Raw genomic sequence first — 144,179 nt, 5'->3', positions numbered from 1 at the left:
TGGATGGATGAAGGGTTCCGGAGGTGCTGTTGGATGGGAAGGGACAGGAGTGCCGGGGGTGGGGTAGGGGACCGCAGGCACCATGGGTAGGGTAGGGGCAGGTACGGGTGTTGCGGCGGATGGGAAAGGAGGTCCGGAGGTGCTGCAGGTGGTGGAGGGGCAGGTGCGGGGGTGCCATTGGTGGGGGAGGGGTGGGTGAGAGGGGGACCGCTGATGGAGGAGGGTGTCTGCAGATGCTGCGGGTGGAGGGGGGCAGGTGTGGTGGGAGACATATAAGGGGGATGAATGGTGGAAGGGGCCTGGAGGTGCTGTGGGTGGTGAAGGGGTGGAGGAGTGGGAGCCACGGGTGGTGTAGGGGGTCTGGAGGCACAGCATGTGGGGGAGGGGTGGAGTGCCGCATGTGGTGGAGGGGAAGGTGCGGAGGTGTGGTGCATTGGGGAGAGGTCTGGAGGCGCTGCGGGTACTGTACATGCCATAAAAGGTAGTTGGAGGGTATGCAGTAACAGAGCCAGGACAGGGGTGACAGGGTCAGTACAGGGTTGACGGGGCCAGGACAGGGGTGACAGGGTCAGAACAGGGGTGACGGTGCCAGGACAGGGGTGACGGGGCCAGGACAGGGGTGACGGGGCAAGGACAGGGGTGACGGGGCCAGGACAGAAATGATAGGGACAGGATAAGGGTGGCAGGGCCAGGATAAGGGTGAAAGGGCCAGGATAAGGGTGGCAGGGCAAGGCCAGGGGTGACAGGGACATGACAGAACACAGGGCACGGGAGAGATTGGTATTAGGGACAAAACAGTGGTGACAGACAGATGTGTCTTACCGGAGTCACTGCTGCTGGCTGCTGCTGTTCCACTCCAACCTGTTGGGATCTGCTGCTGCTGGAGACTTGGCATGGCTGACTCTCTCAGGCTGGAGTCCTGCTTCCTCTGCCCGTCCGCATCCCTCCCCCCCTCCTCAGTCACACACCGCAGACCTCGCGCAGCTGCCGGGCACTGTGGTAAGGTGAGACTGGAAATGACTGGTTAGCCCCCAGGAGATGCTGCGGCTGGAGGGAGGAGGGGGTCATAGCATGCACGTGGCGCGGACCTCACGGCTTCCGGGCACTGTGGTAAGGGGAGACTGGGAGTGACTGGTTAGCTCCCAGGAGACGCTGCGGCTGGAGGGAGGAGTGGGTCAGAGCCTGCAAGCAGCTCGGATTTCTGCAGCGCTACCCGCCAGCTAAAGTGTGTGAATGAGCTGGGTGCACCTCACTGCGGGCGGCAGCACTGCAGGTAGCGGTGGGGTTGCCGGGGCTGGAGATAACAGAGGCAGTATGGAACCTGCACAGCGGCAGGTGCCTCACTAAACTGCAGCTAAGAAGCGTGGAGTGTGCCAGAAAGTGACGCTCCTCCGCATCAGAGAGACCCTGCTGAGTATGCCGATGTGGGGGGTCAAGCACACAGTGAGCCGGTGCCCGTCTGTCTGTATGACATACCCCTCACACACCCCCATACCTCCCAAATGTCCCGATTTTCGCGGGACAGTCCCATTTGTTGGGGTCTGTCCCGCTGTCCCACCCGCGGGTCGCAGTGTCCGGCGGTGGGGGGGGGGGGGCAGTTGGAAAGCTCCTGTACTCGCTGTTCTGCTTAGCAGAGCAGCGGTGAATAGTGGAGACAGAGGGAGAGGGGGCATCAGGGGGTACGGATTAATGGGGGGATTCCAGCAGCAGAGCCGGATTAAGGTGGGGGGGGGGGGGCAGGGGATACGTACCGTTGGCCCCACAGTTTTAGGGGACCCCCCGGCTGGAGTAGCTCTGTCCCAGCTCAGAAGCTCCCCCCCCCCCCCCGTCCTGCCAGTAACAGCGGCAGCATTGTGCTACAGTCAGCGCACGCTGCTACGTGTAGGCAGGTCTGTGGTGTTGCAGGGAGGCAGCAGTCTCCCTGCTTTCTTCTGCCTGTGCGGGTGTGTAGGGGGGAGCGACCACCTCCTCTGGATTTAGCCCTAGCTGAGGGGCCAAAATTCCATTAAAAAAATAAAAATAAAAATCGAAATTTGCATAAGGGGGCGTGGCCGCGCGGGGCGCGATTAGGCCACGCCCCCAACCCACAGCAGGCACAGCAGTGAGATAGGGCTCCCCTGTCACAAGTGCCCTGGGCCCCCCGGACTCATAATCAGCCCCTGGGGGCATGCCAGCAGCTCACAGAGCGCTGGGCATGCTCCCTCACTGACGAAAACGGGGGCCCTCCCGTGAAGCCACGCCCCCTTTTCGCCGAGTGTGTGTGTGTGTGTGTGTCCCTCCTTCTGCCTGGATAAAGCTCCTGCAGAAAGCTGGGAGGTCTGCACCCCTGCCTGTGCCATGCCCATACTATCTGTTTCTGCTCCTAGTCTCCTGTAGATTTGGCCAGATCTCTGTGACTCATTTGACTAACTCCGCCCAGTGTTGTGACTCCGCCCAGCGTTAGCAAATGAATCACAAGGTCACAGAATAGGGCTATTATATAGGAGATTATACTGGAGGTATCACTATATATTTCTATTATACTGGAGGCATTACTATATATTTCTATTATACTGGAGGTATCACTATATATTTCTATTATACTGGAGGTATCACTATATATTTCTATTATACTGGAGGTATCACTATATATTTCTATTATACTGGAGGCATTACTATATATTTCTATTATACTGGAGGTATCACTATATATTTCTATTATACTGGAGGTATCACTATATATTTCTATTATACTGGAGGTATCACTATATATTTTCTATTATACTGGAGGTATCACTATATATTTCTATTATACTGGAGGTATCACTATATATTTTCTATTATACTGGAGGTATCACTATATATTTCTATTATACTGGAGGTATCACTATATATTGTTATTATACTGGAGGTATCACTATATATTTCTATTATACTGGAGGTATCACTATATATTTTCTATTATACTGGAGGTATCACTATATATTTCTATTATACTGGAGGTATCACTATATATTTCTATTATACTAGAGGTATCACTATATATTTCTATTATACTGGAGGTGTCACTATATATTTTCTATTATACTGGAGGTATCACTATATATTTCTATTATACTGGAGGTATCACTATATATTTCTATTATACTGGAGATATCACTATATATTTTCTATTATACTGGAGGTATCACTATATATTTCTATTATACTGGAGGTATCACTATATATTTCTATTATACTGGAGGTATCACTATATATTTCTATTATACTGGAGGTGTCACTATATATTTTCTATTATACTGGAGGTATCACTATATATTTCTATTATACTGGAGGTATCACTATATATTTCTATTATACTGGAGGTATCACTATATATTTTCTATTATACTGGAGGTATCACTGTATATTTCTATTATACTGGAGGTATCACTATATATTTCTATTATACTGGAGGTATCACTATATATTTCTAACTGGAGGTATATTTTCTATTATACTGGAGGTATCACTGTATATTTCTATTATACTGGAGGTATCACTATATATTTCTATTATACTGGAGGTATCACTGTATATTTCTATTATACTGGAGGTATCACTATATATTTCTATTATACTGGAGGTATCACTATATATTTCTATTATACTGGAGGTATCACTATATATTTCTATTATACTGGAGGTATCACTATATATTTCTATTATACTGGAGGTATATTTTCTATTATACTGGAGGTATCACTGTATATTTCTATTATACTGGAGGTATCACTATATATTTCTATTATACTGGAGGTATCACTGTATATTTCTATTATACTGGAGGTATCACTATATATTTCTATTATACTGGAGGTATCACTATATATTTCTATTATACTGGAGGTATCACTATATATTTCTATTATACTGGAGGTATCACTATATATTTCTATTATACTGGAGGTATCACTATATATTTCTATTATACTGGAGGTATCACTGTATATTTCTATTATACTGGAGGTATCACTATATATTTCTATTATACTGGAGGTATCACTATATATTTCTATTATACTGGAGGTATCACTATATATTTCTATTATACTGGAGGTATCACTATATATTTCTATTATACTGGAGGTATCACTATATATTTTCTATTATACTGGAGGTATCACTATATATTTCTATTATACTGGAGGTATCACTGTATATTTCTATTATACTGGAGGTATCACTATATATTTCTATTATACTGGAGGTATCACTATATATTTCTATTATACTGGAGGTATCACTATATATTTTCTATTATACTGGAGGTATCACTATATATTTCTATTATACTGGAGGTATCACTATATATTTTCTATTATACTGGAGGTATCACTATATATTTCTATTATACTGGAGGTATCACTATATATTTCTATTATACTGGAGGTATCACTATATATTTTCTATTATACTGGAGGTATCACTATGTATTTCTATTATACTGGAGGTATCACTGTATATTTCTATTATACTGGAGGTATCACTATATATTTCTATTATACTGGAGGTATCACTATATATTTCTATTATACTGGAGGTATCACTATATATTTTCTATTATACTGGAGGTATCACTATGTATTTCTATTATACTGGAGGTATCACTGTATATTTCTATTATACTGGAGGTATCACTATATATTTCTATTATACTGGAGGTATCACTATATATTTCTATTATACTGGAGGTATCACTATATATTTTCTATTATACTGGAGGTATCACTATATATTTCTATTATACTGGAGGTATCACTATATATTTCTATTATACTGGAGGTATCACTATAGATTTCTATTATACTGGAGGCAGGGGCGGATCCAGAAGAAAATGAAAGGGGGGGCACCGTGATAGGGGAACGGTAATAGTTATATTTACATGCACCTAAGGCACGCGTGCTCCCAGATAAGGGGTGTGGTATCACAGAGGGTGTGGCCTCACAGAATACGCCATCAGGTAATGATTGGCTGTAGGAGCGCATCCTGGTTTATTGCCAATGTTTCACCCTGATGAAAAGGCTGATTGGGCCTTGAAATGTTGGTCACCTGTTCCATTAGTTATGGGAGCCTGGAAGGCACCCCAGCACAATATAATTATTATAGTTTTTAGTTGGTGGTGGCAGGTGCAGCATACCTTGTTTTGGGCACTGCACTGAGACTCAGACTGCAGGACATGAACTGCCCATCTTTGATCAGTAGAAGCAGCCAGCTGGATCTCCAACAAGCAGCATAAGACATCTGCAGGACAGCCCTGTCACAGTCACACGGGCCGCCTTCTTAAAGCTGAGGCCGAGTTTGACTGCATCTAGCATGGTGGTAAAGGAAGGAGGAAGCGCTGGGAAACTGTGCGGTGCAGTGAGGGCTAATGAAGCCTTCTGCGCCGTCATAAGTAACAGTCTTACTCGATGCTGGCATTTGAACCCCGCGCCTGGGCTGGACTCTGGCCGGCTGGCAGTGGGGGAGGTAGGTTGCGGTGAGCAGGGGGAGGCTGGAGCTGCAGCTCCAGCCTCCCCATTGGTTACCACACAGACTTGCTGTTAGAGCCGCGGCGGGTCCTAGTGCCTGCCGGCTCTTTTATCAAATCTGACTGATGGAAATAGCAGTAGTGCTGCTGCTGTTCTCCTTTTTAAAAAAAAGAAGTCAGAAACGACAAGGGGGGAGGGGGGGGGTGGGGCACGGGCCCGAGTGCCCCCCCCCCCGTCCCCTGGATCCGCCTATGACTGAAGGTATTATTATATATTTTTAGTCTTGCCTCCAGTTTCCCACCAAAAAGGGCTGTGTCATGTGGCCACGCCGCTAGTGTCATGTAGCTACTCCCATTAGCAGCATGTGACCACGCCCCCTCACAACACATGACCACACCCATTTTTCGGCACTCAGTACCACTAAGAAAATATTTCTACTTGCACCACTGCTACTCCCACGCGCGTGTGTGGCCAGAGATTGAGGGAGAGATGTATCAAGTCTTTGAAGAGAGATAAAGGGCAAGATGTATTATAGTGGCACAGATCGTGCTGCCTGCTATAGCACTTCCTGTTTCGCCTCATTACCAATGAGGCGAAGCAGGAAGCTACACCGGCAAGATGTATTAACATCTTGTCCAGCAGCGGCTCCTACCTTGTTGGAGGAGGAGCGCTGCCGCTGGCAATGCTGCCGGTCCTTGCCTCCTTGACCCCGCTGCCACCTGGGTCCCTGCGTCTGTGCTATGTGCAGTTCACAGACGCTGGCACCCAACGCATGTTCAGTAGCGGTGTCGGTACTGCGCATGCGCAAAACCACGGCTTCTATGGACTGCATCGGCTGCAGCCCATAGAAGCCGGCTGGGGTTGACGAGGCAGGGAGCTAGCTTCTTGCTCTCTGCCTATTGCAGCCCGGTCTGGCAGTCCCGGAGGGAGGATACACCTCCCAGTAGGACTGACTGTAGTGTTTGTGACTCGCAAGTAGGACTTCCAGTAGGAAGTCACTGACAGTCACAGTGAAGCCAGTGCAGTCTCACAGACTGCATCTGACTTCACTGACAGTGAGCTGAGTGGCGGATCATACCAGGGGGGGGCTGCAGTCCTGCAGCCCATAGGTAAAAACCGCCACTGAATTCTTGTCTGACAGAGCGGGTGAGGAGCGTGTGCTGGTCTGAAAGGAAAAGTTGCAGCTGCTGCTGCCAGGTAAGGAGGGGGGGACCTGGGCCCCCTCTATGCCACTCCATCAATTCTGGGCACGGGTAATTGAAGTGACGAATCTCTGCATTTTTCCCATCTAGGGGCAGGGTCTAATGGCGGGAGAGCCTGGCCCTGCCCCCTGAAGCATCTTGGATGGGAGAGGTCGGATAACACCTGTGCTTTTACCTTAGGACAGATAGGAGACACTGAGGACACGCTACTACAGGTTGAGTATCCCTTACCCAAAACGCTTGGGACCAGAAGTATTTTGGATATCGGATTTTTCCGTATTTTGGAATAATTGCATACCATAATGAGATATCATGGTGATGGGACCCAAGTCTAAGCACAGAATGCATTTATGTTACATATACACCTTATACACACAGCTTGAAGGTAAGTTTAGCCAATATTTTTAATAACTTTGTGCACTAAAAAAAGTGTGTGTACATTCACACAATTCATTTATGTTTCATATACACCTTATATACACAGCCTGAAGGTTATTTAATACAATATTTTTAATAACTTTGTGTATTAAACAAAGTTTGAGTACATTGAGCCACAGAAAACAAAGATTTCACTATCTCACTCTCACTCAAAAAAGTCCGTATTTCGGAATATTCCGTATTTCGGAATATTTGGATATGGGATACTCAACCTGTATCACACTCCCAGATGGGCTACACTTATTTTATCTCCAGCTTTGATGAATTCCTATAATACTGGCATATATATGCTATGAATGTAGCAATGAGGCCCATGCAAATGAGTTAACCCTGGTTCTGAGCCACTCCCCCCCCCCCCCTCATGCACCATGCATGTTTAGTCATTAAAAGCAATGACTTCTGACCCAGTGAGGCTAATTTATGTGGAAATAAAACCGTGAGAGGCCTCTTCCTTTTGCAACAGCTGGCTCCCGGCCCGGGTTTTTCTTAAGTTGACCCAGCAGAACATAAAACAGCAGAGTTATCCCGTCTTACGCAATGCAGCCTGATCATCGCGTGTGACACAGCAATTAAGGACAAGGGAAAGTCCCTCCGTTAATTAATCTTATATTTCAGATTATTACATCACACGATAAGGAAGAGGCAGTGCCACATAGGATGTACAGTAAGGGAATGAAAAATAATGTTTTGGCTCTATTAACTCGCATTTTTCCCCCCAAATAACTTGACTCATTAAGCTGGGCCTAGTGACCTCCCCTGTCACACAATGGCCTAGTGACCTCCCCTGTCACACAATGACCCTAGTGACCTCCCTGTCACACAATGGTCCTAGTGACCTCCCTGTCACACAATGGTCCTAGTGACCTCCCTGTCACACAATGGCCCTAGTGACCTCCCCATCACACAATGGCCTAGTGACCTCCCCTGTCACACAATGGCCTAGTGACCTCCCCTGTCACACAATGGCCTAGTGACCTCCCCATCACACAATGGCCCTAGTGACCTCCCCATCACACAATGGCCTAGTGACCTCCCCTGTCACACAATGGCCTAGTGACCTCCCCTGTCACACAATGGCCTAGTGACCTCCCCATCACACAATGGCCCTAGTGACCTCCATGTCACACAGTGCAGCAGCTGTATGAGGCCAGGGTGAGGACACCGCCAACTACAGCCGGCAACGTGCTTCTCCGCCGATCTGCAACATGGACAAGAAAAGCACTAAAAACATAGAATGAGACCCCAGGACCTCATCTTCGTGCTGCTGCTTTTGCACGACATGTTTTCTTGATTTGGCAGCCGCTGTGTTTGCAGTACTGCTTCACGAACAAGTAGTTGTTATGTCATACCTCCCAACTGTCCCAATTTTTGCGGAACAGTCCCATTTTTTCAGCTCTGTCCTGCGGTCCCGCCCGCGGGCCGTAGTGTCCCACGGTGGGGGGGGGGGGGAATTGTGAGACACCTGTCACTCACTGCACAGTGGTGAATAGACGATGTGCACATATACACTGCATCTATTCACTGGAGACAGAGGGACTAGGCGCAGAGCCTTTTGGGGCACGTAAGGAAACAGAAAAAAACACAATAACACAAATAAATGAAAGCATAAATCATTAACACATCAAAAATGAAATCAGGGTCCTCAATCCTCACTGTGTGTACAATTAAGCGCATGACATCTGTCTCACATTAACGTAACAGCCAGATGAGTGTTAAATCTGTAGTGAGACAAATGTGAATACATATCAACCGGTATTGCAGACACCACGACTACTAGAACAGAGATGTGCCGTTCGGTTCTCCAAAATTTTGGGATTTGGATTGCAAAAATTACATGGTTTTGGTTGTTTTCATCGATTCTTAATAATGATTTTATTTTTTTAAACCGAACCCACTACAACTCTCTGTTTTCTGCAACCAACATCTTATTCATTCAACCACCTTACTATCCAATCCCAAGCTTTTGCGTTTATATCAGTCTGCGATGAGGGACAGTGTTGAAAGCTGTACTAAAGTCTAGATAAGCTATATCTATGGTCCCCCCTTTATTACTTTAGTAACTCAGTCAAAAAAGCCAATAACGTGTTTGATATGATCTCCCCCCAAGTAAATACATGCAATTGGGATCCTGTAAATTGCTGCATTTGAGATAATCTGCAACTTTTTTTTTTTTACAGTGTTTCCATCAATTTTACTACTACTGATGTAAGTCTGACTGGTCGGTAGTTGCTTGTCTCTTACTTGTTTCCACTTTTGTGCAGTGGGGCTACATTCACTCTTTTCCAGTCCTCTGGAATTACTCCTGTAGCTAGTGACTGGTTGAATAATTCTGTTAACGGAACTACCAGCATGCCTTTAAGCTCTTTTAGTATGCTTGGATGTATCCCACCTAGCTCCATTGATTTATCTTCGGTCAGTTTTGAGACCTTCTCCTCTGTAAAAGTACTTGTTTCAACCTCATTTTTCTGACTATGCCTACAACTTAAATGTGGCCCCTTCCCCTCTCTTTCAGTAGTGAATACTGAGCAAATATATTTATTAAGCTGATCTGCTATTACATTGTCTCCCTAAACAAGACTCCCAGTCTCTGTCTTTAGTCTTCTTATTATTATTATATTTGTTTTCCGCGTTTTGCTTATATACCTAAAAAAAAGTTTTGCCCCCTTTACCCACTGACTGGGCCATTTTCTCCTCAGCTTGTGCCTTTGCACATCTGATTACCTTCTTAGTCTCCTTCTGTCTAACAAGATACACCTCTTTGTCTTCATTGCAAACATTGTAAAATTTGCTTGAATAAGATCGCAAAGGACAGCTCTCAAATAAGATTTGTCCTTTGCGATGATAGGACATCCGGGTTTGTGACTTGGAAGTCCTATCTGCGCGTGCGTTCGCTGACGCACATGCTGAAGGGGACACTGGGAGTGATCCTATTAGATTCCTCTCAGTGAACTTACAATAAGAAGCCGTAGGCTTCTATTAGGCAACACCATCTACAGATGGCGTTTGCTACTGGGCCCAAATTCTGGAATGTATCAAATTCGGGAGCTTGGTGCATATGAGAAATGAGACCAAACCTCCACAAACTGCATTTTTTCAAAGGTTTGACCATATTTTTCGTTTTGAGGCATCCCGCCCCATATCTATAGAAACTTATATCCCCTTAGATAGACGAAAGGGAGGATTTTTTCGTCAGGAAAGATTGCAGACAAGATGTAGCTAGGGGTGTGGTATGGAAGGTAGATAGTAAGTAGGTCGACTGTCTAGGTCGACCACTATTGGTCGACAGTAACTAGATCGACAGGGTCGCTAGGTCGACATAGTGTAGGTCGACAGGTCAAAAGGTCGACATGAGTTTTTTATTTTTTTTGGGTGTTGATTTCTTTGTAGAGTGACCGGGAACCCCAATTAGTGCACCCTGTCCCCTCGCATGGCTCGCCATGCTTCGGTCAAGGTTACCGTTCCAATCGTAGTCCACGTGGACCGTTAAGTATGAAAAGGTTCAAAAACAGAAAAAAAATCGTGAAAAATTCATGTCAACTTTTTGACCTGTCGACATAGAGACCCTGTCGACCTAGTTACTGTCGACCAATAGTGGTCGACCTAGATAGTGTCAACCTAGTTTCTGTCGACCTAGAGACCGGATCCCGTAGCTAGGTGGGGGATTACAGTAATGGCAATCCCACTCTAGCTATCAATGTCCTTTGCTTTATGTGGCAATGCCTGCTGACGTTCTCATTGGTTTCCACATCTGTGTACAAGAAGGGTTAAATAGTAACTGTATATAACTGTATCTCTAGGAAGATCACAAAGGAAATAAATGATGGCTCTTAGTCAGTGTACAACACTGGGGTCTGGTATCCAGGCACATCAATACACACGCAAGGCTCAGGCTAAACAAGACAAGACTTGGCTGTACTGAATGTACAGATGAAGCTATCTCCTCAGAGCATCTTACCAGGGAAACACTCTCTTCCTTATATAGGCCACTACGTCTTCTGCGAGTGTGGAATAGCTGCTTCTAGAAGCAGTATGACTGAGCGGATGGCAGGTCTGTCATCCGCAACCACCATGCCCTGCGGATCTGGCCAGTCTTCACTCACATCTACTGCCAGTGAAGGCTAAAGGCCAGTTGACCACAGTGGTAAATCCGTTGCCTTCTGATTTGATTCAGATGTTCTGGGACGGTGATAGAAAGCAGCAGAGCTGTAACTAGACTGTTTGGTGTCCTGTACCAGTGGAGAATTGGCGACACCCCCCCCCCCCCCCCCATTTTTCCAATAGGGACATAAGGCGCATGCCTTGTGGGCAAGGGGCATGACAAAATTGATCCCAGGGAAAGTCCATGCTATGATACCTCTTCCCACATTTATATATGTGCACCGCTTGCAGATGGTACAACACGCATCTGCCAGGCTGTTACCCAACCAGCCCTGTTCCAGCCACATAACACCCATTCTCTACTCCCTCCACTGGCAACCTGTAACATGGCAAATTGTTTTCAAAATTGGCTTACTGACTTTCAAAGCCCTACATGACCAGGGCCTCATGTACCTGACGCCAGTCAGAGATCACCGGGAAGATGGCGCTGCCAGTGCCGGCAACATTACAAGTATACTGGGGGAAAGGGATCGGACCTGGGCCCCTCCAGCAGCCTGGGCCTGGGTAATTTGTACCCGCTCCTCTCGGCGCCACTGGACGGAAGGGGAGATAGAGGCAGTCAGGAGTTGCTGGGCTTCAAAAAGTGGGGAAACTGCATGTGAAAGTAATTAAAACATTAACAAGTGCTGCCAACAGCACCTGCCACCCTGCAGCGCTATGTGCGGTGCACACTCCGCACACACCTAGCTACTGCCTTGGATAGCAGGTACAGTCAGAGGCGGATCTAGAACTCATGGATCCCTAAGCAAGATATGGATTTGGGGCCCCCCTTCCTCAAACAATCTTCAGTGTGAACAGAGTGCAGAGAGAGTTATATTTGGGTGGGTTATATTGTTTCTGTGCAGAGTAAATGCTGGCTGCTTTTTAATTTTACACTGCCATTTAGATTTCAGTTTGAACACACCCCACCCAAATATAACTCTCTCTGCACATGTTATATCTGCCCCACCTGCAATGCACATGGTTTTGCCCATTAGAGAACAATTTTGCTGCTGTGATTAGGTCTGAATTAGGCCCATTGATATATCACCAGTCAGTGTGTGCCTCCTCCCCAGCCATGATTGTAGCAGGCAGATGTTAGACACTGTACTTAACACTGTCCCATCTTCCCCATCCCCCACTCCTGTCTGATTGGAATTTATAGTAGGTGGATGTTATATAATATTTAAAAAAAAAATACTATGATAAAGTACACTGGAAGACCTCATGTTTTTTTCTGTGCACATCCTGGCTCCTCCCTTTAAGCATCTGAAGTCATACATACATGTGTCATGACTGGTCACACGCACAGTACTTGCAGGACTAGAGACACAGGCATGTGCTGGAGCCGACACCCAACAGCTGTCTAATCACTGGGAGTAATCAGTCAGCCCAGCTCTCGGCCAATTTTGGTGAAGCTCGTGGTCTGTCAGAAATGCCCTTTATACAGCCATGTTGATGGACCCCTGGGACCAGCAGGGCCCTCTGGGACCAACAGGGCCCTAAGCAGCTGCTTTGGTTGCCTTCTGTTAAATCCTCCTCTGGGTACAGTCGTACTCACTGTTGCACACTGGTTCTTATGGAGTAAGTCTCTCTGGAGTTAAGTGGAAGACATGTATCTTCGACTGTGATGCTCTAAGCCAGTAAAACACAAGATGGCCCCTGCACATGTTCAGTAGAGTTCTCGGTGGCCATCTTGAGATTGGGCATGAAGTCTCCCTGGAGAACAGTAAGACTGGGGTCTGCGCAGTAGCGTACTCCTCTTTCAACCATTTTTAATAGTTGTAAAATGGATAAAATGAATTAGCCTGTTGTACTGATTTAGATCAGGACATCTTAGAAGCATTTCTGAAGGATGCTTCTGTGTTCCAGATTTGGGCTGTTTGACCATGTCACTTTCCAACCCACACTAGGCACAGTAACGGGGACTGTGGTTGCACATGTGCATTACTAGATGGGCCCGGATGTTCCAATCTCCCACCGGACCATCTGCCAGTTGTACCAGGGACCTGTGGATCTGACCATCCTGATGCAGATGGGAGACTGCAGGTAGCTGGGACAATCAGCTGAGAGCGGCTGATATCACTCTGGAGATAAAGTTGCAGGATGTACAGTAGCAGGTGCTGCCATCAAAGCACCTAAGTCAGGCTGACGGCCAGATCTCCACCCCAGACTTTCCTCAGGGCAGACAACAGCTGCCGTTCTCATGTGGGTGTAGAAACCAGGATGTGAGAGACTATCGGAAATGCAGGCAATAAGGCGCCCATAACTTTATTGTGATTACATAAACCTTTCTTAAGCTAGCTTATCACTAAAATAAAACGACACACACACTGGAATAAAGACACGGACACGGTAGCTGGAGTTAAAGGTCAGACGATATTTATTGATCGCTGACCACTCTTTAAACTATAATTGTAATTGAATTGGAATTAATTTTAGATTGCAAAGTTAAATTTAGATTGGAGGATGGCAAAGGAAAAGTCGCTACCAGACACCAGCTCCAGTCACTTGGATGAAATCCACCAACCAAGGAGGGGAGTACCCAAACCCCGCCTCCTTCCTGCATAACCCGCATTGTGCTGGCCTCACCACTCTTTTCTCTGGTAAACGGTCGGTTCCCGCAGGGGAACGTCTAAATGTCCAACCGCAAGAGAAGGACACACCTGCCGTCCTTCTAAAGAGGGTGCCCCACAATGACCACTTATGCCCGTTTGACCGCTGGTTGGTAGCGACTTCCCGCCAATCTGGCTGTCAATAGCCAACTGAAGAGAACAAACAAATCAAATTTAATCAGGGAGGGCGGGAGGGCATACAATAAATGGCAAGAGGAAGTCTGAGGCACATGACCCTGCCCTATATACTATCCTGAGACCAACCCCTTAAAGCTTGACGGACAACCCTCTGATCCTATAGGAAAAAAAACACCGGAAACATGATCTGCCTAGCAACTGCTTAGTCATAAACAACCAATCACCAAAAGTTGGGCTCTTATATGGCCTCAGGCTTATGCAGCCTTCAGCTAATCTAAGGTAACAATAGGACGCAATGCTGGGAAATCTTGGAACGCGGCCTTGAAGTGTGCAGGAATCCTCTTTTCCTGTAACTAGGAAATTACATATTACATCAATTAAACGTTCATTTATTCATATAGCTTTGTGTACTCATTGCACCTTTTATAGTGCAATTTTATTCATCTGTATATCCAACTTTGGACAATTCCCTCTTCTTCTGATCAGCGACGATGATAAATATCCCTGAAAAAACCGAAAAAGAAAACTCACTGCGATACACAGCAATAAGGAATATTGGAGGTTAATCCGAGTTGATCATTCGCAGCCGTTTTTCGCAGCGCAGCGATCAGGTCACTACTGAGCATGTGTATGCACCGCAATGCACAAGCGCGTCGTACGGGTACAAAGCGTATCGTTGCTGAGCGATGGATTTAACGAAGAATCTATTCACACGGGCGTTCGCAAGGAGATTGACAAAAAGAGGGCATTTATGGGTGTCAACTGACCGTTTGGAAAAACGCAGGCGTGTCCAGGCGTTTGCAGGGCGGGTGTCTGAAGTCAATTTCGGGACCAAAAAGACTGAAGTGATTGCAAGGGCTAACTCCAGAGCTACTCAGAAACTGCAAAAAACTTTTTCGTCCTGCACGCCTGCACACGCGTTCGCACACTCCCCTATGGGTGGTGACTATGTGTTTGCACGGCTGCCAAAAGTAGCTAGTGAGCGATCAACTCGGAATGACCCTCATTACTTTATGGGAACCATACTGTTACCCATGATAAATAGGCCCTGTTGGAGAGAAATGTGAGGACTGAGAGCAGTGTATTGGGAAGCCCAAATTCGGGCTGCAGTTAAATTGATTTTTTTATTTTTTTATTTTTTTTATTTTTTATATTTTTAACAGTTGTTCAATTTATAAAAAAGTTGCTTACTCTCAGAAGAGGTATTCCAGGGGTACTGCTACAATACTTAAATAGGCTTCTAATCTTAGCGTTAGGGTAACTTGCAATGCTGTCGCAGGCGCTAGCCCTTCTCATCAACTTTTAAATAAAAATAAACAAAAAAAAGGAAAAAAATAAAATAATATTTAAAAAATAAAATAATAATACAATAAAAAATAATATAAAATAAATTATAAATAAATAAAAGAATTACTATTAAAATAATTAAATTGAAATAATATAATAAAATCATTTAAAAATATTTTTTACCTTTTCCTTCCAATTAACTCTTTCAGTCACACTTATTTAGAGTTGAACGCAGCTGCTGCGTTCGCACGCACATCAGCGTGCCGGGGCGCCTGCGCAAGTACATTGACAACAGTGCACGACCCTTCACTATGCCATCACATCCCAACTGACAGGCCATGGGCATCCAGGGGCGGCGATGCGGCATTTAGGGGGAGGGGACCAGGAAACGCAGAGATGTCATGGGCGTTTTCATGGCAACCCAATGACATTGCCTGCATTTTCTGCGATAAGCAGGGGTCAACCTCTATTTGAGGGTTTTGCGATCGCATCGTGGGGTGGCACCACACATGCTGGGCGTCCTTGATTTTAGTGGTCGCAGATTTTGCAAAGATTGCAAAATCTGTGACCAACTCTGAATAACCGCCCTTACTTAGCTACTAGGTAACTGGAGAATGGCAGGTCTTAATAAAGGTTGAATTTCAAATGCATTGTTTTCTTTATTAAGAACGGTGGGTTTGTCTTCAGTGCTTAGGGCGTGAAATTGACACCCCACTGTAGGTTATGAGTAACGTCACCGGAGAGCTAGTGTTTCAGGGGGTCATTCCGAGTTGATCGCTAGCTGAAAATGTTCGCTGCGCAGCGATGATGCAAAAAAAGGCACTTCTGCGCATGCGTATGCGGCGCAATGAGCACGCGCAACGTACTTTCACAACGGCCGATGTAGTTTCACACAGGGTCTAGCGAAGCTTTTCAGTCGCACTGCTGGCCGCAGAGTGATTGACAGGAAGTAGACGTTTCTGAGTATCAACTGACCGTTTTCAGGGAGTGTTTGGAAAAATGCAGGCGTGCCAGGAAAAACGCAGGCGTGGCTGGGCGAACGCAGGGCGTGTTCATGACATCAAAACAGGAACTGAGCAGTCTGAAGTGATCGCAAGCTAGGAGTAGGTCTGAAGCTACTCTGAAACTGCACAAAATTACTTTGTAGCAGATCTGCGATCCTTTCGTTCGCACTTCTGCTAAGCTAAAATACACTCCCAGAGGGCGGCGGCATAGCGTTTACACGGCTGCTAAAAACTGCTAGCGAGCGATCAACTCGGAATGACCCCCTCAGCCTCTACTCCTTACGCAGTAGCTCTTACAGTACATTGTCATGGTACACTATATGAAGCGCTAACTACAATTTTTCCTTACAATTCTGCACAGTGTCGTGTAAACATGGTAACCACAGTCACATGACATATGACACAATGAGCACTGAAGCTTTGGAATGCCCCTCTGAGCTTACCTGCTCTGAGTTTCTGTACAAATTCTGCCCCCCCCCCCCCCCCGCCTTATCCCCCCTCTGCCATCACATAACATGGGGAGTGTGTGTATGACACATTATTGTCTCCAGAGAGATTTTGGAAAGGAGACAATGGCTTGTATCTGGACAGCAAAGAAGAAATAATTGCAGATGATTTCTTAAAAAGATACCTAATTTTCCATTTAAAGAAAACAAAAGGTCTTCCATCAGGTACAGTAGAGCATGGTGTACCTGATGGTAGGGGTTATTTTGGAAAAATCTGCTATTTTTCTACAGAAAACCAGAACATATGCATAATACTCTTTGCAAGCGATGCAAGTAGATTTGTATGATATCTCAGTCTGAGTGATATTAATAGCTTCCTCGCCCGCACGGCAGAGAGCTGACCATGAAAGACCGCGCCGCTCTTACTGCATAGCACAAATACACTCATTGTGATGACGGGCGACATTTACACCTTTACAAAGGGCAACAATTCCAAGCATTCAGATCTGTTAAAATCAGCGCAGTTTCAGATACCTTTGTTTCAATACAACCTAAAGGAATGTGATATGACCGACGGCAATAAAGATTACTGACAGTTTGCGACTGTATTTCTGCGTACGCAGACGATGAGAGGCTTTATTGGCCGGGAGAAGGACGTATTACAGAAAATGAAGCCGTGTCTGTAAACTGAGATTTTACAGGTGTTTTTCAGCAACTTGGTTGAAATAATCAGTTTTGCAGAAATAAAATGCCTAAAATTCTACAGGTGTGGATCGTTGCGTCGATAGAAACTAGGTCGACAGTCATTAGGTCGACCACTATTGATCGACAGTGGAAATAGGTCAACACTGTCATTAGGTCGACGTGGAAAAGATCGACATAGGAAAAGGTCGACAGTATTTTTTTTTTTTTTTATGTGTCGCTTTCTTCGTAAAGTGACCGGGAACCTTAGTGCACCGTGGCCCCTCGCATGGCTCGCTTTGGTCACCAAGCTTCGGGCAAGGGGCCTCACTCTGCTACCGCTGTGCTTGGCAAAGGTCACTATTCCCAATCGTAGTCCACGTGGATCGTAAAGTATGAAAAAGTTCAAAAAATATTCCAGGCAGTAATCTTCTTGGTGCTGGAGGTCCCGCCCCTTCTGTGTGGCGCCACAAGTTTTTGGGAGCGGAACGGAAAAATCGCCCTGTTACAGCGTATGAGAAGCCTCAATTTCTACGAGTGTGGTCTCTCATTTGTCCCATTTACCCTGATCTGGCACTTCATCCAAAACTTCCTCTAACCTAGCTAAGCTCAGGCCATGCGCCGACCAGCCTCAAAAAGGGAGGGCTACTTGAGTGCCTACAAAGCAAAGTAGATGGGGGGAGACGCTCCATGGTGGGGCCAGCCATGGTGACCTTATATCTGAGAACTGATCGCCATTGTTTTCTATAGTGCTTGGACTATCTTTCATTTGATACATGTGCCATATTGATTCTTTACACGATGACATGGATGGTGGGTTAATATCTTTCCAGTGCCAAGATAACCGACATTTACTGGTAGGAGGTCCCGGGAGGAGAGACTACTGCAAGGGGTCCAGGAGCCGGACACCAGTAATCTGGTTTTATTTTAGGACAGGGCCAGAGAACATGGGACACTATGTGAGGACGCTCAGGTACAAGGCATCAATGCTGAAGCAAGTAGGCGAAACGCAGCAGTTGAGGTTGCGAGATGCCACAGTGCGTGTCCAAGCAGCCAGGTCAAGGGTCTCTCACACATCGTACATACATATATTTTGTGCTTAGAGGATGACCTATTTGTGTCTGATTAACGTACCTGGATTCAGAGCTGTTATTATTAGCAAAAAACATGACATTAACTTGCAGCTAAAATTGGCGAAAGCATTTCTTCTGCAGGTACATAATCATGACACTGCAGTTCAGGAGGAAGCCCAGGTCTTGACAAAGCAGGATATTAATGGAGTGGGTTCGAGGATGGTGTTTTGAGAGTCTACATTCCCTACCACATGCACAAACACATACAGTATATACACAATAGAGTTAGTCTTGTTGTGCCAGAATCCATACCTTCCAGTATGTATTTGAATTGTCTTAGTGGGAGTAGAACCCAAGACCTCAGTGCTGTGAGGCAGTAATGCTAGCCACATTGCCTACCAGTCTGCCCACAGAATGAATTAGGACATTAAGAAGGATGAATATTGTGTATGGTTACATAAACCATGGCTGAGTCCCAAGGTGCTTACTGTATACACTCTGGTGATCTCAGATCTTCTCCGTCCTTCGGCTTCCTGTGTGTGGTTAGATACAGCTCACAGCACTACAGAATGTGAACAGGACCCATCAATCTCTGCCTGGACCTGCTCCACTGGCTGCGGGCAAGAACCAAAACTGTTTACTCAACCTTTGATTACACTTCTAAATATCCTTAAGTGCCCACTCCATATAAGGCTAGCACACTGCGGGGGTTTTGTGTACCAGGATATTGGAATCATGATGTAAATACATTTATGCACAGGGAAGTGTGAACATTGAGCATTAGTCACAAGAAACAAAAAACAGGTATCCCTCAGCACACGGAATGACAGCAACAAGATTTGAAAACTACACGGTGGTAGATAATTCAGAGATCTCAGTTGCATATATTTGCAAAGATACGGTAAGCCTCCAGGCCAACGTCACGGCGTCTCTGAAACTGGAGGTCCCTAATACTAAATCTATGTCTGGGGTGCGGAGCCTCACAAGTCGGCGAAGGCCAGCCACCCCAAGGCAGAACACCAGTGAGCTGGGGGATACCTGTTTTTAATTTCTTGTGTAGAATAACCCCTCTCTTTCATATACCTGGATGATATTATTAATTAGATTGACCAGTTACCAAAATCAAGAAATAATTTTTATTGCTGTATTGCATATTGGCAATTAAAAAGCTCTGCACATTATACAGTGGTTACTAGAAGATAATGTGTATTGTATTTTGGTCACTGGAATGTTCGAAGTATGTGCAATATATCAGTCAATAGAATGCTCTGTGTATTTTATATAGGTAGAATGCTCTGTGTATTGTATATTGGTCACTAGACTGTTCTGTGTATTGTATATTGGGCACTAGAATGATCTGTGTATTTTTGTATTGGTCACTAGAATGCCCCGTGTATTGTATATTGGTAGAATGTTATGTGTATTGTATACTGGTCACTAGAATGCTCTGAGTATTATACAGTTATCACTAGAATACTCTGTGTATTGTATATTGGCCTCTAGAATGATCTATGTATTGCATATTGGCCACTAGAATGGTCTGTGTATTTTGTATTGGTCACTAGAATTAACTTGTTATTGTATATTGGTCACTACAATGCTTGGTGTATTATATAGTGATCATTAGAATGATATGTTTATTGTATATTGGGCACTAGAATTATCTGTGTATTTTATATTGGTCACTAGAATGTTCTACGTACTGTATATTGGTCACTAGAATGATCTGTGTATTGTAAATTGGTCACTAGAATGCTCTGTGTATTGTATATTGGTCACTAGAATGATCTTTGTATTGTATATTGGTCACTAGAATGATCTGGTATCCGGACTCCAGGTCGACAACAAAAAGGTTGACACACCTTAGGTCGACGCCAATTGGTCGACACACCTTAGGTCGACATGGACAAAAGGTCGACATGGACGAAAGGTCGACAGGAACAAGGTCGACGTGGAAAAAGGTCGACATGAGTTTTTCACAATTTTTTTCTTTTTTGGAACCTTTTCATACTTAACGATCCACGTGGACTACGATTGGAACGGTAATCTGTGCCGAGCGAAGCGGAGCGAAGGCACCATGCCCGAAGCATGGCGAGCGAAGCGAGCCATGCGAGGGGACGCGGTGCACTAATTGGGGTTCCCGGTCACTCTACGAAGAAAACGACACCAAAAAAACATAAAAAACTCATGTCGACCTTTTTCCATGTCGACCTTGTTCCCGTCGACCTTTTGTCCATGGCGACCTATTGTCCATGTCGACCTAATGTGTGTCGACCAATTGGCGTCGACCTAAGGTGTGTCGACCTTTTTGTTGTCGACCTGGAGTCTCAGACCCAATGATCTATGTATTGCATATTGGGCACTAGAATGGTCTGTGTATTTTGTATTGGTCCCTAGAATGTTCTGTGAATTGTATATTGGTCACTAGAATTAACTTGTTATTGTATATTGGTCACTACAATGCTTGGTGTATTATATAGTGATCATTAGAATGATATGTTTATTGTATATTGGGCACTAGAATTATCTGTGTATTTTATATTGGTCACTAGAATGTTCTATGTACTGTATATTGGTCACTAGAATGCTCTGTGTATTGTAAATTGGTCACTAGAATGCTCTGTGTATTGTATATTGGTCACTAGAATGCTCTGTGTATTGTATATTGGTCACTAGAATGATCTTTGTGTTGTATATTGGTCACTAGAATGATCTTTGTATTGTATATCGGTCACTAGAATGCTTTGTGTATTATACAGTGATCACTAGAATGTGCCGTGTATTGTATGTTGGTCACTAGAATTGGTTGGGTTTGGGTGACCGGTGTTTGGGATCCCGATGGTCACCATACCGATGACAGGAAGCCTGTGCTTTAGATTGCCAGTAGGGGGGCGAGCGCAACGAAGCCCCTTGCGGCTCGCCGTGGTCGCCACGCAGTGGGCTCGCTGCGCTCGCCACAGGTACTATTCCCACTTTATGGGTGTCGTGGACACCTACGAGTGGGAATAGCCCCTGTTAGTAGCCATGCCGACTGTCGGGCTGTGAATCAGCTGGGATCCCGGCGTCGGTATACTGACACATATGCTCCGTGTATTGCATATTGGTCACTAAAATGATCTTTGTATTGTATATCGGTCACTAGAATGCTTTGTGTATTATACAGTGATCACTAGAATGCTCTGTGTATTGTATGTTGGTCACAAGAATACTTTGTGTATTATATAGTAATCACTACAATGATCTGTGTATTGTATACTGGCCACTAGAACGTTCCACACATGTGCAGTAGATTGTTGAGCTAGGGTAAGAGGCGGGTGAGTTGCGGTGCCATTGCTGGCATTGACCAACACCCCGTTGGGGCAGGGGTCACAGGCGGTGATCACAGTGTTTGGATTTATCCCTTATTATAGGTTTCTGAGAAAATTCAGAGCTTTATATAGAAAGTTTCAGATTTGGACATTTCATTGGAGCCTTTTATGTGCGCGGCCACGAGGCAGCTCCGGGGCTCAGCATGTGTCTCAGAGGACGGTGAGCCGCACTTTGTATTATTACAGTGAACGGGTGACAAGCCACACCCCCTGGGTTCCCCTGGTGTGAAGAGAAGACTGCAGTGTATTCAGTACAAGGAGGAACAAAGAGCTGGTCTAGGCAATGACATGGACCGTTTCCGGGCATGAATGGCTTGTGCACTAAAGCCATACTTACCGACTCTTTGGCTGCTCTCTCCGGGAGAGAGCAGCCAGGTCGGATCAGCGGGGGGCGGGGAAGGGTAGTGACGAGCAGAGGGGGCGGAGCAGAGACGTGACAGGGGTGGGGCAGAGGTGGAAAGGGGGCGGTGGCGGATCGGGGGCGTGGCTGATATATGTGGCATTTAAGCCACGCCCCCACTGTATAATGCCGCCATTACTAGCATTATACTGCAGGGGGCGTGGCTATGACGACGCGATTCAACAAGAATCGCGTCATCGACTGCCTAGACCGCCCACTTTACTCACGGGCAGGGGTGAGCACAGAAATCGGGAGAATTGCCTGTTTTTTTGGAGGGGTCCAGGAGGGTCACCCGATTTTTGGGAGCCACCTGGCCATCCGGGAGAGTAGGCAAGTATGACGAAAGCGTTGCCGTCTCTTAATAAAACGTGGTGACATGCTATACTGAAGATGATTGTAGTGATGTTTTTGATGCTTTGATCAGCGGTTGTGGATGTGATGTTTTTTAAATTCATTGTTCAAAATCAAAACACCACATTTGATCTATATGTGATGCTTTAATAAAAAGTAAAAAACAAAACAAAAAAAAAAAACAATACGTTGTGTTGCTCTACCATCCCTGCTTATTCCCTCTGACTACATTAAGGGGGGTAATTCTGAGTTGATCGCAGCAGCAAGTTTGTTAGCAATTGGGCAAAACCATGTGCAGTGCAGGTGGGGCAGATGTAACATGTGCAGAGAGAGCTAGATTTGGGTGGGTTATATTGTTTCTGTGCAGGGTACTGGCACCCAAATCTAACTCTCTCTGCACATGTTACATCTGCCACACCTCCACTGCACATGGGGGGTAATTCCAAGTTGATCGCAGCAGGATTTTTGATAGCAATTGGGCAAAACCATGTGCACTGCAGGGGAGGCAGATATAACATGTGCAGAGAGAGTTAGATTTGGGTGTGGTGAGTTCAATCTGCAATCTAAATTGCAGTGTAAAAATAAAGCAGCCAGTATTTACCCTGCACAGAAACAATATAACCCACCCAAATCTAAATCTCTCTGCACATGTTATATCTGCCCCACCTGCAGTGCACATGGTTTTGCCCAACTGCTAAAAAAATTCCTGCTGCGATCAACTCAGAATTAGGCCCAAGGCCTTAATACACTGCTATACTGTATGGTGCTGATCTTGTTTTCAACCATTAATATTAAACAGTGTTTAATTGGCTTTTAGTATTAAATAACGGAATGCTCTCCATATCCCATTGGTCATTAGAATTAATGGCGCCACTGCAGCCCCCGCTTGTCATTCTCCACGTACATCATTGTCACCCGTGGGTCAGTCCATCTGGCTTTCTCTCCTTCCTCCTCTCTTTATGCTTTTCCACTTCACTTCTTTATGTTTTAGGTTACCATGGGCCTAATTCAGACCTGATGGCATCTGCGCGTTTTCGCACAGCAGCCGATCAGGTCTGAACTGCGCATTCGCCGGAACACGCATGCCAGACAGCCGACGGCCATCTCAGCCCTGCGATCCCCTCTGCCTGACTGACAGGCAGAGGCGGTCGCTGGCCGGGAGGAGGCGTCGTTGGCCCGCCGTTTTAGGTGCGTGGTCCGGGAAACGCAGGTGTGCCTGGATCGTGCGGGGGGGCGGGCCGCGGCGGCTGCTTGACTCTTAGGGTGCTACTCTTCAAGTACAAAAGCATCGCCCGCCACTGCGTGATGCTTTTGTACTAGTCGGGCCTGACATGTGGGGCGGACTAGCACAGTGCTGGGCGTCCCCCCTCATGTCTGTGTGACTGATCGTAGATGTGCTAAATTTCGCACATCTACGATCAGGTCTGAATTAGTGAGTTGATCGCTCGCTAGCAGTTTTTAGCAGCCGTGCAAATGCAATGCCGCCGCCCACTGGGAGTGTATTTTAGCTTAGCAGAAGTGCGAACAGTTGTATCGCAGAGCGTCTACAAACATTTTTTGTGCAGTTCTAGAGTAGCTCAAAACCTACTCAGCGCTTGCAATCACTTCAGACTATCCAGTTCCGGATTTGACATCACAAACACGCCCTGCGTTCGCCCAGCCACACATGCGTTTTTCCTGGCACGCCTGCATTTTTTCGCACACTCCCTGAATACGGTCAGTTGCCACCCAGAAACGTCCACTTCCTGTCAATCACTCTGCGGCCAGCAGTGCGACTGAAAAGCTTCGCTAGACCCTGTGCAAAACGACATCGTTCGTTGTGCTCGTACAACGCGCGTGCGCATTGCGCCGCATACGCATGAACAGAACAGCCATTTTTTAGCCTGATCGCTGCCCAGTGAACGAATGCAGCTAGCGATCAACTCGAAATGACCACCTAGGCCCCATGTCCCTTAGCTGTATTACGGACGTGTAATTGTTGCTGGGCTTCTTGCAGGCGTTTAGTGAAATTTCTGAGTCAGTGTTTTCATTGTTTTCAGCTATAAATGAAATAACATCTGTGAATAATAAACTGAATCTGTTTCTGAATCCAGGCAGCGAGCCAGTCTGATGCCCGTCATGTTTACAGATTCCTGGTGTCACACAAAGGTTTAATAATTACTGTAATACTAAAGCTAGCCCAGATGACGACAGCGTCCCATCACGAGGAATGCAGTCACAGACCGTCTTCTGTACTGTAATCACAGCGCGCCTTTCACATCCAAAGTTCTGACTATCATGGTCAAAGACTCTGCGGTCTATTCATGAAGCAGTGAAAAGGGTAGAGAAGTCAGCCCATGGCAACCAATCAGCTGCTCCGTACTATTGTAGAGTATGCAAATTATAAATGTAACTTCAATGCTGATTGGTTGCCATGGGCAACTTCTCCACTGGCTCACTTCTCCGCCCTTATCACTGCTTCATGAATAGACCCCATCTCTATATTCAAAGGAAGTGCCACAGAAGCCAGAGACCTTCAAATCTTATAGATAGTGATGAGCGGATTCGGTTTTACTCGGTTCTCAAAACGGCATCTTATTGGCTCACGGATGTCACGTGTTTTGGATAGCCAATAAGATGCCGTTTTGAGAACCGAGTAAAACCGAGTAAAACCGAATCCGCTCATCACTACTTACAGATATTTTAAAATAAATTTTAATTGAATAAAACACTCCCAAGCATCCTCTCTCTTTGTTCTTCATCTTAATCTGAAGGGAAGTTTTTCTATGTTTTTAAGCCAATGGTAGAAAAAAAACAATATAAAGCCTTCACAACTGCTTGCTACGTATGCCCAACGCTATATGACTGTGACCTGAAAGTACTGAGACTTCCTTTAGCTGCTAGCGATTCTCAAGTGGACAGAAAGCTCTTTCAGTTATCTTTTGGTCATTAGAATGCTCTCTGGTTTGTATATTGGTCACTAGAATGCTCTCTGTGTTGTGTAATAACCATTAGAATGTTCTCTGTTTGCATATCAGTCACTAGAATGGGCTCAGTAGGGTATACTAGTCACTAGAAACAGTCACTAGAATGGACTATGTATGGTATACCAGTCACCTGAATGGGCTCTGTATTGTATACCAGTCACCTGAATGGGCTATGTATGGTATACCAGTTACTAGAATGTGCTCTGTATTGTATACCATTTACTAGAATGTGCTCTGTATTGTATACCAGTCACTAGAATGGGTTCTGTATGGGATACCAGTCACTAGAACAGGCTCTGTATGGTATATCAGTCACTAGAATGGGCTCTGTATTGTATATCAGTCACTAGAATTGCCTCTGTATTGTATACCATTTACTAGAATGTGCTCTGTATTGTATACCAGTCACTAGAATGGGTTCTGTATGGGATACCAGTCACTAGAACAGGCTCTGTATGGTATATCAGTCACTAGAATGGGCTCTGTATTGTATATCAGTCACTAGAATTGCCTCTGTATTGTATACTAAGCACTAGAATGGGCTCTGTATGGGATACCAGTCACTAGAATGGGCTCTATATTGTATATCAGCCACTAGAATGGCCTCTGTATTGTATATTAGTCACTAGAATTGCCTCTGTATTATATACTAGTCACTAGAATGGGCTCTGTATTCCATACTATCACTAGCTTGTGCCCTGTACAGAATACAGGCCAGTTGGGGCTGCATTGTATTTTACATTTCTATCTTTGAAACACCAATTCTTTAAACATTTCATCGGCTGGCTAAACCCGTTTTCACACCCAAAAAACCACGCCCATTTTAACTTGCCCACATTCATCTCTGCACGTGTACCCCTACTTTTTGCCCAGGCACACTTATGCAATCCCAGCTTTGCATATACACACCTCCAGGTACAACAACTTTCTATAAAACTTGGCTTACTATACAAAGCTATAATTACCACGAGGCACGACAAAAACACGTTCTGTATATATTATATAAGTTTTGAGGGAAAGCAGACACTCCTGTTAAGTAAGCGATGGAGTTTCAAGCTTAGGCTTGTTCCAGTAGATATATTCTTGGAACCTGGAAAACATCCCATTAGTCATAATTGGGCACTGTATTATTCATGTTAATAGAAGTGGGGATAGAAGTCAATTAATAAGAGGGGAGGTAAAAAAAAAAAAAAAGCTCCAATATATTGGAAGAAGATTGTGGAACTAGACTGAGAAAATACTGAGATTTACCTGACTGACATTTTATGCACCCAACCTTCCTAATCCTTCCTGCAGGAGCCAGAAAAAGTCTAAGGGGCGATATTTATTAATTATCAGGCTTCAGACCCGATAATTAGGGGTACATTTACTAAAGCTTCTCAAAGTAAAAAGTGGTGATGTTGCCCCTAGCAACCAATTGGATTCTGTCTGTCATTTTCTAGGCTGCAATAGAGAAATTATAGAATCGGATTGGTTGCACTTGCTATAGGCAACATCACCTCTTTTCACTATTAGGGGTCTATTCATGAAGCAGTGAAAAGTGTGGAGAAGTGAGCCTGTGGAGAAGTCGCCCATGGCAACCAATCAGCATTGAAGAAATATTTATAATTTGCATACTATACAATTGTACGGAGCAGCTAATTGGTTGCCATGGGCAACTTCTCCACAGGCTCATTTCTCCACTCTTTTCACTGCTTCATGAATAGACCCCTGCTTAGAAGCTTAAGTAAATTCACCCCTCAGAACTTCTTTTCGCCAGTATTTGTGGCAATAAGAAATGAACTTGGTCCTCAAATGCTGTACTAAGGGGGACATTTACTAAGCAGTGATAAGAGCGGAGAAGTGCCCCATCAACCAATCAGCACTGAAGTAACATCTATAATTTGAATACTATAAAATGAAACAGAGCTGCTGATTGGTTGATGGGGCAACTTCTCCACTGGCTTACTTCTCCGCTCTTATCACTGCTTAGTAAATGTCCCCCTAAGTCTGTACTGTAGATTTACCTACTCATGTATTCATTTTCCAGGTCACCTGACAAGAAACCCCGCCCATAATTTCCAAGAAACTCAGTTCCAAGTAAAAGGTCCTTCTTCGGAAAATCTGGCGCAGACTTAATTTTTCAGGTCCTGGAGAACAAGTGCATGTCCCGAAGCTGATTACTTAACTTCCCCCAACATTGTTCTATTTCTGTTTTCCCCGGAACACAAATGTTTTGCAGAATAACTTATATTACAGTTGCAATGCGTAGAATTCTGCACAATAATACACTGGCGGTTCTGCAGAGGTCGGAAATTAGGAACAATTACTGAAACGAGGTCAGCCCTTCTCAGGTCATTAACCACAGATTGTATTGTACAAGTTGCATGTAACCTGTCTGGGAAGTTGTTTATTTTAACATTTAACATTAACGAGCTTCTAGAAGGTTGGTAGATATTGAGATGACCTTCTGTGAGGCTGATAAGCGTCCTTCAGAGCAATTGCTAACGTTTCCTCAATTCTGGCTCACGCGTTTCCAACAAATATTCACAATGCAAAGTATAATTCCACTGAAAACTAAACGTTCATAAGTAAGTCATAATCTGAATGTTTTTTGTTGGGGTCCAGTGTTAACGTGATCTGCCGGGTTCTCTGACGGTTTGTAGGCCCAGCGTCACCCATCCCTCTACTGATCTTTTCCTAAAAAATAACCCATAAAAAAACACCCTATAGAAAGCTCCACCAATCAAAATGTGCAAAGGTCAGCCATGAAATCCATACGTAGTAAATCTATATATGGGAAACTCTCAAAACAAAATCACGATAGATTCATTCCAAAGACTACTTAAGGTCAACAGGCTACCTGAACGAGAGAAGAGTGAGTTGCCAGGGTGAGGGGCTTGTGGTAGACATTGCAGGATCCTTGTTGCCGCAGCAGAGCTGACCTATTGTCAGACAGCCGCCATGTTGTCCTCCACCAACGCGCTAACTAGACATGCACATGGCTTCAGGTGACAGGAATGCCAGGCCCCATGTAAATAATATTTTAGGATTGGGAAATACATATGATATTCTACTCAAAGAGTCATTTTCAGTTTCTGGGTGTTTTTTGTTAAGTTTAATTGATGGGGGAAAAAAAGTATTTCTGCCCATATGCAGCATCATACGTATCTCAGAACGCATGTGCCTCTGCATCAACAGCGCCTGTCTAGTTTACATCAGCATTAGTGAGTACTCACGCCTGTCCGGTAGCAGGGGTAAAAGATACGCTTTCATACGGGTGAATGTGGGCATAACTGGTCTGCATGAGTTGCATTTACCCTTACTGACCTTTGCCTATGTGAGAATGCCCCTGTTCTACCTATTCGGGCGTAAACTTTGATGTGTGTGAAATGCGTTGGGTTCTGCATAGGTGAACGTTATGCTAAAGCCGCAGGAGGCGTCTTAAATAAAAAGTTCCCCAATGCCAGCTTATTTGCACTGCTGCTGCATCAGTGGACGCGTTTTTGGATCAACTGCATGAACATCGAACATCTGAGTAACTTTCAGTTTATTCAGGATGTCCGGTGTAATCACGCTGCCAGGGCGAGTCGAGCTGCATCAGACGACGCAGACACTGACTTCAGCATGGTCAGAAAACGGGGCAGACACACACATTTTCTGGAACACTTCCTGTCCCTGCCCCATTTGCGCCCCTGACCACCAGCAGCATAAGCAGCATGTCAATCTTGCTGCAGCGTTTAGGGCACACGTCAAGTGACATCGCAGCACCAGAACTGCGCATGCACAGATCCAAAAACATCGACCAACTGCGTATTAATCAAAATAGTGTCCACATCTGAATCAGCCACTGAAAGCAGCAAAGGGTGAGTAATTATAGGGAAGGGGCGTGGAACAATCAATTTTGGTTTTCCTGTAGAGGTCTTCTATAGTTGGCTGTCCGCAGCAATCTGCCACGCAGTGGCCACTTACACCTACCTTTTACCTACTTTTAACCAGATCCCTGCTACAGGCACAGAAACCTACGTAATCCATGGCTTGTTCCTTCAGAAGCCAATAAACTGGTATATCATGAATCAGATTGTGATCAGCCTTAGGTCGGAATAAAATCTTCTAACGCAGTGTTAATGCTAAACACTATTCCACCATGTAAAACACAAGTAACATTTAATTTGTCATGAACGAAGAACGTCATTGAAAAGTGATGTAGATCCCATTCCCCAGCATCGGCGCCACCTGTTAATGCGTATCACTCCTTGTAGCACACTTGACGAAGGCCACGATGACCTTGGGATTTGTTCTTACAGTTTGTCCTGATGCCGTGATGCAGAACAGGTTACGTTACAAAGCACCGGACGCAGGTTCAGTTTTGCCTACTGGCTGTCCGGGATTATAAATTATTACATCAGTCAACTGAAAGTTCCAAAGAGCCTCTGTGTCCTTTTCTTGGAATGACGTAAAGAGCTGGGACATAATATCAGTATAATTGGAGTTTATCCCATTTATAGTACTTTCTGGACACTTGCTAGAACAAAATAAAGGCCCTATGGTCCTCTTCTAAGTTGAACAAGACCCACTATATTCGTACTGGGCAAAGTAGATAGTGAGATCTGTGCAAATATCCAGCATGGAATATTGGGGGTCATTCCGAGTTGATCGTTCGCTAGCAACTTTTTGCAGTACTGTGATCAGATAGTCGCCGCCTATGGGGGAGTGTATTTTCGCTTTGCAAGTTTGCGAACGCTGTTGCAGCCGACGACACAAAAAGGTTTTTGCAGTTTCTGAGTAGCTGTGGACTTACTCAGCCGCTGCGATCACTTCAGACTTTTTGGTCCCGGAATTGACGTCAGACACCCGCCCTGCAAATGCTTGGACACGCCTGCGTTTTTCCAAACACTCCCATAAAACAGTCAGTTGACACCCATAACCGCCAATCTCCTTGTGATCGGCTGTGCGAATGGATTCTTCATTAAAATCCTCTTTGTACCCATATGACGCGCCTGCGCATTGCGGTGCATGCGCAATGCGCAGTTTTGGTGAGATTTAACCTGATCGCAGCGCTGCAAAAAGTTGCTAGCGAGCCATCAACTCGGAATGACCCCCATTGTTACAGCTTCCGAATAGGAGCAAATGCTTAGGCACCAATGAACCTGCACAAATACATTTCATTTTCAGCACTTACTATATACAGCAAAGGAAAAGGGGATTCCAGTTGCCTGGATACCAACTTCCTCTTGAACAGCGGCTCAAATTTTGACCGCAATAGCAATAGTATATAATACAATTACTAGAGCTGCTGAAACATGCGGTATAAGGGACAGAGCGGAGATGCTGCACAGGCCCAGTGGTAGCAGCAACTTCTACAAAATTTGCTGTGTGTGTGGATCGGAGTGCTCAGTCGGTGCATTGGCCCAAAGAGAAGCTATCAAGAAGAAGAGACAGACGCCTTACCATGAGGTGGGAGAATGTGCAGTTCTGTTTTCTACTGGTTCTATTATGTTTGTGTATTATTTTTTCATGTAATGTATTTTATGCCTAATTCAAGGTTGATTGCAAAAGCAACACTTTCCTCTAATGGGCAAAACCATGCGCACTGCAAGTGAGGCGGATGTAACATTTGCAGATAGAGTTAGATTTGGGTGGGTTATATTGTTTCTGTGCAGGGTAAATACTGGCTGCTTTATTTTTACACTGCAATTTAGATGTCAGTTTGATCATACCCCGCACAAATCTAACTCTCTCTGCACATATTACATCTGCCCTCCCCTGCAGTGCACATGGTTTTGCCCATTAGAGGAAAATTTTGTTTTGCAATCAACAATGAATTATGCCCGAAATACACTATCCAGTGTATAAAAAGACCAAGACTCCAGCACTTGTTCCAATGTTCTGCAGAGTGGCAGATTGTGGATTGCGTCTGGAAACCTGTATTTGCCCAGCAGCTCCATATTCCCCTTAACGAAGACTTTTGTACGCTAAATGTTTTTTTTAATTTGTTGCATTCGTGGGAGCCTTTGGGATCCTTCATGATTGCTGGTCTGGATGCAAACTCTATGGGGGATATTCAATTGTTTGAAAAGTCGGTTGGGTGTCTGTTTTTTCCTGTCTATTAGACAAGAAAAAAAACAGACACCCAACTGACTTTTTAAACAATTGAATACCCTCCTATGTCTGTGCATTTTACGATTGGGATCTTTGATTATAAAACAGTCCAAACAATGAAACAGTTTTTGTCTCTATTTGGAGAAACTTTGTGTAACTAATTGTTTTTATGCAACAATTGCTCCAGCGTTGTTTAATCTACATTCTAATACCGCCTTGTTCTCTGTGACTCAGAGCTTCGCCATGGTATAAATATCCCGGTTGGTATTTGTTCTCCTCTTTGTATTGTTTACTTTGTGTTTTTGCACTGTCAGACAGTTTAGGGTGTGTGTCTGTAGAACTACAGGTGCAATACTGTCCATTGTTCCCTAGGATCAGGTGGCCGCACGCTAAGATATCATTACACCAAAATCATTACCATTGTGTTTCTGAGATCTGATATGTACGCTATAAATTAAAGCGTATACACATCTATATATTCCCTACCACATGTACACGCACCCACATTCACGCTAGGGTTAATTTTGTTGGGAGCCAAATAACTTATCAGTATATTTTTGGATTGTGGGAGGAAACTGGAGTACCCAGAGGAAACCCACGCAAGTACGGGGAGAATATACAAACTCCACACAGTTAGGGCCATAGTGGGAATTGAACCCACGACCTCAGTGCTGTGAGGCAGTAATGGTAACCATTATACTGCCCTGATGTAGCCAGAACATTGTGCAGCAAATTGCAGCATTTTGCAGCAGGGGTGGGGACTGGCGTACCCTGTTGGGGGGCCGGGAGTGCCCCCTTAATCTCAGGCAAGTATGTTTTCTGCTGTTGTGTGTTTGTACGTAACTAGTTATTTCCTTTGAGACTTGAAGGATCTCCAGGCAAACCATAGATCAGTGGTCAGAAAACAGGGGTAAATTACCCCAAATGGGGTAAAAGTGAAATTCCTGGGGGTAATGGACGGTCACGCTGCCGAGACACAGCCCCGTCCAGCACCGGCCGGCTCACGATGTGACGTGCTGACGTCACACCACGCTCCCTCCTGTCAGCCCTACGTTGCGCTCCTGGCCGCCCTGTGCTGTGTTCCTGGCCGCGGTGTGGGTCAGCTGTGCTCCCTCATGCCCACCCGTCCTGCGCTGTCCTGTCCGCCCGCCCGCAGCCCGCCAACCCACACACAGAACTTGAAGTGTTCTCTGGCTGACCGCTGACGGAATTCCGCATGATCAGGCAGAGGTCCACATTACAGTGGGAAATTCCCACTGACATTACTGAGGTGAGGATGAGACCATCTGTCTCCTAAAAGTCGAGTGTGTGTGTCCCCCTTCCCCCCTCATCCATCTTTCTTACATTCATCCTGGTGCTTTGGGGAGAAAGTGTTAATTAACCCATTCATTGCCAAAAAATAATTGGCGAAAATATATTTAAAAAAATAATTTTATATATATATATATATATATATACAGTATCTCAGAAATGCCATAGAAACAGTAATAACCAGTATATATGCACAATGATATATGATTTCCTTCCAAATCAAGGGGGCAGCGTCGGCGTATGTAAATATATTTTGGGGTAAAAGGTAAAAAAGTTCCCTGACCCCTGATATAGATAGACATTACTAAGAGCTACAATCCTGAGACATAAGAGATGACTTTGGAGGAAGCTTGGCTCCACAGAGGAGATGAGGTCCATCCATAACTGTGACAAACCCAACCCTGGTATGTGCAGGTACCAGGGGCTATATAATTATAACACGTGGGAATGTGGGAAGGTATTTTTCCCGTTATTTCCTCACCCATAGAGACGGAAGGGGGCTGTTGCTGGGAGTGCAATTATACCTACGTGGACCCCATAGAAAAGCTTAGCAAGGGCTCCTATGTGCATGAAGCATTTCTCATTTCCTGTGGCTTGCTGAAGCTCCCTCAGATCTTACTGAGGTTTCTGTTAAGGGCCCCATACACTAGAACGATAATGCCCAATTTCATCCAATTTTGACCTTTCGGGACGATAAATCGGATGAAAAGTGGCAAATCGGATGTGTTTTACATCCGATCCGATACGATGCGCGTTCCCGTGAGCATCGGATCGGAGCCCCTAGGTCGTTAGTGCTGCACTCGTGATATGTCGGATCCCGCAGGCATGGCTGGGATCGCATACGATACATCGTATGCAAAAGGACCGCATACGATTTATCGTATGTGATCCTGCCGCCCGGGAAGCTGCCGCGCGGTTCAAGGGAAATCGCCTCTGACTTCAGCCTCAGACATATCGTTGTAGTTATGGAGCCCTTTACAGTCACCAGCGGGTAGCAGCCTATTGGTCGCCACTCACAGGCTTTCTAGAGCTTTCTATTATCCCTTTCACACCGCAAACCCAGGTAGAGCCCGGGTCACTGACCAGACGTGTCACAGCTGCCTGAACCCGTTCACACCTCAGGCTAGACCCAGGATATTGACAGGGCTTCTCCTCTGCCACCCGGCTTTCCATAGGGTTCAAACAGGGCCTGGGTCGGATGACCTGGGTTATCCGTTCACACTGTCCCGCTACCGGGATATGATTCCTGGGTCACTGGACCCTAGTTATTTTTCGATGACCCTTATACTGACCTGTGACCAGAGTTAACCTGGCAATAACCCAGGTTGAAGTGATGGTGTGAAGGGGGCACGGCTGCCCTCAGGGGGGAACTGCAGGGACTGGAGTCCCGAGCCCTTACAGAGAGGGGGGCCCACCCCTGGCTCCTCCTTTGCTTAGACACGACTGCTTTGGAGACAGGTCACCTCATATGCACAGAAAGATATTCTATAAAAGGGATCACACACTCGGCTGGTAAATCACCTGTGATTCCATTTGTACCTATAACTTAGGACAAATATTTCTACTTGCGCGACGTCATAAATTCCCATCCATCACCAAGGGAACAGATTTGGACCAGGCAAGGGGAATAAAGCCAGGGGGAGATTTATCAAAGCTTGGAGTGAAATAAAGTAGAGATAAAGTACCAGCCAATCAGCTCCTAGCTTCCATGTTAGGCTGTAAGAAAAATGACAGGAGCGGATTGGTCAGTACTTTACCTCTCTCCAGTTTATCTCTCACCAAGCTCTACTTCATCTCGCCCCAAGTGAGATGTGCAGCTGCATCGCCACGGCGTATGGCGGCACACCGCCAACAAATGAGGCCCTTCGTCTGTACATACTGTAACACTTCAATGGATCTTTGTACATGCATTTTTTAATACAAACGCCACTTCCACCTTCTGTTCTCCCATCTGATCATTTCCTAGCGCTGTAATGTGAAGAAGCCTTCCAACACCTGCACAAGGTACAGCTAAGGAATGCAGAAATCCCTGTCCGGGTTTCATATTACTCACCTTTGAACTATGGGTTTGTTTGATACAGAAGCACACAACACACCTAGTCACGTCACCTGGCAGTCTACCTACACCTACAGAATGCAGCCAAACCTACAGTACCCAAAGGGCGGGGTACCACCTAAACCCTTTCCTTTACCTCATCAGATGCCTTTTATTTTTGCCAATGAAAAACGGTTTATAGTTATGGTCAAATAAAGTATTATGAAGGTTATAATTGTTAAATATTTTATGAAAATTTAGGGTGTTTTTAAAAAAAAGAAAATGATTTAACTCTAAGCTCTGGAATCGGACGCTACACAATTTACGCCACTAGGGGGCGGAGTTGCATGGATGTCGGTTCTCTGGACGGATTTGCCAATCTTTAGCATTGCGCAAGTCCTTTACGCATTTCCAGGTGACTCAGAGTTCTGCGCATCTCAGACGTATTTCCACTTGCAGCTGAATGGGAAAAGGGGTGACGAGGGGTCCGCACGCGGGCTAAACTTAGTGAGGGTGCGTCATGTGCATGTAGTGGGAATCACAGGCTATGGAGAAGTGTGCGTCCGCAGAGACCTGCCGGTATAGGGCTGGTGGAAGTGCGCATTGATAATGATGGCGACTATTGGGACTTGCATCTGGATACGTGCGGGGCAGTTGCATAGACGCGTTCAACTTGACATACGCGCAAATATCTGCATTTAGTTACATCCCTCTTTATTATATGGGCGTATTTTAGAATTATTATAGTTTTAATACACGAGGGATCCTAAAGGGATTTTTATTCAAATCACACCTAACAGCAAACGCGTTTTTCCCTATCAAAATAAATATTCAATATGGCGTTTTCACAGGTTTTTTTTTTTTTTTTCGGTACTCCACCCCACCACAAACCTAGATCACAGAGGTATCCCATGAGTGTGAGGAATAGGTGTGTAGCTTCATTTGCACTGAGCGGACCATACAGACGCATTGCTGTAAAACCAACGCGTTTCGCACTGTGCATCCGTGTCACTATAACACGTGCATAAGCCTTTTTACTGCCTAAGACGTGATATAGGTTATCTCATCTGATTACAAGGTGACTAAGAAAATTACATTTTGCAAAAAGATCAAAGAGCCTATACTGTCCTTATTTGGTCTCAGAAGATTTTTCTAAACCGCCCAAAAAGTAGCACAAGTTTACATAATTGTATTTGAAGGAAGCAATGCCATTCTCCAGATATTTCTGTGCGTTGCTCATCTGTATGTCAGTGTATGTAACACTATTACCAGTGCATTCCATTCTGCGGAGCTACCACAGTAATACCACACTCAGCAACCAAAATGAACATTATAAGAGGTTATACTCAGCGCTGACACATTCTTACTTGACTGTCTGACTTTCGTTCATAACATGTCCTGGCAGCAAACGTTGAACACAATGATTTCCAATGTTCTTGTCGAAGTCGAAAATATTACACACACACACACACACACACACACACACACACACACACACACACACACACACACACACACCATGTGCAAACACCAGACAGAGTGGCCTCTGTGTGGGCGCGTTCTCACCGTGCGTACGCATACACGCACGCTACGTACTTTGGTTCACGAGCCTTGCGTATTGGCGCGTGGTATGAGTATATACGGTAGCATACGCATTCACACAGAGAAGCTACAAAGACATATTCAATACTCAATTCATATAGTGCACAATTTACACATTGGTGGTCATTCCGAGTTGTTCGCTCGCAAGCTGCTTTTAGCAGCTTTGCACACGCTAAGCTGCCGCCTACTGGGAGTGAATCTTAGCTTATCAAAATTGCGAACGAAAGATTAGCAAAATTGCGAAAAGACACTTCTTAGCAGTTTCTGAGTAGCTTCAAACTTACTCGGCATCTGCGATCAGTTCAGTGCTTGTCGTTCCTGGTTTGACGTCATAAACACACCCAGCGCTCGGCCAGACACTCCTCCGTTGCTCCAGCCACTCCCGCGTTTTTCCCAGAAACGGTAGCGTTTTTTCACACACTCCCAAAAAAACGGCCTGTTTCCGCCCAGAAACACCCACTTCCTGTCAATCACACTACGATCACCAGAACGAAGAAAAAACCTCGTAATGCCGTGAGTAAAATACCTAACTGCATAGCAAATTTACTTGGCGCAGTCGCAGTGCGAACATTGCGCATGCGCAGTTAGTGGAAAATCGCTGCGATGCGAAGAAAAATACCGAACAAACAACTCGGAATGACCCCCATAGTCTCCACACACATTGCAAGCAAGTTACATTTACTCAAAGGGCAGAACAATAGAGATATCCAGCTTTACAGGATGTGAGGGGACAGAACAAGGTTAGGACTTAATGTTTGGTATCCAGATGTGCAGTATTTTGTGATCTATGTTCCAGTTGTTATGTTCAGTTAATCGCATGTTTCTGCGCGTAGATATGCGCAGAATTGTAATATTCACTAATACTGTAACTACTGTACTCATGATATTCGGCGGGAACCCGGTGGTGGAGACCTGCAAGTACATCTGGACCAAGCATCGCCCACTCATTCAAACCAACCTATGACCCCTCATGTACTGGCCGGGCTCAGTCTATTCTCTGAAGGTCATCTTGCTAAGACTGACTGAGGACCGGATCCGGGAGGCGCAGGCGAACAAACGTATGTACTATTGGTTGTAGCTCTTTCTCTCTATTACTGTTGTGTCTTTACTTGATCACAACATAACATATAACTACTGGGGTCGCATTCCATTCTTGGTTGGGGATAAGGTGTATTCAGCCACACGTGTCGCTGCATTGTGCGCATAGCGTGTCGGCGTGTATACGCAACGTGCATACACATCGGAGAGGTTTATTGTTTACGTGTAACGGCCGCAGCGGCCCGAACCACAGTGTGTTTAGGTATTGCTATTTCCTTGAAAATTAATCGAACTTTACATTCTGCAACTGAATTAAGATCCAAAACATTAGTGTAATCATGTAGCTCTTAAATCTCAGAGGTAAGGGTCCGATTCAGAGGTGGCCCCCTCCAGTATCGGATTTGCTGATTTTGGCTCTGCTGTTCTATGGGTCTGCGGAAAAATTGTGCGGGTCCCCGGTACCGTAAGTGCGGCATACATTGCAGTTAATTGGATTCCCTCCATTGAATAAAATTTAGTGTCCCTTTAAAATAATAATTAAAAAATCCGCAATTGTAAACAGTACTACCACGAAAGCAGGCCAGTTATACAGCCGGTAGTCTGCCCATGGTACAGCCGGTAGCCTGCCCATTATACAGTCAACAGCGTGTTGTGACATATTCATCGGTTATGCAATATCAAATTAACTGGAATCAATCGCTTTGCTGGCTGAGATAACGAGCGCTTTGCCCCAACTTGTTCTTCCGTCTGTGCTCCAAAGGGCCAAAGAGAAAAAACGAATTTTTGCCAACGTTTTGCAGTCGTTCTGGATTTCTCTGCCATTTGCTGCTTATTGAATTTGGCAGTATACAGAAGTGGAAGGATCTTCAACTAGTGGAAGGAGCAGGGTCCCCCGGGCAGCACAGAGTATGTCAGCAGATGAGGGATTGATTAGGAGAGGACTGCATCTTGATTTGGAGATAGGAGACAAGTGGGAAACCCCAGACTGCGACTTGGAAGTAAGAGCAGGGCCCCCCAACAGCAAATTATGGTGCCAAATGCCTGTGAACGTTGCGGCACACGTGCATTGGACTGTTGGATTCTCATAAAGCTCTCCCTTCTGCTTTCAATAGAGGGGGCTTCTGGAGGCAGATGAAGCCTCAGAGGTGGAGGCCACCCATCTGATTCTCCCCCACTTTTAAACACCCCTCATTGTTACACCCCTGCAAGTTGCGGGAGACTCCCGATTTTTCAGGTAGTCTCCCGCACCCAGCTCTCCCGCATCCCACCCACTTACAGGATGAGGAGATAATGCCCTGTATTTGTGGCTCCGTATGGAGGTGGTAGATCTAATGACGCAGAAACGCATTATTATGTACTCCCCTTCGGACCCGCAAATTGCAGCATTTTGCCACAACGAGGGCAGAGCCTAGTAATGTGACAGCCTGTCCCCCCCCCCCCCAAAGTGGCTTCTCCCGGAAAGGAGACATCAAATCAACCTTTGTACTTTACATTTGTATCCGGTAAGTGGCTGGATATAGCACTTCGCGAATGTGATACTTAGTACATCCTGCCCTTTATTATCCATACTTGCCGACTTTTAGGCTGCTCTCTCCAGGAGAGAGCAGCCAGGTCGGCTCAGCAGGGGGGCAGGCAGAGTGACGTAACGGGGGGCAGGATGGGGCGTGGCGTAGGTGAGATGGGGGCGTGGCTGCAGGGATCGCGTCATGTAAGCCACGCCCCCGCTGTGTAATGCCTCTATTACCGGCATTATACAGCAGGGGGCGTGGCTATGATGACGCGATTCAACAAGAATCGCGTCATCGCCTGCCCGGACCGCCCACGTTACTCGCTAAGTGGGCAGCCGAGCAGAGGGGATACCCGGAAATCGGGAAACTTGCCTGCCCTTCCGGGGGGCCGGGAGGGTCACCCGATTTTCGGGAGCCTCCCGACCATTCCGGGAGAGTAGGCAAGTATGCCTTAATCTCCGCCCACTTTATCTCTCTCCAAGGCTTAGTACATAGGGGGTCATTCTGAGTTGATCGTAGCTGTGCTAAATTTAGTATAGCCATGATCTTCTTCCCTGACATGCGGGTGGACGCCCAGCACTGGGCTAGCCCGCCCCACATGTCAATCCCCCCCCCCCCCCGCGCAGAAGTGCAAAGGCATCGCACAGCGGTGATGCCTTTGCACTTCAAGAGTAGCTCCCGGCCAGCGCAGCTTTAGCGTGTGCATGTGACGTCACGCAGCCGCTGCGGTCCGCCCCCCGTTCAGTCCGGACACGCCTGCGTTGGCCGGACCAAACCCACGAAAGGGCAGCCAAAACGCATCCGTTCTGCCCCCTCCCGCCAAGCGATCGCCTCTACCTGTCAATCAAGCAGAGCCGATCGCATCCCTGCTACGGCCTTCGGCCGTCTGGCTTGCGCCGGCGCACTACGGCGCCGGCGCAACAGGGACCCGTTCTCTCTTCTGCGTTAAAACGCAGCGAGCTATCGGGTCAGAATGACCCCCACAGACCCCTAAGTCTACAGCAGGCCCTATATAACCTCTTGGGCACATCCAGTGCGAGTACATTGTAAAAATGGAAAGTTAGACAAAAACAGGAAACCGGACTGTTTACCGTGGTCTGGAAAGAATTTTCGGCTTTGTAAGTAAGCGTTTGTATCCTGTCAGGGAGGCGTGTGTGTAAATAACGAGTATAGCTCCGGGATACACATATTATACAATCGGGGCAGCTCTGGCCAGCGTGGGACAGGATATTTATTTGGAATATATTTCCATTAATTCAGCTTCACAGTGACTTTGCAGTTTGCACTATTAACAAATAATACATCTGCACAGTAAGGCAATATGGGAAACTAAATGTAATTCTGCAGCAAGTGTCAACGCAAGAATACCCTCTCACTTAAGGCCTAATTCACGATGGCAAAATAACATTTTCCTCTAATGGGCAAAACCATGTGCACTGCAGGTGTGGCAGAAGTAACATGTGCAGAGAGAGTTAGATTTGGGTGGGTTATTTTGTTTCTGTGCAGGGTAAATACTGGCTGCTTTATTTTTACACTGCAATTTAGATTTCAGTTTGAACACACCCCACCCAAATCTAACTCTCTCTGCACATGTTACATCTGCCCCACCTGCAGTGCAGAATGGTTGTGCCCATTACAGGAAAATTTTATTTTGCAATCAACCTTGAAAGGGTCTCTTTCATCAAAATGTATTCATGTAACTGAGAAGAAGAGCCATGTGATGGTCAGTGGGCCACCCAATGCGGTGGGCCACCCAATGCGCCCACCCCCACTGTGTATCCCCAGCCTAGATCCTCTTTGATAGGCAGCGAATGATCTGTGTATTATTCCTAGGCAACGCCATTCTGCAGTGTTTCTCATGTTCTCATCATCACCTGGGTACCTGCCTTAGCTCCCAGCCACGGTTGCGTCATCGCAATGTGCTCACCTGGGTGTCAGTCTCTTAGCTTCAATATCCTTTCTTTACACCAGAAAATAACCTGCAAGTTCCACCTTGTGCTCTGTTAGTGTCACACTGTATATTTCTGTCTTACATAGGGCATTGCACGAGTTACAGGCACTCCAAACAGACAGCAGACAGCACTCCAAACTTTTTAGTAACTTTCGTAGAACATCACAGGAGGGTCTGTAACAGGGCGATATCTTGAGGTTTTATTTTTTTTCATGCTGAATCCACCAGACCTTTAATAACTTTCCTTAATACAGTACATAATAACAGTTTATGAGGTCGAAAAAACGCAATTTGTCCATCAAGTTCAACCTATATGTGGTCTCCCATGCTGTATTATTTTTAGTACTAATTTTATCGGTTGCTAATGTCGGCCGTTGTGTTTATTCCTCTTTTTTAATAACTATAGTGCGTGACTACGCACTATACCCCTGTATATCCTTATCCATTAGGTACATATTTAGCCCATTCTTAAAAGTAATGACCGAGTCCGCCATCACTACTCTCTCAGACAAGGAATTCCAAATATGTATTGTCCTTACTGTGAAGAAACCTTTCCATCTCTGTGTGCGAAATCTCCTCTAACCGAAGTGGATGTCCACGTGTCCTCTGATTTGCTCTTACCAAAAACAGATCCCCCGCAAGCTCTGTGTATTGACCCCTTATATATTTGTAAATATAAATCATGTCCCCTCTTAATCTCCTCTTTTCCAGTGTAAACATGCCAAGCCTTGCAAGCCTTTCCTCGAATTCCAGCGTCTCCATCCCTCTAATCAGTTTGGTCGCCCATCTCTGAACCTTTCTTCGTTCCAATTCAGGACAATTTCTTGCAGTTGGTTATAGTATATCCAACTGCAACTGCTGCCTATCTTCAAGTATAGGCAGCAGATAGGCAGCAAGCCAAATCCGTACACAGTGTGACAACGTTTCCAGAGAAACAGTACTTAGCCGGTGCCAAGGCGCCGTCCGTTTGGTTGTGTTAGTACTTTCCGCAGAACGCTAGGCTGTTCAGCACAATGATCTGCCAGTTGGGCGGTGCTCTATCTTACCATCACCCTGCTTCTGACGGGCACTGTTGAAAATTAATCGATCAGTTCTTAAAGCATTACTAAATAATAACCAACATATTGATCATCATAGAAATTCCTTCTTAATCTTAACTATTATATTTAGCCAGACATAACATGCTCACTTTAATTTGTATTTTATAGAACACAAAACAGACATGAAGGGCCCACTGGGGGACCGGTAAAACAGGTCCCAATGGATCATGGACTTATTATAGGAATCACCAATTAACGCATGTCTTTCCCTGAGCGTTGCATGCTGTGGTTACCGGACGTACAGTCACGTCTAGGAGGCTGGAGCACGCGCCTCGCCTTCCTATACCGTAGCTCCTCCTATGAACCCTGCTCTGTAATATATCCCTCTTTTAGCAGTATTTGTGAGTTTTAGAGGAATGGCTTTAGCGTGTCCCCAAATACAATAAAAACACTGATATAATTCATTTTTGGTTTTCCTAATTTATTTGAACCCATTTACATACCCAATCTTCATTTTCTAATAGCAAAAAATAATAACACTTTTATTTAGAATTGTATTTGAAATAGATTTAATTAAATTAGGATGTAGACAAAAACGATACTCCCCGTTTACTCAAGATTCCGGGAGCAGCTGAGTCTGATCCTATCTGCGGCACGGGCTGTTCTCTCCGTTATCTGGGAGTAGCAGCAACAATTATCAATTTACTGGAATGTTGGAGCGATTACAGGGAGACTAATCACTCTATAAATTACACGTAGACGGCTCATCACCAATAAAATGAAATCATTAAAACTCCCTGCTTTCTGCTGTAATAAAGACACACACTGAACTATTAAATACAAATTGATTGATTGATTGATTGATTGAACGTGTGCGTCAGAATTGGCTGGTTTAAACCAAATGGTTTAAAAAATAAATAAATTTAAAAAAACAAAAAAAAACACAAAAAACCTTCACACAACCACTGCCCCGTGACTTCTTAAAATAAGCCTATTATACAAAAAACAAAAACTAGTGGTTTTAGGTGGTCATTCCGAGTTGTTCGCTAGCTGCTTTTGTGCGCTGCGCAGCGATCAGGCAAAATATGGCACTTCTGCGCATGCCTATGCGGCGCAATGCGCACGCGCGTCATACTTTTACAACGAACTATGTAGTTTCACACAAGGTCTAGCGAAGCTTTTCAGTCGCACTGCTGGCCGCAGAGTGATTGACAGGAACTGGGCGTTTCTGGGTGTCAACTGACCGTTTTCAGGGAGTGATCGGAAAAACGCAGGCGTGCCAGAAAATACGCAGGCGTGGCTGGGCGAACGCAGGGCGTGTTCGTGACGTCAAAACAGGAACTGAATGGTCTGAAGTGATCGCAAGCGCTGAGTAGGTTTGAAGCTACTCTGAAACTGCACAAAATTATTTTGTAGCCGCTCTGCGATCCTTTCGTTCGCACTTCTGCTAAGCTAAAATACACTCCCAGTGGGCGACGGCATAGTGTTTGCACGGCTGCTAAAAACTGCTAGCGAGCGATCAACTCGGAATGACCACCTTAATCAAAATGTTTAATGCCAGTGACATGGCCGGTGCTAATACTGAACTGTTCCGTGTGTGTGCTTCTCTGAAAGGTCCTTTTGCAGTTTCCATGTTGTATTACTATTCAAATGTAATTATAATAAGTAATAAGTAGGACTAATGCTTAATATTGGGGCTAATTCAGACCTGATAGCTGCTGTGCGTTTTCGCACAGCGGGCGATCAGGTCTGAACTGTGCATGCGCCGCAGTGCGCCTGCGCATGCCAGAGAGCTGATGGCCATCTCAGCCCTGCGTTCTTCGCCTCTGACTGATTGACAGGCAGAGGCGTTCGCTGGCCGGGAGGGAGGGAGCGGGCTGGCAGCGTTTGGCTGCCATTTTAGGGGCACGGTACAAGCAACGCAGGCGTGCCTGGACCGTGCGGGGGAAAGGGGGGGGGCCGCAGTGGCTATGTGACATCACACGCAGCCGCTGCGACCCAGGAAGCGTCGAGGAGCTGCGCTGGTAGGGAGCTACTCCTCAGGTACAAAAGCATTGCTGCCATCCGATGCTTTTGTACCTGTGGAGGGGGGGGGGGGGGGGGGTCCATTTCTGTTTCATATACACCTTATACACACAGCCTGAAGGTCATTGAATACAATATTTTTTATAACTTTGTGTATTAAACAAAGTTTTTGTACAATGTGCCATCAGAAAACAAAGGCTGTAAGAATTGGGTTTTATTGAAAGATGTAATATCAAATCAAAGCCTAATAACATTATTACTGGTAGATAGCAGTAAAATATGGTTGATCAAGGATTCTAATACTATTCAACTTCTATCCCACTAAAACATTAATACAAAAAAAACCCAAAACCAACCGGAAAAAAAAAGTGTTTTTTTGTTTGTTTTATTTAAACCTTGTGTGTGCCTATATACAGAGTGAGTGTGTGTGTGTGTGTGTGTGTGTGTGTGTGTGTGTATGTATATATATATATATATATATATATATATACACTGTCAAAGTCAGAAAAATATCTCTATGCACACTACCATATTTGCACCTCACACAGGTCCGTGCTGCGCATGCGTACGCTCTCCCGTACGTGCGCATACTCACAGTCGCGGGCACCCGCAGGCGCATGGTATGCGTATTTACGGTAGAGTTTATGCGATCATAGCGTGCGACTCAATCATTACATATTTTCACTAATAATGTATTTTTTAGATCATGGTCCCTTTGATAGATTCTGAAAGTTTGGTTAATATAGAATGTTTATGAACAGAGGAATCCCTCTTTGTTTGATACGAAGGGTCAGATAGGAGTAATACAGTGGTGTTTAGTATCCATCGGAAGAATATTTAATTAGAAATATTCCGGTGTTGGTTTGAAGCAGATCAATCGCTCGTGCGAATAGTTATGGACATAAGAAGTTTATGAACATTTACTTTATTTGCACTTTATTACCCATGCGGCGGGAAACCCAGTTTCCCTCCCACCTGAGCAGTTGGAAATAGTCACAGCCCACCTGTATGAATCAACCTATGACCTTTTGTTATAATGCGAAGCCGAATTCCTGTGTCCAATGAACAATGAGATTGTAGGGACCATTGAATTGTATTGTGTGTGGGGCATAAATAGCGGGCCGACCATATCCAACTTCACTCTCTTCAACGGTTCTCATTGCTGATAATCGGGAGCTGGATATCGAGGCGCATGCGATCGTTCCCCTTGTGCGTAAGTTCTCTCCGTAATCATATTGTCTTACTGTGAGCCATTTCTCTCTCTCCCTCTCTTCTCTTTCTCTCGTATTTTTCCTTGATTAGACTTGAATTGTATTGTATTGTATTTCCTGTGTAGTTATCTGGTTAGTTGGTTTATGTTATATTGTAGTGTATGCTTTGTACTGTGATTCCTTTTGCAAGTATAATAGTCATAATACACATAATAGGTTTCGGACCCTAAGCCCAGGTATCTGTGTATTCTTTATAGTGTTAAGTACTCCCTGAGCATCGGTGACACTCAAGCAGCTTTGTAGTTAATCAGGTTACACAAGGTTGCACTTACACTTTGTCTCTACATTAAGGTTTGCTGTGTATTTCATTACTAAAGGTATAGATATAAAGGTTTAACGTTGTGAGCGTCTGCATCGCTGGTGATCTCCTCGTGGTCCCGAGCGCTGCTACGCTATAGCGAATCATTACGATAAGTCAACAGCCAATAGTCTGCCTGCCTGCGATCACTTGGCCGTGAGTGAACGTGACGCCTGAGCGTCTCGATCACGGCTAAGCGATCGATACGCAACTTGCGTACCCTTACGGTACTTCTTACGTAGATAGCGTACCGTGTTCTTAGACCTCATAAAGGGTTATATACACGATAAATATTTAGCTTTATCAATTGGCGGCTCGTCCTGTCCTTCACATATCTGCACTAGGTAGATCAGCAGACATTATCCCTCAGCAAAGGGCGGGAGGTTGTCTCGTAGTGCTGACGGGATAAGCGTCTGCTTCGCTTAGATAAAAGAGTGCTGAAGGAATCCGGGAACCGGAGGTAAGAACAAAACGCTAGTGTCTTTTAAAACTGTATTTTTCTGTCTTGCGTACACACGCACGCACACATATATATCTGCATTTCTTTTTCTTTTTCATTTTCGTATATCACTCTCCTGTCTGCCAGTTTTATAGTCGATAGAAGTGCTAAAAAAAGATTTGCCGTTATTTCATAGTTTAAGAGTAAAGGTAATATAGTTAAAAGATAGACAAACACACAGTTTTGCCTGGGAGATAAGGCAAAGTCAGTGTGTTGTGTGGTAGATGACCAGGGATCATCTACATTGATAAAAATATAAATTGTGTTACGGTGGATCTTTGCTTTGCGTACACGTGTCCCTAACAAAAGACTTGTGTACGCAATCCAAAGGCAGACGCACGCAGCGTACATTACGCAACGGAGCGTCCGGTTACGCCCACGTAGCTCAAGTCACGATAAGTTGATTTTTAACGCAACGCGATAAGTAACGCAAAGCGGTAAATAGCGCCACAGGCGATAAATAACGCAAGTCTATTTTTGGAAATCCAAAATTTAAATTAACAGATCCTGCTCCTAATTGGTAACACAGCTGGGCTAAAGAAAAATTTCTGCGCAGAAATAGAAATAGAAGCAAAAGTGTACATGTGATGAGTGAGTGTTTTTGTATCACATAAGTTTATATAACTTAAAGGTTGAACCACAAGAAAAGTCGAGTACTCGTGAGGTACACACGTGTAAGTGACGTGCACGGTGGTTAGGGAGGCATCCTTGGTTAAACATAATATTTGAGCATTAGAGTATAGCGGACCAGTATAGAACAAGACCAGGAGGTCAGACCAGGAGGTCGTACAGAACAAGACCAGGAGGTCATAGTAGACCAGCAGGTCCAGGTACAGTAAACAGGGAAGTCCGCTATACAGTTCAGAGGCACAACACCAAGAGAAGGGTTGGTGCAAGACCCATATAGGCCGTACAAGCTCTGGCTGAAGGAATTCGCAGTCGTAAGTTTCGATTCCATTGGTCTTTCCGTACACAAGCTTAGTTGTTTGTGTACTGAACGACTGGACCGCACGTAATTGTGTACAGTAGTTAGTAATCTGACCTAGTACCATTAGAGTAAAGGGGTCACAAACGCTATTTGTACATTCTGACGTGATTTGTGTAATTTTTTATTTTTCAAGAAGGGAAGTTCGCTGGTCACTCAGGAACTATCTGACAAACCTCACCTTTACTGGAAAGAGTAAGTGTTCTGCGGATAACCCTCGCATGTTCCAGTAAACAACGGTTTTTATAGGTGCCCTGGGTCGAGTGCGCCAGCACCATATCGGTGTGATCAGGTCGCATTGGTCGGCGTGGGCGAGTGAGTGGGGTACTCGGTAAACCGCCACCGTCAGCCTATTGTGAACAATCTGGTTTTCTGTAAGGGTTCGCTGAAGACCTTGATATAGAGATCAGAGGTAGAGCAAGCAACGCCTGCAGAGTTATGGGGGCCAGTTGTTCAGGTAGGGGGCGATCAACCTCGGTTCGGGTTGATTCAGTGGTCCGACCAATTGGGTCGGCCAGGTATATCATGTGTGAGAAATATGGAAGTCACACAGAGGTTTTATGTGATGAATGGGAGAGAATGACGGTACAAGACCGGGAGAAATTCCCAAGAATAGGTAGCTTCAGCCCAGAGGTGTTACAAAATTTAAGGAGGAGGATATGTCTCATAAAATCAACAAAGAGACGAGTTCAGCATTATGATTATTTACAGTTGTGGCAACAGGAAGGTGAGATACAGAGAGGTTTGGCTCAGGCGGCGGGATCTGGCTCTAACAGAAAACTGATTGCCACGGCCCCGCCGCCACCATATATATCAGGAGAGAAGTTGATTACGGAGAAAGACGCACTAAAGTGTAACACAAAATCACTTAGTAACTGTGTAGATGTTAATGATAATGTTAACCCATTAACCCATGCAAGTATTAACCCGTGCAAGTTGTACCCTGTTTTGAACTTTCCTCAGGAGTGTGATCAAGAGGACGAAGCGACAACGATTTCAGCGCTCTCTCTAGCAGCCACCATAGCAGAGACCACAGTAGGCACAGCAACACCCACGAGATTAGTAAAGGCCCCTAGCGGAGGGATAGGTGAGGTCGTATCAACTGGTAAGTACGGCACCATGCATTATGCTGAGACTATTTCACCACAAGCTGTAGAATCTACACAGAATGAGGTTGTTAGAATTACTCCTGTTAAGGGTAATAGCAGTTCCCAATGGGAAAACAGATGTATCAGGAGCCACTCCCATAAGGAACATTGCCATGTACAGCCCATTTTCCCGAATGGAATTAAGGACCATAGTGTCTGAATTCCCTGACCCTAGAAAAGATTTAGTTGCCAGCCAAAAATACATCACAGACTTAGGAAACACTTTAGAGCCCAATAATAAAGATTGGCAGATATTGCTAAAAGCTTGTTTACCCTCCAATGTCGACTCAGCTCAATTTTTAGCTGATTGTGGACTAGATCTGGATGTACCTCTTACAGATGTGTACAACAAAGATAACGTAAGAAGGATAAACTTACAGTTAAAGGAGCATTTCCCAGCAGTTGTTAAATGGAACAAAATATTTTCCATTAAACAAAAAGAGTCAGAAACAGCTGCAGAATATTTCCACCGGGCACTATTAGAAATGGCAAAGTACACTGGTATAGAGGACATTAGGACAAATCCAAACCATCGAGAAGTAGCAGTATCTGTACTAATGGATGGTTTGAAGGAAACATTAAAGGCAAGGGTACAGACCACGCAACCATGTTGGCGAGGTCTGTCAGTGTCCACTTTGAGAGAGGCTGCTATTGATCACGACCGAAACATCACCAGACACAGGGAGTCGCAGAGTGATAAGCTAATGTCAGTAAGTATACAGGCTCTGACCACAAAGCAGCCTGCGTATGTACCATCCAACCCTGTGGGTAAGTCAACTATGATAACATGTTATTCTTGTCAAAGACAGGGGCACTATGCACGAGACTGTAGAGCGAAAAATTCGCAAAGATCATACCAACCCCCTAGACAACGACACGACACACGACATTGGGAGCAAGGTCCGCAGAAACGAAGTTATGAGCCACATACAGGGGAAACAAAAAGATATCCCCCAAACAGAGACTGGCATGCCTCTGGTAGTTCCCAACTATCTCCCTCACAAATAGTTGCTGCCAGCGGGATTCAGGGAGGTCACCATACCCAATAGGGGTGTGGCCATACCTGTAATCTGCAGCCAGTGAAATTGATTGCCAACCTTGAAAGTGAACCCGAGGTCGCAATTAATGTAGCTGGTAAAACTTTGAACTTTCTTGTAGACACAGGGGCGGCCAAGTCAGTGATAAATTCGACAGTGGGCATGAGGACCACTGGTAGGACAATTCCAGCCATGGGAGTAACAGGAGTAGTCCAGCACTACCCTGTTAGCAAACCAGCCGAGATTACAATAGGGCCTTTGCATACCAAACATTCCTTTTTGCTGGCTGCATCGGCACCAACCAATCTCCTGGGAAGAGACTTACTGTGTAAAATGGGGTGCGTCATTTATTGTACTCCTGAAGGTGTATTCTTGGACATACCTGAGAAACACGCTCAGGAAGTGCGAGACATGTTAGACTCCCCATCAAAATTAATGTCACATACCATTATGACAAATAGGAATCCATCCCAAGTAGAAGAGATGACATCTCAGATACCAGAGTCACTTTGGACAAAAGACGGACAGGACACTGGATTAATGGCAAACGTAGCTCCAGTAGTTGTACAAGTAAAAGATGGTAGGATAGCTCAAAAAATCCCACAGTATCCTCTGAAGCCAGAGGTGGAGTTAGGAGTTTACCCAGTAATAGAGCGCTTGCTACAACAGGGCATTCTGGTAAGAACGTCCAGCACTGCCAATAGTCCCATCTTCCCTGTTAAGAAGAGTGGGGGGAGGGGTTACAGGCTAGTGCAGGATCTAAGGGGGATTAACAAAATAGTTGAGAGTCAGTTCCCCGTAGTGCCAAATCCAGCTGTCATCCTACTGCAAATCCCTCCCACTGCCAAATTTTTCACTGTTATTGACCTCTGCTCCGCTTTCTTTTCGGTACCTCTGCACCCTGACAGCCAATATTTGTTTGCATTCACATACAGAGGAGTCCAATACACGTGGACTCGATTGCCCCAAGGTTTCATAGATAGTCCAAGTATATTTTCTCAGGCTTTGCGTGATTGTTTACAGTCTTTCCAACCAGACAGTGGATCAGTATTGATACAGTATGTGGACGATTTATTACTGTGTTCAGATTCACTGGAAGCATCTCTGAAGGATACGAAACAGCTCCTGTTTCATCTTTCAGACACCGGACACAAGGTGTCCAAAGACAAGTTGCAATTATGCCAAACTAAGGTAAAATATTTGGGACACTGTCTAACACAAGGACTGAGACACCTGACCGCTGATAGAATCCAAGCAATTAGAGACATGACCCTGCCACAAACCCAGCAACAGATCAGAACGTTTTTAGGAATGTGTGGGTATTGCCGTAATTGGATCCCAGGGTTTTCCATTTTAGCGTTACCTTTGCAGGAAATGGTCTCCTCGAACAAACCTGATAGGATTTCGCATACAGACGAGTCCGAAACAGCATTTGAGAGACTCAAACAGTGCCTAACGCAGGCACCAGCACTAGGTATGCCAGACTATGGGAAACCCTTTGAACTATACGGAACAGAAAGTGCTGGTTGCGCGGCAGGCGTACTAACCCAAAAACACGGTGATGCCAGCAGGCCAGTTGCATACTACAGCGCTCAGCTAGATACGGTAGCGCGATCCCTCCCCACATGCTTGCGAAGCGTTGCTGCGATAGCATTGCTAGTGACAAAAAGCGAAGATGTCGTGCTAGGCCACAACCTCACAATCCATACGCCACATGCGGTATCAGCCTTATTGAATTCTGCCCAAACCAGACACGTCTCATCAGCGAGGTTTACAAGATGGGAATTAGCACTAATGGCCCCCGTAAACATCACCATAAGGAGATGCAGTGCATTAAATCCTGCAACATATCTCCCAGGTGTGCCTGGTCAGGCACAAAGGGTGGAAGGTGAGAGTGCTGGGGAAGGAGGATTTAATACAAAGGAAGATACACATGATTGTATGGAATATTTGACCCAAAATTTTACCGCAAGGCCTGACATCAGTGACAACCCACTGGAAGATGCAGAACTCACGTTCTACACGGACGGTAGTTGTCACAGACAGTCAGACTCGGGAGACTTGTGTACTGGATACGCAGTCGTAGATGACCAAGACACCATAGAAGCGGAACCGCTAGGCCCACCTCACTCAGCCCAGGTTGCTGAACTGGTCACCCTAACCAGAGCATGTGAATTGGCTAAGGGTAAGTCAGCCAATATCTACACCGATTCTAGATACGCATTCGGGGTAGTCCATGATTTCGGAGCCCTATGGCGCCTCAGAAATTTCATGACGGCAGCTGGTACACCGGTAGCGCATGCAGCTCACATAAAAAGGCTTCTAACAGCGATACAGGAACCCGACAGAGTGGCTGTTATCAAATGTAAAGCACACACATATAGCCAAGACCCAGTATCACTTGGTAACAGCCGAGCAGACGAAGCTGCTAAGTTAGCAGCTGCTACCCCCATATAGACAGACACCACACAACTGATGGTATTCAATACCATCAACACACAGAAGTTGTGTAAAATGCAAAATTTGTGTTCCACACAGGAAAAGGCAGTCTGGAAGGCAAAGGGATGTGGCCAAGAGTCCTCAGGACTCTGGACGGATGGACATGGTAAACCAGTGGCCCCCAGAGCATATCTTCCATGTCTGGCTGAAGCAGCTCACGGGCTGACTCATCTAGGCAAGGAGGGAATGTGCAAATTGGTAAGAGCCTATTGGTGCGCCCCAGGATTCTCCTCTCATGCGAGTAAAAGAGCAATGTCATGCCTTACCTGTCTGAGAAAGAATATTGGAAAGGCAATACCTACAGAACCATCCCATATCCCACCTGTCGGCGGCCCTTTCCAGGTAATACAAATTGACTTCATTCAATTACCCCCTTGTCGGAATTTGAAATATGTACTTGTTTGTATAGATGTTTTCTCGAATTGGGTCGAAGCATTTCCTGCAGCTACAAATACCGCTATGTTTACAGCTAAGAAAATTGTGCAGGAATTTGTATGTAGATATGGTATCCCTAGAATAATCGAAAGTGATAGGGGTACCCATTTTACAGGTGATGTCTTTCAAGGAATGTGTAAGTTGATGGGAATTGATAGCAAGCTGCACACTCCGTACCGTCCACAGGCGAGTGCGAAGGTCGAAAGAGTGAACAGCACTATTAAAAATAAATTGAGTAAAGTGATGGCAGAGACAGGATTGACATGGCCAGAAGCTTTACCCATTGTATTGTACAGTATCAGAACCACTCCCAGGTCCCCTCTTAATCTGTCCCCCTTTGAAATCTTATTTGGTCGACAACCGCATGTCATGATTAACCCTCAGGATGATTTGAAATGTAACAATGAAGTAACTGTAAAGTACTTGATTAACATGAGTAAACAGTTAAGGAATCAAAATGATAATCTAAAGTTGGTGATTCCTGATCTACCTGATAGTAGTTGTCATGACATTGAACCTGGGGATTATGTAATGATACGAAATTTTCTACGCTCAGGTTGCCTTATTTACAGATGGGAAGGACCATACCAGGTCTTATTGACTAGCACGACAGCATTGAAGGTTGCTGAGAGAGAGACTTGGGTCCATTCATCCCACTGCAAGAAGGTTGCTGATCCAGAGAAGTCCCGTGATAAGGAACAGACGGTAGAGGTTGTATCACTGGAGTGTCTGTTCCAGGAGGACTGAGGCGGCACCTGAGCCTTGAAGACCGAGAGCTGTTGTCGACTCCCCACTCCCTTTTATTGTTTTTTTTCCACTTCCCATCCCCTCTCCCTCAAATGTATTTTTCCTCCTTCTCATTCTTCTTCGTCTCCTCCTCAAAGATGGACTTGCCCCAAGAGACTGTGATCCGGATTTTCCTGTTGACCATGATGTTGACCAGAGCAGTCTGTTCCGGCGAGAGTACCATGGAGGTCGATAGAGGTTCTGGAATGGGTTCTGATGATAAAGATGGAGGCGTAGTTTTCCAAGATCAACCTAACCAACTAGCAAAGGCGAGTATCAGAAAACGATCCGATAGCATTGACCATAGAAGAAATTGTGACGGATTGTTAGCTGAAGAAAATTGTATCTGTAGGCTCTGTAACAATGTCATTGAAGATGGGTGCATTAAGAAATGCCAATCCAGTTTTAATATCCATATGGACCGGCATCCATTGAGTGATTATCACTCCTTAGTGGGTAATGTATTAAACAAAACAGATTGTTGGGTATGCTCTCAAGTACCTCAGGGTCATAGCAAATCAGGGCTAGTACCATTTCCTTTAACGATAGGGGAGGTACTTGAGTTAAATGGTGGGAGACCGGTGGACCGGAGGTTTAATATCTCCAGCCCTCCTAGTTTGAAGCTCCACCAATACCACGTGGATAGGTCCCTATTATGTTTTAACATCTCCAATCCCAGAAAGCCGGGAAATTGGGAAGTATCATGGAGTAACCACACCATGACCTTTTCACATAGAGCAGATAGAATGCCTACAGATACAGAGCTTGTACGCCACATAGCCAGTAGAGGAAAATCTTTCCGGTATAGATACACCTTAGGAAATAGGATTACTAGAGTTGGAGAAGTATCACCAGGATACTGTGCACATATCGTACAACCTGATACGTGCATTAAGCAGATGGAAGAATTAGGGCTAGGAGATTTCACCTGGAAGGTGTGTAATATGGTAATGTCTTTCTCCGTCCCATATGTTCTCCCCGATGATGCATATTTCATATGCGGGAGAAAGGCGTACAAGTGGCTTGCCCCAAACTCTGAAGGATTGTGTTATATTGGAAGAGTATTGCCTGAAGTAATGACTGTAACTCATGATAAAATGAAAGACATACACCGTGGTGCCCAAGCTCCTTATACTCACACTCATTACGAGCACCTCGTTAAAAGACAACTGTCAGAAAGGTTAGAGCATCCGGCCTCTGATCTGATCCATGAATCCACCGGGATTCAGGTTCTGGTGGCGTTAGATTTCACTCGCACCGCTCGAGGAGTGATGAATTATAGATACATTTCCGCACTCGCCAATTTGTTAGATAATATCACTGAAATGTATGATGACACGTTTAGATACACTGGAAGAGAACTTCAAGCTTATAAAACAGAACTGGTACAGCATAGAATGGTTCTTAATTACCTCACAGCAGTGACAGGCGGATATTGTGTTACATTGGCAACACAGTACGGCGTGAAGTGTTGCACGTATATCACAAATAGCACCGAGGATCCGGTAGAGGTCATAGACCAAAAGATGGACGATATTCTCCAATTAAAGTGGGAATTTCGCCGAAAACACAATCTCACTCTTGCTGCTGTAGGTAATGAGCTGACTGGTTGGGTGTCATGGTTGAACCCGCGAAATTGGTTCTCTGGTTTAGGAGACTGGGCTCAAGGAGTCATAATGGATGTTGGGAAGTTTCTACTATGTATCTTAGGTGTCGTTATATCGATTGGATTGATATTTAGATGCGGGCAGGCTTTAATGAGGTGCAAACAAAGTACCAGAGTGATGAGTTTGAGGAGTGAGGAAACTGTAATTAACCTGGATTTGATTTACGACCCAACGATAGAAACAATGATGTGATGAAAATGCGATTTCTACGGTCCATTTCTTTCACCTGTTTTTCTGGTTTTTCTCCAAGATAACAAGACCCCCTTGGACGAGGAAGTTGATGAGACGCTATACAGACAACGGATGGACCAAAGAAGGAGTTTTGACCACTTGAGATAAGGACATTTGATGAACTTTGCCATGGATCCCCAGTTTCCCTAGAATTCTTAAAATTACGCTAGCCCAACATTTTTTGTAAATCTAATGGCATTGACAAAGCTTATTGCTCACGCTTAATGAGCAAAACAGCGCAAAGAAGACGACTTTCAACTGATACCGAACAAAACTTCAACCGACAGATGTACATTAACCTGACATAGAATACCACCGCATTTACCGTAATTATGTCTTTTCTTCATTTCTACAACCCTCAGGTAATGACACACATAGTATAGGGAATACAGGCACAGATATCAGCAATCACATATTCCCCCATTCATGTATCATCAACTAAAATGTGCTCCCCATTTTGTTCAAAATCCGAAAAGAGCTCGGTAAAGTTTGACAGCCCATCCACAGACCTGTACCACGGGATAAGAAGGAATTCAAATGTATACTTCGCAATACCTCGAAGCTTGATTTACAACACGTACGGCACGATGATACATGACCCCCCAAACATGGACTCATACACACATGCTTCTGCTATCTCACTAGGTCATACCCTCTTCCCACCTACTCCTCTCTCCTCCCTTACCCAACCATGGAAATCAATTAACCCCTGACATATATTTTTCTCCTTTTGAAATGTTTTCAGGAAGTGGCAGTTATTATTGACTGCCAAAGGGTGGACTGTCAAAGTCAGAAAAATATCTCTATGCACACTACCATATTTGCACCTCACACAGGTCCGTGCTGCGCGTGCGTACGCTCTCCCGTACGTGCGCATACTCACAGTCGCGGGCACCCGCAGGCGCATGGTATGCGTATTTACGGTAGAGTTTATGGGATCATAGCGTGCGACTCAATCATTACATATTTTCACTAATAATGTATTTTGTAGATCATGGTCCCTTTGATAGATTCTGAAAGTTTGGTTAATATAGAATGTTTATGAACAGAGGAATCCCTCTTTGTTTGATACGAAGGGTCAGATAGGAGTAATACAGTGGTGTTTAGTATCCATCGGAAGAATATTTAATTAGAAATATTCCGGTGTTGGTTTGAAGCAGATCAATCGCTCGTGCGAATAGTTATGGACATAAGAAGTTTATGAACATTTACTTTATTTGCACTTTATTACCCATGCGGCGGGAAACCCAGTTTCCCTCCCACCTGAGCAGTTGGAAATAGTCACAGCCCACCTGTATGAATCAACCTATGACCTTTTGTTATAATGCGAAGCCGAATTCCTGTGTCCAATGAACAATGAGATTGTAGGGACCATTGAATTGTATTGTGTGTGGGGCATAAATAGCGGGCCGACCATATCCAACTTCACTCTCTTCAACGGTTCTCATTGCTGATAATCGGGAGCTGGATATCGAGGCGCATGCGATCGTTCCCCTTGTGCGTAAGTTCTCTCCGTAATCATATTGTCTTACTGTGAGCCATTTCTCTCTCTCCCTCTCTTCTCTTTCTCTTGTATTTTTCCTTGATTAGACTTGAATTGTATTGTATTGTATTTCCTGTGTAGTTATCTGGTTAGTTGGTTTATGTTATATTGTAGTGTATGCTTTGTACTGTGATTCCTTTTGCAAGTATAATAGTCATAATACACATAATAGGTTTCGGACCCTAAGCCCAGGTATCTGTGTATTCTTTATAGTGTTAAGTACTCCCTGAGCATCGGTGACACTCAAGCAGCTTTGTAGTTAATCAGGTTACACAAGGTTGCACTTACACTTTGTCTCTACATTAAGGTTTGCTGTGTATTTCATTACTAAAGGTATAGATATAAAGGTTTAACGTTGTGAGCGTCTGCATCGCTGGTGATCTCCTCGTGGTCCCGAGCGCTGCTACGCTATAGCGAATCATTACGATAAGTCAACAGCCAATAGTCTGCCTGCCTGCGATCACTTGGCCGTGAGTGAACGTGACGCCTGAGCGTCTCGATCACGGCTAAGCGATCGATACGCAACTTGCGTACCCTTACGGTACTTCTTACGTAGATAGCGTACCGTGTTCTTAGACCTCATAAAGGGTTATATACACGATAAATATTTAGCTTTATCAACACACACACATACACACGCAACACCTCACAGAGGGCACCCGGCCAAGTGCACTAATTGCTAAGGAGTGCCGGGCATTTGGGATTACTATGGCACACCTCCAAAGTGATGTCACTTGTAGGCTTCATGTGAGGCTACAACCCCTACTCTAGAGGCTATTCCCCTGGGTTGATGTAACCGTGATTTCCAGCGAGATTACTCCCCCTTCCCTGGAAGTCACGCTCCCTTTTCTCCCAAACGCATTTGAGGTGGGACCTATTTACAGCACCAGGTGTCACTGAGCCTGGTGCCACCTTCAATACACCATAATATATAAATAAATATCTATCTAAAAAAAAATGATATGATAAATTCCTGTGATGAAACGCGTTGGTCATGACTTAGCACACTGTACTTCTTTGGAGTAGTGACATATGATCCTGTATTACTCTTCTTCATTAACCTAGAAAGATATCTGAACTTGTCGCATCTGAATACTGGATGTCAGCTACTTTATAAGTCTATTTATGTAATAGGTATTTATACAGTGCTTACAGTTTACGCAGCTCTTTACAGAGAATGTTTAGTCATTTATGTTACGATATGCAATATTATACATGTCTTACAGCTGTTCATAATGCAAAAAAAATACAAGACTGCAGCTTTATAGGGTCTTCGCGTTGGCTGCAATCTCATTGGGCGAGCGCTTCACCATCGGAACCAACAGATTTTCCAGCTCTGCTGTAAGTACTTTTTAGGATTTACATACAGCGTAAAGGAGAGGTCACTATCCGGCAGTGAGCAAGAGCTGTCAGGAGCGCTCACTCTCCAGCAGCAGGCAGGAGCGCTCACTCTCCAGCAGCAGTCAGGAGCACTCACTCTCCAGCAGCAGTCAGGAGCACTCACTCTCCAGCAGCAGGCTGTGTTTGAAACATGACAGGAGCAGTTGGTTGGTACTTTATCTCTCTCCAAGGCTTCATCCATACACCCCTTTGTCTGGATATATATCTTTATTAACCAAGGTTTCAATACATGAGCATTCCGTCAGGGTAGCCCAGCACTGAATCGTAACACTTGTTAGAACAAGCATCCTTTAATATTCAAACAGATTCCATTTCATCAGCACATAAGATTGGTGATACAGTCAGATATACATTACATGCAAACGTACATAGAAGTTCTGCACTTCTCAGTCAGTTTACATTCCGAGCAGGGCCGGTTCGAGCCCTTTTTGCGCCCCGGGCAGGAAATAGGGGCGTGGCTTCATACAGGCAGCGTGGTCAATTACGCCCCCTGTACAGTAGAGTAGCGCCGCTGAAATGCTGAGCGGTGCGCGATGACGTCATTGCGCACCGCACAGCAAAGGTCCTCTCCACGAAGGGAAACTACACGCGTAGCGTCTAGTTCCCTTCACAGGGGTACACAGCAGGCAGTGGAGGGCACAGCAGTAGCGGCTCTTGCCATGGTGCGGCGCCCAGGGCAAAAGTCCTGCTTGCCCGTGGCAAGATCCACTACTGATTCCGAGCTGTACTCTTCAGTAATATGTGAAGCCCACCATAATTTTACTCGTCTGGCCAACCCTTAATACAAACATGAACTCAGTCTGCTCTCCAACATGACCACGGTCAGGCTTCTCCGCTGGGATGGAACTAGCGCACTAATGTATTTTCCTTTCCTCTATCCAAATCTGCAGCTTTTTTCTCCCTCCTTTGTGAATTGATGGTTACTGAAAGGAAGGGGGGGGGGGGCGAACCGCTCAGCACACATCTCTCCCGCCGCTCAGCACAGTGCGATGTGTGCTGAGCGATGCGGGGGGGGGGGGGGGCGCTCATTTCACCCGCTGGGTGAAATGAGCGACCTGCTAGATTGGCCTGCATGCAGGCTCAATCTAGCAGCGGTGATAGCGATGTGCGGGGCCGCGCATTGCTATCGCTGAGGGGGCTACACACGAGTGATCTGTGCTTAAAATCTAAGCAATCTAGTCAGATTGCTTAGATTTTAAGCATGATCTCTCCGTGAGTACCCCCCCTTTACTGCATAATGCAAATAAGTGTCTCAGCCATTTAAAGACACTGTAATGCAGTCTGCAATAGTGTTTTTAAACAGCTGTGACACTTATTTTCGGTCTTAAAAACTGGGGGGGAACCATTTGATAAGGACAGAGCAGCGTGCTTTTACCGAGGTCAGAGTTGCTTGCACATTTTTGCTTTACTTACAATTTAGAATCACCCCGTGTATATCTCCCAGACTAGTGCAGCATTATACTGTCACACTGGAGCAGATATAAGGATGCAGATTTATTACCTAGGCCCAGCTTATATATATCCTACAGAATAACGCTCGTATAGTGTTATACTTGCATTACATAGACTGGCGCCTTATACAGGTTATAAAAACCAGAGATGATTTGCAGCATCCATAATATAATGTAGGGGGTAGATTATCCCTTATTATACAGGAGTTTTTCCACCGATTGGACACGTGATGGCGCTATACTTTGCACTTAAATGATGATTTTAATATATATTTCAGATACATAAGATTGTGGACCATTAAATTCTGTTCAACAGAACAGGATACTGTGATCGCTCCTGAGGAAGCTGGGCTCATATTTACCAGTGAAACGCGTTGCGCTTCATTATTTCTCCACGGACCACACTCCGCACAGTATTGGAACGTCTGGCACACAGATCGGCACCTTTTCAACACTTGTTTCATTTGCATCCAGATCACAGCAATATCCCTACAGCCACTGAAATGGACTTCTCCTAAGGCTGATGCAACCACACAGGGACCATTTCTCCAATTCCATCTGGTAAACACTTCATCAGTTTTAGTGACTGCATTCAACTGAAAGTGTCCTAGCCTACCAATTTGCTGTTCACTGTGCATCAATTCATGAGTGGACTTTCTAGAGATCCTATGGGAGACTTTTTCATACATACCGACTTGCAATTTGCACTTTTTTTATTTAGTGTTATTTTAATTATTGTGCATATACAGTATATGTAATAAATTGTATTTTTTATGAAGCAAACCGTCCTAATAATTTGATTTTACCTATACAGCCAGCACTGGTTCCTTTCTGTTTTTAGATTTATACCCTTAGGGGGTCTGACCTCCCCCTAACCAGCTGCTGTTGATTGCGCACTTTTATCATTCAAGGATACTGATCCGGTTGTATTTAGAAGTCATCATTATTTCACGCAATGGGGGGTAATTCCAAGTTGATCGCAGCAGGAAATTTTTAAGCAGTTGGGCAAAATCATGTGCACTGCAGGTGGGGCAGATGTAACAAGTGCAGAGAGAGTTAGATTTGGGTGGGTTATTTTGTTTCTGTGCAGGGTAAATATTGGCTGCTTTATTTTTACACTGCAAATTAGACTGCAGATTGAACTCACCACACCCAAATCTAACTCTCTCTGCACGTTATATCTGCCTCCCCTGCAGTGCACATGGTTTTGCCCAGTTGCTAAAAAATGTCCTGCTGCGATCAACTTGGAATTACCCCCAATAAGCCAGACTTCTGCTTCTAACCCACATCCGTGGGCCGAATTGTCCCATAATACAGGAATTCAGATACTGGATATTACATATCACCTCAATTCAGCCACTGTCCCCTAATTCCACATTAATATCGGAATGCCATTTTCGCCTGGCACAATCCCTGGTTACCCCTAAATTGAACCACCCCTATTTAATGGTTTACCGCCCCAGGACGAGAAGTCGCCGCGGTTTACATCCTCCCCCCCCTCCCCATTGCTTCCTGTCAGTATAATGCACAGATTTCATTAGTTCCCTAACCCTCAGGAAAAGCAGAAGTCCTGGGGTACATCTGCCCATCATTCTCCTTCTACAGTCACTCGTGTCCTAATAAAACTGAAGTTGCCCAATTTCCCTCTGCTATGAAATTAAAAAAGTAAAGCAACCTGTTGCTCCACATTAACAGTGTCAGCCCCAATGCCCTACCTGCAGAACGCTGGGACCTGTAGTGCTACCAAGCCCGCATATTGCATTTATTTATTTTATTGCATTTCTTTTTTCCCATGTACAGAAAATGTGAGGACACCAGATATAGGTTCAATAAACAATTTATTCCTACAAAATAGATAATATAAATATATATAATATATAAATAGTAAATAAGTCCATAACATAAATAAGAGTTCAGTGATTTTTTTTCAGTGCAATGGGTTCAAGTGTCAGTTCCTGCGAGAGTCTCTGCAGATCCAGCAGCGAGTAGTGCATTGTGCAAAGTCAAGTATCCCGGGTAGTGCGGCCCCTGGGGGCCCCCTTCTTCATGTCCCTTCTGCCAGGGTGGGGGTGTCTCAGATCTGGTGGCAGAGCCAGTTGGGGGGCATGTGGCCCTGCAGGAGGTGCTGGCTGTGGTTGGAGAAGGGCCCCATTGCTGATGCTGGGAGTACCTTCGTTGATGCTGCTGAGAGTACCCCTGTTGATGCTGCTGGGAGTACCCCCGTTGATGCTGCTGCTGAGAATACCTCTGTTGGTGCTGATGGGAGTACCCCCGTTGCCGGGAGCTCCCCCTCCTCGCAGCACACCTGCACGAACACCAGCAGGCAGAGCAGGTAGAAGTAGCGCAGTGGGCGGTCGGTCTCCGGGGCCGGCAGGTACCTCCGCACCTTGGCCGGGTACAGGACCCGCCGTGGCCGCTTCACCTTGGCCCCGCTGTGGCCCCTCCGGAGCGGTCTGCGGGGCGCCGGCTGCTGCACGGACTCCACGTCGAAGGTGAAGATCTCCGGGCTGCTGTTGCGGGGCAGCTGGAGGGAGAGCCGGGGCCGGTCGCTGTCACTGTCGGAGGCGCTGTCCTGCAGCGGGGACAGGGCGCGGAGGGCGGGCAGCTGCAGGCGGCGGCGCCGGATGGCCTCTCGGGAATCTAGGCACATGATGCTGGGAGCGGGGAGCAGTGTGTAGTGCGCTGCGGCTGTAGTGTGCGTCTGCTCCGGGAGAGACTGTGCCCGCTGCTGCCGGCGCCCGGGCTTATATACACATACCAAGCCACGCCCCCGGGACACCGCCACCAATCAGCGCGCAGGCTGTCGCTGCCACACTTCCAGAAGTGTTATTATGTGAGAGGATACAGAAGGTGAGGGTGCTGTATATCTGTGTGTGAGAGGGGTACAGGAGGTGTGAGGGTGCTGTATATCTGTGTGTGAGAGGGGTACAGGAGGTGTGAGGGTGCTGTATATCTGTGTGTGAGAGGGGTACAGGAGGTGTGAAGGTGCTGGACCCGTGTGTGAGAGGGATACAGGAGGTGTGAGGGTGCTGGACCCGTGTGTGAGAGGGATACAGGAGGTGTGAGGGTGCTGGACCCGTGTGTGAGAGGGATACAGGAGGTGTGAGGGTGCTGGACCCGTGTGTGAGAGGGATACAGGAGGTGTGAGGGTGCTGGACCCGTGTGTGAGAGGGATACAGGAGGTGTGAGGGTGCTGGACCCGTGTGTGAGAGGGATACAGGAGGTGTGAGGGTGCTGGACCCGTGTATGAGAGGGATACAGGAGGTGTGAGGGTGCTGGACCCGTGTATGAGAGGGATACAGGAGGTGTGAGGGTGCTGGACCCGTGTGTGAGAGGGATACAGGAGGTGTGAGGGTGCTGGACCCGTGTGTGAGAGGGATACAGGAGGTGTGAGGGTGCTGGACCCGTGTGTGAGAGGGATACAGGAGGTGTGAGGGTGCTGGACCCGTGTATGAGGGGGATACAGGAGGTGTGAGGGTGCTGGACCCGTGTATGAGAGGGATACAGGAGGTGTGAGGGTGCTGGACCCGTGTATGAGAGGGATACAGGAGGTGTGAGGGTGCTGGACCCGTGTATGAGAGGGATACAGGAGGTGTGAGGGTGCTGGACCCGTGTATGAGAGGGATACAGGAGGTGTGAGGGTGCTGGACCCGTGTATGAGAGGGATACAGGTGGTGTGAGGGTGCTGGACCCGTGTATGAGGGGGGTACATGAGGTGTGAGGGTGCTGGATCTGTGTGTGAGAGGGATACAGGAGGTGTGAGGGTGCTGGACCCGTGTATGAGGGGGATACAGGAGGTGTGAGGGTGCTGGACCCGTGTATGAGAGGGATACAGGAGGTGTGAGGGTGCTGGACCCGTGTATGAGAGGGATACAGGAGGTGTGAGGGTGCTGGACCCGTGTATGAGAGGGATACAGGAGGTGTGAGGGTGCTGGACCCGTGTATGAGAGGGATACAGGAGGTGTGAGGGTGCTGGACCCGTGTATGAGAGGGATACAGGTGGTGTGAGGGTGCTGGACCCGTGTATGAGGGGGGTACATGAGGTGTGAGGGTGCTGGATCCGTGTGTGAGAGGGATACAGGAGGTGTGAGGGTGCTGGACCCGTGTGTGAGAGGGGTACAGGAGGTGTGAGGGTGCTGGACCCGTGTATGAGAGGGATACTGGAGGTGTGAGGGTGCTGGACCCGTGTATGAGAGGGGTACATGAGGTGTGAGGGTGCTGGACCCGTGTATGAGGGGGGTACATGAGGTGTGAGGGTGCTGGATCTGTGTGTGAGAGGGATACAGGAGGTGTGAGGGTGCTGGACCCGTGTATGAGGGGGATACAGGAGGTGTGAGGGTGCTGGACCCGTGTATGAGAGGGATACAGGAGGTGTGAGGGTGCTGGACCCGTGTATGAGGGGGATACTGGAGGTGTGAGGGTGCTGGACCCGTGTATGAGGGGGATACTGGAGGTGTGAGGGTGCTGGACCCGTGTATGAGAGGGATACAGGAGGTGTGAGGGTGCTGGACCCGTGTATGAGAGGGATACAGGAGGTGTGAGAGTGCTGGACCCGTGTATGAGAGGGATACAGGAGGTGTGAGGGTGCTGGACCCGTGTATGAGGGGGATACAGGAGGTGTGAGGGTGCTGGACCTGTGTATGAGGGGGATACTGGAGGTGTGAGGGTGCTGGACCCGTGTATGAGGGGGATACTGGAGGTGTGAGGGTGCTGGACCCGTGTATGAGAGGGATACAGGAGGTGTGAGGGTGCTGGACCCGTGTATGAGAGGGGTACATGAGGTGTGAGGGTGCTGGATCTGTGTGTGAGAGGGATACAGGAGGTGTGAGGGTACAGCAGGTGTGAGGGTGCTGGATCTGTGTGAGGGGGTACAGCAGGTGTGAGGGTGCTGGATCTGTGAGGGGGTACAGCAGGTGTGAGGGTGCTGGATCTGTGTGAGGGGGTACAGCAGGTGTGAGGGTGCTGGATCTGTGTGAGGGGGTACAGCAGGTGTGAGGGAGGGTACAAGAGGTCTGAGGGAGGGTACAAGAGGTCTGAGGGAGCAGTTTCCGAGTGAGTGTACAGGAGGTCAGAGGGTGCTGTATCTGTAGGAGAGTGGACACTCACAGGATCTGTGGCAAGCCTGCATTTCACCTGGCCTTAATCAGCCACAGAACCTGCATAATCCATGTGTCCCAGTTTAAAAAGATAGGACGGTAAGCCTAAGTATAATGTATGACTGAAGGCATAATATAATGTATGACAGAGGGTGCAGTATAACAGGGGGTGCAGTATAACGTATAAGAGGGGGTGCAGTATAACGTATAAGAGGGTGTGCAGTATAACGTATAAGAGGGTGCGCAGTATAATGTATAAGAGGGTGCAGTATAATGTATAAGAGGGTGCAGTATAATGTATAGCAGAGGGTGCAGTATAATGTATAGCAGAGGGTGCAGTATAATGTATAAGAGGGGGTGCAGTATAATGTATAAGAGGGTGCGCAGTATAATGTATAAGAGGGTGCAGTATAATGTATAAGAGGGTGCAGTATAATGTATAGCAGAGGGTGCAGTATAATGTATAGCAGAGGGTATAATACAACGTATGACAGGCTGCACTATATAATACTGTATATCACATTGCAGGAATCTGGCCCAGTCTCTCAGGATCCTTCAGGATAGTGAATAATTAGACAGGACCCAGGTCTGGGAGCACAGTGTAAGAATATAGTAATAATACACCAGTCACCCATAACATTATAACCACCTGCCTTACTGTATATTGTGTGCGTCCCCCTTGTGCCGCCAAAACAGCGCCGATCCGTCAAGGCTCCACAAGACACAACATTATAGCGAAGCGCTGACCCAGCCGTCAGTCTGCCCCCTTCATAAACCCACTCCGACCCTCACACTCACCCCTATTACCTGCTTCCAACACATCAGAACTGAGTGCTCACTTGCTGCCTAATATATCCCACCCCTGACAGCTGCTGCGGTAACGAGATAATCAGTGTCATCCTCCTCACCTGCTGGGGGCTGTGATGTTAGGGCTGAGGGGTGTCTATAGCAGGGGAAGCAGAGATCCGACCTTCTATCCACAGACTATTCTATTGTTCCTAAAGGTGACATAGAATGTAATATACAAATGACAATTACTTCACAACATAAAAAGAATTCATACCAGGTGTGAAGCGCTATGGATTATAATTATATTATAATCATAACTACATGTGAATAATAATAATTATAATGCAAGATTAATTATACTATACTAAAACAGAGGCTGCCATTGTTAGAATCTAGGGCGCAGGGCGCTGTGTGTGAGCGCAGGCGTGCTATAGGCAGGGCAGACGGTGCGCATCACTGGGCTCCTGAATTCTTACCACGTCATTAAATAGTTTATTCTGATATTGGGAGTCATTCCGAGTTGATCTCTAGCTGAAAATGTTCGCTGCACAGCGATGATGCAAAAAAACTGCACTTCTGAGCATGCGTATGCGGCGCAATGCGCACGCGCGACCTACTTTCACAATGGCCGATGTAGTTTCACACAGGGTCTAGCGAAGCATTTCAGTCGCACTGCTGGCCGCAGAGTGATTGACATAAAGTGGGCGTTTCTGGGTGTCAACTGACCGTTTTCAGGGAGTGTTCGGAAAAACGCAGGCGTGCCAGGAAAAACGCAGGCGTGGCTGGGCGAACGCAGGGCGTGTTTGTGACGTCAAATCCGGAACTGAATGGTCTGAAGTGATCGCAAGGAAGTAGGTTTGGAGCTACTCTGAAACGGCATGACATTTTTTCTGTGCAGTTCTGCTAATCTTTCGTTCGCACTTCTGCTAAGCTAAGATACACTCCCAGTGGGCGGCGGCATAGCGTTTGCAATGCTGCTAAAAACGGCTAGCGAGCGATCAACTCGGAATGACCCCCATCACACGTTCTGTTGTAGCTGAATACTCCGTAGATGTTAGCTAAAGTCATCTAAATCTCACAGTACACGTGCCTCCCTCCAGCTGTTGTAGAACTACAAGTCTCAGCATCTGGGTGTGCCAAGGCATTATGTAATCCGCCATCCAGATAGAGAACTCTGATGTATACATTTGCATCCAGAAAACCAACATTATTTTAAAATAAATTCCCTTTGTTCTGCTGCCCCCCAAACGCTGTGCCTGAGACACCCGCCTCATGTCAGGAACACCCCTGCCCGGTGTTAATAACGGATTACCTGCGTCATGCATGCCCTATTGTACAGTGACCGCCGCAAGCGTACATTAATTACTAAGGTAATTACTAAGCAAGCAGCAGAAGCACAGCTGTGGCCGATGATCCGTGGCAGCCAATGAGTTACTCCGGGCACCTACGCAGCCACTGGCTGGCACGTCATCCACGCTATATAGTGCTAGAATATTCTGCTGCGCTTTACAACTGGAACCCCCCCCCCAAAAAAAAAAAAATAATATATAATTATAATATTTTTTTTATATTTATTTAATTCTTTTCTTGCAAAGGACTCAAGAAACTTTACAGAAATAATAAAACAATAGTGGACGGTAACATACATAGGGTCCTGCTCGCAATATTACAATATATAGCACTGGTTCTCAATTCCAGTCCTCAGGTACCACCAACAGGTCATGTTTTCTGGATTTCCTTAATCCAGCACAGAGCTGATCTGCTTTGCAGGGCCAGTAAGTTTCCACAGATGGTAATCCTGAAAACATGACCTGCTGGGGATACTTGAGGACTGGAGCAGGTAAACAGGGTGTCTATTTAGGATATCAGTGCACTTACGTACATTGTCCCATAACATGTTTATGATTTAAGCCCATGGATTCAGTCAGCCGTGAGAGCTGCGTCATTACAGCTGATGTGACATTTCTAACCTTTGTGCAGTGAGGTAAGCAGTCTACACAATGCCTGCACCAACGCACCAGAGGCTGGGCCCACCCTATCCGTCACAGCCACTTTGCTGCTAGAGCCGTGCAGCGTCTTGTCTGGTAACCTGTGCTACAATGCGTGCGAGATTTAACGTCAATCCGTCGCCTCTCTGCTTGTCTTCAGGTGAATCTCCCATAAGATCTGTGGCTCTCCCGCTCAGCGTTATCATTGAGGTGAATGTGGCCACGCTGCAATGGTGTCTTACGTCTGCAAAGCTTCGGGGTGAAGAATGGTATATGCTGAGCTGAACGTGCTCCCTGATGGCGGAACTTTCATTACGTGTTTTCACACTGCCCCGGTACTGAGCACACGCAATTATGTGCGTGTAATGCGTACTCTGCATGTGGGTGAATAGACACTGGTACTTTATCTCTCTCCACTTGGCTGGTACTTTGTCTCTCTCCACTCTATCTCTCTCCAAGCCTTAGTACAAAGACCCCAAGTACCAACCAATCAGCTCCTAACTGTCATTTTTCAAACAAGGAGCTGTTTGGTTAGTACTTTATCTTTCTCCACTTTACCTCTCTCCAAGGTTTGATACATCTCCCCCCATTATTTTTCATCAGCCTCCCCTGTTAAAAGGTCTGACTGCGGCAGGTCTCCTTACAGGAAGTAGAAAGCCCAAAAGATAGCGCTATTGTCGGGTGTCTCTGGCGCAGTCTGTGCAGGAGGATTTTGCAATACTCAGATTGGTAGATTGGGCCTAATTCAGACCTGATCGGTGCTGTGCGAATTCGCACAGCAGCCGATCAGGTCTGAACTGCGCATTTGCCAGCGCCGCAAAGCGCCGGCGCATGCCGGACAGCCAACGGCTGTCTTAAGCCTGCGATCGCCTCTGTGGCTGCTGGGCGGGAGGGTGCGGGACGGTGGTATTTGGCCGCAGTTTAGGGGGTGCGGTCCAGCCAACGCGCCGGGCTGCTGCGGCTGCTTGTGATGTCACACACAGCCGCTGTGATCCGGGCAGCGACGAGTAGCTCCCAGCCAGCGTGCTGGCTGGGAGCTACTCCTAAAGTACGGTGCAATGCTTTTGTACTTCTGCGGGGGGGGGGGGGGGGACCTGACATGCGGGGAGGACTAGCCCTGTGCTGGGCGTCCCCCCGCATGTCAGTGTGCCTGATCGTATAAATTTAGCACAGCTACGATCAGGTCTGAATTAGGCCCATTGTTAGAGGAAGAAAAAATTTATTACTTAAATAAAACATAATTTCCTATTTTAAATGTATTAAAATTCTATGGGCGGGATGTACGAAACTGAAAATGTGGCCAAAAGTCCAAAAACGCCAATTTTGGCCGCATTTCCCATATGGACCAATCTCTGGAATGCGATACTTCCCGAAGCTCGGACCCAGCGGGAAACGGCAGCTATAGACTCCTCGGAGATCCAGCGTCCGTTGCGAGCGTCATACGGCGCACGTGCAGAAGGATCCCTGTGTCATAATAGGAAATCTTTGTTAGCGCCAGCCCGTAGTAAATAGACATGTGTGTGTAACCGGTAAAAGGGGCAGATTTAGCACAACATTGGGCCTAAATCAGACCTGTTCGCTCGCTAGGGTTTTTTGCAGTCCTGCGTTTGCATAGTCGCCGCCCATAGGGGAGTGTATTTTAGCTGTGCAAGTGTGCGATCGCATGTGTGGCAGAGCGGTACAAACAGATCTTGTGCAGTCTCTGCGCAGGCCAGGACTTACTCAGCCGCTGCGATCACTTCAGCATGTCCGGGCCCGGAACTGACGTCAGACACCCGCCCTGCAAACGATTGGACACGCCTGCGTTTTTCCAACCACTCCCTGAAAGCGGTCAGTTACCGCCCACAAACGCCTTCTCCCTGTCAATCTCCTCGCGAACGCCCGTGCAAATGGATTCTTCGCACAAACCCATCGCAGAGCAACGAACCGCTTTGTACCCGCGCAACGTTCTTGCGCATTGCGGTGCATACGCATGCGCATTTCTGACCTGATCGCAGTGGTGCAAAAAATGCTAGCGAGCGATCCAGTCTGAATTAGGCCCCAAGTTAAGTAACAAACTACGTAACACAATAAACAATGGTGTGTCCATAATGGTGTTAAATCATTTCTAGAGTTACTGTAACACCCGTCCATCGAGTCGCCGACATCTGTCAGTAATCTGCAGCCGCGGGTTCATGCGCGCTCACTTCCCACTTATTGGGGAGGCAGCCAAATATTAGCAGCGCGAACCTCTGACAGCATTCCTCAGAGACAAGTGCAGGAAACGGCTATATTTAGGGTGTGTGGGCTGCGCTGTGAACCCAGGTGGGCTGATAAAGTGGGAAGATAAGTGGTGAAATGTGGGAATACCTGTTCTCTGCAACTTATTTCACTTTGTTATTAATCTGTTCGTGACTCTTGTAGCGTCGTCTTTTTTTCCTTTTAAGTTTAAGATCTTTCTGCAGCATTAATGCCTAAATAACATGTTCCCTGAACAGCTAGTGTATTATTATTAATATTATCCTTTATTTATATGGCGCCACACGGGATCTGCTGTGCCGAACAAAGTCCATAAACAAATTAGAAAAACAAGAAAACAGAGACTTACAGTACAGGACACTGCAGGACAAGTATATGATATATAACCATTGCTGTATCAGACGTCATGAGACCGAAATAAGCATCAGGGAGGCAGAAACCGAGGGTTAGCTGCCGTCGGATATGGGTCGTTGGGTCGACTCAACTTAGGTCCGCTACTGCTTCGCTCGGCACAGGTGACTTTTCTAATCGTAGTCCACGTGGATCGTCAAGTATGGAAAAATCAAAAAAATGAAGAAGAAAAAATTTGAAAAACTCATGTCGACAGTCTTGACCTGTCGACCTAGCACATGTCAACCTAATGCATGTCGATGTTCAGATGTCGACCCAATGACTGTCGACATAAGCTGTGTCGCCCTAACGGCCGTATCCCGGTGCCGTCATAGGCAGTATGGAGTAGAAGATAGACTAATTAAGAGAAGGAAAAGCACATCAGGGAAGAGGGCCCTGCTCGTGAGAGCTTACATTGTAAAGGGGAGGGGCAGACAGGGGTAACACAGATGGGGTAGACAGTGAGCATTAAACAGAGGGTTAGGATGAGATTTTGCTGGGTTTGGTGAAGAAGTGAATCTTAAGAGCACAACTGAAGTTTTGTAGAGAGGTGGAGAGGGAGAGAGCTGGAGAATTCCAAAGATAGGGCGCAGCACGTGCAAAACCTTGGAGGTGGGAGTGGGAGGAGCTACTCAGTAGCCAGGAGAGGTGGCATGCATTTGTGGAGCGAGGAGGGCGGGCGGGAGTGTGATAGGAGATGTAAATGGAAGAGGAGTGGGTGAGGACTTTGTAAGTGGGTGCAAGAAGCTTGAATTGGATTCTGAAGAGGAGCCAGTGTAGAGGGAAGCCAGTGTAGGACTTGTAAAAGAGGGGAGACAGACGAGGATGATGAGCCAGGCAGCAGCATGAGGATAGATTGGAGTGGAGAGAGGTGGAAGTCATGGAGGCCAGATAGGAGAAGATTACAGTAGTCCAATCTGAAGATGACCAGTGAGGGTCTAAGTAGCATCCATGATGGGGAAGGGTCTGGCTCTGGAAATATTTTTGAGATGGAAATGGCAGGACTACGAGAGGTGCTGAATGTGTGGTGTGAAGGAGAGGGAGGAGTCAAGGATAACTCCAAGACAACGCACTTGGGGGCTAGAGGAGAAAGTTGTGGTGTCATACATAAGAGATTGTGGGAGGTGAGGTGCGGGAGGGCGGGAAGATGATCCACTGAGTCCTAGACATGTTAAGTTTAAGATAGTTCTGGGACATCCAAGAAGATATAGCAGAGAGACAGTTGGAGGTACGAGTGGGGAGAGCGGGGCAGAGGTCAGGGGAGAAAACGTAGATCTGAGTATCATCAGCATAGAGATGACATTGGAAGTCAAAATAACCAATGAGCCCACCTAAAGAGGATGTGTAGAGAGAGAGAAAAGGAGAGGACCAAGAACAGAACCTTGGGGAACACCTACTGGTAGAGGAAGAGGAGTCATGAGAGGAGACAGAGAAGGACTGGTCAGAGAGGTTGGAAGACAGCAAGGAGAGGGCAGTATCGTGCAGACCAAGGGAGTGAAGGATTTACGGGAGATGGTCGTCAAAAGCATCAGAGAGGTCAAGGAGAATAAGCCAGAGAGTAGTGGAACTATGGAGGTCATTGTAGACTTTCGTGAGAGCAGTTTCAGTGGAGTAGAGATGATGGAAGCCAGACTGGAATTGGAGTGATCAGAAATATCACAACGGTGAGTAAAGACCAGATCAAGTGAGTGCCCACTCACATGGGAGGGTGAGGAGGTCCACTGGGAGAGACCAAGTGATGATGTGAAGTTAAAGAGTTTAGAGGCAGAGGATTCTGCGGGTATATCGATTGGGATGTTGAAGTCGCCTAAGATAATGGTGGGAATGTCAGAAGAGAGGAAGTGAGGGAGCCAGGAAGTAAAGATGTTAAGGGATTTGGAGAGAGTGCTAGGGGGACAGTGAACAACAGATACTTGAAGGCAGACAGGTTGGAAGAGGCGTATAGCATGGACCTGAAATGTAGAGAATGGAAGAGACAGTTCTGAGGGTACAGGTTGTATATATATTATATTTCTAACTGATACTGAGGGGCAGATTCAATTAGGAAGAATCAGTCTACAGTAATGGGCAGACACGTGTTCAGTCGGCAGCTCGCATTGAACCAGAATTACAATCATGAACAGACTAAAAGAAGTAGCACTGTGCATGTGCCCATTATTAGAGGCTAGGAGCCCTTAATGAGAATTGCACCCATCATTCATCTATCATTCAGGTAAAGAGAAGTAGCACTGTGCATCTGACCATAATTAGAGGCTATCATCAATTATTGAGCATTGCACCCATCATTGAAATATGGAGAAGTAATACTGCGCATCTGCCAATAATTGCACTCTGTGAACCATTAAGATTTGCACCCACTATGCATCCATCATTCAGATAAAGGGAGTACTGGACATTTGACCATAATTACAGGCTATGAGCCATTATTGAGAATTGCACCCATCATTCGGATAAAGAGAAGTAGTACTGTGCATCTGCACATAATTACAGATTATGAGCCACATTTGAGAAATGCACCCATCATTCATATATACAGGAGTAGTACTGTGCATATGTACATAATTACAGATTATAAACCATATTTGAGAAATGCACCCATCATTCATATATACAGGAGTAGTACTGTGCATATGTACATAATTACAGATTATAAACCATATATGAGAAATGCACCCATCATTCATATATACAGAGGAGTAGTACTGTGCATCTGTACATAATTGCATTCCAGGAGCCACTATTGAGAATTGCACCCATCATTTATCCATCATTAATTTTAAGAGAAGTAGTACTGTACAGCTATCCATACATGCAAATTGATACTGAGAATGACATTTATGGTTCAAAACAAGAGATTTGTTGCTGGGCAGGTGTCAGTGCATTCAGGAAAAGACATGTTTCTGAGAATTGTATCCAGCATTCACCCATCACTCATTGAAAGAAGTAGTACTGTGTAGCTATCCATACATGCAGAATGAGAGAAGTGATACTGAGAATTATATTCATGGTTGAGAATAAGAGATTTACAGCTGGGAAGGTGTCTGTGCCAGCAGAAAAAATAAGCGTTACTGAGAATTGCATCCAGCACCCAGAACCAGTGGTGTCCTGTTCATAGACACATGCCAAAGTAAGAGACGGTGGGGGTCATTCCGAGTTGATCGCTCGCTAGCTGTTTTTAGCAGCCGTGCAAATGCTATGCCGCCGCCCTCTGTGAGTGTATTTTAGCTTAGCAGAAGTGTGAACGAAAGGATGGCAGAGCGGCTACAAAATAATTTTGTGCAGTTTTAGAGTAGCTCTAAACCTACTCAGCGCTTGCGATCACTTCAGACTATTCAGTTCCGGATTTGACGTCACAAACACGCCCTGCGTTCGCCCAGCCACGCCTGCGTTTTTCCTGGCACGCCTGCGTTTTTCCGAACACTCCCTGAAAACGGTCAGTTGACACCCAGAAACGCCCACTTCATGTCAATCACTCTGCGGCCAGCAGTGCGACTTAAAAGCTTCGCTAGACCTTGTGGGAAACTACATCGGCCGTTGCGAAAGTACGTTGCGCGTGCGCATTCAGGGCCGGTTCGAGCGCTTTCAGCGCCCCGGGCGGGCAATGGGGGCGTGGCTTCATACAGGGGGCGTGGTCAGTTACGCCACCTGTACAGTAGTAGCGCCGCTGAAATGATGTGCGGTGCGCGATGACGTCATCGCGCACCGCACAGCAAAGGTCCTCTCCACGAAGGAAAACTAGACGCTATGCGTCTAGTTCCCTTCACAGCGGGGGGCAGCAGCAGCGGGACAGACCGAGCAGCGGGAGGCACAGCAGCAGCGGATCTTGCCATGGTGCGGCGCCCTCCGGAAGGCGGCGCCCCGGGCAAAAGTCCTGCTTGCCCGTGGCAAGATCCGCTACTGTGCGCATTACGCCGCATGCGCAGAAGTGCCTTTTTTTGCATCATCGCTGTGCAGCAAACATTTTCAGCTAGCGATTAACTCGGAATGACCCCCAGTGCTCGGATCATATACATTGGGCTGGCACCTTGCTACACAGTTGGGATCATGCACCGAATGACCAAAACTTTTGCGTGATTTTTTCGTGTTGATAATCGCAGAATCAAAGGTAAAATAGAATAAATGTCACTATGTTGATACGTTGCTGCTGACTGGAAATACATTGCCTGTGTCCCCCCATTGTTGGACTTTGTATTATCACATGGATGGGTCACCTACATGTAACTCACTAAATAGCATCATGAATTATATAATGGAGATAGACAGTATCGGACTGGGGCATATAGGGCCCAACGGGGGAATGCAGTGGTATGGGCCCATGTTTAGGGGTGTGGCCAGTCCGCAGAAGGGGTGTGGCCTGCTACCTCATTGGTTTGACTACAAATTAGAGAGTGCAACGTCTGGGCCCCTTCATAAATATATACAGTCAGTTCAGCGGCTGCATGCATGATAATGTACCAGATTAATAACAGCAATGCACTGTAGAAAATACACCATAGTCCAGTATAAGGTAACATATGTATGATGTATAATTCAAGTGCACAGTCTGGAACCTGATCCTTAGAGCAGGAGGTCGGGCCCCCAGGCAGTGTGGCCCACCGGCGGTTTCCCCTGTGCCATTGTGGGCCAGTCCAAGTCTGGAGATAGTTCAGTTTTTCCTGACTTCCATCTACCCAATGCATGTACAATCATCCGCTTGTCTGTTATAGGCGTGTTCCTGTAGTGCCCTGCAGGTGGCAGTCTTGTGCTGCTGGACTCCAAGGAACCAATGTTTCGCTTACATAAATAATGTATAATGAATGTTACAGCTGGGAGGCAAGATGTGGTGGGAGCAGCTGTGTGCAGTCATGCAAATGGTAACACAACATGGAGCTAATATCTGCAACATGAGCATTATCGTATTGTAAAGCGACGCGTTTTTGTCTTTAGACTTTTCACAACTAACTGAGAACAACACTCTGCGAACGCTGACTTTTCACTTACCGCAGTGAGCGCAATAAAGTCATGTGGCACAGTCTGTCATTACTGAGCAAGGCGCAACTGTGCCCTGTGCTTCACCCTCCCCCTGTGCGGCGCTTAGTTATCACTAACATTTTTTTTATTTTATTTTTTACATAAATCACTGTGGTAGGCTACAAGAAAAATTATGGTATTTATTTACCATGTTCCTTGATCTGTTTCTTGAGGATGGTTTTAAAGATTTATAACTCTATATTATTATTATTATTATTATCCTTTATTTATATGGCGCCATAAGGGTTCCACAGCGCCCAATTACAGAGTACATATGCACATAATCAGAACAGGAAAACAGTGACTTACAGTTGAAGACAATATAGGACAAGTACAGGGTAACTAAGCATAACTACACCAGTAAACGACATAGAGATAAGTTCCAAGGTGGCCAAAAAACTGCGGGATTTGGGCAGTTGAGGATTATTAAAGTAAGAAAAGGATAAGCACATGAGGGAAGAGGACCCTACTCGTGAGAGCTTACATTCTAAAGGGGAGGGGCAGACAGACAGGGGTGACACAGATGGGGTACATAGAGAGCGTGGAACAGAGGGTTAGGATGAGATTTGGCTGGGTTTGGTGAAGAAGTGGTCTTGAGAGCCCGTTTGACGTTCTGTAGAGAGGTGGAGAGTCTGAGGGGGAGAGGTAGGGAATTCCAGAGAAAGGGAGCAGCACGTGCAAAATCTTGGAGGTAGGAGTGGGAGGAAGTAATCAGAAGACAGGAGAGTCATGGGTAACCATAGCAACCACAGTTACATGATGTATGATATAGGGAACATCCCCTCTGGTCTCTGTGTGCACTGTGACATCCTCCACCATCCCCCCTCCACCATCACATGACGTGTAGCACCCTGTGTGAGTCTGCCTTGCAGCCATACTTGTTAGAAAAAGTTATATACTTTAAAAGGTGCTTATATTGCTAGCACCTAATAATAATAATAATAATAATAATATAAATAAAAAACAACCTGTGGAATTGCTGTTTTAAACATGCCAATAAAGTGACATTATTATGATCAACTGTGGGCTGTGCGCGAAAAAGACACAATTTTGCAAATCGCAAATTTACTAAAGATCAAGTCGCAGGGAAGTTGCATGTGAAATCGCGGCAAATCACCATCACCACAATCCTCCCCAAAATAACATTGGTAACACTGGAAATCGCACATTTATTAAGAATCGTTTTTGCAAATGCGCACAAATTCGCAACAAAATCGCACCTGAATGCACTGGCTTCTTTAGTGTGTCGACGCACGCAGAGGAAGGTTTTGGAGCAGCCTCGATGCAGGCAGTGATGTCACGTGGGCTGCACCAGCTGGCTGAAAGGGCCTTGAAGTAAGAAACAGAACAGAGGAACCAGCGGGTCGGAACGTGTTTGGGGATTTTACGGCGACTTGTGGCGCAAATTGAGGCATGGTTAGCTTTGTGCTGGCATGCGTCGTCTGAGGCATTCTACTGCAAATTATAGTGCATTCACATACAACTTCTTAAGCAAATTCCCATGCGAAAACCACAAAATCGACAAAATCACACACGCAAGAAAAACGACAACATACACCAGTGAAAGACAAAAACGCAAGTAAAAATGCTTGTTAGTAAATATGCGATTTTTGTACCAGCAATTAGGGGCGATACGGGTGATTTCTACTCTCACCCAAAATCGATTCTTAGTAAATTTCCCCCTTAGATAGAGAACAAGGAGGTTAAAAACAAAAACCTGTGAAGTTAGCCAGACGCTCTTGAACCACAGACCGTTCCTTACATAACTACCACTCACAATCCACGGAGGCAAAGGGGCGCCGCACTGTGACCGCTTGGTAGAAGTGAGAAGCAGCATTATGTGATTTTGCGGATTAGGACCCTTAAGATATGTAGGGGGCCATTTGTCATTAAATATTTGCTGCTTATTCCCCCAAAACATCTGGGTAACTGCAAATATACAATATCGCCCCCATGTGTCACAGATATCTGCTGCCGTCCCTACATTTCTGACAGCAGCTGCAGGTTTCTACGGGGGATACTGCCAGATGTGCCAAGCTCGGCAAAGCATTCCAGAGACTGGCCCCTGCAGATACCGCCATCTGAAGATGGCGTCAGCATAGGGATTGCCATCGACCATCGATGATTCAAAATAATCGATGGTTTATGGCCGATGTTGAATACTTTTGCCATAAATGGGGGAGAACCAGATGGTTTCCCTGCATCGATGGAAAGGTATAACTAAATACTTTTTTTGTTTTTCTCTAACGTCCTAGTGGATGCTGGGGACTCCGTAAGGACCATGGGGAATAGACGGGCTCCGCCAGAGACTGGGCACTCTAAAGAAAGATTTAGTACTACCTGGTGTGCACTGGCTCCTCCCTCTATGCCCCTCCTCCAGACCTCAGTTAGAATCTGTGCCCGGCCAGAGCTGGGTGCTTTTAGTGGGCTCTCCTGAGCTTGCTAAGAAGAAAGTATTTTAGTTTAGGTTTTTTTATTTTCAGAGAGCTTCTGCTGGCAACAGACTCTCTGCTACGTGGGACTGAGGGGAGAGAAGCAAACCTACTAACTGCGGCTAGGTTGCGCTTCTTAGGCTACTGGACACCATTAGCTCCAGAGGGATCGAACACAGGTACCTAACCTTGATCGTCCGTTCCCGGAGCTGCGCCGCCGTCCCCCTCGCAGAGCCAGAAGTACAGAAGCAGCAGAAGCATGAAGACATCGAAATCGGCGGCAGAAGACTCCTGTCTTCACTTAAGGTAGCGCACAGCACTGCAGCTGTGCGCCATTGCTCCCGCAGCACACCCGCACACTCTGGTCACTGTAGGGTGCAGGGCGCAGGGGGGGGCGCCCTGGGCAGCAATTAAGGTACCTTTTGGCAAAATAACACATATATCCAGTCAGGCACTGGATATATGTTCGAGCCCCCGCCATTTTTTTTACACATAGAAGCGGTACAGAAGCCCGCCGCTGAGGGGGCGGGGCCTTCTTCCTCAGCACACCAGCGCCATTTTCTCTTCACAGCTCCGCAGGAAAGACGCTCCCCAGGCTCTCCCCTGCAGTATCCAGGTGCAAAAAGGGTAAAAAGAGAGGGGGGGCACATAAATTTAGGCGCAAAACGATTACAAACAGCAGCTACTGGGTAATCACTAAGGTACAGTGTAATCCCTGGGTTATATAGCGCTGGGGTGTGTGCTGGCATACTCTCTCTCTGTCTCCCCAAAAGCCTTTGTGGGGTCCTGTCCTCAGTCAGAGCATTCCCTGTGTGTGTGCGGTGTGTCGGTACGTCAGTGTCAACATGTTTGATGAGGAAGGATATGTGGAGGCAGAACAAGTGCAGGTGAATGAGGTGTCGCCGCCGACGGTGCCAACACCTGATTGGATGGATATGTGGAAGGTGTTAAATGATAATGTAAGCTCCTTACATAACAGGTTGGATAAAGCTGTAGCCTTGGGACAGTCAGGGTCTCAACCCATGCCTGATCCTACAATGCAGAGGCTGTCAGGGTCTCACAAGCGCCCACTATCCCAGATGGTTGACACAGATGCCGACACGGAGTCTGACTCCAGTGTCGATGACGATGATGCAAAGTTGCAGCCTAAAATGACTAAAGCCATCCGCTACATGATTATAGCAATGAAGGATATATTGCACATATCAGAGGAAAACCCTGTCCCTGACAAGAGGGTTTATATGTATGGGGAGAAAAAGCAAGAAGTGACTTTTCCCCCTTCACATGAATTAAATGAATTATGTGTAAAAGCGTGGGATTCCCCTGATAGGAAAGTAGTAATTTCCAAGAGAATACTAATGGCGTATCCTTTCCCGCCAACGGACAGGTTACGCTGGGAATCCTCCCCGAGGGTAGACAAGGCGTTGACACGCTTATCTAAGAGGGTGGCCCTGCCGTCTCAGGATACGGCCGCCCTAAAGGATCCTGCGGATAGAAAGCAGGAAGCTATCCTGAAGTCTGTTTATACACATTCTGGTACTCTACTGAGGCCAGCAATTGCTTCGGCCTGGATGTGTAGTGCTGTAGCAGCTTGGACTGATAATCTATCGGAGGAGATAGATACCCTGGACAGGGACACTGTTCTACTGACCCTGGGACATATCAAGGACGCTGTCCTATATATGCGCGATGCCCAGAGGGACATTTGCCTGCTGGGCTCTAGAATAAACGCAATGTCCATTTCTGCCAGAAGGGTCTTATGGACTCGGCAATGGACAGGGGATGCCGACTCTAAAAAACACATGGAGGTTTTGCCTTATAAGGGTGAGGAATTGTTTGGGGACGGTCTCTCGGACCTAGTTTCCACTGCTACGGCAGGGAACTCAAATTTCTTGCCTTATGTTCCCTCACAGCCGAAGAAAGCACCGTATTACCAAATGCAGTCCTTTCGTTCACAAAAGAGCAAGAAAGTCAGAGGGGCATCTTTTCTTGCCAGAGGCAGGGGCAGAGGAAAAAAACTGCACCATGCAGCTAGTTCCCAGGAACAAAAGTCCTCCCCGGCTTCCACTAAATCCACCGCATGACGCTGGGGCTCCACAGGCGGAGCCAGGAGCGGTGGGGGCGCGTCTCCGAAATTTCAGCCACCAGTGGGTTCGCTCACAGGTGGATCCTTGGGCTATACAAATTGTGTCTCAGGGATACAAGCTGGAGTTCGAAGTGACGCCCCCTCACCGTTACCTAAAATCGGCCTTGCCAGCTTCCCCCATGGAAAGGGAGGTAGTGCTGGCGGCAATTCACAAGCTATACCTCCAGCAGGTGGTAGTAAAGGTTCCCCTCCTTCAACAGGGAAGGGGTTACTATTCCACTTTGTTTGTGGTACCGAAACCGGACGGTTCGGTCAGACCCATCTTGAATTTAAAATCCCTGCATATTTATCTGAGAAAATTCAAGTTCAAAATGGAATCGCTCAGGGCGGTCATTGCAAGCCTGGAAGAGGGGGATTTTATGGTGTCTCTGGACATAAAGGATGCTTACCTGCATGTCCCCATTTATCCGCCTCATCAAGAGTACCTCAGGTTTGTGGTACAGGACTGTCATTACCAATTCCAGACGCTGCCGTTTGGCCTGTCCACGGCACCGAGAATATTTACCAAGGTGATGGCGGAGATGATGGTGCTCCTTCGGAAGCAAGGAGTTACAATTATCCCATACTTGGACGATCTCCTCATAAAGGCGAGGTCCAGGGAGCAATTACTGATCAGCGTAGCACACTCTCAGGAAGTGTTGCGGCAGCACTGCTGGATTCTGAATATTCCAAAGTCGCAGCTGATTCCTACGAAGCGTCTGCCCTTCCTGGGCATGATTCTGGATACAGGCCAGAAGAAGGTATTTCTCCTGGATGAGAAGGCTCAGGAGCTCGTGACTCTGGTCAGGGACCTCCTGAAACCAAAACAGGTGTCGGTGCATCACTGCACGCGAGTCCTGGGAAAGATGGTGGCGTCATACGAAGCCATTCCCTTCGGCAGGTTCCATGCCAGGATTTTTCAGTGGGATCTGTTGGACAAGTGGTCCGGATCGCATCTTCAGATGCATCGGCTGATCACCCTGGCCCCCAGGGCCAGGGTGTCTCTTCTGTGGTGGCTGCAGAGGGCTCACCTCCTCGAGGGCCGCAGGTTCGGCATACAGGACTGGGTCCTGGTGACCACGGATGCAAGCCTCCGAGGTTGGGGGGCAGTCACTCAGGGAAGAAACTTCCAAGGGCTGTGGTCAAGTCAGGAGACTTGTCTGCACATAAATATCCTAGAACTAAGGGCCATATACAACGCCCTAAGCCAAGCTGAGCCTCTGCTTTGAGACCAACCAGTGCTGATTCAGTCAGACAACATCACTGCAGTGGCCCATGTCAACCGACAGGGCGGCACAAGAAGCAGGGTGGCGATGGCAGAAGCCACCAGGATTCTTCGTTGGGCGGAGAATCACATACTAGCACTGTCAGCAGTGTTCATTCCGGGAGTGGACAACTGGGAAGCAGACTTCCTCAGCAGGCACGACCTCCACCCGGGAGAGTGGGGACTTCATCAAGAAGTCTTCACGCTGATTGCAAATCGATGGGAACTCCCACAGGTGGACATGATGGTGTCACGCCTCAACAAAAAGCTAAACAGGTATTGCGCCAGGTCAAGGGACCCTCAGGCGATAGCTGTGGACGCACTAGTAACACCATGGGTGTTCCAGTCGGTCTATGTGTTTCCTCCTCTTCCTCTCATACCCAAGGTGCTGAGAATTGTAAGTAAAAGTGGAGTGAGAACAATACTCATTGTTCCGGATTGGCCAAGAAGGACTTGGTACCCGGAACTGCAAGAAATGCTCACAGAGGACCCATGGCCTCTGCCTCTCAGACAGGACCTGTTACAACAAGGGCCCTGTCTGTTCCAAGACTTACCGCGGCTGCGTTTGACGGCATGGCGGTTGAACGCCGGATCCTAGCGGAAAAGGGCATTCCGGTTGAAGTTATTCCTACGCTGATAAAGGCTAGGAAAGACGTGACAGCAAAACATTATCACCGTATATGGGCCCTCATTCCGAGTTGTTCGCTCGTTCTTTTTCATCGCATCGCAGTGAAAATCCGCTTAGTACGCATGCGCAAAGTTCGCACTGCGACTGCGCCAAGTAACTTTACTATGAAGAAAGTATTTTTACTCACGGCTTTTTCTTCGCTCCGGCGATCGTAATGTGATTGACAGGAAATGGGTGTTACTGGGCGGAAACACGGCGTTTCAGGGGCGTGTGGCTGAAAACGCTACCGTTTCCGGAAAAAACGCAGGAGTGGCCGGAGAAACGGTGGGAGTGCCTGGGCGAACGCTGGGTGTGTTTGTGACGTCAACCAGGAACGACAAGCAATGAAATGATCGCACAGGCAGAGTAAGTCTGGAGCTACTCTGAAACTGCTAAGTAGTTAGTAATCGCAATATTGCGAATACATCGGTCGCAATTTTAAGAAGCTAAGATTCACTCCCAGTAGGCGTAGGCTTAGCGTGTGTAACTCTGCTAAATTCGCCTTGCGACCGATCAACTCGGAATGAGGGCCATGGCGAAAATATGTTGCTTGGTGTGAGGCCAGGAAGGCCCCTACAGAGGAATTCCAGCTGGGTCGATTCCTGCACTTCCTACAGTCAGGAGTGACTATGGGCCTAAAATTAGGGTCCATAAAGGTCCAGATTTCGTCCCTATCCATTTTCTTTCAAAAGGAACTGGCTTCACTGCTTGAGGTTCAGACGTTTGTTAAGGGAGTGCTGCATATTCAGCCCCCTTTTGTGCCACCAGTGGCACCTTGGGATCTTAACGTGGTCTTGGGGTTCCCGAAATCCCACTGGTTTGAGCCACTTAAGACCGTGGAGCTAAAGTATCTCACATGGAAAGTGGTCATGCTGTTGGCCTTAGCGTCGGCTAGGCGTGTGTCAGAATTGGCGGCTTTGTCATGTAAAAGCCCCTATCTGGTTTTTCATATGGACAGGGCAGAATTGCGGACTCGTCCGCAATTTCTACCAAAGGTTGTGTCTTCGTTTCATTTGAACCAACCAACCAACCAACCAACCAACCAACCAACCTATTGTGGTGCCTGCGGCTACTCGTGACTTGGAGGATTCCAAGTTGCTGGACGTGGTCCGGGCTTTGAAGACTTATGTTAACAGAACGGCTGGAGTCAGGAAGACTGACTCGCTGTTTATCCTGTATGCATCCAACAAGCTGGGTGCTCCTGCTTCAAAGCAAACTATTGCGCGCTGGATCTGTAACATGATTCAGCAGGCTCATTCTGCGGAAGGATTGCCGCATCCTAAATCAGTGAAAGCCCACTCCACAAGGAAGGTGGGCTCTTCTTGGGCGGCTGCCCGAGGGGTCTCGGCATTACAGCTTTGCCGAGCTGCTACTTGGTCGGTTTCAAACACTTTTGCAAAATTCTACAAGTTTGATACCCTGGCTGAGGAGGACCTTGTGTTTGCCCATTCGGTGCTGCAGAGTCATCCGCACTCTCCCGCCCGTTTGGAGGCTTTGGTATAATCCCCATGGTCCTTACGGAGTCCCCAGCATCCACTAGGACGTTAGAGAAAATAAGATTTTACTCACCGGTAAATCTTTTTCTCGTAGTCCGTAGTGGATGCTGGGCGCCCGTCCCCAGTGCGGACTTTCTGCAATACGTGTATATAGTTATTGCTTAATAAAGGGTTATGTTATATTGGCATCTTTTGGTTGATGCTCTGTTGTTGTTCATACTGTTAACTGGGTATAGTTATCACAAGTTATACGGTGTGATTGGTGTGGCTGGTATGAGTCTTACCCTGGATTCCAAGTCCTTTTCTTGTAACTGAGGTCTGGAGGAGGGGCATAGAGGGAGGAGCCAGTGCACACCAGATAGTACTAAATCTTTCTTTAGAGTGCCCAGTCTCCTGCGGAGCCCGTCTATTCCCCATGGTCCTTACGGAGTCCCCAGCATCCACTACGGACTACGAGAAAAAGATTTACCGGTGAGTAAAATCTTATTTTTTAATGTGGTGCCAGGACATGGAGCTTAGCTCCGCCCCCGACACCCGCTAAGACCCACCCCTGGTTTTTCATTGGTCCGTGGGCGAGCCTGCACCTTTCATTGGTGACAATCGAGTGGTGCAAACCATCGATGATTCACCATGGATGGTTTGTGTACAATCGAAGGTTATCGTCGATGGTATCATCGATGAACACCCCACCGATGGCCATCCCTACGTTAGCCCGTTGCAGCCTAAAGGACCCCATACACTAATTCGACATCACCCCGGCAGCTGGAGGGCAGGATCGGCAAAGATACATCGTATGCTGTCCTTTTGCATACGATATATCTGGGCGATCCCAGCCATGCCTGTGGGGTCGGACGTGATTAAATGTGCAGCACATTCAATCCGGAGGATCCGGTCTGATGCTCACGGAAATGCGCATCGGATCGGAAACCCCTCCAAAATGCCTCATTTCATCCGATATATCGGGGCCGAATGCCCGAAATCGGATGAAATATGATTGTCCTAGTGTATGGGGCCCTTAAGAGCGGCATAGAGCCCTGCTCCGGCACTGCTGTCCGTAAACCAGGATCCATAGACGGTAGGTGAGGGAACCGGGGTCATGGATAAGCAGGTGAGCGGTGACGGCTGGCATGGGGTGTGAGGAAGCATCGCTTCAGCGGGGTGGGGGTGGGTGAGAACATGCACAAGCGGCTCCCACTGTAATCAGACTTTAGAGGGCGGAGGAGGACTACCTTGCAGGTGCTGGATATGAGGTAAGTATTGAGGGGTAGAGTGGGATGGAGCCACAGGATGATGCAGAGCAGGGGGCAGGTTGAGGTGAAGTGAGTGGTGGACCGAGGTGACCCACCAAACCTCCCACCTGTCCCGTCAGCATGAGGCCTAGAGTGTGGTGCCAAACCTGGACTTCCCAGGGATCATGGCCACCACAAGAGAGCTGAGAATGTGTATACTTCCTGTACAGAAATCTTCCATACCCCTTTGTACAGTGCGGCGGACTATGCAGGCGCTATACGGTAGTGGTACATAAATATATTGAGCACTTCCTGCTGGTTTCCCCGGCGGTTTATATATTATCAGTGTTATCGCACCCACTGTTTACACATTCTTTGTTCTGCTCGCTTGCGCTGATATTTTTCAGCATAGTGGTTCCAGGCGTCTGTTCCTGTAGATAATTACGTCTCCATGCGGGCTGTGTCCCCTAGACAAGGTCACAGGAAAATGATTCAAGTGTTCTCACACGTGTGTCAGGTGCCGACACGATTATGTGATGCGCCAATTCTGATTGGTCGTCGCAGTTTCCAGTGCTGGAAAGCCCTAGATTTAAAGTTCAATTTAATTTGAGATAAATTAACCGAGACAATGAGGCTCTAAATACTAGTAGGGTTTTTGACTGCGCCCCCAAAACGGCGGACAAACGCCGTGCCGCCCCCTCCCGCCCAGCGACCGCCTCTGCCTGTCAATCAGGCAGAGGCGATCGCTAGGTAACGACGGCCTTCGGCCGTCCGGTATGAGCCGGCGCACTGTGTCGCTGGCGCATGCGCAGTTCCGACCCGATCGCTGCGACACGATAAACTGCAGCGAACGATCGGGTTGGAATGACCCCCCTAATACCTTACTAGCATGCAGTGGAGCCCCACTAATCCATAGAGATGTTTTCCAGCTTTCGCTCTACCACATAAGAAGATACTCCAGCAGGGAGAATCTCCATTTTGAGCTGTAACATCCTACCCCTCTGGTCTAATACAAGGGATTTGATATACAGATTAACTTTTCTTTACACAAAGGATTTAAGACGTAAGGGCTCGATTCAGACCGGATCGCTGTCGTGCGAATTCACACAGCCGCTGATTAGCGAATGACTGCGTATGCATATGGATCGTAATGAGCAGGTGCGAGGTCAAACTGCGAACAAATCCTGCGTCTTTTTTTATCGCTAGGTGAACGCAGGCTGAGTGACAGGAAGCGGGCGTTTGGGGGTGGTAACTGGCCGTTTTCTGGGAGTGTCAGGATAAACGCAGGCGTGCCCAAGCGTTTTCAGGGCGGGTGTGTGGCGTCAGCTCCGGCCCGGATCAGCCTGTTTGTATCGCACTGTAGGAGTAAGTCCTGGGCTGCGCACACACTGGAGAAATCATTCCATGGTGAGTGAGGTGCGAATGGATTTGCAGCTGTCCGCTGTCTGGCGAGGTTTTCGTACGGCGTACACATGCATTCGCACACTTGCACGGGGCGGGATTTCACTCTCTATGGGCGGCGGCTATCTGATCGCAACCCTCTGCAAAAACACAGGGGAGCTATCAGGTCTGAATAATGCCCAATGTGCAGCTTGTGATTACACACCCTATGGATCTTCGTTAATGAGGTAATAGTTTACTGGAGTCCAGTATAATAATTCAGGCACCCTTTGCAATTTTTTAAACATAGATAGATAAATATTTCTTCAGATCTTCTGCGTGCACAATCGTAATAGACACAACACCTCTAAATCAGGTCCTGTGCCTCACTGCGTTGTCTCGGTAACTGTGTGATACCCAGACACACGGACAACATAACATCAGGCGGTTGGTGATCGATATATAACACTCATGAGGGAAAGTCTGTCCGTGTCGCTGCTCCTGTGACATTCCCCTCAGGTATGTAGGCCGTGTCTGCACCGTACAGCTCAGTGTTTGTGCTGCGGTTTATGAGGAGCTAGCAAACAGATGTGAACTCACTGACGCTCCACGCCGTAGAGAAATCTCATTCACTCCTGACTCAGGGATTAGTCCTCTGTGGAACCTCCGTGATAGGATTACCATGAAGTTATGGAAACACTGTCTGACTTAAGGAAAGATGAGGTCTTGCATGCATTGTGTCTTTAAATAGCTCTGTAGTATTTAGGAAAATGAGGAGCTGAACAAATCACATCTTAAAATATATATATTATTATCCCACTGGTTCTGGAAACAAAGGTCACTTGAGAGCAGATTTGCAGTATACTCATGCCGTCTGCTATCCCACCATAAATAGGGTATTTATTTATTCACCCCCCCCCCCCATTGTTAACGTTTGACTTTAGTAGGAAAGATAAAATGTCTCATCGAGCTTCAAATGTCTAAGAATTATGCAAAAACAGTGTAATATGGGGAATTAATATGAAAAATCCCAGGGATCATAGATGTCACTTGGGTCGTACTGTTAGGTTTGACCCCTTTCCACTGACATAAAAATCCCGGGTTTTTTCACATGAACGTGATTTTAGTCTGTGGAAAAGGAGACTACCCGGGACTAGGGTCACGGAGTTGGGACCTGGGAATTTGCAAATTTCCGGACAAATACAGAAAATAGAGGTAGATGATTGCGCTGTGAGGGCTTTTAGCAAGCCTGGGGGGGAGTCTAGGAGTCCCCTAAAAGACTCCAAATTGAAAGAACTGAAAAACGTGAGATTGCTCCTCCCACCTGGCGCCGGTCCAATGCTACAATGTAAAATGTACTTCAGTTTTCACTATGGGTATGAAATACCCAGTAGCGGATCTTGCCACGGGCGGAGGGCGCCGCACCATGGCAAGATCCGCTACTGTGCCTCCCGCCGCTGTGCCCCCCCGCTGTGAAGGGAACCAGACGTGGAGGGGACCTTTGCTGTGCGGTGCGCGATGACGTCATGGCGCACCGCACAGCATTGTGGCACAGACGCTAGGGGTCATAATTGACCTATAGTGTCTATGCTGATCCGAGGAGAGGAGCAGCGCCGGCGGAGGTCTGCAATCAGGAGCGGGGATTTTTTTCCCCTCTCTTTCAGCGGCGCTACAGGGGGCACAAATGGGGACGTAACTGACCACGCCCCCGTATGAAGCCACGCCCCTATCGTTTTGCCCGGGGCGCCACAAGGCAAAGAACCGGCCCTGGAAATACCAGTGTGATAGATACAAGTAAACAAATGTTTAATACTGTGCAAATTTAAAAAAACAGGACAGAGAATGACCCCAAATGGGAAACAAATCCTACCAGGATGACAATAGGACCCGCAGGTGTGATATGCAAGGAATTCCCGGGAAAAATACCCTGCATGTGGCTCCTTCAGGTGTGTTTCCCACTGGTCCTTTCCCCAGTCCGAATGTCGTGAAAGCACTGGAAGGCAAAAGCCGACGCGTTTCGGGATGTCAAGGTCCCTTTTTCAAGGCTGTATGCCTCCAGTGCTGTGTGTGTGTCCTTATATTGTCCAAAAATGAGTCACATGTCCCAAAAAAAGGAAATTCTTGTCCGCCGTCTACCGGAACCGGAAGTGACTTTTTTTTTGCGTTCTACCTGCCGACCGAAAGTGAGATGCGTTCCATTGACCGGAAGTTGGCTATTAATGGCTCCCGCTGATGTAAGGGGAACTTTTCTTGTCTCAGAATGGGTAACTTGGTTCCAGATGGACTAATTTAGTTCTTTAAATGATGGAACTTCTTCCAGGATGTATTACTATAAATCTGGCATTGGAAAGGTACAGCTGGTGACATGTAGTTCATAGGGGTTGTATTCTAATACTACCTTTTCAGATTTCATACGGCATTAGTGGTTTATCTGAATTTCCGGGTTTGCAGTGGAAAAGGGGTATTAGCAGTGCATCAGCCACAAACCTCTATTCACTTATTTTCAGGCCCGTAATCATTGGGACATGAGTAAAATTTGTGAAAAACTTTTGCAAAATATCCCAGCTTGTTTCCTATTTGAACCCGCTGCAACCTCCCCCGCCTCCTCCCCCTTCCTTCCCCAGCGCATGATGTAGTGGGTCGGCTGGCAGCATCAGTGACCGCAGCATATAAAGGACGCTCCAGTGGTACTGCAGTAGCGATTCTGGCTGAAGGGTCAAGGGTTCCGAATGCTGCTGATACGCTGCTGAAAGTTGTAACAAATGTGTGAATGATTTTACTTTTAATAATGTGACATCAATATTTTTGAGGAAAAAAAATGTAAAAAAAGATTTATGAGTTGATTCAGTGACTCAGTGGTGAAAATTGTACGGTAAACCAAACCGGCGCTTGCTCTTGGTTCCGATCAGGGCCGGATTAAGGGTCACATGGGCCTGAATGCATACAACATAAAAACCAAAAGTTGTTTGTTTTTTTCACACCCCTTGTAAAAAGCTATTTTTGAGGGTCCATCCTGATTTGTTGAATCCAAAATGTGTGGTACTGACTGGTGGAGCGTGGCCTCCATCAAACGAGGGATCGACTGTATTTCGTCCCAGCCAGATGGGAATGTTGCCAGGCGAGTATAGGTAATTACATCAATATCTGTGTCTAAAACACCTCAAACGCCCCAGGGCTGTCTTATACTGTAAGTCTGGTCGCGAGGGTAACATGTCAGCCTGCTGAGGAGAATTGTGTTGTATCCTACTATAACTGAGCAATATCTTCCACACATATAGTCTGAATCCACAGATGCAACGGATTCAGTATGATTTACCGACGGTCGGGATGCCGGCTGTCAATATACATGTATGTGTGTGTGGGGGGGGGGGGATACTGTAATTCAGTAATCTGGGCAGTTGCTCCAGGCAGAGAATATATGGGCAGGCAAGATATAGGAAACGTTAATAACATCTTCTTACTGCAGTGGTTGTACATTGCTGGTAAAGGTTGCACCAAATGAAGTAAAATATATAGTATATCTGCCTAGTGTACTGTATAACCGCTCCTATAGTATGTGGGAGGCATTAGCAGGAGTGCGGTTTGGGTTGCCGCCTCAGGAGATAATTGTTAGTTATAACATGACCATGGGTGTGTGCAAGGAGGGTGCACACCCTAACATCAGGCACCCCCCACACGCCAGGTCGGACGTTGCACCGATGTTCAAAGCTGAATCATAGCCCTGGGCAAAACTGGCTGGCCAATTACACATAGGGGGTCATTCCGAGTTGATCATAGCTGTGTTAAATTTAGCACAGCTACGATCGTTAACTCAGACATGCGGGGGGACGCCCAGCACAGGGCTAGTCCGCCCCACATGTCAGTGCCCCCCCCCCCCCCCACACAAATACAAAAGCATCACACAGCGGCGATGCCTTTGTATTTGAGGAGTAACTCCCGGCCAGCGCAGCTCCTGCAGCTGGCCGGGAGTTGCTCGTCGCTCCCGCTGGCCGCAGCGGCTGCGTGAAATGTCATGCAGCCGCCGCGGCTCGACCCCCCAATGGTCCGGCCACTCCTGCGTTGGCCGGACCGCTCCCCCTAAACGGCGGCTTAACGCCGCCGTTCAGCCCCCCCTCGCCTAGTGACCGCCTCTGTCTCAGAGGCGATCGCTAGGTAACGAAAGCTGCCATGCGCAGTTCCGACCCGATCGCTGCGCTGCGACAAACTGCAGCGAGCGATCGGGTCAGAATGACCCCCATTGTACGCAGCCACGCTGTGAGGGCACTGTCTCAGCCCGGCTCCCGCCATGACACTGCCCAGAGCTGCTGCACTGAGTACTTCCTAACCTGCTGCTGTCTGCCCACTGGCACCGATGGAGCTGTCTTTAGAGGGAGTCACCGACCCCTGTACACGTGGGGCAGGTTCTGTGATGTGAAGGGAGAGGGAGGCTGTGCTGCGAGGGGCTTTGAGGGGAGAAGGGTGCTGTGCTGCAAGGTGCTGTGAGGGGAGAGGGGTGCTATTCTGCAAGGGGCTGTGAGGGGAGAAGGGTGCTGTACTGCAAGGGGCTGTGAGGGGAGAAGGGTGCTGTGCTATAAGGGGCTGTGAGGGGAGAAGGGTGCTGTGAAGGGTTGTGCAGTGTGCTGATCTATATGGGTGTTATTCTGAGAGGGCTGCTGTACTGGGAGGGCTACGGTGAAGGCTGCGTGGAGAGAGGGGTGCTCAGGGGCTGTGAAGGATGCAGTGCTGTGAGGGGCTGTGCGGAGAGAGGGGGCTGAGGGGCTGTGAAGGCTGCAGTGCTGTGAGGGTCTGTGTGGAGAGAGGGGGCTGAGGGGCTGTGAAGGCTGCAGTGCTGTGAGGGGCTGTGTTGAGAGAGGGGTGCTGAGGGGCTGTGAAGGCTGCAGTGCTGTGAGGGGCTGTGTGGAGAGAGGGGTGCTGAGGGGCTGTGAAAGCTGCAGTGCTGTGAGGGTCTGTGTGGAGAGAGGGGGCTGAGGGGCTGTGAAGGCTGCAGTGCTGTGAGGGTCTGTGTGGAGAGAGGGGGCTGTGAAGGATGCAGTGCTGTGAGGATCTGTGTGGAGAGAGGGGGCTGAGGGGCTGTGAAGGCTGCAGTGCTGTGAGGGTCTGTGTGGAGAGAGGGGGCTGAGGGGCTGTGAAGGCTGCAGTGCTGTGAGGGTCTGTGTGGAGAGAGGGGGCTGAGGGGCTGTGAAGGCTGCAGTGCTGTGAGGGGCTGTGTTGAGAGAGGGGTGCTGAGGGGCTGTGAAGGCTGCAGTGCTGTGAGGGGCTGTGTGGAGAGAGGGGTGCTGAGGGGCTGTGAAAGCTGCAGTGCTGTGAGGGTCTGTGTGGAGAGAGGGGGCTGAGGGGCTGTGAAGGCTGCAGTGCTGTGAGGGTCTGTGTGGAGAGAGGGGGCTGTGAAGGATGCAGTGCTGTGAGGATCTGTGTGGAGAGAGGGGGCTGAGGGGCTGTGAAGGCTGCAGTGCTGTGAGGGTCTGTGTGGAGAGAGGGGGCTGAGGGGCTGTGAAGGCTGCAGTGCTGTGAGGGTCTGTGTGGAGAGAGGGGGCTGAGGGGCTGTGAAGGCTGCAGTGCTGTGAGGGGCTGTGTGGAGAGAGGGGGCTGAGGGGCTGTGAGGGCTGCAGTGCTGTGAGGGGCTGTGTGGAGAGAGGGGGCTGAGGGGCTGTGAAGGCTGCAGTGCTGTGAGGGGCTGTGTGGAGAGAGGGGGCTGAGGGGCTGTGAAGGCTGCAGTGCTGTGAGGGTCTGTGTGGAGAGAGGGGGCTGAGGGGCTGTGAAGGCTGCAGTGCTGTGAGGGGCAGTGTGGAGAGGGGGCTGAGGGGCTGTGAGGGCTGCAGTGCTGTGAGGGGCTGTGTGGAGAGGGGGCTGAGGGGCTGTGAAGGCTGCAGTGCTGTGAGGGGCTGTGTGGAGAGAGGGGGCTGAGGGGCTGTGAAGGCTGCAGTGCTGTGAGGGGCTGTGTGGAGAGGGGGCTGAGGGGCTGTGAAGGCTGCAGTGCTGTGAGGGTCTGTGTGGAGAGAGGGGTGCTCAGGGGCTGTGAAGGCTGCAGTGCTGTGAGGATCTGTGTGGAGAGAGGGGTGCTCAGGGGCTGTAAAGGCTGCAGTGCTGTGAGGATCTGTGTGGAGAGAGGGGGCTGTGAGGGCTGCAGTGCTGTGAGGGGCTGTGTGGAGAGAGGGGGCTGAGGGGCTGTGAAGGCTGCAGTGCTGTGAGGGGCTGTGTGGAGAGAGGGGGCTGAGGGGCTGTGAAGGCTGCAGTGCTGTGAGGGGCTGTGTGGAGAGAGGGGGCTGAGGGGCTGTGAAAGCTGCAGTGCTGTGAGGGTCTGTGTGGAGAGAGGGGGCTGAGGGGTTGTGAGGGCTGCAGTGCTGTGAGGGGCTGTGTGGAGAAAGGGGGCTGAGGGGCTGTGAAGGCTGCAGTGCTGTGAGGGTCTGTGTGGAGAGAGGGGGCTGTGAAGGCTGCAGTGCTGTGAGGATCTGTGTGGAGAGAGGGGGCTGAGGGGCTGTGAAGGCTGCAGTGCTGTGAGGGTCTGTGCGGAGAGAGGGGGCTGAGGGGCTGTGAAGGCTGCAGTGCTGTGAGGGTCTGTGTGGAGAGAGGGGGCTGAGGGGCTGTGAAGGCTGCAGTGCTGTGAGGGGCTGTGTAGAGAGAGGGGGCTGAGGGGCTGTGAAGGCTGCAGTGCTGTGAGGGTCTGTGTGGAGAGAGGGGGCTGAGGGGCTGTGAAGGCTGCAGTGCTGTGAGGGGCTGTGTGGAGAGAGGGGGCTGAGGGGCTGTGAAGGCTGCAGTGCTGTGAGGGGCTGTGTGGAGAGAGGGGGCTGAGGGGCTGTGAGGGCTGCAGTGCTGTGAGGGGCTGTGTGGAGAGAGGGGGCTGAGGGGCTGTGAAGGCTGCAGTGCTGTGAGGGGCTGTGTGGAGAGAGGGGGCTGAGGGGCTGTGAAGGCTGCAGTGCTGTGAGGTTCTGTGTGGAGAGAGGGGGCTGAGGGGCTGTGAAGGCTGCAGTGCTGTGAGGGGCTGTGTGGAGAGGGGGCTGAGGGGCTGTGAGGGCTGCAGTGCTGTGAGGGGCTGTGTGGAGAGGGGGCTGAGGGGCTGTGAAGGCTGCAGTGCTGTGAGGGGCTGTGTGGAGAGAGGGGGCTGAGGGGCTGTGAAGGCTGCAGTGCTGTGAGGGGCTGTGTGGAGAGAGGGGTGCTGAGGGGCTGTGAAAGCTGCAGTGCTGTGAGGGTCTGTGTGGAGAGAGGGGGCTGAGGGGCTGTGAAGGCTGCAGTGCTGTGAGGGTCTGTGTGGAGAGAGGGGGCTGTGAAGGCTGCAGTGCTGTGAGGATCTGTGTGGAGAGAGGGGGCTGAGGGGCTGTGAAGGCTGCAGTGCTGTGAGGGTCTGTGCGGAGAGAGGGGGCTGAGGGGCTGTGAAGGCTGCAGTGCTGTGAGGGTCTGTGTGGAGAGAGGGGGGGCTCAGGGGCTGTGAAGGCTGCAGTGCTGTGAGGGGCTGTGTAGAGAGAGGGGGCTGAGGGGCTGTGAAGGCTGCAGTGCTGTGAGGGTCTGTGTGGAGAGAGGGGGCTGAGGGGCTGTGAAGGCTGCAGTGCTGTGAGGGTCTGTGTGGAGAGAGGGGGCTGAGGGGCTGTGAAGGCTGCAGTGCTGTGAGGGGCTGTGTGGAGAGAGGGGGCTGAGGGGCTGTGAGGGCTGCAGTGCTGTGAGGGGCTGTGTGGAGAGAGGGGGCTGAGGGGCTGTGAAGGCTGCAGTGCTGTGAGGGGCTGTGTGGAGAGAGGGGGCTGAGGGGCTGTGAAGGCTGCAGTGCTGTGAGGGTCTGTGTGGAGAGAGGGGGCTGAGGGGCTGTGAAGGCTGCAGTGCTGTGAGGGGCTGTGTGGAGAGGGGGCTGAGGGGCTGTGAGGGCTGCAGTGCTGTGAGGGGCTGTGTGGAGAGAGGGGGCTGAGGGGCTGTGAAGGCTGCAGTGCTGTGAGGGGCTGTGTGGAGAGAGGGGGCTGAGGGGCTGTGAAGGCTGCAGTGCTGTGAGGGGCTGTGTGGAGAGGGGGCTGAGGGGCTGTGAAGGCTGCAGTGCTGTGAGGGTCTGTGTGGAGAGAGGGGTGCTCAGGGGCTGTGAAGGCTGCAGTGCTGTGAGGATCTGTGTGGAGAGAGGGGTGCTCAGGGGCTGTAAAGGCTGCAGTGCTGTGAGGATCTGTGTGGAGAGAGGGGGCTGTGAGGGCTGCAGTGCTGTGAGGGGCTGTGTGGAGAGAGGGGGCTGAGGGGCTGTGAAGGCTGCAGTGCTGTGAGGGGCTGTGTGGAGAGAGGGGGCTGAGGGGCTGTGAAGGCTGCAGTGCTGTGAGGGGCTGTGTGGAGAGAGGGGGCTGAGGGGCTGTGAAAGCTGCAGTGCTGTGAGGGTCTGTGTGGAGAGAGGGGGCTGAGGGGTTGTGAGGGCTGCAGTGCTGTGAGGGGCTGTGTGGAGAGAGGGGGCTGAGGGGCTGTGAAGGCTGCAGTGCTGTGAGGGTCTGTGTGGAGAGAGGGGGCTGTGAAGGCTGCAGTGCTGTGAGGATCTGTGTGGAGAGAGGGGGCTGTGAAGGCTGCAGTGCTGTGAGGGTCTGTGCGGAGAGAGGGGGCTGAGGGGCTGTGAAGGCTGCAGTGCTGTGAGGGTCTGTGTGGAGAGAGGGGGCTGAGGGGCTGTGAAGGCTGCAGTGCTGTGAGGGGCTGTGTAGAGAGAGGGGGCTGAGGGGCTGTGAAGGCTGCAGTGCTGTGAGGGTCTGTGTGGAGAGAGGGGGCTGAGGGGCTGTGAAGGCTGCAGTGCTGTGAGGGGCTGTGTGGAGAGAGGGGGCTGAGGGGCTGTGAAGGCTGCAGTGCTGTGAGGGGCTGTGTGGAGAGAGGGGGCTGAGGGGCTGTGAGGGCTGCAGTGCTGTGAGGGGCTGTGTGGAGAGAGGGGGCTGAGGGGCTGTGAAGGCTGCAGTGCTGTGAGGGGCTGTGTGGAGAGAGGGGGCTGAGGGGCTGTGAAGGCTGCAGTGCTGTGAGGTTCTGTGTGGAGAGAGGGGGCTGAGGGGCTGTGAAGGCTGCAGTGCTGTGAGGGGCTGTGTGGAGAGGGGGCTGAGGGGCTGTGAGGGCTGCAGTGCTGTGAGGGGCTGTGTGGAGAGGGGGCTGAGGGGCTGTGAAGGCTGCAGTGCTGTGAGGGGCTGTGTGGAGAGAGGGGGCTGAGGGGCTGTGAAGGCTGCAGTGCTGTGAGGGGCTGTGTGGAGAGAGGGGGCTGAGGGGCTGTGAAGGCTGCAGTGCTGTGAGGGTCTGTGTGGAGAGAGGGGTGCTCAGGGGCTGTGAAGGCTGCAGTGCTGTGAGGATCTGTGTGGAGAGAGGGGTGCTCAGGGGCTGTGAAGGCTGCAGTGCTGTGAGGGTCTGTGTGGAGAGAGGGGTGCTCAGGGGCTGTGAAGGCTGCAGTGCTGTGAGGATCTGTGTGGAGAGAGGGGTGCTCAGGGGCTGTAAAGGCTGCAGTGCTGTGAGGATCTGTGTGGAGAGAGGGGGCTGTGAGGGCTGCAGTGCTGTGAGGGGCTGTGTGGAGAGAGGGGGCTGAGGGGCTGTGAAGGCTGCAGTGCTGTGAGGGGCTGTGTGGAGAGAGGGGGCTGAGGGGCTGTGAAGGCTGCAGTGCTGTGAGGGGCTGTGTGGAGAGAGGGGGCTGAGGGGCTGTGAGGGCTGCAGTGCTGTGAGGGGCTGTGTGGAGAGAGGGGGCTGAGGGGCTGTGAAAGCTGCAGTGCTGTGAGGGTCTGTGTGGAGAGAGGGGGCTGAGGGGTTGTGAGGGCTGCAGTGCTGTGAGGGGCTGTGTGGAGAGAGGGGGCTGTGAAGGCTGCAGTGCTGTGAGGGGCTGTGTGGAGAGAGGGGGCTGAGGGGCTGTGAAGGCTGCAGTGCTGTGAGGGTCTGTGTGGAGAGAGGGGGCTGTGAAGGCTGCAGTGCTGTGAGGATCTGTGTGGAGAGAGGGGGCTGAGGGGCTGTGAAGGCTGCAGTGCTGTGAGGGTCTGTGCGGAGAGAGGGGGCTGAGGGGCTGTGAAGGCTGCAGTGCTGTGAGGGTCTGTGTGGAGAGAGGGGGCTGAGGGGCTGTGAAGGCTGCAGTGCTGTGAGGGGCTGTGTGGAGAGAGGGGGCTGAGGGGCTGTGAAGGCTGCAGTGCTGTGAGGGGCTGTGTGGAGAGGGGGCTGAGGGGCTGTGAAGGCTGCAGTGCTGTGAGGGTCTGTGTGGAGAGAGGGGTGCTCAGGGGCTGTGAAGGCTGCAGTGCTGTGAGGATCTGTGTGGAGAGAGGGGTGCTCAGGGGCTGTAAAGGCTGCAGTGCTGTGAGGATCTGTGTGGAGAGAGGGGGCTGTGAGGGCTGCAGTGCTGTGAGGGGCTGTGTGGAGAGAGGGGGCTGAGGGGCTGTGAAGGCTGCAGTGCTGTGAGGGGCTGTGTGGAGAGAGGGGGCTGAGGGGCTGTGAAGGCTGCAGTGCTGTGAGGGGCTGTGTGGAGAGAGGGGGCTGAGGGGCTGTGAAAGCTGCAGTGCTGTGAGGGTCTGTGTGGAGAGAGGGGGCTGAGGGGTTGTGAGGGCTGCAGTGCTGTGAGGGGCTGTGTGGAGAGAGGGGGCTGAGGGGCTGTGAAGGCTGCAGTGCTGTGAGGGTCTGTGTGGAGAGAGGGGGCTGTGAAGGCTGCAGTGCTGTGAGGATCTGTGTGGAGAGAGGGGGCTGAGGGGCTGTGAAGGCTGCAGTGCTGTGAGGGTCTGTGCGGAGAGAGGGGGCTGAGGGGCTGTGAAGGCTGCAGTGCTGTGAGGGTCTGTGTGGAGAGAGGGGGCTGAGGGGCTGTGAAGGCTGCAGTGCTGTGAGGGGCTGTGTAGAGAGAGGGGGCTGAGGGGCTGTGAAGGCTGCAGTGCTGTGAGGGTCTGTGTGGAGAGAGGGGGCTGAGGGGCTGTGAAGGCTGCAGTGCTGTGAGGGGCTGTGTGGAGAGAGGGGGCTGAGGGGCTGTGAAGGCTGCAGTGCTGTGAGGGGCTGTGTGGAGAGAGGGGGCTGAGGGGCTGTGAGGGCTGCAGTGCTGTGAGGGGCTGTGTGGAGAGAGGGGGCTGAGGGGCTGTGAAGGCTGCAGTGCTGTGAGGGGCTGTGTGGAGAGAGGGGGCTGAGGGGCTGTGAAGGCTGCAGTGCTGTGAGGTTCTGTGTGGAGAGAGGGGGCTGAGGGGCTGTGAAGGCTGCAGTGCTGTGAGGGGCTGTGTGGAGAGGGGGCTGAGGGGCTGTGAGGGCTGCAGTGCTGTGAGGGGCTGTGTGGAGAGGGGGCTGAGGGGCTGTGAAGGCTGCAGTGCTGTGAGGGGCTGTGTGGAGAGAGGGGGCTGAGGGGCTGTGAAGGCTGCAGTGCTGTGAGGGGCTGTGTGGAGAGAGGGGGCTGAGGGGCTGTGAAGGCTGCAGTGCTGTGAGGGTCTGTGTGGAGAGAGGGGTGCTCAGGGGCTGTGAAGGCTGCAGTGCTGTGAGGATCTGTGTGGAGAGAGGGGTGCTCAGGGGCTGTGAAGGCTGCAGTGCTGTGAGGGTCTGTGTGGAGAGAGGGGTGCTCAGGGGCTGTGAAGGCTGCAGTGCTGTGAGGATCTGTGTGGAGAGAGGGGTGCTCAGGGGCTGTAAAGGTTGCAGTGCTGTGAGGATCTGTGTGGAGAGAGGGGGCTGTGAGGGCTGCAGTGCTGTGAGGGGCTGTGTGGAGAGAGGGGGCTGAGGGGCTGTGAAGGCTGCAGTGCTGTGAGGGGCTGTGTGGAGAGAGGGGGCTGAGGGGCTGTGAAGGCTGCAGTGCTGTGAGGGGCTGTGTGGAGAGAGGGGGCTGAGGGGCTGTGAGGGCTGCAGTGCTGTGAGGGGCTGTGTGGAGAGAGGGGGCTGAGGGGCTGTGAAAGCTGCAGTGCTGTGAGGGTCTGTGTGGAGAGAGGGGGCTGAGGGGTTGTGAGGGCTGCAGTGCTGTGAGGGGCTGTGTGGAGAGAGGGGGCTGTGAAGGCTGCAGTGCTGTGAGGGGCTGTGTGGAGAGAGGGGGCTGAGGGGCTGTGAAGGCTGCAGTGCTGTGAGGGTCTGTGTGGAGAGAGGGGGCTGAGGGGCTGTGAGGGCTGCAGTGCTGTGAGGGGCTGTGTGGAGAGAGGGGGCTGAGGGGCTGTGAAGGCTGCAGTGCTGTGAGGATCTGTGTGGAGAGAGGGGGCTGAGGGGCTGTGAGGGCTGCAGTGCTGTGAGGGGCTGTGTGGAGAGAGGGGGCTGAGGGGCTGTGAAGGCTGCAGTGCTGTGAGGGGCTGTGTGGAGAGAGGGGCGCTGAGGGGCTGTGAAGGCTGCAGTGCTGTGAGGGGCTGTGTGGAGAGAGGAGCGTTGTGCTGTGAGAGGTGTTTTCTGTGATGGGTGCTGTACTGATGGAGGTTTAGAGTGCTGTATTCAAAGGGGTAATGTGAGGGGCTGTGAAGGCTGCTATGCTGTAAGGCAGAGGTTCCCAAACTGTGTGCTGTGGCTTCCTGGGGTGCCCTGGGTTGGTGGTCCAGGACCAATTCAGATTATTCATGGTCAATATAACAGGTAAAACCAGTGCTAGTGGCTGCTAGTCATAAAATATGTGGCCAAACAGAAGCAAATCTTGTCCCTCACCACACAACTGACCCTAAGCATGACATATAAACGCCATCTACTTAATGTAATATTTCTTTCTAAATTTCTCAATAAGAAATTTTTGGCCTAGGGGTGCCGTGAAAAAAATTCTGATATTCTAGGGCGCCGTGATTCAAAAAAGTTTGGAAACCACTGGTGTAAGGGGCTTTGAGGGGAGAGGGGTGCTGTGCTGTGAGAGGTGTTGTTATGAGAGGGCTGCTGGGAGGGGTGATGTGAGGGGTTGTTGAGGCTGCTATGCTGTAAGGGGCTGTGAGGGGAGAGGGGTGCTGTGCTGTGAGAGGTGTTGTTATGAGAGGGCTGCTGGGAGGGGTGATGCCTAACTAGTATGTTTACAGAAGTAATACTGATCTCGTTAACATGCTCTAAGTAACATGTTGTTAATCTTGCCCACATGCCAGCACCTTCATTCTGGGATTGGCGTAGAGTCAATCCTGCATGCCCATCCCACTCAGCGCCCCCCCCTCTTTTTTCTTGCATTCTTACTCTCTTCCACATAAAAGAGTGCTGCACCCAATAGGGGGTGCTAGACAAGTCCCTCCAATAGCGCAGACTCTGATAAAATGTGCTGGGCACGCCTGTGGGCATTACCCTTTATACGGGATGCAGTCAGTATACCGACGCCAGAATCCCGACAGCTGACATTTTACCGGCAGTTGGAATACCGGTGCCCGTGAGGGGACTTGCCGACTCACAACCGGAATCCCGGCAGACGGGATAATGACTGCTGGTATTACATACCGAATCCCTTTATACAATTGTTAAAAGAGACTATTTTTTTTCTTTAAAAAAAACTAAAACTTTATGAAGACCTGTAACTTATATCACCCAAACACCTGTCTGCAGGGGCAGATTTAGGGGTGAGGGCGCCCCTAGGCACAACAGTAACAGCCGCCCCCCGCCTGCCTAATTTTATTATTATTTATACATATTGGGACAGCTTACAGGGGCAGTACAGTATGTGCATGTCCCACTCATTTACACTCCACTCAAGATGGCAGATGGTACAGTACTGCTTTATTTTTACACTGCCATTTAGATTTCATTTTGAACACCCCACCCAAATCTAGAGATGAGCGGGTTCGGTTTCTTTGAATCCGAACCCGCACGAACGTCACTTTTTTTTTCACGGGTCCGAGCGACTCGGATCTTCCCGCCTTGCTCGGTTAACCCGAGCGCGCCCGAACGTCATCATGACGCTGTCGGATTCTCGCGAGGCTCGGATTCTATCGCGAGACTCGGATTCTATATAAGGAGCCGCGCGTCGCCGCCATTTTCACACGTGCATTGAGATTGATAGGGAGAGGACGTGGCTGGCGTCCTCTCCATTTAGATTAGATTTAGAAGAGAGAGAGAGAGAGAGATTGCTGTGATACTGTAGATTAGAAGAGAGTGCAGACAGAGTTTAGTGACTGACGACCACAGTGACCAGTGACCACCAGAGACAGTGCAGTTGTTTGTTTTATTTAATATATCCGTTCTCTGCCTGAAAAAAACGATACACAGTCACACAGTGACTCAGTCTGTGTGCACTGCTCAGCCCAGTGTGCTGCACATCAATGTATTGTATATAAAGCTTATAATTGTGGGGGAGACTGGGGAGCACTGCAGGTTGTTATAGCAGGAGCCAGGAGTACATGATAAATAATATTATATTAAAATTAAACAGTGCACACTTTTGCTGCAGGAGTGCCACTGCCAGTGTGACTAGTGGTGACCAGTCCCTGACCACCAGTATATTAGTAGTATTGTATACTATCTCTTTATCAACCAGTCTATATTAGCAGCAGACACAGTACAGTGCGGTAGTTCACGGCTGTGGCTACCTCTGTGTCGGCACTCGGCAGGCAGTCCGTCCATCCATAATTGTATTATAATATATACCACCTAACCGTGGTTTTTTTTTCATTCTTTATACCGTCGTCATACTAGTTGTTACGAGTATACTACTATCTCTTTATCAACCAGTGTACAGTGCGGTAGTTCACGGCTGTGGCTACCTCTGTGTCGGCACTCGGCAGGCAGTCCGTCCATCCATAATTGTATTATAATATATACCACCTAACCGTGGTTTTTTTTTCATTCTTTATACCGTCGTCATACTAGTTGTTACGAGTATACTACTATCTCTTTATCAACCAGTGTACAGTGCGGTAGTTCACGGCTGTGGCTACCTCTGTGTCGGCACTCGGCAGGCAGTCCGTCCAACCATAATTGTATTATAATATATACCACCTAACCGTGGTTTTTTTTTCATTCTTTATACCGTCGTCATACTAGTTGTTACGAGTATACTACTATCTCTTTATCAACCAGTGTACAGTGCGGTAGTTCACGGCTGTGGCTACCTCTGTGTCGGCACTCGGCAGGCAGTCCGTCCATCCATAATTGTATTATAATATATACCACCTAACCGTGGTTTTTTTTTCATTCTTTATACCGTCGTCATACTAGTTGTTACGAGTATACTACTATCTCTTTATCAACCAGTGTACAGTGCGGTAGTTCACGGCTGTGGCTACCTCTGTGTCGGCACTCGGCAGGCAGTCCGTCCAACCATAATTGTATTATAATATATACCACCTAACCGTGGTTTTTTTTTCATTCTTTATACCGTCGTCATACTAGTTGTTACGAGTATACTACTATCTCTTTATCAACCAGTGTACAGTGCGGTAGTTCACGGCTGTGGCTACCTCTGTGTCGGCACTCGGCAGGCAGTCCGTCCAACCATAATTGTATTATAATATATACCACCTAACCGTGGTTTTTTTTTCATTCTTTATACCGTCGTCATACTAGTTGTTACGAGTATACTACTATCTCTTTATCAACCAGTGTACAGTGCGGTAGTTCACGGCTGTGGCTACCTCTGTGTCGGCACTCGGCAGGCAGTCCGTCCATCCATAATTGTATTATATACCACCTAACCGTGGTTTTTTTATACCACCTAACCGTGGCAGTCCGTCCATAATTGTATACTAGTATCCAATCCATCCATCTCCATTGTTTACCTGAGGTGCCTTTTAGTTCTGCCTATAAAATATGGAGAACAAAAAAGTTGAGGTTCCAAAATTAGGGAAAGATCAAGATCCACTTCCACCTCGTGCTGAAGCTGCTGCCACTAGTCATGGCCGAGACGATGAAATGCCAGCAACGTCGTCTGCCAAGGCCGATGCCCAATGTCATAGTACAGAGCATGTCAAATCCAAAACACCAAATATCAGAAAAAAAAGGACTCCAAAACCTAAAATAAAATTGTCGGAGGAGAAGCGTAAACTTGCCAATATGCCATTTACCACACGGAGTGGCAAGGAACGGCTGAGGCCCTGGCCTATGTTCATGGCTAGTGGTTCAGCTTCACATGAGGATGGAAGCACTCAGCCTCTCGCTAGAAAACTGAAAAGACTCAAGCTGGCAAAAGCACCGCAAAGAACTGTGCGTTCTTTGAAATCCCATATCCACAAGGAGAGTCCAATTGTGTCGGTTGCGATGCCTGACCTTCCCAACACTGGACGTGAAGAGCATGCGCCTTCCACCATTTGCACGCCCCCTGCAAGTGCTGGAAGGAGCACCCGCAGTCCAGTTCCTGATAGTCAGATTGAAGATGTCAGTGTTGAAGTACACCAGGATGAGGAGGATATGGGTGTTGCTGGCGCTGGGGAGGAAATTGACCAGGAGGATTCTGATGGTGAGGTGGTTTGTTTAAGTCAGGCACCCGGGGAGACACCTGTTGTCCGTGGGAGGAATATGGCCGTTGACATGCCAGGTGAAAATACCAAAAAAATCAGCTCTTCGGTGTGGAGGTATTTCACCAGAAATGCGGACAACAGGTGTCAAGCCGTGTGTTCCCTTTGTCAAGCTGTAATAAGTAGGGGTAAGGACGTTAACCACCTCGGAACATCCTCCCTTATACGTCACCTGCAGCGCATTCATAATAAGTCAGTGACAAGTTCAAAAACTTTGGGTGACAGCGGAAGCAGTCCACTGACCAGTAAATCCCTTCCTCTTGTAACCAAGCTCACGCAAACCACCCCACCAACTCCCTCAGTGTCAATTTCCTCCTTCCCCAGGAATGCCAATAGTCCTGCAGGCCATGTCACTGGCAAGTCTGACGAGTCCTCTCCTGCCTGGGATTCCTCCGATGCATCCTTGCGTGTAACGCCTACTGCTGCTGGCGCTGCTGTTGTTGCCGCTGGGAGTCGATGGTCATCCCAGAGGGGAAGTCGTAAGCCCACTTGTACTACTTCCAGTAAGCAATTGACTGTTCAACAGTCCTTTGCGAGGAAGATGAAATATCACAGCAGTCATCCTACTGCAAAGCGGATAACTGAGTCCTTGACAACTATGTTGGTGTTAGACGTGCGTCCGGTATCCGCCGTTAGTTCACAGGGAACTAGACAATTTATTGAGGCAGTGTGCCCCCGTTACCAAATACCATCTAGGTTCCACTTCTCTAGGCAGGCGATACCGAGAATGTACACGGACGTCAGAAAAAGACTCACCAGTGTCCTAAAAAATGCAGTTGTACCCAATGTCCACTTAACCACGGACATGTGGACAAGTGGAGCAGGGCAGGGTCAGGACTATATGACTGTGACAGCCCACTGGGTAGATGTATGGACTCCCGCCGCAAGAACAGCAGCGGCGGCACCAGTAGCAGCATCTCGCAAACGCCAACTCTTTCCTAGGCAGGCTACGCTTTGTATCACCGCTTTCCAGAATACGCACACAGCTGAAAACCTCTTACGGCAACTGAGGAAGATCATCGCGGAATGGCTTACCCCAATTGGACTCTCCTGTGGATTTGTGGCATCGGACAACGCCAGCAATATTGTGTGTGCATTAAATATGGGCAAATTCCAGCACGTCCCATGTTTTGCACATACCTTGAATTTGGTGGTGCAGAATTTTTTAAAAAACGACAGGGGCGTGCAAGAGATGCTGTCGGTGGCCAGAAAAATTGCGGGACACTTTCGGCGTACAGGCACCACGTACAGAAGACTGGAGCACCACCAAAAACTACTGAACCTGCCCTGCCATCATCTGAAGCAAGAAGTGGTAACGAGGTGGAATTCAACCCTCTATATGCTTCAGAGGTTGGAGGAGCAGCAAAAGGCCATTCAAGCCTATACAATTGAGCACGATATAGGAGATGGAATGCACCTGTCTCAAGTGCAGTGGAGAATGATTTCAACGTTGTGCAAGGTTCTGATGCCCTTTGAACTTGCCACACGTGAAGTCAGTTCAGACACTGCCAGCCTGAGTCAGGTCATTCCCCTCATCAGGCTTTTGCAGAAGAAGCTGGAGGCATTGAAGAAGGAGCTAACACGGAGCGATTCCGCTAGGCATGTGGGACTTGTGGATGCAGCCCTTAATTCGCTTAACAAGGATTCACGGGTGGTCAATCTGTTGAAATCAGAGCACTACATTTTGGCCACCGTGCTCGATCCTAGATTTAAAGCCTACCTTGGATCTCTCTTTCCGGCAGACACAGGTCTGCTGGGGTTGAAAGACCTGCTGGTGACAAAATTGTCAAGTCAAGCGGAACGCGACCTGTCAACATCTCCTCCTTCACATTCTCCCGCAACTGGGGGTGCGAGGAAAAGGCTCAGAATTCCGAGCCCACCCGCTGGCGGTGATGCAGGGCAGTCTGGAGCGACTGCTGATGCTGACATCTGGTCCGGACTGAAGGACCTGACAACGATTACGGACATGTCGTCTACTGTCACTGCATATGATTCTCTCAACATTGATAGAATGGTGGAGGATTATATGAGTGACCGCATCCAAGTAGGCACGTCACACAGTCCGTACTTATACTGGCAGGAAAAAGAGGCAATTTGGAGGCCCTTGCACAAACTGGCTTTATTCTACCTAAGTTGCCCTCCCACAAGTGTGTACTCCGAAAGAGTGTTTAGTGCCGCCGCTCACCTTGTCAGCAATCGGCGTACGAGGTTACATCCAGAAAATGTGGAGAAGATGATGTTCATTAAAATGAATTATAATCAATTCCTCCGCGGAGACATTGACCAGCAGCAATTGCCTCCACAAAGTACACAGGGAGCTGAGATGGTGGATTCCAGTGGGGACGAATTGATAATCTGTGAGGAGGGGGATGTACACGGTGATATATCGGAGGGTGAAGATGAGGTGGACATCTTGCCTCTGTAGAGCCAGTTTGTGCAAGGAGAGATTAATTGCTTCTTTTTTGGGGGGGGTCCAAACCAACCCGTCATATCAGTCACAGTCGTGTGGCAGACCCTGTCACTGAAATGATGGGTTGGTTAAAGTGTGCATGTCCTGTTTTGTTTATACAACATAAGGGTGGGTGGGAGGGCCCAAGGATAATTCCATCTTGCACCTCTTTTTTCTTTTCTTTTTCTTTGCATCATGTGCTGATTGGGGAGGGTTTTTTGGAAGGGACATCCTGCGTGACACTGCAGTGCCACTCCTAGATGGGCCCGGTGTTTGTGTCGGCCACTAGGGTCGCTAATCTTACTCACACAGCTACCTCATTGCGCCTCTTTTTTTCTTTGCGTCATGTGCTGTTTGGGGAGGGTTTTTTGGAAGGGACATCCTGCGTGACACTGCAGTGCCACTCCTAGATGTGCCCGGTGTTTGTGTCGGCCACTAGGGTCGCTAATCTTACTCACACAGCTACCTCATTGCGCCTCTTTTTTTCTTTGCGTCATGTGCTGTTTGGGGAGGGTTTTTTGGAAGGGACATCCTGCGTGACACTGCAGTGCCACTCCTAGATGTGCCCGGTGTTTGTGTCGGCCACTAGGGTCGCTAATCTTACTCACACAGTCAGCTACCTCATTGCGCCTCTTTTTTTCTTTGCGTCATGTGCTGTTTGGGGAGGGTTTTTTGGAAGGGCCATCCTGCGTGACACTGCAGTGCCACTCCTAGATGGGCCCGGTGTTTGTGTCGGCCACTAGGGTCGCTAATCTTACTCACACAGCTACCTCATTGCGCCTCTTTTTTTCTTTGCGTCATGTGCTGTTTGGGGAGGGTTTTTTGGAAGGGACATCCTGCGTGACACTGCAGTGCCACTCCTAGATGGGCCCGGTGTTTGTGTCGGCCACTAGGGTCGCTTATCTTACTCACACAGCGACCTCGGTGCAAATTTTAGGACTAAAAATAATATTGTGAGGTGTGAGGTATTCAGAATAGACTGAAAATGAGTGTAAATTATGGTTTTTGAGGTTAATAATACTTTGGGATCAAAATGACCCCCAAATTCTATGATTTAAGCTGTTTTTTAGTGTTTTTGGAAAAAAACACCCGAATCCGACAAAAATAATTCGGTGAGGTTTTGCCAAAACGCGTTCGAACCCAAAACACGGCCGCGGAACCGAACCCAAAACCAAAACACAAAACCCGAAAAATTTCAGGCGCTCATCTCTACCCAAATCTAACTCTCTCTGCACATGTTACATCTGCCCCCCCCCCCCCCCCCCCTGCAGTGCAGCATGGTTTTGCCCAACTGCTAACAAATTTGCTGCTGCGATCAGGTCTGAATTACCCCCAATGACCGTTTCCACTGCACAATTACCTGGGTCATTACTGTGTTCAACCCAGGTAGCTACCCAGGTAGGATTGCAGGGTCACTCAACCCGTGTTGAGCCGTTTCCACTTACTAAAAACCTGTGTTGATGCGCGCCCCCGTGCACGGGGAAATTTAGCTAGTGGAAAAGGGGTATAACATACTGCCAAGAGGATCAGACCAATGAAAGCTTGTATTTGATTGGTTGGTGTGGGGGTACTGCACATTTCTCTGTCTGCCATAGTATTAAATGATGATGATGATGATGATGATGATGATTACTGTGTTCAGTAACTTTTACAAAGTGTTAACTAAATCACTGCCAGACATTAGAAAGCTTTTTATATTGTGGTAGAAATACCCTGTATCCCACCAGACTGCCACCCTATCAGTTTATTCTTCACCTTTCATTAAAAAGGACACATATGGGCCTATGTATTACTATAGCTTTGGCGAGAGATAAAGTGGAAAGAGAAAAAGTGCCAGCCAATCAGCTCCTAACTGCCATGTTGCAGGCTGTATTTGTAAAATGACATGAGCTGATTGGCTGACTCTTTAACTCTCTCCAAGGCATCTAATGACATTGGGCAGATTTATCAAAGCTTGAAGAGAGATAAAGTGGAGAGACAGAGTACCAACCAGTCAGCTTCTACCCTCCATTATACAGGATGTGGGGGGATATATCAAACCTCGGAGAGAGATAAAGTGAAGAGAGATAACATACTACCCAATCAGCTCCTGTCATGTTAGAGGCTAATGTAAAAACAAATAACAGTTAGAAGCTCATTGGTTGGTACTTTATCTCTCTCCAATCTTTGATACATCTGCCCATTATGACATGCCATGTCAGCCAATCAGAAAGAGTGCTTGCTGCAGGTGAATGAACGCTAACATCTGACTGATTATAACACGTGGGCACTACAGCGCCATTCTACTAAGTCAACCCTGTCATTAAATCTGGTGATTTTATTAAACCTCTGTTTTGTCTCCGTTCCAGCAGCAACCTCACGCAAGACCTGGGTTGCCGTGGGCACCGCCCTGGAGCATGAATGGTAATAATGACAAGACAGGAGGACACTGGGTAATGGCATGATCAGATGGTTCCTTTATATACTCATATAAATGTTATGCTGACAGTTCAGAGCCACAATGTACATTCATTTATACACGAAGCAAGGCGACATTCCTGAGTAACAGCCATTTATATAATCATTCATTACAAGTCTTGTGCTGTATGACACACAGTGATCTCCTCCTAGACACATGCCCCCGGTCGTGCATTGCCCTGCTGCTTTATTGCACAACCTCATTTCTCCTGGCGGTCCCAGTCTTTAGCGCCTGACACCTCTGGTGATCTGCCGCACAGCGATCACCCACTGGAGAGCTGCTGTCCTTGCGTTGATAGTCCTCAACTTTCGGGGCTGTTTGTTATGGAGCTACAGTTACACCCTGCGTTCCCTTCATGTACAAACACTGTCCAGTTCAACCCTGGAACTTGGTTCTCCTCCCGTATTCTGGGGCGCAGTACTGGAAAGAGTCCTTTCACCATGATAATAGGTCGCTCCAGATAAGGAAGCCATTGTGTCTTGGCGTTCCGTCATAAAGGAAAAGATGGGGGGGTAAGCTAGCGACAAGTTAGCAGGACGACGGACAGACATCTGTCCGCCAGATGCTACCGTTAATGGCCCAGTCTCCATAGTAACAGTGGCATTTCCGGGAAATGTGATGTCCATATCTGTAGTGGGATCGATCCCATAGTCCCAAGTGTCACCTTGTCCACCATCTTCTGAGAAGATCTGGAATAAGATGATGGCACCAAGAATAAACAGCCATCTTTTGACTGGGTCCTTCTTCTCAGGGGGTAAATATTTTCTCACCCGAGCCGGGTACAGAACCCTCCTGGGCTTCTTTTTCCTGAGTGACCTTCGGCTGGACTTGTGGGATCGCCTTGGGTTTGACGCTTCGTACGAAGTAGCATCACCAAACTTGATGTCCCCTGTGGCCAAGACACCGTCTCTTCCGCTGAGTGGATGCCTCTCTGAATGCAGGCACATCACAACCATGAACTTCATCCCCGGAAAATCAGGCAGACGGAGTAACCTAACTCTCAATGAGCGTTATCTGCCTTCTCATCTGAGATCCCAGCTATAAATATCCTTTTCAAAGGGCAAAGCTGGAGGCGTGACCGTTTTTTTTATATTTTAATTTTGCTAAGTGGCTTGTGCATTCCCGTGGAACCAGCTGACACACAGGTGAATGTGTTTATTTATTATGTAAACATTTTTTTTTTTTAACAGGTGCCCTCAGGTGGTTTAGCGGGATAATAGCATGCTTCGTGTAGAGTCTTAGGTTCCTTTTGTGTTGTCGTCGGATTCCTCTAAGATGACTTCAGGTTTCCACACTGAGTATATGGGGTGGTCTACACTGTTTGTCCGTGGTTACGGAGTACGGTTGCTGAGTGTGTGATGGAAACTCTAAGGGTAAACCACAAGATGGGTCACAGTGCATTGTGCTGGATTTATTTATTCTTTCTGTCCCTAAATGAGCCTCATAGAGGCATATCCAATGAGGTGCAAAAAACTTGTGCACCTCACGCCATACGGGCCTACCTTGCTGCACCCTCCTCCGGGAGATGGCAGCGTGGTAGGCTACTGGGGGTGTGGCCGGCGGCAATGGGGGCAGTCTGGGGGCGTGGCCGGTGGGGGAAGCGGGCAGTCTGGGGCGTGGCAGCACAAACGTGTCATCGTGGCCCCGCCCCCCGCTAGACAGTGCAGAGAAAATTGGCACTGTAAAGCAGGGGGCGGAGCTATGATGACGCGATTCAGCGTGAATTGCGTCATCATATCCCCCTCGGACCGCCCGCTTGTTCTCTGTTGTGGGCGGCCGAGGGTGGGTGCGGGGCTCTACCTGGGAAAGCGGTAGACTTGGCCAACTTTCTGGGGGGCCGGTAGGAACACTCAATTTTTGGGAGCCTACCGGCCATTCTGGGCGGGTAGGCAAGTATGCCTCACGCCCAGTTATGGATTGGCACGGGTATGCACGCTCCCAATACTCATGGTATCCAATTTTTTCAATTTGGTTGCAGGTTTTTTATTGTGGGCAAAATCCCATGGGGTGAAAAAAGATGTGGCTAGGTACTTACCTGTGTGTTCAAGCCACTCCAGTGGTCTCCATGGCTCACAGTCATCTGTCCTCCATCTTTGCTCTATGGAGGCTGCTGGGAGGCAAGGTGGCTGCTGGGAGAAGTGGTTCTCTCTGCTGCTGCAACGGATACACATAGGAGGTCACACACACGGTGGGGGAGTGGGGGTCCACACACACACTAGGGTGTCACACACTTGGCAGGGAGTCACAGGGGTCTCACACACACTCACACAATACTCACACTCACCGCTGCTGCAGAAGACCAGCCTGACAGGATCCGGAGGAAGAAGGCAGCGCTGCAGAAGGTGAGTAATTAAGGACTAATTGCCTAATTAGTCATGAGGAGAGGGGTGCATTGGGGTTCTGAAGCAAAGCCTGCTAATTGTTCCTAAGAAGAAAAATTGAGTTCTCAGAAGGTGCTCAAAAAATAACTAGCCCCCCTCCCCCCCCCCCCCTCCCTAACGAAATACCAAAAATCTCACACCTGTGGTAAAAATCTCACACCTGCGGGAAAAACCGTGCAGGTGCGAGATTTTTGATAAATTCGCACCTAACTGGATATCACATCCTTGCCCTTGACCTGCCCATATCATGGATATATCAGTGAGGTCACACCACTTTTGACCTTTGGAAATTGGGACTGACCAATGAAAATGTGGAATGATGGCATCTGCGCAACGTGTGGGCAATTTAGCCGACAGTGTGCAATGTGTGTGACCTCACTCTGTCAGCATTAAATACGCAGCGCATAATACAGTCTATTGTGTTTTTCTCATAACTAAATATCAGTCTGTCTACTTAGGGAAGACCTGGGTGTCACCGAGTCTGTTATACTATCACTTGTAACAACACTACACCCGTGAGAAAGGACGGCTGTCGCTATGTCACATTAGTGCGTGGCTGTGACAGGCCAGGCGACAGCACAACATACAGTGCATCCAGAAAGTATTCACAGCGCTTCACTTTATATAGACAGGTATGTGCCTTTCCAAATCATGTCCAATCAACTGAATTTACCACAGGTGGACTCCGATTAAGCCGTAGGAACATCTCAAGGATGATCAGTGGAAACAGGATGCACCTGAGCTCAATTTTGAGCTTCATGGCAAAGGCTGTGAATACTTATGTACGTGTGATTTCTTAGTTTTTTTTTATTTGTAATACATTTTCAAAAATCTCCCAAAAACTTTTTTTTCACGTTATCCTTATGAGGTATTGTGTGTAGAATTTTGAGGGAAAAAATGAATGTATTCCATTGTGGAATGAGGCTGTAACATAACAAAATGTGGGAAAAGTGAAGCGCTGTGAATACTTTCCGGATGCACTGTACAATAAGTCTCCACAACAGAGTCATCTAATTTCATGTCGGATAAGAGGTCCCTGTTTCTGCTCATTTCATGTGAATTTACAGCAAGATTTGGACACTATTACAGATATTACACGTATAAGGGACGTTATGAAAAAAAAAAGTCTTCGGTTCTTAAAAATGTAGCGTAAATATCGGTATCCTCAGATATATCTGTAAAAATTATTATTTATTGCCAGTTATTTATATAGCGCACACATATTCCGCAGCGCTTACAGAGTATATGTGGCCATTCACATCAGTCCCTGCCCCAGTGGAGCTTACAATCTATATTCCCTATCAAATGTACACGCACACACATTCATGCTAGGGTTAATTTTGTAGGGAGCCAATCAACCTACCTGTATATTTTTGGAGTTTGGGCGGAAACCGGAGTACCCAGAGGGAGCCCACGTAAGCGCTGGGAGAATATAAAAACTCCACACAGTTAGGGCCATGGTGGGAATTGAACCCGTGACCCGTGCTGTGAGGCAGTAATGCTAACCATTACACCGTCCGTAATGGTTTCCTCTCTGGTTCATTTATTTGTATGTATGGAACAGCAGGACCATTGTGTTTGTGTAAGAGTTAGACCTCACCTATTAACTATTAACTATTCTTCCTCCTTCAGTCACCTTATCAGTCAGTCAGTCAGTCAGTCAGTCAGTCAGTCAGTATGCCCAGGCTCCCGAGACTGCATATTACACTATCACATAGTTAGTGGTGATACAGTTGCTTGTTATTTGCAGTACAGTAATGAGTACCAGGAACCAAATTGTCTGCTACAATTGGACTTTTTAATGTCCTTTATCGGTTATGTCCCCAGAGTCTCTCTTGTGTTCTGAAGATTCAGGAGCAGGGGCCCTGTGGTATGTAAAGGTGCATGAGAGTGCTCTCAGGTATGTAAAGAGGTATGAGGGGGCTGTGAGGCCTATACAGCGACATGAGGGAGTGCTGAGGCATATGAGGGGGCTCTGAGGCATATACAGGGGCATGAGAGAGCTCTGAGACATAAAAAGGGGCGTGAGGGGGCTCTGAGGCATATACAGGATCATGAATGAGCTCTGAGACATATAAAGAGGCGTGAGGGGGCTCTGAGGCATACACAGAATCATAAATCAGCTCTGGGACATATAAAGGGGCATGAGGGGGCTCTGAGGCATATACAGGATCATGAGTGAGCTCTGAGGCATATAAAGGGGCATGAGGGGGCTCTAAGGCATATACAGGATCATGGGTGAGCTCTGAGACATAAAGGGGCATGAGGGAGTTCTGATGCATATATAGGGGCATGAGGGGGCTCTGTGGCATATAAATGGGCACAAGGGAGCTCTGAGGCATATACAGGATCACAAAATCTGACAAATAAAATAGCTGCAACCCTACTGTGGTTTTGCCACAACCACTATACAGGAAACTGAGAATATAAAGGTGGTAGCCCTAGTTAGGGGGCCTGCAATGCCAATCTCAATACAGATGAGCAGGAATTCACTTCTAAGCATACTCAATCCAGCACTTGTGCACTCAAAGTCAGGATTCAGGGGGGGGAGCAGGTTTTAGGAGGAGGGAGCAACGTGGCATTTGCGCTTCATACGAAAGGACTGGTAGGGGATGGCTCTCGCTTTATACAGATAACACGTGCAGCTGCACATAATCACATAGCACATCATTTATACTTTTCCTATCTATCTGTACCAGGATTGGCCCATGCGATAGGGAATATAGAGTATACACTCCACTGGTGCAGGAACTGGTGTGAGTGACATATTCTCAGTACAGCACTGCGTAATATGTGTGTGCTATATAAATAACTGTTAAAACATAAATAAAGCTTTCAATACAACGGGTGGTAATAAAGTGGTAGGAGGTTAGCCTTTGTTGAGACATCTCTCCTCACATTTCGGCACACTCCTAATGATGTGTGGCAGTGTCTCCGACACCAGGAAGTAGACTGATGATATATATACACTGCAACACTGCAAACTCAGAGTGCTTTGTGGTCCAGTGAGCTTCCTTAACGTAATCTGGATACTACATTGAATAAGCCTTCGAGATGTCACGGCCTGGCTTGATAATACAGATACAACGTTATATTACACAACTACACCTCGGAATTAGCACATGCACGGAAAGCTAGCACACAACCCCAGCCAATAGGAGCAATAACATAAAACTGTGCACACAGCACCAGCCAATAGGAGCAATAACATAAAACTGTGCACACAACACCAGCCAATAGGAGCAATAACATAAAAACCTGCACACAACACCAGCCAATAGGAGCAATAACATAAAACTGTGCACACAGCACCAGCCAATAGGAGCAATAGCATAAAACTGTGCACACAACACCAGCCAATAGGAGCAATAACATAAAAACCTGCACACAACACCAGCCAACAGGAGCAATAACATAAAAACATGCACATAGCAGCCAATAGGAGCAATAACATAAAAACCTGCACACAACACCAGCCAACAGGAGCAATAACAAAAACTTGCACACAACACCAGCCAATAGGAGCAATAACATAAAACTGTGCACACAACACCAGCCAATAGGAACAATAACATAAAAACCTGCACACAACACCAGCCAATAGGAGCAATAACATAAAACTGTGCACATAACACCAGCCAGTAGGAGCAATAACATAAAACCTGCACACAACACCAGCCAATAGGAGCAATAACATAAAACTGTGCACACAACACCAGCCAACAGGAGCAATAACAAAAACTTGCACACAACACCAGCCAATAGGAGCAATAACATAAAACTGTGAACACAACACCAGCCAATAGGAACAATAACATAAAAACCTGCACACAACACCAGCCAATAGGAGCAATAACATAAAACTGTGCACATAACACCAGCCAGTAGGAGCAATAACATAAAACCTGCACACAACACCAGCCAATAGGAGCAATAACATAAAACTGTGCACACAACACCAGCCAATAGGAGCAATAACATAAAAACCTGCACACAACAGCAGCCAATAGGAGCAATAACATAAAAACATGCACACAACAGCAGCCAATAGGAGCAATAACATAAAAACCTGTACACAACACCAGCCAATAGGAGCAATAACATAAAACTGTGCACACAACACCAGCCAATAGGAGCAATAACATAAAACCTGCACACAACACCAGCCAATAGGAGCAATAACATAAAACTGTGCACACAACACCAGCCAATAGGAGCAATAACATAAAAACCTGCACACAGCAGCCAATAGGAGCAATAACATAAAAACCTGCACACAGCAGCCAATAGGAGCAATAACATAAAAACCTGCACACAACACCAGCCAATAGGAGCAATAACATAAAACCGTGCACACAACACCAGCCAATAGGAGCAATAACAAAAACCTGCAGACAACACCAGCCAATAGGAGCAATAACATAAAACTGTGCACACAACACCAGCCAATAGGAGCAATAACATAAAAACCTGCACACAACACCAGCCAATAGGAGCAATAACATAAAAACCTGCACACAACACCAGCCAGGTCTACTACTGTATGCCGGTATCCCGACTGCCAGTATGCCGGCAGCGGGGCTAGTGCTAAAGAGCCCCTTGCGGGCTCGCTGCTTTCACCATGTTGCGGGCACAGTGGCACGCCACGTGCACCGCACTATTTATTCTCCCTCCAGGGGTGTCATGGACACCCCAAGAGGGAAAATAGTTGTCAGTATGTCGGGTGTCTGCATTCCGGCGCCGGTATGCTGAGCGCCGGGATCCAAGACAGCCGGCATATCAAGTGCCACCCCACCAGCCAGTAGGAGCAAAAACAGAAAAACCTGCACACAACACCAGCCAATAGGACCAATAACATAAAAACCTGCACACAACACCAGCCAGAAGGAGCAATAACATAAAAACCTGCACACAACACCAGCCAATAGGACCAATAACATAAAAACCTGCACACAACAGCAGCCAATAGGAGCAATAACATAAAAACCTGCACACAACAGCAGCCAATAGGATCAATAACATAAAAACCTGCACACAACAGCAGCCAATAGGATCAATAACATAAAAACCTGCACACAACACCAGCCAGAAGGAGCAATAACATAAAAACCTGCACACAACACCAGCCAATAGGACCAATAACATAAAAACCTGCACACAACAGCAGCCAATAGGAGCAATAACATAAAAACCTGCACACAACAGCAGCCAATAGGATCAATAACATAAAAACCTGTACACAACAGCAGCCAATAGGAGCAATAACATAAAAACCTGCACACAACACCAGCCAATAGGAACAATGGGGGTCATTCCGAGTTGTTCGCTCGTTGCTGATTTTTGCAACGGAGCGATTAAGGCAAAAATGCGCATGCGCATGGTACGCAGTGCGCATGCGCTAAGGTTTTAGCACAAAACTTAGTAGATTTACTCACGTCCGAACGAAGAATTTTCATCGTTGAAGTGATCGGAGTGTGATTGACAGGAAGTGGGTGTTTCTGGGCGGAAACTGACCGTTTTCTGGGAGTGTGCTGAAAAACGCAGGCGTGCCAGGATAAAACGCAGGAGTGGCTGAAGAAATGGGGGAGTGGATGGCCGAACGCAGGGCGTGTTTGTGACGTCAAACCAGGAACGAAACGGGCTGAGCTGATCGCAATGTAGGAGTAAGTCTCGAGCTACTCAGAAACTGCTAAGAAATTACTATTCGCAATTCTGCTATTCTTTCGTTCGCAATTCTGCTAAGCTAAGATTCACTCCCAGAGGGCGGCGGCCTAGCGTGTGCAATGCTGCTAAAATCTGCTAGCGAGCGAACAACTCGGAATGAGGGCCAATAACATAAAAACCTGCACAAAGCACCAGCCAATAGGCACAATGGGGGTCATTCCGACCTGATCGCACGCTGTGCTTCGTCACAGCCATGTGATCGGGTCAGAACTGCCCATGTGCTGCGGCCGCATTGCGCAGGTGCGCTGTTGCCTGGCGACGGCTGTAGCTGGGCAGAGACGCTGCTAGCGAAGAAAGTGGTCGCTGCGGCGACCGCAAGAGGATTGACAGAAGGAAGGCGTTCCGGGGCGTCAACTGACCGTTTTCTGGGAGTGGTGTGGCGAATGCAGGCGTGTCCAGGCGTTTGGAGGGCGGATGTCTGACATCAATTCCAGGACCTTCAACGCTGGATTCATCGCACAGGGTAAGTAACTCTATGCAGAAATACACTCCCCCATAGGCGGCATCTAGTTGATCGCACGGGCTGCAAAAAGTTGCGATCAACTCGGAATGACCCCCAATAACATAAAAAACCTGCACAAATGAAATATTTTGCTGATCAAAAGGCAGACGTAGTGGCTATACAGGAATCCCACTTCCCACTGCACTCCCCTCCTCAGTTCTCCAATACCAATTACCCAGTCCACTATGTCTCCTGTGGGCCGTTTAAGAGGAACGGTGTCGCTATCCTTTTCCATAAATCGTGCTCTTTCCAATTGGAGGGTAAGTGGGTAGATGGCAATGGCAGATATCTGATTCTAGTGGGGAAACTGCGAACTAAATATGTTACTTTGGTCTCCATTTATGCCCCTAACTCTAATCAACCTCGGTTCCTGAAATCCTTTTTTCAAAAGCTGTATAGTGTCAAGAAAGGTGCGGTTTTCCTGATGGGTGACTTTAATATAGCTCCTGACCCTAATCTAGACAAATCTTCGAAACTAGATAAACAGTCTGCTAACACAGCCAAAGCCCTGGCCGCCTCTTTTTCACACCTACTAACCGAATTTGATTTATATGACGCCTGGAGAGTCAGGAATATCGGTGCTAGAGACTATACATTTTATTCGGCAGTGCATAGATCCTATTCTAGGATCGATTTGCTCCTGACGGATAAATGGACATTACAATCAATCCCTAACATCAAAATATTGCCGATATCGTGGTCAGACCATGCACCTTTACTGTGGACCTGGTCATACAAAACGCCTATCCCCACACCACGATCTTGGAGGTTGCGGGATTACATTTTAAATGATGAGGACGGAGTCTCTATATTACGAGAGGCCTTGTCTTCTTATTTGGACACCAATAGCCCCGCTGATACCTCTATTTCTAATCATTGGTGTGCTCTTAAGGCAGTCCTGAGGGGTGCAGCTATCCAAGCCTCAGCTCACATAGCACGCCGTGACCGGGAAGTTCAGTTGGCCTATGAGTTGGAGGTGACGATGCTAGAAACCAAACATAAACAATCCCCTGCCGACGATCTCACCCTTGCGTCTCTGACTGAAGCAAAGAGGAAATTGAACAGTCTCTACCTTTTGCACGTACAAAGAGCAGTCTCCAACCTAAATCAAAAATATTACACATTAGGTAATAGGGCGGGTAAATTACTGGCGCGGAAACTCAGAGGGAAAAACCTTATCAACAGAATTAAACACTTGACAAACCCAGATGGATCGCTGTCCCTGAACCCTAAAGATATTGCAAACCAATTTGCCTCTTATTATAGAAAACTGTACAATCTCAAACATGATCCCCTCACCCCGCAACCTTCCTTGCAGCTTATACGGTCCTTTTTAGATTCCATTAATCTACCTTCTATTTCCCCGGATGATGCTTCCACACTTTGCACTCCCTGGACTGAGAGAGAACTTCAGACTTCCCTGAAAGCCCTCAAAAAAGACAAGGCCCCTGGGCCAGATGGGTTTATCAATCTCTTTTACATTACCTTTCAAGACTCACTCTCCCCACTCCTCCTTAATCTGTACAATGACGCTTCCTCTAACCCTTTCCCTAGAGAAATGTTGGAGGCGCAGGTGATAACGATTCTCAAACCTGGCAAGAACCCATCTCTCTGCGCAAATTATAGACCCATAGCACTTTTGAACACAGATATTAAGCTGTATGCCAAACTGCTTGCAAATAGACTGAATCCGTTGATCCCCACATTGGTTCATCAAGATCAAGTGGGTTTCACTATCGGTCGCCAAGCCCCTGACAATACCAGGAGAGTCTTTTCCCTTCTGGAGGCTCGCTCCGCGTCGCGGGAACCCTTATTACTGCTCTCTCTTGACGCGGAGAAAGCTTTTGACAGGATTCATTGGTTATACATGTCAGAAGTTCTTGCCAGGTTTGGGTTCACGGGACAATTTTTACAGAATATCCTACGTCTATATACGCACCCCTCAGCGCGCGTTTTTAGTAATGGGTTTTTATCCGATTTTTTCCCCATCACCAACGGCACCCGCCAGGGATGTCCACTGTCACCATTAATTTTCATTTTAGCAATAGAACCTCTGGCAGAGAAAATCAGGGCATCTACCCTAGTGAGCGGAGTTTACATAGGTCCCACGCAACATAAGATTTGCCTGTTTGCAGATGACGTCCTGCTGTTTGTAACTAAACCTGAATCCTCTCTCCCAGCTATCCACGATATTCTGCAGGACTACTCTAAAATCTCCTACTATAAAATGAACACGGCAAAAACTGAGGCTCTGGCATTTGACATTGAGCCGATCCCACTCCAATCCCTACAATCTATTTATCCCTATGCATGGCAGGACTCTTCCCTCCAATACCTTGGGATCAAGATCCCTTCCGGTTCTCACTCCACGGTGGATTGTAACTACCTTCCTCTCTTGGGTCACTTCAAAACACTCACCAAACAGTGGACGAACTATGAAATTTCTTGGTTGGGGCGACTTTCATCAATCAAAATGATGCTCCTCCCTAAAATTCTCTACCTGTTTAGAGCCATACCTTACTTAGTTCCGCTAGCTCTCCTTAACAAGTTCTATTCTGTCATGTCTACTTTTATTTGGAAGGGTAAAAGACCCAGGATAGCTAGAACCCGCTTGTTTAGATCCAAGGGTAGCGGGGGTCTCGCATTCCCTAACCTAGAACTCTATCAGCATGCATGTCTCCTTGATCAGTTGAAGGACTGGCTCCAGACGGAGTCCGTAAAACCCTGGGTAGATATTGAAAGACATATGTGCACTGAATTTCCTCTTCCAGATTTAATCTGGGTCAAACCTGCACATAGACCCCCCTCTACCAAACTTATGAGGAGTATAATTAATTCTCTTAAGGTCTGGGACAGATTGGTCACTAATCTGGGCGATTGCCCACTGCCCTCCACGCACCTATCCATATTGGCGATTACCAAGCTGCTCCCAGACCTTTCTTTGCGGAACTGGCGGGAGCTTGGGGTTCAGCTGGTCAAGGACTTGTATGATAAATCAGAGCTTAAAACCTTCCAACAACTACAAACCCAATACTTGATACCGTCAAAGGACTTCTATAAATACCTACGTATCCGACATTGGATTAGGGCGAACATGCCTGATCCTCTCTCCTCCCCTACTCCCCCTCCATATATCTTGAGTAACTTTTCCTCCATACACCACAAAGGTGGTATATCCCAGTGGTATGTCACGCTCCTCTCTCCGCTCAATGATGTGAAATTACATATTCAAACAAGGTGGGAATCAGAATTTAATATTCTTCTGACAGATCAGGAATGGGAAAATATTTTTATGAATATGTTTAAAATGTCTCGGTGCATCAACCATACTGAAATGATGTTCAAACTAATCCATGGCCTCTATCACACACCTGATAAACTCCATAGGATCTGGCCAGACTCCTCTAAATTTTGTTGGAGGCAATGTGGATTGGAAGGTACTTTAATACATACATTTTGGACATGCCCAGTTATTAGGCCATTGTGGACGGAAGTTTTTAGACTAATTGAAAAGGTCACAATGGTGATCCTCCCCCACCTCCCTGAGATTGTTCTTTTACATTACTTTCCTCCCTATGTACCCTCTGAATACTCTTATGTTATAGGCCATATTCTCATAGCCACCAGGGCCGCAATTGCTCAATATTGGAAAAGAACAGATCCACCACGCTTATCCACAATTATAACGTCAATACAGCGCAGTTTCGAAATGGAAACTATGAGCATTAAATATTCCTTAGCCCCCCAATCCCCTCTATTGAAATGGCTACCATGGCTTGATTACTATTCCTCTTGCACTACCTCCCGGAATGCCCTGCCTGGTAATGTGTTAATATTTAGTTTCTTGTTATATATGTCTCCATACGGTTTAGTTAAAAATGTACAGAAGTATGCGCAGGTTCTCTACAGTCTCCCTGAAAGACTGATGGTCAGCATCTCCTCTGTTCTGTGTTCCACTCTTTCTCTATCCCCTCTCTTTCTTATCTCCCCTGTTTTCTCTTTATTTCTAACTTTCAAGTCTTTTAGTATTATTACTTTACTACCATGTATTATGGTTTACAGACATGCTGTTACTGTGTTATTGGCTTTTCTGTTTTCATAACGTTGTGTATGCTCTGTATTGAAAATTTTCTCTAATAAAATTTCTTCAGATAAAAACAAAACAAAAAAAAACCTGCACACAACACCAGCCAATAGGGACAATAAAATAAAAAAACAGGTAAATGAATGTCCGGTAATTAAACGGGTAACTGAAGAAGACAATGGAAAAGATTATCTCCATAATGCACATCTTTAACCCCTTGGATGCTGGTTTTCTCACCTCTCTGCTGACGTTATCGCTCGTCACAATCCATCATCAACATCACAATTGTGTTTCTTATGAAGTGACCACACAATGAAAGCAAGAAGAAAAATGAGTAATTGTGATAGTAAATAGCAGGATAATCTGTTTTGTGGGTTTCTAGCAACAGATTATCAGGAAATCCTGCTCACAAGATTACTGTATGTCACCTTACTCATGTTACCCAGAATGCAACAATACTAATATCGCTAACGTTGCGGTGAGGGGTGTTAGATTTTGACCATCAACTTCAAGGAAATCCGTCTAATGATGACGGTAACTATTATCCTGACACGAATGACATCATTACAGTTTCGGCTGTAACTAAATATAGCTAAACGTGAAATTAGCGGCCAAATTAATAATTCTGGAGTTGTTGTCTACTGCAATAATTCAAAAAGGCAATTTGCCCATATTACCGGCTGCCCAAAGAGTATTTGCCTGTGCGCAAGATGTTCTGCCAGCTCGCAGATCCGCAACGTAATTCCCGGATCAGAGTTTGGGATTTCTGTTCCACAACCGAAAAAAAATGTAAACCTGAAATGATGTACATACAGGTTGAGTCTCCCTTATCCAAAATGCTTGGGACCAGAGGTATTTTGGATATGGGATTTTTCCGTATTTTGGAATAATTGCATACCATAATGAGATATCATGGTGATGGGATCATGGGACTTATATCTAAGCACAGAATGCATTTATGTTACATATACACCTTATACACACAGCCTGAAGGTAATTTTAGCCAATATTTTCTATAACTTTGTGCATTAAACAAAGTGTGTCTACATTCACACAAATCATTTATGTTTCATATACACCTTGGCCCTCATTCCGAGTTGTTCGCTCGCAAGGCGATTTTAGCAGAGTTACACACGCTAAGCCGCCGCCTACTGGGAGTGAATCTTAGCTTCTTAAAATTGCGAACGATGTATTCGCAATATTGCGATTACAAACTACTTAGCAGTTTCAGAGTAGCTTCAGACTTACTCGGCATCTGCGATCAGTTCAGTGCTTGTCGTTCCTGGTTTGACGTCACAAACACACCCAGCGTTCGCCCAGACACTCCTCCGTTTCTCCAGCCACTCCCGCGTTTTTCCCGGAAATGGTAGCGTTTTTATCCACACGCCCATAAAACGCTGTGTTTCCGCCCAGTAACACCCATTTCCTGTCAATCACACTACGATCGCCGGAGCGAAGAAAAACCCGTGAGTAAAAATACTATCTTCATTGTTAAATTACTTGGCGCAGTCGCAGTGCGAATATTGCGCATGCGCACTAAGCTGAAAAACGCTGCGATGCGAAGAAAATTACAGAGCGAACGACTCGGAATGACCTCCCATATACACACAGCCTGAAGGTCATGTAATACAATATTATTAATAACTTTGTGTATTAAACAAAGTTTGTGTACATTGAGCCATCAAAAAACAAAGTTTTCACTACCTCAGTCTCACTCAAAAAAGTCCGTATTTTGGAATATTCCATATTTCGGAATATTTGGATATGGGATACTCAACCTGTATAGTATATTTTACATTTTATAATAAATATATACACGAACAAGTTAAATTATTAAGACCACCTCCTATATGTGATGTCAGCAGCACGTAGCCCATGAAGTACGTCACGGTCGTGCTCTGGCTTGGTGGGTGTATAAGGTGTGTGATAGGCCGTCTGCACACATATCACTCGTTGCTGTCATGGGTAAAAGGGGCAATTTATCCGAGTTACAAAAAGGGCTGATTATTGGCTTTCGGGCCACGGGTGGCGGTATCTCTGACACAGCGCAGTGTGTGACCTCTCCGCGTGCTGCTGCGGTGAAGGTGTATCGTGACTGGACAAATGGCGCCATTGTGAATAACCAACGTGAAAACTGCGGAGCACCGCGTGCCGTTGATGTGAGAGGTGAACGTCGGCTACGATGATGCGTCAGGGGCGACCGACACGCTGCAGGGGAGCAGCTCACCGTCAGAATGAACCTGGGGGCTACCAGACGTGCGTCTAATACGCCAGTTCAGCCGTCTAGCTGCTGTCCGTGCGGCACGCGGCGGTTACTCCGGCTATTAGCTGGTGGTCATAATAATGTGACTGAACCGTGTATGAGAATAAGCCCCTCCCCTAGTCAACACAGGTGATATTACTTGAGGGATAATAAAATAATGAAGAGAAGTTTGTAAATGTCATTTACGCCTCTGTTTTATGCTGAACCCCCTGCACTTGGTTTGGTGTTACACATTGATGGTGATCTTGATCTTAGTTAAGTCTGTAATTAGCCCTGAGGGGACGTGCTGATCCATCAGATCACTTCTCACTGCAGCTAATGTGTTGTGACATCACCTCTGTGTCATAGGGACAGAGAAATACAGGACCAGCGTGTTCCTCCTGCTACAATTAGGATGGAAAGGAAATTCCTAGAGTTGGAAGCTACGTACTACTAGGTACACACGGGGTTACCTTCCACTGGGTACACTAGGGGCTACCTACCACTGGGTACACTAGGGGCTACCTACCACTGGATGCACTAGGGGCTACCTACCACTGGATGCACTAGGGGCTACCTACCACTGGGTGCACTAGGGGCTACCTACCACTGGATGCACTAGGGGCTACCTACCACTGGGTGCACTAGGGACTACCTTCCACTAGGGCAATAGGAGCTACCTACTATTGGGTGCACTAGGAGCTACCTACCACTGGATGCACTAGGGGACTACCTACCACTGGATGCACTAGGAGCTACCTACCACTGGATGCACTAGGGGACTACCTACCACTGGATGCACTAGGAGCTACCTACCACTGGATGCACTAGGGGACTACCTACCACTGGATGCACTAGGGGCTACCTACCACTGGATGCACTAGGAGCTACCTACCACTGGATGCACTAGGGGACTACCTACCACTGGATGCACTAGGGACTACCTACCACTGGATGCACTAGGAGCTACCTACCACTGGATGCACTAGGGGACTACCTACCACTGGATGCACTAGGGGCTACCTACCACTGGATGCACTAGGAGCTACCTACCACTGGATGCACTAGGGGACTACCTACTACTGGATGCACTAGGAGCTACCTACCACTGGATGCACTAGGGGCTACCTACCACTGGGTGCACTAGGGGCTACCTACCACTGGATGCACTAGGGGCTACCTACCACTGGGTGCACTAGGGACTACCTTCCACTAGGGCAATAGGAGCTACCTACTATTGGGTGCACTAGGAGCTACCTACCACTGGATGCACTAGGGGACTACCTACCACTGGATGCACTAGGAGCTACCTACCACTGGATGCACTAGGGGACTACCTACCACTGGATGCACTAGGAGCTACCTACCACTGCATGCACTAGGGGACTACCTACCACTGGATGCACTAGGGGCTACCTACCACTGGATGCACTAGGAGCTACCTACCACTGGATGCACTAGGGGACTACCTACCACTGGATGCACTAGGGACTACCTACCACTGGATGCACTAGGAGCTACCTACCACTGGATGCACTAGGGGACTACCTACCACTGGATGCACTAGGGGCTACCTACCACTGGATGCACTAGGAGCTACCTACCACTGGATGCACTAGGGGACTACCTACTACTGGATGCACTAGGAGCTACCTACCACTGGATGCACTAGGGGACTACCTACCACTGGATGCACTAGGAGCTACCTACCACTGGATGCACTAGGGGACTACCTACTACTGGATGCACTAGGAGCTACCTACTACTGGATGCACTAGGAGACTACCTACTACTGGATGCACTAGGAGCTACCTACTACTGGATGCACTAGGAGCTACCTACTACTGGATGCACTAGGAGCTACCTACTACTGGATGCACTAGGAGCTACCTACCACTGGATGCACTAGGGGACTACCTACCACTGGATGCACTAGGGGCTACCTACCACTGGGTGCACTAGGGGCTACCTACCACTGGATGCACTAGGGGCTACCTACCACTGGGTGCACTAGGGACTACCTTCCACTAGGGCAATAGGAGCTACCTACTATTGGGTGCACTAGGAGCTACCTACCACTGGATGCACTAGGGGACTACCTACCACTGGATGCACTAGGAGCTACCTACCACTGGATGCACTAGGGGACTACCTACCACTGGATGCACTAGGAGCTACCTACCACTGGATGCACTAGGGGACTACCTACCACTGGATGCACTAGGGGCTACCTACCACTGGATGCACTAGGAGCTACCTACCACTGGATGCACTAGGGGACTACCTACCACTGGATGCACTAGGGACTACCTACCACTGGATGCACTAGGAGCTACCTACCACTGGATGCACTAGGGGACTACCTACCACTGGATGCACTAGGGGCTACCTACCACTGGATGCACTAGGAGCTACCTACCACTGGATGCACTAGGGGACTACCTACTACTGGATGCACTAGGAGCTACCTACCACTGGATGCACTAGGGAACTACCTACCACTGGATGCACTAGGAGCTACCTACCACTGGATGCACTAGGGGACTACCTACTACTGGATGCACTAGGAGCTACCTACTACTGGATGCACTAGGAGACTACCTACTACTGGATGCACTAGGAGCTACCTACTACTGGATGCACTAGGAGCTACCTACTACTGGATGCACTAGGAGCTACCTACTACTGGATGCACTAGGAGCTACCTACCACTGGATGCACTAGGGGACTACCTTCCACTGGATGCACTAGGGGACTACCTACCACTGGATGCACTAGGGGACTACCTACCACTGGATGCACTAGGAGCTACCTACCACTGGATGCACTAGGGGACTACCTACTACTGGATGCACTAGGGGCTACCTACTACTGGATGCACTAGGGGACTACCTACTACTGGATGCAATAGGAGCTACCTACTACTGGATGCACTAGGAGCTACCTACCACTGGATGCACTAGGGGACTACCTACCACTGGATGCACTAGGGGACTACCTACCACTGGATGCACTAGGGGACTACCTACCACTGGATGCACTAGGGGACTACCTACTACTGGATGCACTAGGGGCTACCTACCACTGGATGCACTAGGGGCTACCTACCACTGGATGCACTAGGAGCTACGTACCACTGGATGCACTAGGGGACTACCTACTACTGGATGCACTAGGAGCTACCTACCACTGGATGCACTAGGGGCTACCTACCACTGGGTACACTAGGGGCTACCTACCACTGGATGCACTAGGGGACTACCTACTACTGGATGCACTAGGGGCTACTTACCACTGGATGCACTAGGGGCTACCTACCACTGGATGCACTAGGGGACTACCTACTACTGGATGCACTAGGGGCTACCTACCACTGGATGCACTAGGAGCTACCTACCACTGGATGCACTAGGAGCTACCTACCACTGGATGTACTAGGAGCTACCTACCACTGGATGCACTAGGGGACTACCTACTACTGGATGCACTAGGGGCTACCTACCACTGGATGCACTAGGAGCTACCTACCACTGGATGCACTAGGAGCTACCTACCACTGGATGTACTAGGAGCTACCTACCACTGGATGCACTAGGGGACTACCTACTACTGGATGCACTAGGAGCTACCTACCACTGGGTGCACTAGGGGACTACCTACCACTAGGGCAATAGGAGCTACCTACCACTGGATGCACTAGGAGCTACCTACCACTGGATGTACTAGGAGCTACCTACTACTGGATGCACTAGGGGACTACCTACTACTGGATGCACTAGGGGCTACCTACCACTGGATGCACTAGGAGCTACCTACCACTGGATGCACTAGGAGCTACCTACCACTGGATGTACTAGGAGCTACCTACCACTGGATGCACTAGGGGACTACCTACTACTGGATGCACTAGGAGCTACCTACCACTGGATGCACTAGGGGACTACCTACTACTGGATGCACTAGGGGCTACCTACCACTGGATGCACTAGGGGCTACCTACCACTGGATGCACTAGGAGCTACCTACCACTGGATGCACTTGGAGCTACCTACCCACTGGATGCACTAGGGGCTACCTACCACTGGATGCACTAGGGGACTACCTACTACTGGATGCACTAGGGGCTACCTACCACTGGATGCACTAGGAGCTACCTACCACTGGATGCACTAGGAGCTACCTACCACTGGATGTACTAGGAGCTACCTACCACTGGATGCACTAGGGGACTACCTACTACTGGATGCACTAGGGGCTACCTACCACTGGATGCACTAGGAACTACCTACCACTGGATGCACTAGGAGCTACCTACCACTGGATGTACTAGGAGCTACCTACCACTGGATGCACTAGGGGACTACCTACTACTGGATGCACTAGGAGCTACCTACCACTGGGTGCACTAGGGGACTACCTACCACTAGGGCAATAGGAGCTACCTACCACTGGATGCACTAGGAGCTACCTACCACTGGATGTACTAGGAGCTACCTACTACTGGATGCACTAGGGGACTACCTACTACTGGATGCACTAGGGGCTACCTACCACTGGATGTACTAGGAGCTACCTACCACTGGATGCACTAGGAGCTACCTACCACTGGATGTACTAGGAGCTACCTACCACTTGATGCACTAGGGGACTACCTACTACTGGATGCACTAGGAGCTACCTACCACTGGATGCACTAGGGGACTACCTACTACTGGATGCACTAGGGGCTACCTACCACTGGATGCACTAGGGGCTACCTACCACTGGATGCACTAGGAGCTACCTACCACTGGATGCACTAGGAGCTACCTACCACTGGATGCACTAGGGGACTACCTACTACTGGATGCACTAGGAGCTACCTACCACTGGATGCACTAGGGGCTACCTACCACTGGGTACACTAGGGGCTACCTACCACTGGATGCACTAGGGGACTACCTACTACTGGATGCACTAGGGGCTACCTACCACTGGATGCACTAGGGGCTACCTACCACTGGGTGCACTAGGGGACTACCTTCCACTAGGGCAATAGGAGCTACCTACTACTGGATGCACTAGGAGCTACCTACCACTGGATGCACTAGGGGCTACCTACTACTGGATGCACTAGGAGCTACCTACCACTGGATGCACTAGGAGCTACCTACCACTGGATGCACTAGGAGCTACCTACCACTGGATGCACTAGGGGACTACCTTCCACTAGGTGCAATAGGGGCTACCTACAATTGGGTGCCCTAGGGGTTACCTACTACTGGATGCACTAGGAGCTACCTACCACTGAATGCACTAGGGAACTACCTACCAGTAGGTGCCCTAGGGGCTACCTACCACTGAATGCACTAGGGAACTACCTACCAGTAGGTGCCCTAGGGGTTACCTACTACTGGATGCACTAGGAGCTACATATTACTTGTGCACTAGGACCTACCTACCACTAGATGCATAAGGGACTGCCTACCTTTTTGTGTAATAGAGGTTACTTACCACTGGGTGCACAAGGGGCTACTAACACTGGGTGCATTAGGGGCAACCTACCACTAAGTGCACTAGGGGCTACCTACCACTGGATGCACTAGGGGACTACCTTCCACTAGGGCAATAGGAGCTACCTACTACTAGGTGCACTAGGAGACTACCTACCACTGGATGCACTAGGGGGCTACCTACCACTGGATGCACTAGGGGGCTACCTACCACTGGATGCACTAGGAGCTACCTACCACTGAATGCACTAGGGGACTACCTACCAGTAGGTGCCCTAGGGGTTACCTACTACTGGGTGCACTAGGAGCTACCTACCACTGGATGCACTAGGGGCTACCTACTACTGGATGCACTAGGAGCTACCTACTACTGGATGCACTAGGAGCTACCTACCACTGAATGCACTAGGGGACTACCTACCAGTAGGTGCCCTAGGGGTTACCTACTACTGGGTGCACTAGGAGCTACCTACCACTGGATGCACTAGGAGCTACCTACCACTGAATGCACTAGGGGACTACCTACCAGTAGGTGCCCTAGGGGTTAGCTACTACTAGGTGCGCTAGGGGCTACCTACCACTGGATGCACTAGGAGCTACCTACCACTGAATGCACTAGGGGACTACCTACCAGTAGGTGCCCTAGGAGTTACCTACTACTGGATGCACTAGGGGCTACCTACTACTGGATGCACTAGGAGCTACATATTACTTGTGCACTAGGACCTACCTACCACTAGATGCATAAGGGACTACCTACCTTTTTGTGTAATAGAGGTTACTTACCACTGGGTGCACAAGGGGCTACTTACCACTGGGTGCATTAGGGGTTACCTACTACTGGGTGCACTAGGAGCAACCTACCATTAAGTTCATAAGGGGCTACTTACCACTGGGGCACTAGGGGCTACCTACCACTGGGTGCACTATGTGCTACCTACCACTGGGTGCATAAGGGGCTACCTACCACTGGATGCACTAGGAGCTACATATTACTTGTGCACTAGGACCTACCTACCACTAGATGCATAAGGGACTACCTACCTTTTTGTGTAATAGAGGTTACTTACCACTGGGTGCATAAGGGGCTACTTACCACTGGGTGCACTAGGGGCTACTCACTACTGGGTGCACTAGGTGCTACCTACCACTGGGTGCATAAGGGGCTACTTACCACTGGGTGCACTAGGGGCTACTCACTACTGGGTGCACTAGGTGCTACCTACCACTGGGTGCATAAGGGGCTACCTAACACTGGGTATACTAGGGGCTACCTACCACTGGGTGCATAAGGGGCTACCTAACACTGGGTGCACTAGGTGCTACCTACCACTAGGTATACTAGGGGCTACCTACCACTGGGTGTACTAGCGTGTGTTTTTTTTAACACAATTGCACAAAAGCCGGATCCACCCCTTTTGGTCAATGTGCAGTAATATCTCTTTCTAGCAGGGTTACATGTGTTTCATTTAATATTATCCCATGTGTGTATTTATTTATGCTTTAGCACCTCTCTGTTTCCTGAGATCGTGCTGCTGCTCAATGTATACACCTACTACTATTTTACTTACTAGTAACTTACCTTTTCTGTCTGTATTAGCCAGCCACCGCCAGAACCAGAGGACTAGTCCTCACCTCATAACTCTGGACATCCTAGCAGACCCGGATCAGGAACACCACCTAGCCCACCAGATGCCTCCAGACCTGGAGAACACTGGACAATCTACCGAAGGTGAACACCGACAAATCCACACAAAAATGAAACCCATCGCTCCGTGGCAACAACAAGCTAAGTAACACCATTGGTCAGTGGGTCTGGGACTGAGGGTCGACAGCACAAAGGTCGACACACCTTAGGTTGACGCCAATTGGTCGACACACCTTAGGTCGACATGGACAAAAGGTCGACATGGACAATAGGTTGACAGGAATAAGGTCGACATGGAAAAAGGTCGACATGAGTTTTTTGTGTTTTTTTGGTGTCGTTTTCCTCGTAGAGTGACCGGGAACCCCAATTAGTGCACCGCGTCCCCTCGCATGGCTCTCTTCGCTCGCCATGCTTCGGGCATGGTGCCTGCGCTCCGCTACCGCTTCGCTCGGCACACTTTACCGTTCCAATCGTAGTCCACATGGATCGTTAAGTAGGAAAAGGTTCAAAAAAAGAAAAAAAATCGTGAAAAACTCATGTCGACCTTTTTCCATGTCGACCTTGTTCCTGTCGACCTTTTGTCCATGTCGACATAAGGTGTGTCGACCAATTGGCGTCGACCTAAGGTGTGTCGACCTTTGTGCTGTCGACCTGGAGTCCGGATACCTTGGTCAGTACCAACAACCTGTATAGCAGTAAGTGCATGTTACTGATCTTTGCTCACTTGTCTGTCATGTTGGTGATGTCCATGGGGCATCTCCGCTGGCACAGGAACAATGAATGTTATTCTAAGGGGTTCTACCCCCATGAGTGCTAAGCATGAGTAGGACTCGTCCTTAGCATTTTAGAAGCATGTACACTCCTCCTGGATCCACCACTGGTATAAAAGCCTCACGGCAAAAATTTGCACATTGCAAAACAAAATGATATTTCAGTGTCAGACTGCAATTACATAGATGAACGTTTTGTTTCCCCCCGATATTATTACGCCATTTTTATTTAATTTATTTTCTTCTCTTGTCTCGTTGCCAACGAGTCACAAATACTACTTTACTGTTTTTAAAATAGCATAAACCGTACAAGAAAAGCCTGGTTTTGTAAACAAGCTGTTTGCTTGCGTTCTACCTGTCTTTCATGTCGTAATAATAATTTTTCTGTTATCGGAGTTTAAGTCTCGGTTAAACACATTTGCATAAGGTACATGCACCGCTTACTACATCCTAGGCTTTGTGCGGGTAATTAGGGGGTTATGCAACGGCCCAGTTAAATGAAGTAAGACATTCCATTGGCTGACGAGCTGCATTCATGGCATAACAGCCGCAAATGTCATTGCACTTAGCAGGGAAGAGATGAAACCCAGTAACGCATGTGATCTGCCCTACTTTGGAGTCCACAAACTGTTCCCAACCGTCTTAATGGAGAAAAATAAATTATTTGAACTTATTTCTCGAAAAAAAATGTTTACTTTCATAAAAATTACATTTTAAACTGTCATTTCTCTTATCAACTGGGATGGCTGTGATATGATATGCGATATGTTAAGCGAAGGTCAAAATAACAACCGCGGCATTCTGAAGGAGACAGTCCCGACAGGGGCTAGGTAAGTATACTTACCCTCCCCCAATACCCTCCTAACCCTAACCCTCCCTTCCCGCAGCCTATCCCTCCCCCCTGCAGCCTAACCATAACCCTTCCCAGTGGTGCCTAAACTTCACCCCCCCCCCCCCCTCCGCAGCCAAAAACCTAACCTTCCCTCCCCCTCAGCCTAACCCCAACCCTTCCCAGCGGTGCCTAACCCTAATCCCCCCTCCCCGCTGCCTAACACTAACCCTCCCTTCCCCGCTGCCTAACACTAACCCCCCCCCCCCCCCCCCGCGCAGCCTAACCCTAACTCTTCCCAGCGGTGCCTAACCCTAATCCCCCCCTTCCCACTGCCTAACTCTAACCCTCCCTTCCCCGCAACCTAACCGTCCTGGGGGGTGCCTAACCCTTATCCACACTCCCCGCTACCTAACACTAACCCTCCCTTCCCCGCAGCCTAACCCTATCCCCCCCCCCCCCCAGCAGCCTAACCCTAACCCTTCCCAGCGGTGCCTAACCCTTATCCCCCCTCCCCGCTGCCTAACACTAACCCCCCCCCAGCCTAACCCTAACCCTTCCTAGTGGTGCATAACCCTTTTCCCCAGTCCCCGCTACCTAACACTAACCCTCCCTTCCCCGCAGCCTAACCCTATCCCCCCCCCCCCCCGCAGCCTAACCCTAACCCTTCCCAGCGGTGCTTAACCCTTATCCCCCCCTCCCCGCTGCCTAACACTAACCCTCCCTTCCCCACAGCCTAACCCTACCCCCCCCCGCAGCCTAACCCTAACCCTTCCCAGCGGTGCCTAACCCTAATCCCCCCTCCCCGCTGCCTTCCCCGCTGCCTAACCCTAACCCCTCCCAGTGGTGCCTAACCCTTATCCCCCCTCCCCGCTGCCTAACACTAACCCTCCCTTCCCCGCAGCCTAACCCTAACCATCCTGGGGGATGCCTAAACCTAACCCTCATCAGCCTAACCCTAACACTTCCCAGTGGTGCCTAAACTCCACTCCCCCCCCCCCCCCCGCAGCCAAAATCTAACCTTCCCTCCCCCTCAGCCTAAACCTAATCCTTCCCAGCGGTGCCTAACCCTAATCCCTTTCCCCGCTGCCTAACACTAACCCTCCCTTCCCCACTGCCTAACCCTAACCGTCCTGGGGGGTGCCTAACCCTTATCCCCCCTCCCCGCAGCCTAAACCTAACCCTCAACAGTAGGAGTCCCCGCATACTTGTGACCAGGATTGCGGTGTCAGCATTTTCGTCCGGTGTCAGAGTTACAGCGTCGACATTATGGGTGCATGTCGGGATGGCAGCACCGGGATTCCAGCTGCCAGGATCCTGACCGGATCCCGCTGGGATACCTGTTGCGATTAATTAATTCATTGAGATGAAACCCAAGACAAATTCCCTCACTCATCTCTACACATGTCCAAGCCAGCACCATATTGTCATCAAGATTATTTATTATTCAACACAGGGTTCAGTGTTGCTGGGAATTCTGGGAAAATAAATTACGGAATACTCGTAGGTAGATCTAATTTTGGAAAACAAATTGGACCCTTTTATTTGGTAAAGCAGCTCAGATAGTAACGATTCCGGTATGAATGGTCGACCATGTTAAGGTCGACCACTATTGGTCGTCATTGACATGGTCGACGTGGGCAAATAATTGACACATGAAAATGGTCAACATGGGACAGGTCGGCACATGAAAAGGTCAACATGAATTTTTGAACTGTTTTTGGTGTAATTTTTTCCATAACATGACCAGGAACCCCAATTAGTGTACCGCATCCCTTTTCAGCTGCGGGCAATGTGCCGAGCGCAGCTACCGCTGCGCTCGGCACAGGTTACTATTCCCACTCGTAGTCCACGTGGATGGTAAAGTATGAAAAAGTTAAATATCTAGTTGTTTTTAAAAAAAAAAAAGCCATGTTGACCTTTCAGTGTGTCAACATGTCCTGTGTCGACCATGTCAGTGTCGACCAATAGAGGTCGACCTAGTGATTGTGGACCTAAGTAGGGTCGACCTGCCAAACGGCTACCGATAGTAATGAAGAAGATTCCTTTCAATGCTGATGTCAGTTAGACCCCGGTAACTAATGCGCCACAGCCTGCGTCGTCTACCAGACCATTATTATTTCACACTTTCCCCAGTGTGATATTCCCTCATTGCTCTGGTCACCGGTCTGGTGCGGGCACAGACTCGCCCTGTAAGGGGCATGGCTCCTGGCACTATGACAGCAGGGCAATCAGGTAGTGACTTATCTGGCGATTCCGTGCCAGAGAAATCTCACTCAGGGACTGGGAATCCTTCCAAGGGCACGGACGCAACTGATACTGCAGAAACAATGGGTCTCCATTAAATAATATCATTGTACTCCAAAGGAACAAACGTGCTACGACAACAGTCAGGGAGAAAAGGCTTTGCTGGCGGGTTCTCAGAGACCGCGCTGAGGAGACCCCTACCTGTTAGGACCAACGCTCACACAACTGGTTACCACAGACGCAGCCCCCCCCCCCACCACCACCCATTTCCCTTCTTATTCATAAGATGCCTCCTTATCTCTTCTTATTAATTTGTCTCAGACATGTTTTAACCACTTGCACACCCTTATTTAAACACTAGCACATCGGACCTCCCGCCCTGACAGAGTCTCACCCCTCCACTCTGCCTGTTGCAGTGGGAGCCATTGATGGGGAGAGGAACGTGGAGGCAGAACAATGGCTCCCGCTGCGCATATCTGACTCAGGTCAGACCTGGAGGGATTATTATATAGATATTTGCCGGTAAATGATTCAGTATTCAATTAGGGGGAAATGTATCAAAGCTTCTAATGAGTGGAGAGCTGGACCGGTGGAGTATAGCCCATAGCAACCAATAGCAAACCCATAGCAACCAATCATCAGCTTCTACCTAACATCCTGTAGAACGTACAGGGGTGCATCAACAAATAAGGTAATAAGATCTCACATTGCATACAGGGGCGTTTTAAGAGAGGAGGATGCCCGTGTGCAGCCTTCTGCTTCAGGGGCCCCCTCCTCTCTGACTGATGCACAGGTATTTTAATACTTACCTCTCCTGGGTCCCCCGGCGGTGCCATCCCTCTCCGCAGCGCAATAGAGTCTGAGAACAGACTCTATTGCGCATGCGCAAACCTCCAGGAACACGGCGCGGCGGCCATTTTCCCGAAGATTTTGCTAATGCGCATGCGCAAAACTCCGGAAAAATGGCCACCGTGCCATCTTTTCCGGAGTTTTCAGCAAGCGCAATAGAGTTTGTTCCCCCTAGTGTTCAAACTCTATTACGCTGCTGAGAAGGGATGGCTCCGACGGGGGACTCCAGAGAGGTAAGTATTAAACAAATGAGTGCAGTGGACCCTGGGGGCCCGTGTGCCTCGCACACACTGCACCCATTATAGATACGCCAATGATTGCATACATTTATTCAACTCGTACATATATACTGTATGTATAATCTATAGTATGGCCTTGGTACAGATTATTTTTCCACATAGTCCCCATACATGTCTAAGCATTTGTTCCACCGATACACCAAGGCATCTAGCCCGGCATAGAAGAGGTCAGTGTCCAGCACCTGAAGCCAGGACATGGTGGCTTGCTGAACTTCACCGTTGGTTGTGAATCGTCTTCCACCCAGGTGCCTCTTCAATGGTCCAAAGAGATGGCAATCACTCGGTGCCCGGTCAGAGCCATAGGGAGGATGAGCCAGTACCTCCCAATGGTAGAGCCATAACAACCCATCTTGAACGTCTGTCATGCCATTATCAAAGGCAGTGCACCAACCCAAACTTGCTCCTGTGACATGATGTCATCACCGTACGCCACGACAAGTTGGCGTTGAAGGTCAGCTGCTGATGTGCCCTTTTGACGCAGAAACCTAAATACACTACACACTAATGTGTGACCATGTTTCCGCCATCTTACACCTGATGTTGGGACAGTACGACTGACATGAGGAGCAGTCTAATGGCCGTGAGGGAAGCAGCGGTCTACCTGCTCTGGCATGGCGGGGAATTAGACTTAAATAGGGAACATGACACACGGGAGAGGTCTTGTTACCTTTCTTACTGAACCACCCTCGGACTTGATAAATGTTAGGTAGATTCTGTGTGAATGAATATCGTTACGATGCATATGATGGAGGAGATCCAATAAGCCCCCTTGTCTTATTGTACTTAAAAATTGTTAATCCTGCTCCATACTGTATGTCCCCTTGGCTTTACTCTAATAAGGTTATACTAGGTGATGTGCCCGGTTTCAACCGGGCAAAGGTTTGCTGGGCAGAACATTTTACCCCTTTTCACCCCCTTAGGAGTCAAATTTGGAAGAAATCCTGCTTAGTGGGTGGCTGCAAAGAACTGTCACAGTTTCCAGACCACCCAGAAGGTCACATGTTCCAGGTCACCCAGCATGTGCACAGGGAGAATTCACCAACTGTCACAGTTTCCAGACCACCCAGCAGGTCACACGTTCCAGGTCACCCAGCAGGTACACAGGGAGAATTCACTAACTGTCACAGTTTCCAGACCACTCAGCAGGTCACATGTTCCAGGTCAGCCAGGGAAAGTTCACCTAACTGTCACATGTTCCAGAGCACAATGGTGATGCATTGTATATGGCTGGCGGACATTTTGTCACATTACTCTGTAACGAAGCAACCAATTACGCCAATATTTTTCTTCAAATCTACGGACCAAGACCTTTAACTTGGTATACGATAAGGATAAGTTCTACTTCTCAGGGCATATAACCAACTTGGGAAACATGACAGATACCATAGAATATTGGCAGCACAGTTGGCGTGATGGTGAGTGTTACTGCCTTGAGGTAATTTCTCATCACAGCCACTTATGTGTGGAGTTTGCATGTTCTCCCCGAGTTTGCGTGGAGATACAATGTTTCGGCTAGGGATCCAGCAAATTGGGTACCTGGTTCTGCAATTGCCATGTGTCAGGAGTTCACCAGACGATCAGATTACAAGAGTCCGTAGTGAGATGTCCCGTACTGCAGATCAGGTTTATCAAGGTAATACTGCAACATTCCCGTCTATGTAATGCTATACGCTCCTGGGGAAATTCTAAATTTGGTCTCCCTGCATTATCAACACAATGTAGTCATGATCCGGTTCTAAAAATAGAGCGCTGACCTCATGAGACAGCGATCCGAAGCGTAGCGCACAAAAGCATTTGGTTGCACAATTCAAATTGCCCCGTTGGAAGTATTCCAAATATTGCACCTATGCAGTTACATTATCCCGTTGTTACGTATATGACAGACAGAGAGCCGCAACTGAGCCGTCTATTGTGAAAGCAGAGAGCAATACTAGTGTATATACACTTGGCAGGCATTCTGTCTATCTATCTATCTATCTATCTATCTATCTATCTATCTATCTATCTCTCTCTCTATCTATCTATCTGTATCATATCTATCTGTATCATATCTATCTATCTATCTATCTATCTATCTCATATCTATCTAATCTATCTATCTATCTATCTATCTATCTATCTATCTATCTATCTATCTATCTATCTATCTATCTATCATCTGTCTCATATCTATCTATCATCTATCTGTATCATATCTATCTATCTATCTATCTATCTATCTATCATCTATCTGTATCATATCTATCTATCTATCTATCTATCTATCTATCTATCTATCTATCTATCTATCTATCTAGCTAGCTAGCTAGCTATCATCTATCTGTATCATATCTATCTATCTATCTATCTATCTATCTATCTATCTATCTATCTATCTATCTATCTATCTATCTATCTATCTATCTATCTATCATCTATCTGTATCATATCTATCTATCTATCTATCTATCTATCTATCATCTATCTATCTATCTATCTATCTATCTATCTATCTATCTATCTATCTATCTATCATCTGTCTCATATCTATCTATCAGTCTCATATTTATCTATCTATCTATCTATTTATCTATCTATGTATCTATCTATCTATCTATCTATCTATCTATCTATCTATCTATCTATCTATCTATCTATCTATCTATCTATCTATCATCTGTCTCATATCTATCTATCAGTCTCATATTTATCTATCTATCTATCTATTTATCTATCTATGTATCTATCTATCTATCTATCTATCTATCTATCTATCTATCTATCTATCTATCATCTCTGTCTCATATCTATCTATCTATCTATCTATCTATCTATATCATATCTATTTATCTATCTATCTATCTATCTATCTATCTATCTATCTATCTATCTATCTATCTATCTATCTATCTATCTATCTATCTATCATCTGTCTCATATCTATCTATCAGTCTCATATCTATCTATCTATCTATCTATCTATCTATCTATCTATCTATCTATCTATCATCTATCTGTCTCATATCTATCTATCTATCTATCTATCTATCTATCTATCTATCTATCTATCTATCTATCTCTCTATCTATATCATATCTATTTATCTAATATCTATCTATCTATCTATCTATCTATCTATCTATCTATCTATCTAACTAACTATGGCCCTCATTCCGAGTTGTTCGCTCGCTAGCTGCTTTTAGCAGCATTGCAAACGCTAGGCCGCCGCCCTCTGGGAGTGTATCTTAGCTTAGCAGAATAGCGAACGAAAGATTAGCAGTTCTGCTATTAAATAATTCCTTGCAGTTTCTGAGTAGCTCCAGACCTACTCCTAGATTGCGATCACCTCAGTCAGTTTAGTTCCTGGTTTGACGTCACAAACACGCCCTGCGTTCGGCCAGCCACTCCCCCATTTCTCCAGACACTCCCGCGTTTTTCCCTGACACGCCTGCGTTTTTTTGCAAACGCAGGGAAAACGCTGAGTTACCACCCAGAAACGCCCCTTTTCTGTCAATCATTCACCGATCAGCAGAGCGACTGAAAAGCGCCGCAGAATCCACAGCAAATCTGCTAAGTTTTTAGTTAAATAGCTAAGCGCATGCGCCCTGCGTGCCTTGCACATGCGCAGTTGGCAAAAAAATCGCAGCATAGTGAAAATCGGCAACGAGCGAACAACTCGGAATGACTCCCTATATCTATTTATCTAATATCTATCTAATATATATCTGTCATATCTATCTATCTATCTATCTATCTAATATTTATGTATCTATATCATATCTATCTATCTATCTATCTATCTATCTATCTATCTATCTATCTATCTATCTATCTTTCTATTTATCCTTGATTAGATAGATTAAATAGGGAAAAGAACAGACAGATGTAATTTAGAAGTAAGATGGATACAGATATGACGTGGACAGACAGGTGTGCTATCATGCCCCAGTCAGGCGTTATGGAGCAGGCCATAGACGCATTTCGTAGAGGCGCAGAGTTCCACCAATACTCTGCTTTCTGCTTTACCATTCCATGGATTGCCAATCCACCCCGTATCTGTAAATGCCCATTTTGCATATTGTATAGCATCAGATAGGGCCAGCAAATGGGGATGGTTAGTTCACTCTGCCGTGTAGTGCGAATGTGGCCGTCCCGAAAACACTTAAGGTGAAACGCGCAGGAATGCAGAAAAATGTAAAGATTGGTGCTAAAAGGTGTTAAATATATTTTGTGACTTTTTTTCTGTTAAACACATAAATGATGAGAGAATAGCGCAACTTGACACAGGGCGGAAATGTGAATATTACCAATAGTAATGATTCGCCCTAACACAGGCGTGTTCATCTGTGTAATGGGGGATTTTTATCAATTCTGCATTCTACGTTACTCGTGTTGGACATACGTGGTAATATTTATGCATGCGTGTGTGCGTACGTATGTGCGTGGTGGGTACATGTGGGATTGGGGTTTGTTGTTCTTAGTTTTTGACCATCGGCTTCAGGGAAATCTTGACTCGCATATCCGATAACTGATATCTGGGCCTGACTGACATCATCGGCGTCACCTGTACAGCTAAATATAGCTGGGAAATGCCATCAGACAGAGAGATCAATGAAATCCCTTTAACACTTTATACACACACAACACAATAGACACGCAAACAAACAAGGCACCGTGAGGGCAACAGTATCTATGTCAACTGGACAACAATGTGGTAAATATTTACACGGCATTTACAACCAGTCTGGGATTAAAGCATCTTCTACTGGCCGGCTGCAGTGATACCGTATCACCCTCCGAGGCACGCTGGGTTTCCCAGTATAGGCTACGTAACAGTAAAGGGCCCCATACACTAGGACGATAATGCCCGTTTCATCCGATTTCAGGCATTCGGCCCGATATATCGGATGAAAGGGGTCATTCCGAGATAATCGTAGCTGTGCTAAATTTAGCCCAGCTACGATCATTCACACTGACATGCGGGGGGACGCCCAACACAGGGCTAGCCCGCCCCGCATGTCAGTGCCGCCCCCCCCCCCCCCCCCCCCCGCAGAAGTGTAAAGGCATCGCACAGTGGCTTCAAGAGTAGCTCCCGCCGACCAGCGCAGCTATAGCATGCTGGCCGGGAGCTACTCATCGCTCCCCGGCCCACAGCGGCTGCATGTGACGTCACGCAGCTTCTGCAGAGAGAGGTGCTGCAGCTGCCTGAAAGGTAGATTGAGGTGCTGCAGCAGCAGCTGGGACAGAGGGAGGTGCTGCGGCAGCTGGGCTTGACCGAGATGCTGCAGCAGCGGAGGCAGAGAGTGGTGCTGCAGGAGAGAAGTAACCCTGCTGCATACATATAAGCACACAGTGAGCCATATAAAGAGGAAGGGCAGAGCTCCAGCATGTGCCAGATTTCAGTATCTCCTGCTGTCGTCTCTGATCTGCCCTGCATCCTGCCTAGTCTCAGAGTCCGAGTCAGTGTGTGCACCCTCTGCTCCTTCTCTTGCTTTGCACCTTCCTGTACCAGAGGTGGCAGCGCGCCCTTTAACTTTTGGGTGGGGTGTGTCCAAACTGAAATCTAAATTGCAGTGTAAAAATAAAGCAGCCAGTATTTACCCTGCACAGAAACAATATAACCCACCCAAATCTAACTCTCTCTGCACATGTTACATCTGCCTCCCCTGCAGTGCACATGGTTTTGCCCAACTTTCTAACATGTTTCCTGCTGCGATCATCTCTGAATTACCAGCCCCCCCCCCCCCCCCCCAGGCCCAACATCCACTGATGATACAGATCACAGAGCATGTGCACATTTCCCCGTTGAACCTAAGCAGTGAAACGGGGATTGAGAGTCACAAAAATAGGCACAGCGAGTATTAGAGTAGTATCTGCTATCAGGGCTTGCCGACACCAATACACCTTGCTGCATAGCATTGTAGGATGTATGGTCCTCTGATGACAGTGCCAATGGATCAATATCGGTTAGAAGACTCCTAGGTGGTCAGGGTTTGTGATGTAGGGGATTCATTTGTGCACACAAAGGTGCCGCCAGGGGACTTGACGTACGTTTCACCGGAGTTTGTACACGACAGCTGTCTTAGGGGTTAATTCAGACCTGATCGCTTGCTAGCGTTTTTTGCAGTGCTGCAATCAGGTCAGAACTGCGCATGCGTATGCACCGCAATGCGCAGGCACGTCGCACGGGTACAAAGCTGATCGCCGTTCAATGATGGGTTTGTGCAAAGAATCTATTCGCACGGCCGTTCGCAAGGAGATTGACAGGAAGAGGGCGTTTGTGGGTGGCAACTGACGGTTTTCAGGGAGTGGTTGGAAAAACGCAGGCGCGTCCAAGCGTTTGCAGGGAGGGTTCCTGACGTCAATTCCAGCCCTGAACAGGCTGAAGTGGTCGCAGTGGCTGAGTAAGTCCTGAGCTGTGCAGAAACTGCGCAAGATATTTTCGTACAGCTCTGCTACACATGCGTTCGCACACTTGCAAAGTGAAAATACACTCCCCTATGGGTGACGACTGTCTGTTCGCAGCAGTGCAAAAAAACCCTAGCGAGCTATCAGGTCTGAATTAGGCCCTTAGTCTGTCCAAAGATGCTTAAAGTGGGCATCTTAGTCCTTGCACATGCAGATGCATGGCTGTACGCCAAGTATGGACTCGTAGCTGTATTTGCACGATCGGCAAAAGACTCACACAAAGGACGCTGCAGCCTCCGACCCAGAATCCAACAGAGGCGACAGGCCCTGACCTTTCACTGTCACCAAGGTGCCCTTACCTGCAGGTACTAGTACCTTCCGAGTTGATTTTTCTGCTCTTTTTAAATACACTTGCAATGTAGGTAGCTTCAATTTACCATGATCCCATAATCGTAATAGTAAACATTTTATTTGTTTTTACCCATCTAAATGTTTCCCTGAGCCAGGGAATAAAAGCTGCATTAAGTGCTATACTCCATGTTTATCTCCTGGTGTTTGATCTTGTATTCCCATATATGTTTCCAGCCAAGTCTTTTAATTGCTTTTACTTTGCTGGTTAGAGACGACAGTGGTTGGAGCTTAGCCACGGCTTGGTGGGATTCCAGCGGGCCAAACACATACCCCCACCTCAATTCCTGCCAAATATTTTTGCATTCCAATGTGCAGGTGCGGCCGTGTTGCTTTATGTAGACACCTGAAAGGGCCTGTTCTTTAATGATCCACTGAGTATGTGAGATGCCCTGGACTAAGTTTACTGTTCGTCACCGATATTGCAGCACAGGGTTATAGCATCACAGCAGGAAGCCCCTATCTGACCCTCATGGTGATTTTGTGTCTTGTCTCCCAAAAAAATAGGGCTCACCGATTCCTATAAGCCAGAGGTTCTCAAACTCGGTCCTCGGGGGCACACACAGTGCATGTTTTGCAGGTCTCCTCACAGAATCGCAAGTGAAATAATTAGCTCCACCTGTGGACCTTTTAAAACGTGTCAGTGAGTAATTAATACACCTGTGCACCTGCTGGGTTACCTGCAAAACATGCACTGTGTGTGCCCCCGAGGACCGAGTTCGAGAACCTCTGCTATAAGCGAATGGGATTGTGAGTATGCAACACAAATTTCCTGCATGCTTTACGGACTATGGGGGTCATTCCGAGTTGATCGTAGCTGTGCTAAATTTAGCACAGCTCCGATCATGTTCCCAGGCATGCGGGGGGACGCCCAGCACAGGGCTAGCCCACCCCGCATGTCAGTCCGCCCCCCCCCCCCCCCCCCGCACAGCGGAGATGCTTTTGTACTTGTAGAGTAACTCCCGGCCAGCGCAGCTCCTGCGACTGGCCGGGAGTTACTCGTCGCTGCCCCTGGTCGCAGCGGCTGCGTGCGATGTCACGCAGCCGCTTCGCCCCCCCCCCCCCTTTCCCGCACGGTCCGGCCATGCCTGTATTGGCCAGACCGCGCCCCCAAAACGGCGGCCAAATGGCGGCCAAACGCCATCGTGCCGCCCCCTCCCGCCTCTGCCTGTCAATCAGGCAGAGGCGATCGCTAGGGAACGGCGGCGCATGCGCAGTTCCGACCCGATCACTGCGCTGCGAACAACTGCAGCGAGCGATCGGGTCGGAATGACCCGCTATAAATGTTACATGCAGCGTTCAGTACTGGCATCCTGCTCGCCGTCGCACTGTAATGGTCTCCAATTTGCTATCAAGCTGAACTAAACGCAATTTATTTGTCGGTGTGCGGGAAGCCGTTACAAGGCTCAGAGGCCCTAAAGTCTACTTGATGCCGCCTGTTCTGCGCATGGCTATCCCTGGTTTCCAGGATTGCAGTTGAGTCCAAGGCATAGAAACAAACTGGGCTTGGACATATAGTTGAATGAAGGTGGAATCCCTCTTTAATTATTGATTCATCAGATCAAACCGATCTTCAATGAAAATGATTTATTTCAAATCAAAAGTATTCTGCTTTGGCTGAAATGAAAATAGCTGAATTGTTCTAGTTTGGGGATAGGGGTCTTTTAGCTCCTTAACAGTTCTCAGACACCTTTCAGGTACTTTCTCATGCGAAACGCGTCTGGTCGTGAAAAAAAAACTTTTGAACCAGAAGTGCAGGAAGACTCCCAATCTCTGGAGCCTCTGTAAAAAAATCACAAAGCCAGGTCTGTGCAACACTTTGTGTGTGTGCGTGTGCTTCATGAATTCGTATAGCCTGTGCCAATGGTACCAATTTAATGGATAGGGGCCATTCTCATGAACCCAATTGGTTGAACCTATATTCCCTATTGATCAGTGCCTCATTTAGATCCCCTGTTGCTAAAGGCAATATACTGGACTGAGCCCTAGTATGCCCTCCATTTGTCAAAAATAAATAAATAAAATAAATGGGTTAGAGTTATTACCCTACGTGGCCCCTGGCCTTTGGGCAGGAGCCTAGGTTGACTAACGGAGGATACACATCAACTAGTGATGTCATGGTTAGCAGGTGAATCTATGACCTTGTGACTTACCATATGTTTTCAAATTCATGTAACAAAGATCTCTGCATTTCATTATCATGTAGGATGCAAGTCGCTTTTGCTGGCCCATTGCAGTGTGCTGGGGGAATTGGTTTTCTTTTTTTTCTTGTATAGATCAACCCCTTTCTTAAGAGCCCCATACACTAGAACGATAATGCCCGATTTCATCCGATTTCGGGCATTCGGGCTGATATCTCGGGTGAAATCGGGCATTTTGGAGGTGTTTCCGATCCAATCCGATGCACGTTCCCGTGAGCATCGGATCCCCTAGATTGAATGCGCTGCACTAACGATCATGTCTGACCCCGCAGGATGGCTGGGATCGCATACGATACATCGTATGCAAAAGGACCGCATACAATGTATCATATGTGATCCTGCCACCCGGGAAGCTGCCGGGGTGATCGCTTGCGACATGACGGTCGGACATGTCGCGTTAGTGTATGGGGCCCATTACATGCACCTGTGATGGGCCAATATATTGACTGAGGAACTTCCATACTGGGTATCACGGCTCTGAGAGGTGAATTAGTTTTCCAAATTGCAGCTCCTCAATGACCAAATTGCGGCTCCTCAATGACCAAATTGCGGCTCCTCAATGACCAAATTGCGGCTCCTCAATGAATGGAGATGGATTCACATTTCCACTCCTTTAACAACATGCAGAGAAAATGTAAACAATATATAAAATAACGTCAATATAATCCTCACTTCCTTTACCAGATTCCACTGTTCCTCAGGATAAATTGTCCTTATATATGTTACCATAATATTTACAATGTCAGGGACATAAAAATTACATGTATGTGTGTGTGACTAACTCCTTCTTGAGTTTCATACACAAACAATTTCATAAATGGTTTACAAATGATTACAGGAATTTCCCAGCGTCGTCTCAAGGAAGCTGACCTCTGACAGCCCTCAGGGAAGTAAGGCAATACACATTATCTATATTTAGAGTTAGGAGCTGCGGGAGGGTTAGGGTTAGGTTGCCGGAGGGGAATGTTAGTGTTAGGCTGCCGGAGGGGACATTTAGAGTTACGCTACAGGTGGCGAGGGTTAGGGATTAACAGGCTTCTCTGTGACTGGCAGTGACTTCCTATTGGAAGTCCTACCAGCCAGTCACAGACACTACAGGCAGTCCCATTGGGAGGTGTGTCCTCCCTCCGGGACTGCCAGATCGGAATGCAATAGGCAGAGGGCTGGCTTCCTACTCCCTACCTTGTCAGCCCTAACCGGCTTCTATGGGCTGCAGCCGATGCAGTCCATAGAAGCTGTGGTTTTGTACCGTAGCCGCTACTGCGCATGTGCCAGGTACGGGCGTCTGTGAACTGCACATAGCACAGGCACCGAGACCTAGGAGGCAGCGGGGACAAGGAGTGGAGGACCGGCAGCATCCCCAGCGGTAG

The 144,179-nt window shown here is 47.9% G+C and overlaps 1 long non-coding RNA gene across 1 annotated transcript; it reads left to right on the top strand.

The window, feature by feature from the left end:
- The first annotated feature begins 65,058 nt into the window (after positions 1–65,058).
- On the top strand, positions 65,059–128,989 carry LOC134947430 (uncharacterized). The gene is made up of 3 exons (XR_010182553.1): positions 65,059–65,134; positions 106,637–106,720; positions 128,772–128,989. It is a non-coding gene; the product is annotated as an uncharacterized LOC134947430 (long non-coding RNA).
- The last annotated feature ends 15,190 nt before the right edge of the window (positions 128,990–144,179 follow it).

The sequence above is a fragment of the Pseudophryne corroboree genome, chromosome 8, assembly GCF_028390025.1.
Source record: "Pseudophryne corroboree isolate aPseCor3 chromosome 8, aPseCor3.hap2, whole genome shotgun sequence".
In the NCBI taxonomy this organism is placed as follows: domain Eukaryota; kingdom Metazoa; phylum Chordata; class Amphibia; order Anura; family Myobatrachidae; genus Pseudophryne; species Pseudophryne corroboree.
Note: the sequence above shows the minus strand (reverse complement) of the source record. Positions and strands in the feature narration are given on the sequence as shown.